Source organism: Aplidium turbinatum, chromosome 18 (assembly GCF_918807975.1).
Source record: "Aplidium turbinatum chromosome 18, kaAplTurb1.1, whole genome shotgun sequence".
Taxonomy (NCBI): Eukaryota; Metazoa; Chordata; class Ascidiacea; order Aplousobranchia; family Polyclinidae; genus Aplidium; species Aplidium turbinatum.
This window is the reverse complement of record NC_137489.1, coordinates 20,566,740-20,674,180: the sequence shown is the minus strand read 5'-3', so window position 1 is coordinate 20,674,180 and position 107,441 is coordinate 20,566,740. Positions and strand designations below refer to the sequence as shown.

General features: G+C 40.2%; 4 protein-coding genes across 4 annotated transcripts; 3 read left to right on the top strand and 1 right to left on the bottom strand.

Annotated features, from left to right (window-relative positions):
* Positions 1–18,902: 18,902 nt before the first annotated feature.
* On the top strand, positions 18,903–44,429 carry LOC145787728 (putative carboxypeptidase X1). Its single transcript, XM_082599535.1, has 6 exons — positions 18,903–19,155; positions 19,401–19,451; positions 27,208–27,267; positions 35,217–35,378; positions 35,618–35,784; positions 44,052–44,429. The coding sequence occupies exons 1-6, from the start codon at positions 18,921–18,923 to the stop codon at positions 44,181–44,183; spliced, it is 807 nt and encodes a 268-aa protein (XP_082455661.1). The 5' UTR covers positions 18,903–18,920; the 3' UTR covers positions 44,184–44,429.
* A 5,127-nt stretch (positions 44,430–49,556) lies between these two features.
* Positions 49,557–50,811, bottom strand: LOC145787683 (uncharacterized). The gene has a single exon (XM_082599481.1). It carries the CDS (start codon positions 50,654–50,656, stop codon positions 49,709–49,711), a length of 948 nt encoding a protein of 315 aa, XP_082455607.1. The 5' UTR covers positions 50,657–50,811; the 3' UTR covers positions 49,557–49,708.
* A 4,628-nt stretch (positions 50,812–55,439) lies between these two features.
* Positions 55,440–74,079, top strand: LOC145787653 (pancreatic triacylglycerol lipase-like). Its single transcript, XM_082599444.1, has 11 exons — positions 55,440–55,500; positions 59,598–59,781; positions 59,941–60,046; positions 60,156–60,281; positions 65,559–65,670; positions 66,270–66,463; positions 67,197–67,385; positions 67,603–67,714; positions 69,136–69,250; positions 72,283–72,462; positions 73,441–74,079. Exons 1-11 carry the CDS (start codon positions 55,443–55,445, stop codon positions 73,508–73,510), a joined length of 1,446 nt encoding a protein of 481 aa, XP_082455570.1. The 5' UTR covers positions 55,440–55,442; the 3' UTR covers positions 73,511–74,079.
* A 12,210-nt stretch (positions 74,080–86,289) lies between these two features.
* LOC145787805 (uncharacterized) lies at positions 86,290–93,903 on the top strand. The gene is made up of 3 exons (XM_082599632.1): positions 86,290–86,365; positions 91,701–91,805; positions 92,862–93,903. The coding sequence occupies exons 1-3, from the start codon at positions 86,323–86,325 to the stop codon at positions 93,044–93,046; spliced, it is 333 nt and encodes a 110-aa protein (XP_082455758.1). The 5' UTR covers positions 86,290–86,322; the 3' UTR covers positions 93,047–93,903.
* Positions 93,904–107,441: the final 13,538 nt, after the last annotated feature.

Sequence of the window (107,441 nt, the reverse complement as noted above, 5' to 3'; positions counted from 1 at the left end):
ATAAAAATATAATCTAGCTACTCCTAGAGAAGCTCAATATTCAATAACTTAAATTACGTAAGGCCATACGCACCGCCTCTAAAATCCCCGGTTGAGGCCTACTTATGTTTAGGAGCCCCCATATTTAGTTGGTGCAGCGTTTTTAAAAATTGACTGCTACGAAAGCTCGACATTTCATAGCTTAGACTGCATCGATCGGTTTTGTATTGTTGATGACAACCTGGAAGGAATATTTTAAATCAACGAAACCAGTAAATATATGCTAGAGTTTATACAAAAAAATAACACTTACCCTCTGGCTTTTTTGGAAATATTTGAGCGGTTGCTAGAATAAGACTTGTCCAACATTAAATGCTCATGAAGATGCTTGATAGTAGCAGCCAGCAGCGTTGATAGGGATTGTCAGGGTAAACTTTTGCATCGAAGATGATTTCATTAATTCAACAACTTTCTACTGGTTTTGCATTCGGAAGAAAACTCCACAACGACAAATTAATTTTTTGAGCGACTTTGTTATGGAAGTATTTTGCGTTCAACCCAGCGTCTTACTGTGTTTTATAAACAAATACTGCGTCATTTTTTTGCTGTTTTAAATTTTTGTACTGCAATTGTGATGCAAGTTTTCGAGACGGACTTTTTCATTGGTACCAGGGGAAAATTATCCGCTGAAAATGGTCCTGTTCACAGCATCCTGCTGAAACTAACCACAAAAGGAAATTGACTTCATGGTGGAGAAGATGAAAGCACTTTAGGGTATAATCATGTTTCTGCAAAGACGAGATTTTGACTTTTTATGTCTTTCACAAAGTGCATAATGAAGTTAATAAATTTAAATTCCTTCTGAATCTACAAAATCTAATCGGAAAACATAACTTTTACAATACTTGCCAAATGTTACCAGAAAATCTTCGGAAAATAAGATAATAAGAAATTAAGTCCGATTTACAATCGGTACTTCTTTATATCCAACTTCTAAAATCATGATTAGAGAAAATATTACCTCTCCTGGGTCAACATTTTGTGGAAACAACAAAGAAAACATACAAGTCCACACAATGCATTGATCATTGAAAGTAACATGGAAACTTATTAACTGCGCATGTCGAATGTTTTGTTGCAGACTTGCAGAGTAAATGTTGTATGGTTGAAAAGATTTTGGCATCTTTGTAACAAACGCAGCTCTTACTTTTTAGATAAACTTCATGGTTTCTTTGCATTGTTATAGAGTTTCATTGATTCATTGAATTTTTATCCTCGCGCAAATCTAATGTTTGTGATCTGGATCCACGACCCATCATTTGAGAAACATTTTAGACACCGCCACTAATGAAATATGGGCCCACTAGTGGATTTCGAGAAGGGCGAAATGGCGCTCACACGGCCCTGGACCGAATTTGCGTGGTGTGGTGTACGGTAGCTTGAACTTTTCTAATTTTTATTGTATAGTAGCAATTCATATCGTGTTATGATTCTCTCTTGACCAGTGTTGATCATTCGGGATGGAGAGGTTGCAGTCTTGATGCGATATGTTTATTGGCCTATGATGATATTAATTTTAAAAAATATTCAAGAAATATTAGTGAAATGTGTGGCGTAGTCTACAATGGACGATCAATCGTTGTGAAAAATTATGACAGCCGGCGCCTTATCCAGGCAGGGCCGATGATGATGATGTTACGTATGGCTTCACTTAACGATCGATCGTTGTAAAGCTTGAAGCTAGTTACTTTTTATGTGTGAAATTCTGGCTCTGTAATTCAGGTATGTCTGTTCGACTTGCAGCACTTCTAATACAAAATTCCAATGCATTGCAAGGTAATGTTTTGCTTCGTTCAAGCTACGTCACAATAAGCAAACGTCATTCATAGAGACTATGGCGCAATGCAGCCGATGCTTCCATATAGAAGCAATCCGTTTTTCGAATAATAAAATTGTGAAAACGTGACCTAGTTAGAAAAAGGTGAGTCCCATACTGGATCCAAGCATCTGGGTATGAGAAGATAAGGTTCTCATTATACTAAGCCATCGGAACTAACGACAATAGGGTGGCGAGTTACTTTTTATCGGCCGCCTTTCTTAGAGTATAGGTGTGTGGTGTTTTTCAACAACCAGCTGAAGTCGAGAGTCGAACCAAGATTGAATGATTGGAAAGCGAGCGCGAATCTGCTGCCCCATCCCACCGCCATCAAACCACTACTGCTCTTAACCGAGGTGAATATTGTGATTCTGTTTCAAACCAAGCTTTATATTGGTTGCAGCAGCGTCGCTTGTGCCTTTTTCTTTGGCATGGCAAACCTTTGCTAGGTTGCTAGCTTTAATAGCTGATGGAGAGATTATGCTGCCCCATCCCACCGCCATCAAATGTTTTGCTTCGTTCAAGCTACGTCACAATAAGCAAACGAATCTGCTGCCCCATCCCACCGCCATCAAACCACTACTGCTCTTAACCGAGGTGAATATTGTGATTCTGTTTCAAACCAAGCTTTATATTGGTTGCAGCAGCGTCGCTTGTGCCTTTTTCTTTGGCATGGCAAACCTTTGCTAGGTTGCTAGCTTTAATAGCTGATGGAGAGATTATGTGCTGGTAGTCAACGATTATGTCGTCGTTAGGCTACTTAGAGAAAAACTTCTTTGCGAATGCGCAGACGTTTGAAGCCTGAGATACACTGATAAAATTACATGCCATTAGTCATTTATAACATTTCGATCATTTTAAAAATAAGAATAAACAAATTACAGTAGTGATGATGATAATTACAGTAGTGATGATGATGTTGAAAAAACGGAAGGAACAAAGTAGCCTATCTGGAAATTTATAAATTTATAAGCCAAGATTTTTGACATTGAAGCATTCGATTATCATTATTATCAGTGTAAGATTTTTAGATGAGCACTGTGTGAGCGAAATGTCTTCGGTTCATGGAAAGTTTTTAAACTAAATTACAATTTCCTAGTTAATTTAGAAATACAACCTAGTTAGAAACAATTTTTTTTAGCTAGTTTGATTAACTTGTAAAATTTAAATCCGGTTAAATCTGACGGTAAACCAACATTATTAGTCTTGAAGTAAGAAACTTACAGTACAGTAGCCTATACCTTGAAGACAGAAGCCCTTTTAAGAACAATCTATTGCTTCTGCTTTCAAGTGAGACAGGATTCTTCAGATTTCATTTCAGCGCAGGTGATGGAAAACCAGGTGAGTGTAGCTTAGTCCAGTGCTGCTATACCATGCCTTCCATTTGGTGCCTTGTAAATGGGGCATTCAAGAATGCAATTGTCAGCAGTTTGTTCCTCCGCGCCGTACTCGCAGGCCGATAAGAGAGCCAAACGCTACTTGTGCATACCGTATTTACTTGATTGTAAGCCGCGGCTTATAAAGTTTTTTTTTCCATCATGTTTGCGGCTTAAATTCAAGGGCGGCTTACAATCAAAGGCTGCTTACATTTTTTCTTTTTGCCTTTTTCCTTGTCGACTTTGCCATAGATGTTTTGCCGTACTGCCTTGTCTGATGCCGACAATTGTGAAGTTGTGGCGTGCGTTTTAAATTGTCACATGCATTTATGACGTGTATTCGAAAGAAAAAAAGGAGTTGTCAGTTTTATTTATGGTCAGGGTTGCCAACCTTGCGGTTTTCAAAATTATATTGTAAAATTATAAGATCATATAACAGTATTTGCGGCTTACATTCAAGGGCGGCTTACATTAAATTTTTAACACTATCACATGCGGCTTACAATCAAGGGCGGCTTACAATTAAGCGCGGCTTACAATCAAGTAAATACGGTATTAAAATTTAAATGAACCTTGTAGTGTAATCTAGAAAGAAGTGAATTGTTATAATCAAACAAGCGCAGTTTGACCAATAGAAATTAGCAATTGGAGAGATGTGGGTCCTATGGATACAGTGCGACCAATGAAACATTGAGATCCCTGTGAAATATATAATTTCTTTCCATTGGAAAACATCATTTTTACAATTATTGGGAAACAAAACTAGAACAGTGAGCCTAGAGATTTCTTTTATGTTTTGGCAGTAAATTGAATTTGTGTGATTTCATACTATGGGGAAATCAAGCTGTTTTGCTCTCGGTATGTGTTGTGTTTATAAACTCATTCAACGAGTCACACTGGAGTTATGTGCACTTTTTCTCACTTTCTCTCCCGTTTTATTGTACGAATTGTCATTTTTATTTGGTGTCTTCTCTTCAAGCAATGGTTCATGAATAACTATTGCACATCCTCCTTGATAAACGTCCGTGTTTCTTTCATTTTTTCCAGATTGATGAGTACTCTGCGATAAAGATTCGTCTCTATGTAGGGTTTTGGGTGTCTTACACTTTGTTGCTTTGTGTCATCGTCTTGATTATACCTGTTAGGCTTACTTCGACAATTAACAGCTTTATGGCCTAAGGCATAACATTTAAAGCAACGCATTTCTCTTTAAACAGCATTCTTTTGAAACCATTTGTTTGTTCCTCGACATTATCGCATAACAATGGTTCTTCGATCGCTAGATTCTCATCATGAACAATTAGAAACTGTTCAGCCAGGTTCAGAAATCTTCCAAAGGTTTTGGACTTCTTTCTTAGACAGTTAAATAGACAGACAGATCTTTCGAATGAGACTCTGAAAACTGCTTTTTAACTACCGTATAAAATTTGCCAATTCGTTTAGTGATTGTTCAGCCTCGGAGAGGTCAAACCATTTTACCAAAAGATTTCGTATTCGTTCAATAAACTGACCTGGGCTTTCATTTTGTTCAGGCTTTGCTTCACGGAATCTCTGTCGATACTCGATAAAATTATAACGCTTAAACAGAGCTATCTTCAATGTGTCGTAGTCCATTACATCTTTTTGCGAAGGTCTTGAATATACATTTAGATTTAGGGCTTGACCCGTTAATGATATGCTAAACTGAGTAGCCCATATTGGCTTCTCCAATTTTGCTATTGCAACATATCGTTCAAATCCTAATAAATAGCTATCTAAATCATTTTTTCTGTCGACGAACGACGGAAAATCTGGTCGTCTAACTTGTGCCATAGTGACGTTTTCACCACTATCGTTTACACTTACAGCCATAGATCGCTCACCAATATCCAGTTTCTTGTTTTCCAAATCTAGTCTTAATTTTTGTAATTCAAATTGTGCTCTCTTTTCTTCAGTTTCTGCTTAACGTTGAGCTATTTTCTCTTCAGCTTCTAGATCAACTTTCATTTTAAAAGCAGCTCTTCTTTCTTCTCTTTTGTCGGTTTCTTGCTGAGCTTTTTAGTCCATTATCTTGCGATATTCTTCTATCACAAATTGGAACTGCTCATTGCCATTCCGGACCATTTGTTCAGCCATGCTCTGCAAGTTTCCAATCATCTCAGTTTTGACAATATCCGCCATTTTGACTGCTTGTTATGATTTATTTAAATCTACAGTATCTTCAGTTTGATATCTTGCACAAGAATTAATGAGAAACGATGATGCGCCATCTGGCGGTTATCTGATGGAGTCGTAAACAGGGTCTCCAAGGTAATGGAGTTGATACTTTCCGTCAATCTACTTGACTGATTTCGTCATCATATCATATGCCAATCTATCCTCACGTGAGTTGGGCATGTAAAGTATTGATTTTTCATCGCCAAAGTCAGTTTTCCATAAACAGTCCATTTGTTGCTCGATGACAATGTCTCTCGATTGAGCAAAGTTAACTTGATGAGAAGAAGAGGAAGTTGGTGACAGAGATGGGCCCAACAAGGACCAACCCAACGGGGTTTTTATAGCGATCGGCTGATCACGTGATCTCTTCCGTGAACGTTGAATGCAAAACACTTCCGGGTTGTCGACACCGATCAGCAGTGTCACATTTCCACTCTTCACACAGGTAAGTTCCATATCATCTAAATGGAGTAGTCCAGACAGTTCCTCTTGACTCGGAATAGCATTTGGAGTAGTAAGAATTTCATCAACTGATAGGACTCCAGACAGCTCAAACTCTCGTCTGTCATCTATGGAGGACACAGACAAGCTTACAGATATCCCATCATATATTTTAGACGTGTTAGAAAGAATCTGCAGTGAGATCTCTCTTTCATCTCCAGTGATATTCAAAACGTCTATCAATCTGTTAAAAGGTTGCTGTAGAAAGTTGATCGAGGAACGCATGTCAAAACTTCATTGCCATTGTATCTAACCTTTACTGGCACAATGCACAGGTAGGCCTTCCAGACACCCACGTCTTTATCTTGCAGCCGCGGTTCCGTCACTGAACAAGAAATAACTCCCTTTTGTTCTTCATCACTGCGTGGCTGATGAATTAGGTGGATTAGGGTTGTGGAGCAAATTATGGTGGAAACGTCCCTTGCACCCTTCAATGGTACATGTGCTGTCGACTTTACAGTCGCAGGTTTGATGCTTTGTGCTAGTCAGGCACTTATAACATAAGTGTGCATCGTAAACCAGTTGTCTAGGCTGTTTGTACATCATATTTTTAAACTCGTCACAATCAACAAGCTTGTGCGTTTTCCTTTTACAACGTACACAAACATTGCTGGAAGACGGTTTTGATGCAACTTTGAGCAGATGAATCTCCGTGTTAAGAGACTCGATCCTTCCGACGGCTTCTTTGCCAGGGCCTGGTGAGTTTCCTACGTCTTATGAATCCTACTTCCATAGAGTGAGTTCTGGATTTCTGCTCGCATACCAACAAATTCTGCAAGATCTCTGAATCCTGCTTCACGGCTTGTATTTTTCAGAACCATAACCGATCTCTCTGCCCATGCCTCTTGCATATGGGATCGTAACTTCTTAATCATTACCATCATTGTGTCCAGAGAGTTCAGTCCAGCAAACTCATTAATGTCATCCAGGGTTGACAGACACACATCCATGGCATTGGCTAGATCCTTTAAGCCTTGAGGATCGTTATGCCTCACCTTTGGCATCCTCTTCGGTTTTTGCTCTGTTGCATTTGCGATGATATGAGGCTGGCCATACTCCAAGTACAACTTCTTCCTTGCCAGCTCATAGCCATCAAGTTTTTTCACAAGATGTTCTATCGAACACTTTACGTCACTATGACCATGTTGCAGCAAATAGACCTTTCTTTGATCGTTATGTACCAGCGGGACGATCTGTGTGTCAAACGTCCGAACAAAATTTTGGTAAGTTAAGGGATCACCCTTAAATGAAAGTATTTCTGGTCGTGGTAAGAAACGTTCGTCACTATAAGAGAAATGTCTACTTGGTAGTTGGGCTGCTGATAGGAGCACCCTGGTTGTTCACTGACATGTGTGCTCCTAGAAAAAACCTGGTAGAAAAAACGTTGCGATAGACAAAACCGTCGAAACTCTCCATCATCACCGGTGGCAGGCTTTACATGTTATCGTTGCAGCCGCGCCTGCCAGTCACGCATTGGACTTTTTAGCAATAAGAAAGCTCGTAAATGACGTGATTTCTAAATTATTGTCTTCGTTCCGAAGTACTGCCATAGACAGTTTACACAATTTTTGAAACAAAAAAGGAAATGGGTCTCCTTGGCTAATTTTGGTGCGCTGACTTCAAGTCTGATGTGGGTTTTTCTTTATCTGCTTTCAGTTTTTAGTAATCGTATGTTCACACCCCATGAAAAGCATAGAAATACCATAATGCCATTTTAAAAACATCAAAGTCAAAGGAATCAATTATTTACCGACCAGATATTGACACATTCAGAAGCCTTATGCAAACTGCTGCTGGCTTGTCTGAAATTACATAAATATCTGGTGAAATTCTGTGCAGTTTGGTCAAATTCTTAATACTTTTTGGTGACAAGCAGCTTCCAACATCTGGAAACACTGTTGATGAGCTTGTGTAAATGATCCTGACTTTTCTATTATATTTGTGGTTCAAGTGGTCGGTTCAAGAGGTCGGTTCAAGAGGACAAAAGACAGACGAAATATAACTCTATTCATAAAAAATGCTTACTATGCCAACTTTGGTATAAAACTGGGCGACCAAGACAAATAAGCCTACAGGGCTTCACACAAAGTAGGCCTATGCATAACCTGCATCTCGACATTCAGCTTGCTGATGAAAGGAAACAAGCATTTTTTCCTTTGGAGTTTCCATGGTTTGGCGAGAACCACAAAATTTAAAACGAGGTTTTCCATACAACATCCCAGTTTGTCATCCCAGTTTGTCCTCAGACAACATCCCAGTTTGTCATCAGAAATTCACCCCGTTCCTCATATTGCTGCACTTCCTATACCAATTCTCTTAGTTTTCGACTTAGTGATTGTGAATCAATTTCTTCAAGAGAAGAGAGTGAGCTATGTGAAGAGTTTGTAGCCTCCAGTCAGAATGATGAGCCTCAACTGTTTACCCAAGCAGAATGAATGACTTAGCAAGGGAACTTAGTAAGGGGATCTTCAGGGAAGATGGAATGTTAGTACGATAGCGGGCTATAGCTAGAGTTTGATAAGTGAATGTTCAGATTCTCAACACTTTCGTCAATGTAAAAGAAGAAAACTTTTGCCATAAAATTCTATTCGAAGTATTTATTTCTTCCTTTGTGCTCAATATATGCCACATCCATCGCTTAGTACCTGCTTTTGTGTTCACAGCTTCACTTTAATTTATGCCTTTCAGCAAGGATGGAGGAAGCATTTTAAAAGTAGGTGGGCCCAGAGGCGCAGCAGTCAAAGTCATTCCAACTTCTGGGGGGCGAATCCCTCCAGACCCCCCATAACTTTGTTGCATTCCTAATATTTAAAATCGTTTACACCAGGAGTCGGCAACCGACGGCCCGCCAAGAAAAATCATCCGGCCCGCCGCTCCTTTACAAATTATAATAATATGTAGCAACGCCAGTGGTTTATTACAGTATAATCGAATGAAAAACACGTACTTTTCATTAATCATTTTAGTAGGCCCCAGTGGCATATATTCAGGGTGTTCAAGGTGTGCACTGCACACCCCAAGAAATCCAGAAAAAAAGAAAATTTCCATCGGTTGTCGATGTTCTTTACTTTCATGATATTCTAACATCTTGCTGCATGCTGATTGCAAAACTCGTCCCCTTCTAATTTTAATACTCCAACGTTTGAGGTCATTGCCTTTAATTTTTTTCGGTCATTACCTGTAAGCTGGGTGTGCACTGACAGCTTGGCGAGTGCTATTTAAAATAAACAATTAAGAAAAATGACGTCACAAGGCAGCGAAAACAGCAATGGTTTTAGGTCAGCCAGGCTGTGCACTGTGCAGTGTGCACTCGCTGATCTGCACACCTTGGCGCGTCATTGGGGGAATCCCAGGCAATAGCAAGTTTTAGCTTGTTGGATTAGAGTTTGAGGTGATCAGCGTTGGAAACAACTTTTGCTAAAACTGAAGCAAAAGTAAGCTTTCTACGACGATGTAATTCAAAAATTTATTGCACAAACAAGAAGAATCGAATTATGCTATAGATGAATTTTCCTTCTGTAGTCGAGGTGTTAAACATTTTCGTTTTTACTAAGTAGTACGGCGGATAAAAGTACAGCCGACCAACATAGCAATCAACTTTCTTTTCTTGTTTATTATCGTGTTGCTTTGCTGTTGTTTTTTGTTTTAACTTTCACCTGTTTGTTTTTAATTCGCTTGTACATTTCTCAAGGTGTTGCGACCGTGCCTAATCCTTGTATGAAGTAAATCATTTCCATCTCGAGCACGCTTTAACTTTCGCGTTTTTTCAGACTCCTGCTGTGTTATGGCAAGTAATATTGTTCGTTTTGATGGTCGGAAATAAAAAGTGAACTGAAGTATGAGACTTTAGAAATGCAACTTAATGTTTGATATTATTAAGTCTTTCGTTCAATGCGCTGTCAAATAAATATCTATTTTGTATTCTTCTCCATGCCGACAACATTATTTTTGTCAGTTTTGTTCATGTTCAGAATTTGTGCTGAAAATGCTCTCTGAACGCACCAAATTCAATGTTAATTTTAAAAATTTTCTGGGGGAGGCCCCCCAGACCCCCCGCTGTTGCTTTGCCGTCACTGAACACCCTGTCAAAGTGGTCACGGTACGCCACTGGTAGGCCCACGTCTTTGATTTGCAGTGTTTCTGTTTGTATAAACAAAGAACTCAACTTAAAGTGCCGTTATGATACAAAACATATTATTTTTTTCAAGTTAATGGGTCAAACAAGGAACGGCAAAGTTAATCTACTCAAAAATAGCTTTAAAACAGCAAATTCTTCTGTTACAAAGGAAAGGAAAGCCAATGAATCAGAAAATTCTTTTGCTAGCTACAAAGTAGCACAATGAATAGCAAAAGACAAGAAATCGTATGTTGATGGAGAATTTGGGAAAAGGTGTAAGATGGATGTTATTGAAAACGTATGTCCAAAGAAAAAAACAAACTACTTTTCAGATATAGGCTAGGCCTAAGTCTTAAGCCTAAGTCCTAAGCCCTAAGTCCTAAGCCCTAGGCCTAAGTCCTAAGTCCTAAGCCCTAATAGTAGGGTCAATATGCTGACCAACCCGAAAAAAATTGCAAGAAAACGTTTTTTGGTGTTTTCCAATAGTTTTCGGTTTAGAGAACAACATATCAAAAGTTTTCCAAAATTCGAGCGTCACAAAGGGTCTAAATATTACGTAATTCAAGATGGCCGCCATTTTACCGAAATACTCGTATATAGGTACCAAATCCAAAAAAACACTGATTCTTAACCAATAAAAATGGCAAATTTAACTATAAACTGCATTACCCCAGTAATCTTAACAGTTAACACCAGGGGTTGCCAACCTTTTTTGCACCGTGGCCCCCTTTGAAAATTTTGAAAAATCAATGGCCCCCCTACTTTTATCAACCTTTTGAAAAAATTAAGAAACGTCATTTTAATTAAAAAACTTGTTTTTACAGTAACCGGTACTTAGAATGATAAAATGATATAAATACAACACACAATAAACATGATAATACATTAATTAGTTATTAAAACAATGAAAACTATTAATACTACAAAAAGTGCTCAATGCCAAGCAAAAAGGCAAAGCAGAGCGAATTAAATCAAATATAGTTATTACTATTTGAAGCCTTTACAAATTGTTTCACCTAACGGATCATCAGAAGGTCTGAAAAAAACATGCAAACAGCAAAGAATCGATAATTCTGAAAAGATATTAAATATTACAACTGTAATTTAATCTGCCAAAAAAATCTCTAAACCTGTACTTCCTGATAAGATATTAATATTTACGATTACGGTTATAATATTTAATATCTTTTCAGGAATTCAGGTTTAGAGGTTTTTTTTGCAGATTAAATTACAGTTTTAATATATCTTATCAGGAAGTACAGGTTTAGAGATTTTTTTTGGCAGATTAAATTACAGTTGTAATATTTAATATCTTTTCATAATTATCGATTCTTTGCTGTTTGCATGTTTTTTTCAGACCTTCTGATGATCCGTTAGGTGAAACAATTTGTAAAGGCTTCAAATAGTAATAACTATATTTGATTTAATTAGTTATTACATATGCAGTTAATGTGATGGTTCATGGTTGAGCTTGTTTTTGCTGTGACATTGTCTTAATTTATGGTTTGGTGGTGGAAAGAGCAAGCCGCATGTCATATTGAATGTCCTTGTTGAAAACCCACAGATTTGGGCAAAATGTACTAGTATTTTTATTAAATTTTTTTTTTTTGTTGTATAATGTTGGAGTGGACTTAGAAATAATAAATTAAAAAAATTATTATTTTTTAAATTTTTCAATATGCCAATGTCTTCATTCATATGTTGTTTATTCACACTTTTCCATCACTAAATACGTTCAAAGAAAACTTTGATATACCAGAATTCACGAAACTGTCTTATCAGGTGTGAGTTATAAATCAGTCATCAGTATCTTGTAGAATGGGTGCATTGTTAATATTTGCACAGTTGCCGTCCTGGTAAGGACCACATGCCCTTGTACACTCAAGTTTATACTTCTTACAATCGCACCTGAGTGTATTGCACCCAGTTGAACAATTACAGTGAACCATTTTTAGTAGAACGTCAGGAGCAGGGTTTTTGTCCGTCATCACTGGTAATACTAATAGCTTATCCCCTTGAATTTTCCAACCCCATTTTTCAGCGTCCATTTGAGTACTTAGGCCCATCCATGCCATCACTTGCAAGTGGCAGCGTAATGAATGGTACTTCAATGCATATTCTGTCGGTGGCAACTGCTCAGGCGTAACAAATGTGCTTGATGTCACAACTTTTTTGCAAAGATAGCCATCACGTAATAATGCGAGCGAGTCAGATGTTGTCCCATTAAATAGTGATACTAAAGCCTTACATTCAGCACTTTCTACACCTTGTTCAGAGTGTGGTGCACAAAAAATATTTGAGCATGATCGCAATACAGAGTCTCCCTTGATAACTTTTTGAAACACTGATTTTTTTCCAACACCAAAGATTCTGGAAGATGTATCACAGCCTGTAAATGCATGAACAAACAACAGATCAGTGCAGACCTAATTCCAAAGTAAATCTTTCAGAACTGTGATGTTGTGGATAGTTGGCTTCCCATTGTCTGATCGGAAGTGCAGATCCTCACAGTCTACATCACCATAACTTAGTAGAGAAGCAGAATGAGGAGATCTGTATCCTCTCCAATGAGCGTGGTGTTTCTCAGTTTAGATGAATCCACCGTTGCTCGTACTATGTCTACATCTGCATCCCCTTCTGCTTTCACAACATAACAGTCACACTATTTTAGTCGAGTTGATATCATATCAACGAGTGACTGCTTGTTGGTATCATTTGACAGGAAGTCTTGTTTCACCCAACAAATTTAGTAGATTCGGTCACATTGACTTTCTAGCAGCAGATGTCTTCCGTCTTTGGTGTGCGTTATCCTTTGTACTGGGCCCTCCATCTCCATCACAAACGACAGTTGCTTTACCATACAACCCAGTTGTGAAAGATACGTAATCATCCACAATTGAACTATATGTGCATCCTTCTGTCCATTTCAGTCGATGTAAGAGAGGACCCCCATCTAGGACGTAGTGCTCTGTCTTTGATGCAGTCCGAAGAACAGCACTTTCCTAAGAAGCGGCATAGTTCCGTATTGCTTCCAGCAGGGCAGGTTTGTCTGGCTTGCGTAATAGATTTTGAGCTTCAAACAAAGATGGTGAATATGGGCAGAGTTCGTACTGCATCACTTCATCCAAGCTTAGGTCTCCAGACTGCGATGCAACCATAAACCTCTGAAACAGGAGTGATAGTTCTATCAATCGCTCATCTGCAACCTTGACTGCCTTCGCAGATGCCAATGTTTTCACCTTTGTGTTCCGTCTATGTGAATATGAAAATATCAACTGGCGATTCATTTTGGCAACAATTTCCATACCAACAGCAAAAAGGTTGTGTACATTCACGTCAGCGCCAGCGTTCATCCCAGTAATGATATTGTGCAGTGTGATCTCATCTTTAAATGGGCTATAGAGTTCGAGTGTATAGTAGCCAGTTTAATTAGTCCGTTCTACTGTGTCCCTTGAAATTCTTGCTGAAGTTTCCTCTTTGGCTGTTCACTGCTTGTATACCTCATATCACGAAACTCTTGCATTGCACAATTGTAGGCAGATGATACAGACGACATCGTCCAGATGGTCCGCTGATGTTCCGTCATTCCACTGCCTCGTGTAGGCCTAAGCCTCCCAGTACTTTTCAGTGATCTCATTAGCGTCTGTTCGATCACCAAGTTGCAACCTAGTCCAGCCCACAATTTGTCACTTGGCCGAACGACATGGTATCCTTGTACGAACATCTGAAACACATCAAGGTGTTCAATCTCTAAGACAGTAATCGTTTGGAGATATAGGTAAGCTGACTTCAGATAATTTGGATGACCCGCGGCAGCAAATATTGGCAGACAGTCGGATACGGCATGGAGATGCATTTCCCATGATCTAGTGCGATCGGCCTCGATAAGTTCTCGAACAATTCCCAACATCCGCTGATAGTTCAACCAAATCTTGCTAGTTTTCGAAATTTCAGACAACTCGTATTTCTTTGCGGAAACTGAACAAGCAAGCATATCCGTGCACGCTGATCTGGATAATGTGGCGACATTTATAATACCTTCCTCAGTTTGTATAATTGCTCAAGTTCAAGCAGACAAATCTCAAACTCTGGGTCACATTCAATGATCTCTGAGACAATTTGGTTGGTGAGACACTATGGTCTACTAGGAGATGTCCTCGAAGCGCACACTGCACAGCCTTTCCCTTCATCATGTGTACCACAGCATTCTTGCCATAGATTGTTTCTAGGACTACCTTGAGTCCACTTCCCTCCATCAATGTCCTGATGGTACCCAACAGATTCATGAATGTATGGAAACTACCAAGTAACAAGACAATTTTTTTTAGTGGACATGAATCTTCAACTTCGTTAACAATTTCAGAAGCCTCCCAAAATAATGACTGATCAAAAGTTATAACAGGTGGAATGTTGTGCCTTGTTGCGAGCTTACAGGTGAAGTCAAGTGTGGCTAGAATACATGTTTCGTCGCCGGGGTACATATCGATCATTGGTAGGAAGAGAACAGATGATCGACCTGGATGTTCACGCCTACTGTACATTGTGTTGATCATTCCTTAATAGCTAATCTTCTATAGCATTATATAATTTCACGTTTGCACAGTGTAGCTACCTGTCTTGTTCAACTTCACTAAATTACAAGTTTTTTTCCATATTTTAGTGTCTCAGACCTCTGAAAAGCAGTTTTTTGGAAATATTTCTATTTCTGAAGAAGATAAATAAGACTTTACTCTTACAACAGATAGAAACTTTGCCCTTCTGCATCTTTTAAGACCAGTTTCACCTTTCTATCACAATTGGTTCAAAAGTTACGGCAATTTTATGAAATTTGACCTTTCCGTGACCTTTATCGGCCCCGGGCTCCACCAGTTTAGCGGGCAACACCCCCAAACCAGTTTTAGGCCATTTGCCATTTTTGGAGGGGATTTTTTTAGAAAAAAATTTTTTTTAGTCCACCTTAGTAACAATCGCTCAGTGAAACTGCTTGCTTAGAGGCGGCTATCTTTTACAGGCATAATGACATAATAATGACGAATAATATTAATTGTAACACAAGCAAAATCTATCTATATTCTATTATAATGGAAAAATAACAACACTAGACACTTATTTTATAAATTAATTGTCAACAAATTATGGATAAACAGCTATGTCGGTTCACAATTGACAGTCCAGAGAGATTTTTTACCTGCAATAGGCCACTTTTTGTGACGTCATATTTCAGACTTTGTGATGCTCAAATCTTGGAAAACTTTTCATATGTTGTTCTATTGAGGGCCAAAGGAAAAACCAATAAAACGTTTTCTTGCAATTTTTTTCGGGTCAGCCCATATATTTCCTATTTTGACCCTACTATAAGTCTTTCAACAAGAACCGTAACTCGACGAAAAGAAGAGATATCGGAGAACGTAACATCTAGCAAAAAGTTTTTGTACATCTACAGGTCGTCGCAATGGCAATAGATGAGACCACAGACACGACAGATAAGCCTAGAACTGAGCTGGCAGTAGCCTATTTGCGCGTGTAGTAAATAAAGATTTTGATGTTTAAGAATTTGTTCAGCTGATTCCGTCAAGGATATTACTAGCCGATATTCTGAAGACATAGGCTACGTCAACGCCTTGAAATCATGCCTCTGAATCTATCAAAACTGGTATTACTAGGCTACGGCCTGCCAAGACCATGTAAAGTTTGGCGTTAGCCCACTGTTAGAAGAAGGTTGCCGACCCCTGGTTTACACATTGCGTTTTCATAATTGCCTTTCGTGCCAACAGGCAAAATTTTCCATTTTGGGCCGGATTTGGTCAAAAAATTTACAAAATTGTTGAATTGCTCTATAGCGCTGTACAAAATGTGGTGATGTACACACAAATAAAAAGGCAACAATACACACACAGTTATAATCCCACCTGGGAGTAATAATATGCAGCATTATACAGTACGCGCAGTCGTGCATATGTAATGATATCACTGTTCTAACCATAGAGAGCATAGAAAATAATTATATTGATTGATAGGTTGCTCCACCAGTCACACGCAACCACACCCACACGTGATGCACATCAATAATGGACTCAACAGAAAAGTTTGAAGATTGGATTTCATCATTGAGCTATCAAAAATAATCAAACTAATGTGTATTAAATGAGTGAAGATCTTTTTAGAACTCCCCCTCTGATTTGCCGTTTTCGCTACCTTTTCAAAGAAATTCGGCTTTCAAATGTGGGCGGGCCAGGCCCACCCAGAAAATAAAGTAGGTGGGCCCAGGCCCACGTGGTTCCTCCATCCCTGCCTTTCAGTGTGCAGTAGCAAAAAAAAAAATCGGATTTTCTAAAAAATGTGACTCATTACGGTAATACTGATGGTGCTTTTAAAATCAGCTTCCTCAAATTATCTAGAAAGCTTCGATTTCATTCTTGCTTGTGAAACTTTATTAAACTTTGTAGATCTGCGATCAACTTCAGGTGAAAATCGAGATGGGAAAAATACTTTAGTGAAATGATAAACTAGACCAGGGGTCCGCAAATACTGGGTCGCGACCCAAATTTGGGTCGCGAGACCATTCACAGTGGGTCGCAAAACGGTTTAAAATTACCATAAATATAACTTGTATGGCAAAAATAAATACAGTCATATAGTCTTTGATGTGCTGAGTTTCGTACAATTTGTAGGCTACAAAAAAATTTATAGTTTCGATTGTAGTACAGTAGTTAAGCCCACGGTTAGATATATAGCCTGGAAGACAGCTTGAGCCAGGGCATGAAAACTCTCTCAGCTTAGGCTATCTCCAGAACTGGCGACTGAAACTTAGCGAAAACAAAACTTTGGCGGCAGCTTTCCACCTATGCAGTCGGGAAGTTGATCGTGAGCTACATGTTCAGAACAATGGAAAACCTCTGACCTTCTGCCCCAAACCAGAATATCTTGGGGTGACACTAGACAGATCGTACACATACCGCCACCATTTGGTGTCACTGCGCAAGAAAATGACATCCCACGCTGCACTACTCAAGCGCCTGGCAGGCCACAGCTGGGGGGCGAGGGCTGACACTTTGCGTATAGCAGCCTTAGCCCTTGTCTACTCTTCAGCAGAGGACTGTGCACCTGTTTGGTGCTGCAGTGCACACTGCCATAACATCGGCACTGCCATAAACAGCGCCCTGCGCACAGTTACCGGATGCATGTGTCCCACACCATTGGATAATTTTGCCATTCTCGCTGGCATCCAACTTTCTGAGCTTCGTCACGAAGAAGCCACTCTGTTTCTTAGCCGACGGGCACTAAAGCCTAACCATCTTCTCCACCACAAGATCTCTGCTTCCCCAAACCAGCACCCCAGTCGACTGAAGTCAAGACAACCATTCGTGCCAGCCGCTCAACTTCTGATCAACGCAGCAGATGAACTTCATCTCTGCGGCTAACTTGGGCGGACTATAAATGGAATTCTGAAAGGAAGTCAAGTACCACCGGACTTCATTCGTTCATCCCCAACGCCGACACATGCCCCATCGGCCTGACACTACAAAGACAAGCATGGGTGCGCCTCAACCGTCTTCGTACGGGCGTCGGGCTTTTCCGGTCAACCATGCGCCATTGGCCTCTTCCTCTTCCTGTGAATGTGGTGCCGAGGAACAGACTGCAGACCACATCATCAATAACTGTACCATATTCAAGCCACCTAACGGAGTGGAAGGTCTGCGTGTCATGGATGATAAAACTAAATACTGGCTGCTCTGTAATAGCCTTCCAGTGTAGTCCGCGAACATCTTGAGTCTGGGCTGGTAAAAGTATAGAGTAGACCCTCGGCCCCAGAGGCTTGCACGACGACGAAGCGCACGGTTAATAGGTCCACCCGCTTATTTAGCCCAATTTGGTCCATTCCGGAATTACTGAAGGTATAGGAGTGGTAGAAAATTGTCTCCCGCAGCCAAAATCGTCCGGTCCCGATGTGGCCTTAATAAATGGGGACGACCGTATTGGAATTGATATTAATTTGCAAAGTGTTTTGCGCAAAATTATATGCTTCCGAAACGTTTGGGTCGCGAAAACTTCGAACGATTGCTTTTTGGGTCGCACCAAAAAGTATTTGCGGACCCCTGAACTAGACCATGGCGACCTGTATGCACCGACCTTATGATATAATAGAGCTTTGGTAGAAAGCTTCGTTTTGTTGAATCATAAACAGACGAAACAAAATAACTTCAACGGGTTTAACATGTTTTATTATACAATGAGATCTAATATAATTAAAATAAATTTAATCGTTTTTGACATGTAGGCTACTTGTGTGTGATTTTCAGTGCGGACTGTTGTTACGGTTATATTGCATAGTCAAATTGATATCATAATTTTCATTTTATGTATATTCCAGATTTAGAGTAATTCCTGATGAGGACGCACGTAGCCTACGTGTCGAAAACATTTCAGTTTATTATAATTATGTTATATTTCTTTGCGTCATAGAACATGTTCAACCCGTTGAAGTTACTTTGTGTTGTCTGTCTATGATATTAGGCTATAGAGATAGACCAACTTACCTAGCAGGAATTACAGATTTAATAAACATTGCGCTGAATTCAGCTAAGTTACCTTTACCTAAACCGGCGGTTATACGCAAAAATATTGCATTGATAAGTTGATAAATTAAATGTGCATACTTTTTGCAAATTTAGGAATTAGTTCTACAAGCAAGCATTGTTTTACGTTTGAGCTAATTACGAATAGCGGTTTGTTTGAATGAACAGCTGACAACACTATTATTTAACGCGCCCTACTCTGAGAAGGTAGATTTACGTGTCCTGCTTGTAGAAAACCTACACTAGATGAATGATGCATTAAAAGCTTTATTTTCAAGGCACCTTCACATGATCATAGAATGAGGATACTTGTTGTTTTATTGTTCTGTGCATTTGTAACCCCCCAAGATATTTGCATACCAACTGTAAGAGTGAATAGTGACCCTCAACCGAAAATTAACCAAGGAGCTCCTGGGAAAGCGGGACCAATTGGACCGCCTGGAGTCAAAGGGGACCAGGGCTCTACCGGCCGACCTGGGGAATGCCAATGTGAGGAAACAAGAGAGCTACGAAATCAAATGACGTCACTCAGCGGTAACAATGATGTCGAGATCATCACCTTGACACAGTAGTTTTGATCATTTGCCTAAGGTCAATGTTTCATCAACATTATTGAATTGTGACACTGCAATCGGCAAAGGATATTAGCCATTATAAGCTTTTACAAAGGTTTTGAAATCATGAAATTAATATCAACTCATGAAAGACAACAAAATACTCTCTTTAGTGCAACTATCGTAGCGATTATAGCTTTGGTGACTACAATTATTTTGTTCCAGAAACAGTGACGATGCTCCAGGCAAGAGTCGACGGGTTGCACGAAGCTTTAGGTATCAAAGTAAAATTAATTTTCACAATAGTGATTTTGATAATTACAAAGCTTCGTACATGAGATCACAAAGCTTCGTTGATGAGATCACGAAGCTTTGATCATAGGATCACATGGTTTCTTTTTCATAATGAAGCGCGTAAATGCTTCACATCTTTATAGGAACATTTGTTTGAAGAACAATCCTTTTTTTCATTTCAAAAATAATTTTCATATTCCATCAATTTACAGTAATTCCATAGTTTTCTACGAAATCCATTTATACAATTTCACATGTTTCACGTCTTTATATATAATTTTTTATTGTAAGACATCGGTTGAGTGTTTCTTTTTTTATCGATTAGTGCAGGGTTTAGCCAGACAACAAAATTCGTGATTTGGCAATGTCGTACATTATCAAAAGCTTTCTGATAATCTATGAAACATAGAAAGACAACATGTTGGTGTTGAACGTTCGCATGGCATGCAAACTACAAAAATTGCATTTGTAGTTCCTCTATCTAGCATGAATCCGTATTGACAAGAAGATATTTCCGATAAAACCTTCCTTCGTGTTCTTTGTGGTACAATTTTCAAGAGCAATTTGAAAGTAGGCTATGCAACATTAGGCTTATTGTTCTGTGATTTTTGTAATCAAGCGTGTTTGATTTTTTCAGAAGAGCAATAAAAAAGATGTTAACAAGTCCTTAGATATCTCACCATTTTCATAAACGTTTATTCCTTCCTCTCGTAGTGCAATCAACATTTCCATTGTAATTTCATCTGGGCTTGCTGCCTTGCCAGTTTTCGAAACATATAAAGCCCATTGTACTTCTTTTTTCATATAGGTGGTCCAGTTTCACAATTGGCTATATTATCGTTAATATCTTCTCTGTCACCTTGAGAAAGGACAGCAATGTATTCTTCCGAACGTTTTTTTGATGTGGTTTGGTTTGATTTAGAATCTTTATCCTCGGACTGACAAAGCCTTGATTGGTTATTCTTGGTAGTTTCGCATACTTGTAGAGACTCTTGACGCATGACACGTTACCCAGATTGGCAAAATGAAGTTTTCCAATTGTTGAAGTGTTGTTGCTGGGGAATTATTCCATCCATTAGGTGCCGCTGAATGGAGAGCAGTGGTTGGAATGCGTTGCCCAAGGGCACACCCCGAGAGCCGAACCGGCCCCGTTTGATTTTGAAGCTTCTTCCATCACGAAGTCACGCGCTAACCAACTGAGCAATCGGGAGGGGGGAGACGATTTTTTGGCTCGTAGAAAATGGATGTTATTGGAAGCAGTTGACACTCAAACTAAGGGAATAAAGGTTTTAGTTGCGCAGAAACTTATAAAAACACCTTTCTTCTTTTAAATTAATAAAGGCTGCACGTAGAAAAATAACAAACCTATAAGTTTAATCCACTGATTTTAAACTTATAAACTTTCGCTGACAATTAAGTGACGAGAGCCTACGTGATGTGACCGAAAGACGATCATCATCATCACTAATTTCCTTCCTCTCGTCAAAGGTCGGAGGCAATGCAGCGCCAAGTTTCTCTGTTGTACGATTTTTCTATTGTAGTTTTGTCATGATCGGTCTTTAATATCATCAGTTCAAGTTCATCAGTTCATCAAGCCCTCATCATCCTCCTCCAGGAGACTCACTGTACATCTGTGGATAAGTTGGTAATAACCAACTTCACACTAGATGTAGATGTAGATGTAGCAGGCTACAGCATCGTCAATGTCTACAAGCCCCCACCTTCGCGGATAACATCAACAGCCATCCCAGTGTTCCCTCACCCAGCCTCTACGCTGGCGATTTTAACTGCCACCACACTGACTGGGGGTACAGCTCCATCAACAACGACGGAGATAGTCTGGCCGCTTGGGCAACCAACAACAACCTCGCCCTCTTATACGATCCTAAGGGCGCACCGAGCTTCCACTCCGGTCGTTGGAACACTGGCACGAACCCAGACCTGGCTTTCGCAAGTGATGACCCCGATGATCGCCAGCCGGACAGACGTGTGTTAGAGAAGTTCCCAAGGTCTCAACACCGACCCTCGCTAATCACGGCTCCCTTGCTTGCCACACCTATTCCGAGCAAGCCTGTCAAGCGATGGAACTTCAGAAAGGCCGATTGGGAATACTACAGCTTCCTCACAAACAAAGCTACGCAGTACCTCCCATCCCCACACACCATCAAAGTGGATGAAGCCTACCAGGACTTCTGTGATGCAATCATATCTGCGGCAAAAGACTCCATCCGCGAGGTCGACGGAAAAACTACATACCTTGCTGGGATGTGGAGTGCGACAGGCTTTAGCGCGACTTCCTCCGTTCCCCCCAGGGTACCGCCACCACCAACTCAGCAACAGCCCTGCTGGCAAGATTGGGTTCAAAGAGGAAGAAGCGCTGGACAGAAGCCATAGACTCAATCGACTTCACGCACTCCAGCCGCACAGCATGGAGTACACTCAACAACCTCACTATGGCAGATCACGTGCCTCTCGTCGCCAATGCCCCATTTCAGCAAATGCCATCGACTCACAACTTGTGAAAAATGGAGTGCACAGAACGAGAGACCGTGAATCAGACAAGTCCGTCCTCAAGGAAATGACGGACCTCTGGAAGGTCCCAACACCTGTCGAGGGCAACATCTCTGGTGAGTTTACCCCAGAAGAATTTGCCTCCGCCCTCCAGCACCTAAAGCCAGGCAAATCCCCGGGCCTTGACCACCTATGCCCGGAACTAATACTCCAAGCTGCCCCCTCTATGAGGTCCTGGTTAAAAGAATTCCTTTCCTGCTGCTTGCGTCACCTGCGCATCCCAAGAATCTGGAGAAGAGCCCTAGTGGCTGCAGTCCCAAAGCCGAAGAAGCCCCCAGGGGATCCGAAGAGCTACCGCCCCATCTCTCTGCTCTGTATCCCCATTCAAGATACTCGAAAGACTTATCTACGCCCGTGTCGAACCGATAATAGACCCTCAGCTCCCTCGGGAACAAGCCGGCTTTCGCCACGGAAGATCAACTGTAGACCAGGTCACTCTGATGACCCAAGACATCGAGGACAGCTTCTCGGCAAAAAAGAAGGCTGGAGCCGTGTTTGTCGATCTCACGGCTGCCTACGACACTGTATGGCACAGCGGCCTTACCTGCAAACTACTCCGTCTCCTTCCTGACAGGCACATGGTCCATATGATTATGGAACTTGTGCAAAACCGCAGCTTTACCCTTTCCACCGGTAGCGGCCGACGAAGTAGACTACGTCGACTCAGGAACGGCGTCCCACAGGGCTCTGTCCTGGCTCCCCTCCTCTTTAACACTTACGTCTATGACCTGCCTGACACCATCTCCGAGAAATATGCTTACGCAGACGATCTGGCTCTCCTGCATCCAGCCGGAGATTGGCAGTCAATGGAGAGGAACCTAAGCCAGGACATGTCAACTATATCAACATATCTCCAGAAATGGAAGCTACAGCTCAGCAAGGCAAAGACAGTGTCGGCGGCCTTCCACCTAAACAACAAGGAAGCAAAACGTGAGATCAACATTACCACCGATGACGAACACCTCCCCTACTGCGCCAAACCCACCTACCTCGGCGTAACCCTGGACAGGTCACTCACGTACCGACGACACCTGGAGTCACTGCGCAAAAAACTATCTGCGCGCGTTGCACTTTTGAGGCGGCTGGCGGGTTCCGGCTGGGGAGCTGATGCGAAAACCCTTCGCACAGCTACCTTGGCCCTCGTCCATTCTACCGCCGAGTACTGCGCACCAGTGTGGTGCCGCAGCTCTCACACCCGCCACATTGACACCGCCATCAATGACGCACTATTCTTCTATTCTGGTCACAGACCGCACACTGTGACTGGATGCCTGCGTCCCACTCCAACGGACTGCCTTCCCATCCTTGCAGGCATCCAACCTGCTGAGCTTCGCCGTAAAGGATCCATGATTTCCCTTGCTCGTCGCGCACTGGACCCCGACCACCTCCTCCATAGTACATTCCAGCGCCTACCTGGAGGACAGCAGCGACTGAAATCAAGACGCCCATTTGTGCCCGCCGCACGACAGCTTCTGAACAACGCTGAAGATCTTGGAATAAGTGCGGCACACTGGACGAACTACACATGGAACATGGAATGGAAAAACAACACCTCCCGACTCCGTGATTTCCTACCCGACGTCGATCCCCACCCTCCGGGAATGTCCCTCGCAAGACTTGCGTGGGTCCGGCTTAACCGCCTACGAACCGGCGTCGGTCGCTTTCGTTCAGACATGTGCAAATGGGGCCTGGCTCCCTCACCGGGATGCGAGTGTGGCGCCACAGACCAGACAGTAGATCATGTCGTCCATGACTGCCCAATCCATCAACCACCACACGAAGCGCTTGGACTGAAGGCCCTGGATGACGAGACTGTCGAGTGGCTGATGACATCATGCCCAAACATATAGTCCAGAAGAACAGCTCATACGACGAAGAAGAAGTTCAAGTTGTTAGTGGTCTGCCCCATGGCCACCTGGAGTTGCGGCCTGATTTGTCACATTTTGCAGATTTTGATTACAGCTACTGCTAGTGCTTGACTAACATTTTTTGAGATGTTTTTACTTTTTGTGGTTTCCTAATGATATAAAAGTTTTTTGTTGCCTTGGGGAAGCAATAGCAAATGAGAAAAGGTAAGTTGAAAAACGCAAAATCAGACCATTATTGAAAATTAACAGTCTGACTAAAATCTTCGAAATCAAATTTTCTTTGTTTTTCAACATGTGAGGATGAACCTATTGTGTCATCTGGGGAAAAGAATAAAGAAAGCGTAAAAATCTAATTTTTAGAAAAATTTATTTTAACGTTCGCCCAAAGTTAGAAAAACCTGGAAATTTCTGCAAAATGTGATAAATCAGGCCGTATCTTTAGGTGGCCATGTCTGCCCCTGTTTCGTTTTTTATTCATTTTTTCTTTTGTTTTTGAATAGAATTATTGCGAATCGTGTGGCCAAAATACTCCAATTTCCTTGGTTTAATTGTTTGTTAATTGTTAATCCACATTTCAAATGCCTCAAGTAGTTTTAACATTTATGATGACGATGTCAATTCACTTCAATTTATTTTTCACTGCTGGCGCGAACATGTACAAAACGATAAGGTAAATACACGAATTTCGCAACAACAAAAGGAAACGATCACAAAACCCAAAGGTTTAAAATATGCATCGATAAAACACTATTTGGAAAACACCATCTTAAAAATGCACTGCACAGCCACCAAACCTAGAAAAGAATGAGAAATATAAAACTTTTATTTCGTCGGTTGTAAATTGTAAAAATAGGCCTACAATCAACAGTTGCAGGTGTAACAAGGAAAATTTAAATTTTACAATATAGCATAAAAAAGAAATTTAAAAAGTGACAAGTTTCCTGAAGTTTTTACCTTGAGAGATTTAAATTCCAAAACTTAGTTGTGATGTCATGAAAAACTCAGCAAGGTAAAAATCACAGGAAACCGGCTCAGTAGTGTGACCAGTGGCGTACGCAGGATTTTATCAAGGAGGGGGGGGGGGCATTGAGAGTAGTGTAGCCAGGAATTTTGAAAGAGAGGGGTTTTGACGACCGGCGGGCGAAGCCCGACGCGTTTTCACTTAAGACGACACCCAGCGGCCGGGGGTCTGGGAGGCCTCCCCAAGAAAATTTTGAAAAATTACTTTGAATTTGGTGCATTCTGAGAGCATTTTCAACAAAAATGTGGGTATAAATATTCCTGTAAAATGGTGCTGTCAGGTGGCATAGCAAAAGGATAAGATCATGTTTTCTTCGGCATTTTTCGGAAATACAGCTAAGTCTCTATGTTTTCTTGTTGCTAATTTCTGGCTGAGATGTTTGAATGTTTGGTATTGGCAAAACTCGTTCTTTTAATGCAGTTTTGTTTAAAATTAGGCAAGTTTTTTTTAGACTGAAAGCATCATTCCCAAGCATAAAGAGACTGAAAGCATCATTCTCAATATCGTGACGTCACACGCGTGCCAAAGTGGGGTTGTAACCCCCCCTCCCCTTGGCTACGCCACTGGTCATTGATATCCCAGACGTCTTCATGATATCCCAGTATGGTTTTAGTTTAGACTTTATCCATTTCTCTCTTACTAATCACTATAATAGGCTTACAGAACACTATTCTACATTGGCATACCTGGGGTGGGGTAGGTGGATTGGGCCATGTATTTCGTATTGGCTTAGTCTATAAAACAACATTGTTACAGTGATTGTTTTGACAGAGCAATGCAAAACATATTAAATGCCTTAATCTACGTCGTTAACTACTAAACCATTTTTAGGGGAGGCATGGCCTAATGCCTCCCCCCCCCCTGCGTACGCCACTGAGTGTGACCATGCGGATTCAGAAAAAAAAGTAAATAGAAATAGAGATATAATTAAATATAATAAAATAAAGACATACTGCTTCTATTTAAATAAACTTTGGTCAATCAATCCTATCCATGTTTCTGCATTGTGTTGTCTAGATATAGCATTCCATAATTTGTGTTCGTCTGTTGATGTTAATTTTGCGTGTCGTTGATCTCTTTTTCATTTTTACGAAGTTGTTTCTTGTTATTTGACTCAATATTTCCGTATCGCATCTGCCATTTTCAGTTATTGTGTGTCCCAGATAGGTAAAGACAGTGGCTTGTTCGACTAGTATTCCGTCAATAGTAATATTTAAACTTGGTACATTTTCTTTCCTTGTAATAATCATCGCTTTCGTCTTTTTTGTGTTATTTTCATTTTATATTCCTTTCCAGTATTGTTTACTTTTACTTATTGAAAGACGATAATGACGTCATAAATATCATTTGAATTTATAAATATTTAATTTAGAAACATTTTTTAAAAACAACAACTTCTTTTGTGACGTATTTTTGAAATCACTGTTATTTCTTCTCTGCTTTCAAGTTTTAAAAACAAAAAAGTATCCAGTGCATGAATTGGGCAATTTAAGTGATCTGGATTCCCCACCCTTCCAGTTCCATCCTTGATTATTCATAATCCAGAAAACTTCTGAACAATCTAGGAAAACAATTTTTTAAAGAATAAAAAAATGTTTCATTGCAACTTAAAAATGATTGGGAAGGCACGTGCCTCTTAGACGCGACTCTACTGCGGCACGAATACCACGCTGTCATTGACATTCAGGCTGCATTGAGTTCACACGAAGCCGGTTTCCTGTAATTTTTAGGTTGCTGAGTCTTTTATGACATCACAAATAAGTTTTTGAATGCGAGACTTTCATAGTAAAAAGTTCGGAAACTATTGTCACTTATTGAATTTCTTTTGTGTGTTGTAAAATTGAAGTCGCCTTGTTGCACTTGCAAGTGTTAATTGTAGGCCTATTTTTACAACCGATAAAACAAACGTTGTCTTTTTTCCCTCTTTTCTAGGTTCAGTGGCTGTGTATTTTTAAGATAGTGACTATAACGCTCCTTTATGAATGCATTTTTAAACCTTTCTTTTTGTCATCTTACCCTTTGTTGGTGCCAAATTTGTGTGTTTACTTTATCGTTCTCTACATGTTCTCCCGCTAGCAATGAAAAATAAATAAAATTAAAGTGAATTGAGTTGCATCTATAAAATATACAGACAGCATCGTGCCACCTCATCGGGTCACATCTGCACTCAAAGAGCATTTACTCAATTTTTTCAATAATTATAGCTCAAGCAGACAATGTAACATACATACTTGCAATTTACGAATTCTTGCGTTGATTTATGTTAATGTACTTGCAGCAATGCAGACTCACCAACCGTCACCAGCCACTTCTACCACCAGGGCGACTTCTGCCGAACGTAAGTAGTAAGGTCATTCTTCACACTAGCTGTCGTATTGGTCACAAAACTGGATAACATCCGTTTTAGCATGCAAGGGAGCAAGCAGTTAGCACCACATGCATAAAGTGAGGCGCAAATGACCTTCTTGACAAAATAACAAAAGTCCTTGAGACCACAGCTTCTGTTTAAAGTTCTGTACATTATCATGCAAACAACTGTTTTTCTTTTAAATAGGACAGCAGATAATACACGGCTAATATTTCAATTCAAAATTGTACTAGCGCTTACAAAACGTTTGTTTTTGTCGTCCACACCTACAGCTCACTCGCCCCAAAGAAAAACGATTGCTACCGGACAACAGTGATATTCCAATTAGGGGAAGGGAAGGTAATTTGATACGGAAGGTAATTTGATAAACCCCTCCTACAGATATGTACAAAAAATATCAGTCAAAAATATTGTCATTAGGTGGAAGATCTGTGAAAATAATGCCTACAAAAATTGCACCATGCAGCTAACTCGTGTTTTTGTGGCATAAAATTGTAAAAGTGTGTTTTTTGAGTATTTTCGTAATTTTTTTAACTTATGATTATTTCCGTCTGGAAAATTAAAGAAAAGTTCCTGAAAGATGAAACCAAACTCATTTGACAGTTCATTGATGAGGCTTCAAGGGCATGTCACATTTTTTCTGCAATGTGCATCCAAGCATACAAAAATCAGAATTTTATAATTTTTTTGAAAAAGGTAAATTGATACATGTGGAGAAGGTAATGATACAGTATTTTAAATTCTTTTTGTGACAGTAATAAATGTTGTCATTGATCTAGTTGATTTAAATAAGTTGTTCTTTATTAACTAGACCTGCTACTTTAGGAAACAACTATTATATGGGCTTTCGTAGGCCTACACGTTATCTGCTGTCAAAAAATGAGAACAGCGCAAAGCAACCCCTTGAATAAGAACTCCAGCCAATCATCCTTCCCATGTCCATCCCGCTGCAGAAGCTTCGCCACACACGTAAGTCTCAACAGTCATCCTTGCACCCAAGCACGCCAACCACATATTGAATTTTCATTTATTGCTTTGCTGTCAAAGGAGATTTCTGTGTTAGTTTTACTGTATCAAATTACCTTCCGGGTGTATCAATTTACCTTCCACGGAAGGTAAATTGATACATTTGAGTGGCGTTTTTAAAATTTCAATTAAAAAAAAAGTAACAAAAATAGAAAAGTGAAAATGTTTTTAAAAAGTGTGTAAAGGATCAGACTTTCATTTCAGCTTAAAATCAATAGTTTGTGTCAGGTAATTTTCAGTTAACAGGCAAAAATGTTAAAAGTGTATCAAATTACCTTCCCTTCCCCTATGCGCGAAAAGTAGCGAATCCAAAGGAGCGATGCGAGTGTCACTCCAGTTCTATTTTTAAGTATGGAATGAAGGCTTGCATATTTCATGGCCAGCAAAACCTTTCATTTTATATAAGAATTTTTAGTTGTTGCCCAATTAAACATTTTTAGTTGTTGCCCAACCCTCAAAACGGGTCGCTTAAAGCCGTGTATTTTTTAACTATGCTTCATAGACTTGAGAATGAGATTTTGTAAAGAAAAACGAAAGCAGAGAGATAAATGGAAGATGAATGAAATACTTTAACAATATACAAAAAGAAAATGCAACTTAGATTATCTTTTATCCACGATGACGAAGCATTGGTGCTATTTATATTCAGCTCGATCAAACTTTCCTTCTTCAATGTTTCGAATCATCCGAATTTTTACTTCAAAGCAAAAGTGGTGGCTTCCACCTCTTAAAATCATCCCTGATCCGGGTCAGCAAAAGCACATTTTGGGCCCTCCTGTCACCACTGCTGTTGGAAACAATGATTCTTCTTGAACCTAAAAAACTACGTAGGCCTACATAAATAGGCCTACATTGGATTTAACTGCTCTCAACAGAAAAAGTGCCATTAAAGATCATATACTCGATTGCCAAACTTGTTCAAATAACAAACTATCCCTACAGTCTTTTAGAATTGTACACAAATGCTTCACCGAATTTGATATTAAAACTCATGAGGCTTTGCTCATAAAATCTTGCAATCCTCGCCTCAATAAGCAGTTGTTCGCCGCAGGCGTCTCCCGTCTGCTGGATGACTTCACAAAATTTTGCGTCATTGATTTGTGTTTTTTCCCTTGCGCAGTTAAGCGTCATGTGCTTTTGCCTCTTCTTTGCCTTTTCGTTTCATTTTTATGCGATTCTTTTTCGATTTTGTGTATATAGATCAGGTTTGTAATTTCAATTTATGTAGAGCATCAGTCAGTTGGGTACTTGAAAAGGGCTAACATGAGTATGGCCGAAAACGTTTGTAATTTTTAGTTTATTTTCATGTTGTTAAATTAAATGCCGTCTGATTGTGAGGTTATATCTGTCTATGGTTCAAGAAAAGCACCTCTATACCAAAATTGTATTAAAATATTGAAAAAAAATTGTTTTTCATATTTCTTAACAATAAATTGTTTGCTCGATGTCCATAAACCGCTTCTGTTGCTTTTCATTCTGTTGTTTCTAGCTGATTGATGATCAACACGTTATTCCTCGTGTTTCTCGGTAGTCGAGTGTAGCAAGAACTCAGCGATAGACACGTGTTTCGCCCATGAGGCTGGGCTCATCAGTATTGCACCACCAACGTTCAACTGTTTTATTTGCATTAACAGCGCACGGGTACAAAAGATTGACACGGCGAGAGAGCACAAACAAACATAGCCAGGTCGAAGACTTTAGGAAACCGGCCTGCCACACCCTGCGGAGGCAGGGAGCGGCGTGATTTAGGGGTGACGATGCACCCGGAGGGGTAAGTCCACCAGCTTAGGTCGCAGGGGCCAGGCTGGGGAGTCGAGGTACCTGTGGAGGGAGAGTGTGGATCGAAAACGTTACATGACCCGTCCGAAAATTTAGAATGGCGGAGCCGGCCAGGGAGACAGGCTCTTTTTGCATAGCCCAGAAGAATGGCCTGCGACGGGCCGGGCGACCCGTCGCGTGTGGACGCTGAAACCGGCAGCAATTGAGCGCCGGGCGGCGCCCACGTCTCCTTCACGCGACCTCGGCGCAGGTACTTGACTCTTATACCCGGCCTGCCAGTAGGCAGAGCCGATAAAATTGAGGTCTACCACGAAGAAGAGAGTCAACTATTTAAGGATAATTTGGCTCTCGTGGCAGACGAAATTAAATAAAAATGTGGAGCAGAGGCTCGATTAATCAATAAAAACAAAAAATATAGGTGGGAATGTAATACATACTCACTGGAGAAGAGTTAGCTTTGATTCGGCGAGCACGGATGTGCACTGGCCAGACGTTGAGGCAGGTTCGCTCAGCTGGGTCGGGGAGGCTAGCGATCGAAACCAAAGGCACTGATAGGCTACATTACCAGGAAAAAAGTAGAAAATTGGGGGGGAAATTTTGAGGCTGCATCGAGTTGATCAGGGGATCGTGTTGATCAATGCGTTAAAAGCAGAGCGAGGTTGATCCGAGCGGGCAAGAACAGCGTTACAAGGCGAAGGCAGCGTAAGATAATTCGAAACAATTGATTGATTAATACATAGAGATCTAGTGATGATTGAAGTTACTTAATTGCTGTTAAACCAGTCTCGATTCACAATGTGCATGAGACATTTTATTCCTTTCCTTTGTTCATTTTTGAATGCTTGGGTTTGATGAGACTGGAGCATTATAAAAAAGATGACACTGGTTTATAGACATAAGGTGATGGTATAAGTTGATGAGGTTATGACGTCTAAACGGCTTGCTGTCTTGCGCGCTCGGATACTTACTGCAACGTTTCTGTTATTGGGAAATAAGTTTCTGATCGCTGAAGTCGTCTTTTCTATGACGTAGCCCCTCCACGAGTGGGGGCCGGCGTTCTAAGCTTTCCAGACGCGGAAGGATCCTTCGATTGAGAGGGAAGCCACTTTTCTAGCCACCTGTGCTACCCCACAAGCAGGAACGCCCAAAGCCGTCAGAGCTCGAGAGCTCGTCGGGGCATAGCTCCCGAGGGAGCCTACAACGAACGGAAGTGACAGGACGTCCCTGCAAGGGCGCTTCCTGTCTTCCTTTATGTTGACACATAACTCGCCGTACTTGTCTTGTTTCCTGTCGGCGGCTTTTCGAAAAGAATCCGCGCCGTTGTCGAACGGACATGTGACGTCACATACGACCGTGACAGCGTCAGGGCGTTGCAAGACGATGTCAGGACGCAGATCGGCACCGCCCGCTTCCACGTGCTGTGGAACCGTACTATCTATGGCAAGCCCGGGTTGCCATTCGGCAGGCACGTGCCCTACGATCTCCCTCAATACGATCTCCCTCGATTGTGTCGTTCCGTGACGACAGTCATCACGCACGACACATGGCAGGTAGGTAACGGCAGCCATGGCTTGGTTTTGATTTAGGTGGCATTAGATTCAATCTAGCTTTGTACGCAAATACTCGGTCCGCAAATACTCGATCCGATCGGTTACCCAAATACTCGATCCACGAGCTCCGGGCGCCGGGTCCATGAATTTGAAAATCCGGACAGGCAGTGGGCACTGACCGTCTTGCCTTGGTCAGGTTTGGATTCCAACTGTCTCTTCCACCACAAGTCATTGTGTTGATGGAGGGTCGGCACCACTTTTTTCCTTATAGGAGGGGTGATTGCGGAGCTCCCCGCGGCCAACTCAAGGCCGCCATCCGGGCGGGCGGACCAACGTACGTTCAGGCGACGGGTGGCCGCCGGACACGCCCCACAGACTCTCGCCTGTAGGGCACGGTCTAGAGCGGGCGCCGTCATGAGGAGGGTCACTATTGAGATAACTGGCCAGGTGGTCAGTCGTGGGATCTGGGGTGCCGAGCCTTAGACAGGCATGACGCCTAAGCTGCCCGAGAGCGACGGCAGAGACAATGCTGTCAGGTGATGTTAGCATCTTGAAAGCATGAGCTACCGAAAGCGTGTCACTTTCGCGACACAAGTTCATGATGCCCAAACCTCCTAATGCAGGCTTACAGTAAAAGAACGCGCTACAGGCCCACTTGGGAAGACGCCACGCCACCTTCAAACACCGCAAAACCAGTCGGTCAAGCTTCAGAAGCTCATACTGTCTAAAGCGCCGCACTCGCAGATGGTATGACGCGGACGGGAGAATGATGGAAGTGAGTGCCAGAAGTTTCTGGCTCGGGGTAAGACAGGATTTCATCAATAAAGAAATGTGCTTCTCCAGAGTGGAGATGAAGGGTTGGGTTAGGGATGCGTCCGAGGCATAACTGGTGACTCGAATTTCCTCCCCGGCAAGGGAGAAAGGTTTCGGGTCGACCCGCAGACGGGACGCCGACACTTTCCCATAGGAAAGGGTGCCACACTTGCGTGGGTTGAACCGTAGCCCGGACCAGGAAGAAAAGGGTTCAGTAGCAGATAGATCATCTGCTCGCGATCGGAAGAAACGAGACAGATGTCGTCCGCATAAGCCATACAACGCACTTTGATGTCGTCTTCTTTGGCAGGAAGGTTGTAGCCGCAATCCGTTTTGTCGCGGACGCCCCTGAGGAGCACCTCGATGACCAAATTGAATAGCAGCCCAGACGGACTCCACGCCCCACAGGGATACGGTCGGTTTCACCATTGCCGCAGCGGACGGTGCAGGTGTTGTCGACATATATGTCGGAGATGCATTCAATAAGGTCTGTTGGGCGTCGAAATGACGCAGGACCTCGGCTATGCATTCGTGCCGGACACTGCCAAAGGCGTTTCGAATGTCCAGAAACGCAACCGACACAGGCCTTTTGCGTGACTGTGCATCCGAGAGGATGATGTCGAGCATGAACACATGCTCATAGACGCCCTCTGTGGGCATGAATCCCTTTTGCTCTCGGCTGATAACATTCCCCTCCACCGCCCATCGCTGCAGGCGCCGGGCCAATACGGCGGCGTAGATTTTATAAATGTTTCGGCAGATGGAGATGGGCCACCAGTTGCTGACGTCATGCAGGTCACCCTCAGGGTCTTTACATATGAATGTGATCCTGCTGGTTCTCCACTGGTCCGGTACACGACGGTTGATCCGGCAGGTCTTGAAAAGGCTGGCCAAGAGTCCCCCTCTTGGGTCCAGGGTCTTCCAGAAACCGTAGGACAATCCGTCAGAACCAGGGACGGAACCGACATCAAGCGACTGGAGGACCGCCTCCACCTCCCGGGCCGTAATGGGACCTTCACCGTCATCGATGGGGAAGAAGTTTACATTATCATGCTCGTAACGGTGGGAGTTCATCCACTCGGGTATCTGCGAGCCACCCCCAGCTTCAGGAGCGGTCATATTGCGTCAAAATCTCTCCTCAATTTCTTGAGGTGGGATTTCGCAACGACGGTCACTGTTTTTTCCTTCAACGATCCGGCGGACCGTTCTCTTCGCGTCCCGCGAGAAGGCGGATCGCAACCTCACGCCCCTACGATATCGGACTCCGTTCCCGCGCGAACCCCCGCCGTCCGACCGAGGAGAACCCCCGTTCGAACGACGGCGAGCCGCGCGAGCCCGGGCGCCACGATTGAAGCGTGGTTTGCGAGGACGTGTCCTCTTGGGCGGCAAAGTGCCAGCAGTCCACTCTTCCAATTCAATGCAGAACTGGTCGAAATTTATGCCACCCGCTAAATTAAAGTTCAATAAACTGCAAAGAGCCCGCCTGGAGCTCTTCGTCTTACTTTCCCTGGCCGGTTCAACAAGGTCTTGGATGGATCGTTGAGTGTTGGGTGTGGTGGACATCACTGTGGGAGTCCGGAGTCAATCGTGGCTTGGTTGCATGCCATGGCGTCACTTCGGGGTCGAGTCAAGGTTTGGGAAGAGATAGTTGACAGGAAATTAGAGTGGGTGGTTTGGGTAGGTGGGGTAAAGGGTTGGGCTTCAGCAGACAGCGTCGAGGTACAAGGTTGTATAGGAGGGATGGAAACAGGATTAAAGGGTAAGGAGGAGTGAGATGGGTAGCGTTGGAGAGACTTGGAAGAAGAAGTCTGCATTGGCGGTTTTGAAGAGCTGATTGAGTCCCCAGCTTCAGCTCCGGTGGTAGCCGTCAGAGGCAGAGAAGAAGGGCGCGAAGCCGGCTTGGATAAACCGAGCGAGTCCACTGCCACGGATCCGGTGGAGGTCGGCTTGCGCAGAGGTACATATAGGAAAGGATTCGCACTGACAGTAGGGCCGTAACCGTCTGTGGTTGGGCTATCAGGCGAGGTAGTAGAGAAAGAAGAAAGAGATTCGCTGTTCGACGAGTCGGAAAAGTCCCCACTTTCCGACCCAGGTCCGGCCGAAGACAGGCGAGGAAGAAACAGCACATCTAGGTCAGGCAAGCTATCAGCATCAGCTGGTCAACCGCTGCTTTTGTCAGTCAATTGAATTCTTACCATCGTGGAAAGAAAACAACTAAACCAACTGTCGCCAAGGATATGCACTGTTGAAAAAAAGCGATCTTCCTGGCGTCAGCACTACCTGACTAACTTACTATACCGGTATGGTTAGCGAAATACAATGCTCGCTGTTCTATTGTGAGTAGACAGGTAGCGCTGACGCCAGGAAGATCGCTCCTTTTCAACACGTTATTCCTCGTTAGCTCAGTGGATTCGCGCTCGACTCAAGATTCCCCGGCAACAACATTTCAACAACTGGAAACCTCACTCTGTCAATCTTACTAACCGGCCCTGGGTCAAAAGCCTCTACAAGTCTGTGAATCTACTAGGAATAACTATCAAAGTTTTGTCAGTCCGAGGATAAAAATTCAAAAACCAAACCAACCATTTAAAAACCTATAGGATTCAATCGAACGAGTTAGACGCAGAAAAGCTTTGTTTCTCATTATGTTCGAATGAAATTAAAAGTAAAGAAGATTCTCATCCGCGTTCTTGTCAACGGGTTCATGGCAACACAAGAGATAATCAAAACATTCACTTGATGTTTGTCCAGCTGCGTCGTTTTGCAACATCGGTATGAAGGACGGGAGAGTGAAAGATGACCAACTGAGTGCATCGTCGACACATTCACCGCCATACGGCCCTCACCAGGCGAGGTTGGACAATACAGATGATGAAACAAACAATAGAGGCGCGTGGCATTCCATACCTCCTTGTGAGTGAAATATTATTTGAGTTTCAAAACAATCAAACAAACCATGCGATAAAATTGAATAACTTCAGTAGATTTGATCAAATGTTTTTGGGTGAAGTATAAAATAAAAATAATTTAGTTACAAATATTCATTCAATGCAACGGTCAAGTATAAGTTGAAAGATGCCACGGCTTATTCTGAGAAAACTAAGATCAAAATGCAAAAGTCGAGTTTAGTACAAAGCCTTTATTGCTTTAAGATGTTGGGCGGTGGATTCAGGTTGACTTGAAAGCGCCCACTCGTGTTACCGGAATCTCTACTCAAGGTCGACTGCAAGTCAACTGTTGTTGGATTACTTCTTATAAAATTTCTTATGGAAACAGTCTCAACCAGCTTCAATTCATTCAAGACAATGGACAGGATCTGGTAAGTTCAATGTTATTGATATGACAATCAGTTATTTTCAAACCCTTCATTTTTCCAATCTCAACATATCAGTCCGGATTAGCATGAGCTTACCCTGTTCCTCACCAGAGGTGTACGGGACTGGGAGCCGAAGCCTCAGGTTTCGGCTGGGGCTGGATAGGATCCGGAGTCCGATTTTTTTTTTGCCATTTGATACTTTTAGGATACAAATATTTACGCTGCACTTGACACAGTTGTTATTTTTGAGTAGGCTACTTTTGTAACTTTCTTTTCCAAGCAATAACTTTTTCATTTCAAAATACGTTTTCCTTTTTATAACATGATAGGGAAAAGCTAAAACCTCAATTGCTAAGGTAACAGGGATCAGTTGTCAGTAGATGTTACAGAAAATATATTTCGCACTTATTCAGTGCATCGTCAGTTCTGATAAAGGGCAGTTAAAACCTACAAGTAATGTTTTAAACAACATTACAGTGACGCAATAATGTCAAAACATGAGCGTAAAAAATTGAAAAAGCATAAGCGTAAATATTGAAAAATGCTGAATGAAAACTAAACCAAGCCGGCAGTAAAGTAAATTACGTATCAAATATAAAATATAAACTAGAATTGATGAAAGAGCGATGAGCAAAGCCTGCAAATGTAGCGTTGTGACAAATTACGGCAAAGAAAATAAAGTATATGCCGAACACGGCAGTCAAAGGCAGTGATAAACAAACTAAGTACAGCGATAAATAATTAAATGGAGCGTCTTGGAAAACACAAAATGTAGTGTTGTGGAAAAAAGAGTAGGCAAAGACGGCAGTGAATAATAAGGCAGTATAAAATATTGAAAAAATACCAAAAATGTAGTGGAGCGTCAAAAAAATTAAACTTGTGGCAGAATTAATTTTTGGATATTTATTTTGGCATGTATCCTATGTATCCACTTATCTTCACAAGCATCTAGATTATCAATATTGGGTTGTTCAACAAATGTGACATTGTAGCATTGGGAAAGTTGTGGTTCAGTACTTAGATCATGAAATACAGCAAAATGTTTTAATAACGCAGCCCTGTCATTATTAGAAGAAAAATCGAAAGTGTTCCAAGTTGCACGATGGCCTGACCAGCGAACCGAAAATTTATTAACCGTTTGTCCAACATATTGTTCATGGCAAAGTAAACATGTTGCTACATAAATCCCATAATTGCTGCAATTGAGTTCCTGTTTTAACTTAAAAACGTACAATAGTTCTTGTTCTTCAATAGTTCTTTTCACGTACAACGACATTGAGCACTCCGCAAAGACTTTTTAAGTTAAAACAGGAACTCAATTGCAACAATTATGGGATTTATGTAGCAACATGTTTACTTTGCCATGAACAATATGTTGGACAAACGGTTAATAAATTTTCGGTTCGCTGGTCAGGCCATCGTGCAACTTGGAACACTTTCGATTTTTCTTCTAATAATGACAGGGCTGCGTTATTAAAACATTTTGCTGTATTTCATGATCTAAGTACTGAACCACAACTTTCCCAATGCTACAATGTCACATTTGTTGAACAACCCAATATTGATAATCTAGATGCTTGTGAAGATAAATGGATACATAGGATACATGCCAAAATAAATATCCAAAAATTAATTCTGCCACAAGTTTAATTTTTTTGACGCTCCACTACATTTTTGGTATTTTTTCAATATTTTATACTGCCTTATTATTCACTGCCGTCTTTGCCTACTCTTTTTTCCACAACACTACATTTTGTGTTTTCCAAGACGCTCCATTTAATTATTTATCGCTGTACTTAGTTTGTTTATCACTGCCTTTGACTGCCGTGTTCGGCATACACTTTATTTTCTTTGCCGTAATTTGTCACAACGCTACATTTGCAGGCTTTGCTCATCGCTCTTTCATCAATTCTAGTTTATATTTTACATTTGATACGTAATTTACTTTACTGCCGGCTTGGTTTAGTTTTCATTCAGCATTTTTTCAATATTTACGCTTATGCTTTTTCAATTTTTTACGCTCATGTTTTGACATTATTGCGTCACTGTAATGTTGTTTAAAACATTACTTGTAGGTTTTAACTGCCCTTTATCAGAACTGACGATGCACTGAATAAGTGCGAAATCAAATATAGTTATTACTATCTGAAGCCTTTACAAATTGTTTCACCTAACGGATCATCAGAAGGTCTGACCTTCTGATGATCCGTTAGGTGAAACAATTTGTAAAGGCTTCAGATAGTAATAACTATATTTGATTTAATTTGCTCTGCTTTGCTTTTTTGCTTAGCATTGAGCACTTTTTTGTAGTATTGATAGTTTTCATTGTTTTGAATAAGTGCGAAATATATTTTCTGTAACATCTACTGACAACTGATCCCTGTTACCTTAGCAATTGAGGTTTTAGCTTTCTAGATATGGAACAGGGATCGTGTCAGAATAAGACTAGGTCAGAAAGCGAGGCAGACTCCGACGCAGCTCAGCATCAGCCAAGAGCAGTTAGCTATGATAGGGAAAGTTATAAGTTATTATATAAAAATGTTCGATTGTGGTTTATGGTTTGTGTTCGGAGTCGGAATAGGCTACATTTAGGGGAAGGGAAGGTAATTTGATACACTTTTAACATTTTTGCCTGTTAACTGAAAATTACCTGACACAAACTATTGATTTTAGGCTGAAATGAAAGTCTGATCCCTTACACACTTTTTAAAAACATTTTCACTTTTTTATCTTTGTTACTTTTTTTTTAATTAAAATTTTAAAAACGTCACTCAAATGTATCAAATTACCTTCCACGGAAGGTAAATTGATACACCCGGAAGGTAATTTGATACAGTAAAACTAATACAGAAATCCCCTTTGACAGTAAAGCAATAAATGGAAATTTAATATGCGGTTGGCGTGCTTGGGTGCAAAGATGACTGTTGAGGCCTATGTGTGCGGCCAAGCTTCTGCAGCGGGATGGTCATGGGAAGGATCATTGGCTGGAGTTCTTATTCAAGGGGGCGCTTTGCACTTTTCTCATTTTTTGCCAGCAAATAGCGTGTAGGCCTACGAAAGCCTATATAATAGTTGTTTCCCAAAGTAGCAGGTCTTGTTAATAAAGAATAACTTATTTAAATCAAGTAGATCAATGTCAACATTTATTAGTCACAAAAAAGAATTCAATATACTGTATCAATTTACCTTCTCCACGTGTATCAATTTACCTTTTTCAAAAAAAGTTATAAAATGCGGATTTTTGTATGCTTGGATGCACATTGCAGAAAAAACGTGACATGCCCTTGAAGCCTTATCAATGAACTGTCAAATGAGTTTGGTTTCATCTTTCAGGAACTTTTCTTTAATTTTCCAGACGAAAATAACCATGAGTTAAAAATTTTACGAAAATACTCAAAAAACACACTTTCACAATTTTATGCCATAAAAGCACGAGTTAGCTGCATGGTGCAATTTTTGTAGGCATTATTTTCACAGATCTTCCACCTAATGACAATATTTTTGACTAATATTTTTTGTACATTTCTGTAGGGGGGGTGTATCAAATTACCTTCCGTATCAAATTACCTTCCCTTCCCCTAACGTTGATATTCCCAAAATATTTGAAGCAGGAGTGGAGTTTGGAGTCATAGACGTCGGAGTGAACAAGAATCTGAGTGTACAACATGAAAATCTGACTTTGCAACTCTGTAAAGAAGGAGCGTTCTTCCTGGCTTTCAGCACAAGGCTGAGCACTCACCAGTACAGCGAGCAGTTGCGATTCGCCAACCATAACGGTGTAGGTTCTAGCAATCGACTGGCTAGCAACATCTGTAGCCTACAACTATGTTCCTCTCCTTGTCTCAGTCACAGATCAGAGGGATGCCAAGGGGCTTTGAATCAGGTTGACACAAAGATTGATACATCGATCCTGCTTCCTTCCGCATCCAGCATTTACAAGCGGGGTTTGGCTCCCTCATCGGCCTGGGAATGCGGCGCAAAGGAACAAACTGCACCATGTCATTTTTGAATTTACCATTCACAAGGCGCCAAATGGAAGGCAGGTCTAGCAGCACTGTTCGAAGCTACACTCAACTGGCTTTCCATCACCTGCCTTAAAATTTAAACAGTCCTGTCTCATACGAAAGAAGAAGTGATATCAAAATATCTTTATTGCACTAAAGTAACTGGCTACTACTTTTAAGCAGCACACAGATTTGAGTTTGTGAAATGACAATCCATAACTGAAATTTCCAGTCTATTTGCAATGCAAGAAATCCAAATGTTATTTTCCACATAAGCAGTTTGATGAAAGTAACTAGTCCCAGCCAATACTTTTTCTGCATCTACACTCCATTTGTGGAAGTACCAATGAGCACGTTACTGCAACTGATAGCAAAAATTCTATCATCATGTTTTATATTATTGCTTAACTGCAAAAAGAACAGCGAGATGACTACAGGGAGTTTTGGAGTTGGCTATGATTTTTCTTGGTAAAATTCCCCAGATCTGAAGATCGAATTCATAGTCTTGGACCAAGCCACTATGCCAGATAGTGGGTCAAACTGGTTTATAATCTGAAAGTTTGAGTTCTTCAAAGTCAAATGCAACTCACACAAAGAGACAAAACGCATTACGGAAGTGAGAATATTTTCAGTGTAAATTTATCTCAAAGCTTAGATAGTGGTATCATTAGCAACATGAGCAAACAATGACCTAACTTTTATAAAATCGTTGGTAAGTAGTCCAGTAGTCCAGTTTTAGTAGTCCAGTTTTAATAGTAGTCCAGTTTTAATCCGGTGATGTCCTCGTTACCGAGGGTGGCCGGATTCACCTCCAAGTGCCGCAATCGCCTTCACACCCTGCCTCCACATCGATCTGTCTAACGCGTTCTCTCTTGTCAAGCCCACCTTGCTGCTTTCCTCCTCAACTTGCCTTTTCCACGTTTTCTTGGGTCTTGCTTGCTTCTACGACCCTCCACTTGTAACTCTAGCGCTCTTCTCAAAAGATCATCTTCATCCCTTCTCAAAACTTACTCATACCACCTCACTCCATTCGCTTTCGCCAACTTAACAACATTCTCATTCAATCCAAGCAAGTTCATTAGTTCTTCAGTATTCCTTTTGTCCATCAGCTTCACACCACACGTTGCTCTCACCATCGCTCTCTCAGAAATCGGCAATTCGTTTTCCCGCAAGCACCATGTCTCACTTCCGTACAGCATTGCGTTGCATTTTCTAGTAAACTAGAAGAAAATCAATGAAGATATTTTCATGGCTGTTAACAAAGCTAGCAGCTCACATTTGGTATTTGTCTTAAAAGGTAGTCGGACTGGCCTTTTTTTTATTGGAGCTTGCCATGTTGTATCAAATGTCAAGTGCTTCAGTAGTCACTAGAAATTGAAGCAGAAGATGATCCACCAAAGAAAGTACAAATTAATTTGGAATCAATCAATTACTGTGAGCTAACAAACTTCGTAAAATCAAAATTAAAGTTTTTTTCAAAAACTGAATCCCCTTATGAGTTTTCTGAAGAAAGATTCAGAAACATAGAAAAATGATGACGACTTTCAAACAGTCTTATCAATAATAGAAGAGTTAAAAGTGATCAACGATCATGTAGAGAGTATAGTGTAGCACTCATTTAAGAGTATTGTAGAGTAATAACAAAAGATGAGGATCAGTTTCAATGCCTTTTTCAAATGGTAATGCATTATAGAAAAATATTCCCTTACAGTAAGAAGGGTGCGGTAGCCTACGCTTACACAAAATAAATAACATTCAAATCAAAGATGAACAGTTTCAGTGATGCTCGTTTTATAGCATGTTGTGTTGTTTGCATTACCAGTCATCAGTGGCGTAGCTAGGGAATGTGCCGGAATGTGCCGCCCGGGGCGGATTCAGATTTTACTGCCCCTTCAAGAAAAAGCATGTGAAAATGAAATGCGTTTTTTTATCAGACTATAATCAAAATCAAAAATCGTAGTCTGAAAGTGCCGCCCCCAGACGTGCCGCCCGGGGCGGTCATTGTATTGGGAATTACAAGTATTCTGTTGAAAAATTAGTTTTTTTTCACGTAACGTGAAATCTACATTAGCTAGACCTACATGATGTCTTAAAATTGGATAGGAAACCATTCATTCTGCATCTTTTAATATTTCAATGAAGCTTTTATCATTTGTCAAGAAAATGAAGTATCTTCTGACAGGTGTCAAACCCACAACAATGCTTGATATGAACGACTCGGTTAGGCTACATGTCTTGTATTGCAAAGAAATTTATTCTCACACGAGTCAGTTCAATCATATATAGCTAAATATCGACTTTGATCAGCTAGAAGCTAGATCATCTTCAGTTAAGCTTATTCAAATAGAATCATAATATTAATATTAATCATTTTATTTGAATAAGCTTAACTGAAGATGATCTAGCTTCTAGCTGATCAAAATCGATATTTAGCTATATATGATTGAACTGACTCGTGTAAGAATAAATTTCTTTGCCTTTTATCATTTGTGGTTCATTAGTTATAGACGTTGGAGCCGTTTGGTCCCCTGCAGATAAATGAAGAGGCTTGAACTACCTCTAAACATGAGATTTTTCAAAATTATTTTACGTGTGATATTTTTTCATCAAATAGAACACTTTAAATACCTGGCACCAATACATTTATAAAAAAAAATATTTCTAAGGACCACCCTATTGTAGAGACTTTAAACCACTGATGCAAGGCTGGTCACCGAGATTGACAGAATGAAGTTTTCGATTGTTGTGGAAGTGTTGTTGCCGGGGAATTATTGTATTCTCTTGGTGCCGCTGAATAGAGAGCAGTCCTGAAATGCGTTACTCAAGCGCACACCCCAAGAGCCGAACCAGTGCCGCTTGCTCTTGAGTCGGGCGAGTAACCATTGAGCTAACAGGGCGTAACGGGCAGACAAAGTTCAGCAATGCGTCCTCTATAAGAAAGATTGCCATGATCGATTTAGAATTAGCTTGCTCCAAAGTTGAGATTGGCTCTGTAAACTGTATCAGGGGGCAAGACCAGGAAGGAAAAATATTGTCGCTCTATGCCCTGTTTTGGTACAATTAACCTTTTAAATTAGGCTAATAATAAAAGGTTAAATCATAGCATATTAAACATGATCTTATCACTGCCATGTAGGCCACTCGTTCACTTTCTTCTGGTCAACATGATTGCCCACTGGAATATTGTTGATTGTTTTAATGTGAAGATGCGGCCTGATTTGTCACATTTTGCAGATTTTGATCTGCTACTGCTAGTGCTTGACTGATATTTTCTGAGATGTGTTTACTTTTTGCTGTCTCTAAGTGATATGAAAGCTTTTTGTTGCCTTGGGAAAGCAGTAGCAAATGAAAAAAAGTAAGTTGAAAAACGTTGAATCAGACGGTTATTGAAAAATTAACAATCTGACTAATATCTTCGAAATCAAATTCTCTTTGTTTTTAACTTCTGAGGATCTTAAAACCTATTGTGTCATCTGGGGGAAACAGTAAAGAAAGCGTAAAAATAGAATTTTTAGAAAAGTTTAACATTCTCCCAAATGAACAGTCTCTCTCTGTTTTTATTGTCCCAAAGTTGGCAAAATCTGGAAATTTCTGCAAAATGTGACAAATCAGGCCGTATGTTTAGGTAGCCATGGTACAGACATCAAAAATATGAAAACAAAACGATAGCACATTCTTTGAAATCTACAAGCTCGTGTAACTGATTTATCGTAAAGGATTCCTTAGATTCTACGTGTCAGTGATTACTCCCATGTTCATGACACCTGTAGCAATTGAACGATGCCATGATCCGCAAAACAATTGAAAGATTCGAGACCATGTAAAAGTTTAAACGAAGATTGCTGCAACTGTACGGAGCAAATTGATCACACGTCCATCATTCGCAAGATTCGCGTTTTTCTGAATAACTTTCACCGCCTTATACCAAAACCAAACCGAAGCTGTGTAATGCTGCAGCTCAAGATATCTCAATTCTCAACAGTTAAATTGTCCATTCGGTTGTCGACCAGTGACGCACGTCTGTAATCTAACCTTGATATGGTACAGTGAATTATTTGAACCACCATCACAAAATACGCTTTGGCACCTCTCCAATTAGGCTACTTTTGAAAGAGTGCTTACACTACTTATACCTATCTCACTTCCTGCTATCATATGAAATGTGATCAGGGAGAATGTCATAAAAAAAAACCAAAAATTTTGTGACTTTATTTCTTTGACATATTTGTTAAGTGGTATCATTTGAAATGTTTGAATTGTTTTCAGATATTTCAGGGAAATAGAGACCCCGACTCTCACGTGACAAATCGATTCCCAACTGCAGTGACCGCGAGATATTTCCGTCTGGTCATCCATGAGGGAGGCCCTTACTTGAGAATGGAGTTCCTGACTTGTTGAAGACAATCAACGTACACGAATGTGAATAACAGCAGACTGCCCTTGATATAGAAATTATAAGACAAATCTATCCAGGATATGCGTAACATATTTGTGACATGTTTAATTGTGATATCGGCAAGAACTTAAACTTTGTGTGAAACAATAAACATTTATGGAGCCATTCAAGACAAAGTTTGTTTTGGTTCCTTCAAGAGTAAACGAACTTGCAGGAAACTTAACAAAACTTATCTTGACATAAAAAAAAACGAGACAAAGAACTTTCATGTCGATTAGAATTTTTTTTGTTTAGGCAGAAGAAGTTAAGTTGCAATTAATTTTTCTATGCAACTATTGCGTCGGTAACTATAGTATAGTCAGTAGCAACTATAGTCAACTAAGTCAGCAACTATAGTCAGTAGCGTTTGCAGGGGGTCCAGAAGGTATTTTTGAACCCGAGATGATTTTAAAGACCTGTATCCTGTCTGTCACAGTTTCTTTCTATCTCTTACCAGGAAAGAGACTTGAAAAGGTTCAATGACGTAGTTTAATGGGATATTACCGAAAGGCAGTCAATTAAATGTCGAATATTTCCACTAGTGAAATGATAATGAAAATTCTTGAAGGACTTTAACGAACGGCTCCTCAAATAACTCTAATTTCGAACACAATTTATATCAGCACCAATTCTCATCTACTTGTATTCAATTTGTTTGTTTGATTATCTTTATCCTGCATTGCGGGAAAGCGGACTTGAGCGCTATGCATCGGTGTACGCCTTCCAACGTACACCTGACCCACGCTGCAGCCGACTGCAATGTCTGTTTCCGGTTGCCTACTCTATTTATGACTTAAATTTGGTACTACCCATTACTCGAAATCGATCACTGGGTAGAGGCAATCATCGTAAAGTTTCTTGCCCAGAGAAACAACAGCAAGTGCGGGTGGCTGGAGTCGAACATGCAGGCTCTCGACTGCGAGCCCAACGCGCTAACCACTCGGCCACTGCTGCTGCCTGCCAATTACTTCAAATCTCAATCAACAATAATCTCTGCACCTATTACTAATCCACAGATCATAACACAACTCTCATAATAAACTCATAATAATAATTCATCAATTTACACCACTATATTTATAGAAGATTGTTCGGTCTAGTAACTTCGAGAGGGTTTCGTAATGTTACAGCATAAGGACTCATTGTTCTGTCACGTTGCACTAAACGTAAACAAGCAAGGTTAAAGAAGCTTCTAGATCTGCATGTAGCAGTAGAATGATCTAGAAAACACGTTACATAATAAACATTTCGCAATCACAGATCTACTGGTAAACATCCTTATGACGTCATGACAAACGACATTTGGCAATCGTGGAAAACAAAAAAACATTCCAGGTTTCTTCTGAATGAATGCTCTGGAAATACATTACACAATAGAGATCTCGCAATCAAAGGTTACTGGAGGACAATAACCGATGATAACCTATAGCATAAGAATTTTACAATCAAAACAGCACGTTCGGTCAAGATACTAGCAGCCCGTCGCGAGACCTCGCACATTGATTGAGACACTGTCTAATGGGCCGGAAGAAATTACTTCGTATTCTTTAGATGTAGTGCGTTTTTCTTCAAAATGTCTCGACGTAGGGCCCAAAGATCTCATTGGTACCGGCCTAAATTTGTCCTCTTAACGGCCCTGACAACAGTTACATTAGTACAATACGATACATTGATATAGATATATATATAGATATAGAAAATATATATAGATATAGATATATATATATAGATATAGATATTTATATAGATATAGAGATACGATACATTAGTACATTACATTGGAACAATACGATAGGTATACACTATACAGCACTTCCTCGTTTCCAACTTTTGAGTGCATAGTTAAAAGAAATGTCACATCTTGCACAATGTAAATCAACGTTTCGTCGAAATAATAGACCCAACCAAACGCTTTCTAGCATTATGTTTAACAGGACCATGACTTGAAAAACACCATTTTAGTCGCTGTCATTAAAAGATAGAAATTTAGCAGTGAACTTGTGGGGAGAGGATCATGCGGTACTGTGCATATGTTAGCGGTGCAATGGTAGAAAGTTATATTTCCTGCTTCACGAAAGCAATTATCCATTTGTTTGCAAAACAAAAGAAACCCAACAAGACGTGACAAAAGTTACATAAATGCGTGGGAGAGTGCAGATGCTATATTTCCCACACCAAGCCGACGTCATTCATCAAAGATACGGTTTAAATACGTTCATCACCTCAAGAGTGCTGCCATGTAGGAATGACACCGGTCTGATAAAATGTGCATACAAGTGTCTGATAGGCGGCGAGCATATAAACATTGTGATACTACTGTAGGTTACAGACAACAGTTGCTGAAGACAGCAGTTGTTATTTGAGACATTTATTAGTTGAGAATGATAACATTTCCAACAATTGTATTGCAAATTTCACCACGTGACACTGGCAATGTAGACAAGGCGTACCCAGTGGCGTAGGAGGATATGCTGCCGCCCCTGGCTTTCGTTGAAAATGCGCCCTAAGTAGACTGTAGCAAATTTTGATCCAAGCAATCTTTTCAATAAAAATAATTACAAATAGCCTAATGTGCCGCGTCTCAGAAGTTCTATATTGCTTCAAAATCAAGTTTTTGAACGTAGTCTCTTTCTATAGAAAGAATCGATAGAGCTGATAGCCGATCATCATTCATTGTAGAACGTAAATATAACTGAATCTGTAGTGCCAGCCAACTCTCAACACAATGTCTGCCTTCCCCATCTAACTACGTTAAAACAATAAAATACACCAGTATCTCAGCTTTACTGCACACGAGGTCTGACTACAGAAACTACTGCTGATGATGATGGCGTATGAGCGATCTTTCCAGGCTAGATTGGAGGGCAGGAAATCATCAGCCACTCAGCAGTCTTGTCGTCCAGGACTCTCAGACTATGCGCAGTTGCGCACCGTGTAGAGGTCGGTGGGTTAGCAAGTGGTGGATGACATGGTCTGCGACTTCTGCAGTCTGTTTCGTGGCACTACACTCGCATTCTGATGAAAGAGCCAGGCCCCACTTGTGCATGTCCGAACGAAAACGGCCGACGCCAGTTCGCAGGCGGTTAAGCTTGACCCACGCAAACCTTGCGAGGGACATCCCTGGTGTACGGGGATCGGCGTCGGGTATGAAGTCACGGAACGTGGAAGTGTGATTTTGCCACTCCGTGTTCCACATGTGGTTCATCCAGTGTGCCGCACTTAAACCAAGTTCTTCTGCGTTCTTAAGTAGTTGTTGTGCGGCAGGCACGAAGTGGCGTTTTGATTTCAGCCGCTGCTTTATAGGTGGTGGTCGCTTGAATGTTGCATGGAGGAGATGGTCGGGGTCCAGAGCGCGGTACGCGAGAAAAATCGTGGCTCGTTTGCGGCGTAGCTCAGCGGGTTGGATGTCTGCTAGGATGGGTAGGCAGTCCGTCGCAGACATCCAGTCACAGTACGCAGTGCGTCGTTGATGGCGGTATCAATCTGGTGGGTGTGAGAACTACGATACCAGACCGGCGCGCAGTACTCAGCGGTAGAATGAACAAGGGCTAGGGTAGCTGTACGAAGAGTTTTAGCACCAGCTCCCCAACCGGAACCCGCCAATCGCCTCAAAAGTAGTCGTGCTTCGACGACCGCTACCGGTTGTAAACTACTGCTGAGATAGAGAAAATGAATCGTGATTATAACAATAGATTTATGACGCAATGAATGTTACTAATAATTGAACAACAGACGGAGTACAGGCTACAGCTATCCAACATCAAGCAAGAAGCAACTCGAGCTTTTTAGCTATTGTTCTATCCTTAAATTTTTTAAGGTGTGCTAGCTGTCTCTTTGTATATCATTTTACTTTTTATTTATTTTTGCATTACTTCACTTCTCGTGCTGTGTGCACTGTGCAGCCTCATTTTGCCGCCCCCTTGAAGCCTGCCGTCCCTGGCGCAGAGCCAGAACCGCCAGGTGGCTGCTACGCCACTGGGAGGAAGCACGGTTGTTAGGCGATCAAACATTTTAGTCTGTTTTATGTTTTTGACTGTTTAAAAAATAAAAAGTTTACTATAGAAGCTTGATAGTTAATAGCTTAAATCACGCAAAGCCGTATTTAGCCTACTGCTTTTCAACCCCCGGCCGATGAGCCAACTCATATTTAGTTGGTGCAGCGTTTTTCGAGTAGTCATTTTACATGTAGGCTAACATTTAGTATGTATTTTTTTCCATTTTGCAAATGTGCTCGGTCGGTTTGTTCAATCAACCACATTTCATTCGCCTAACCAGCGACGCTGGCCATGCGTAGCTTCAGAAGTGGTTGGAATATATTGTTTTTCGTTGTGATGGTCAGAAATAAAAACAAACTGAACTGAACCGAACTAATAAATAATGCAAATAAACTAAACAATGTTCTGAAGTCAACACTGTTTACTCAGACTAACTAGTTAATTAACAATTGAATTGATAAATTCCAGTGTTTATGGAAATAGGCCATAAAGTGAAATGTGCCGTGAAAATACTATAAGTGAAGATGGGAACACTTCAGATAGATTTTCAAAGTTCTAGCTTGCTGAATTCCGGTAATCGTCTATTTGTTGGTAACAAATTTATTTGTTTTTATTTTCATCCAGCTGTTGTGTCCACCGCTTCGTCCATCCAGCACTACTGCAACACCACATTTCCAAACTTTTGTCATGTTTTCTGCATGTCCAAATTTCACATCCATATGTGGCAATTGGGAATACGAGAGTTCGCAGCAATCTTGACTTTTTATTATTACCATCTGACCTCTGTTTCTACACCGTCGCAAGAGATGTCACAGCTGATTTTGCCGTCGCAATCTGTCTTCTAAGTTTCGTGTTGTCATCGAAAGTGTCTGTTATGACACCATCCACAATGCAAAAACTATTAAAATTTTCAGTAGCATTTTGCCAATGCATAGGCCTGAACAAATTTCATCCTTTTTGCTCATGGTCACCACTTTTGTTTTTGTGGGATGTCATTTTAATCCATATTCTTCACTTCAAAAGTTCTTGCTGATCCCCTACACTTCTACCGACCAACACTATGTCGTCAGCTCCCATATATGTCCAGTAGACTATATAGGTTAAAAAGATATGGGAACAATTTGGCTCTAGTGCTAGTAAATCTGGTGCCGATTCTACTATAAGTCGAGTCACACAGAAGACTTTAAAAACGATACCGATTGCACTCTTTCTTGCATAGCTCAGTGAAGATAAGTCGATAAGTGATAATGTGGTGACATCGCAAATGCAATACAGAATAAAAATGAGCCCATCGCTAAATGAACTTAACAACCATAACATTATTATCATCTTACGCCGTGGCCTACGATATAACACGGCCGGATATCGTGCCGCAAAGAGAAAAAATTAGAGGGGTAACTTTTCTGCACAAAGTTGCATATACTAACAGCTTTACAATGGTTAACAGACAAAATATTTTACATTACTGAACAATTTATGGACATAATGATGCGTTAAAAAGCATTCAACATAAAATTGTAATCATACGCTGATAAGCTTGGTTCAATTGCTAATCTGGTCAGCCAAAACTTGAAAATTCGATGTGGCAAAGTATCACAGCTACCGTCATTGTCACTTTCACTTTCATCTTCTTCTTCATAACTCGATGGTACTTCAATGACCTTGTGTTTCTTGCCTCTCTGACTACTGGTACTTCCAGATCCTGTTCCAGATGGCATCTTCGACATTTCTTTCTGTGCAGCTATGTCTTCAGACGTATATGCCTTCCCTGCTGCTACTTTGGGGCCACATTTTTGACGTGTTGTTGCTGGTGGAGACATGTGCTCCTTCAACATGTTTGCCACAACTTCGCCCAGGGCCTCTTGGACTGTCTCAGTTGGATTGTTGTTTGCATCAGAGAGACGCTTAAGCACCTGCTGCTCATCCTGAGGTACTAGACTGCAAGCCTTGAATCCAGCTGCAAGGTTTTCCTTTTTCTCCTCCATCTGGTTACACAGTCGTTTCAAAAGCGATGGAAACACGGTCTTTGGTATGCTGCCCTTCACTCTGCTCTCCTTTCTCCAGTCCTCCAGTATCCTTCTCCACATCTTCTTTACTGGCCCAAATACGGCAACATCCAGTGGTTGAAGTAGATGGGTTGCATTGGGTACTAAACTGATAAACTTGAAATCATTTTCTTCACAATCAGCTATCACCTGTGTACTGAAATGTGATGCCAAATTATCCCCAATAAGCACTTTCTTCCCAGGCTTCTCCTTTACATGGTCCGGAAACAACTTGAACCACTCCTCAAACGTAGTGGAATCAAACCAACCACTAACTGAGTGATTGTATAATGCACCAGGTGGGCCACCTTCCGTCCAACCAGCATAGAGATTCCTTGATTTATACACGACCATCGGAGGGAGATACTCTCCCACTGCATTTCCGCTAAACATCATGCTCACGGCTTGCTTGGAGTGTGATGTCTTTCCACTCTTCGAAGTCCTCTTCTCACAATGCACTGTTTAGCCCCTGGATTGTCTGTTACATTGGTTTCATCATAATTGTACACGTTTTGGGGCTCTACCTCATTTAGCTCCTCATAAATGTTTTTGAAATATTCTTTCACGATAATTGAACTAATTTCAGCACGGCTTGGCTTCACATTGTCAGTAAGTCGTTGTGTAAGATGTTGACGTTCCTTAAAATTTTTTAGCCAGTCCCAACCAGGCAGGCTTTCCCGGAAAATTTTTATGGTTTTACCTTGTCGACATACGCGCCGACTTCCGGGGGGGCCGGGGGGCGTCGCCCCCCGTAAATCAATGGTTGAGGGGCAACAAAAATGGTTATTACAAGTGGTATTTCAAAGATAAAATACTTCGCGAAAGATATTTACATCATTTAAACGGGCAGAATGCTGAAAGCGAAAAGCAGCCTTTGTACGTTGCTCCTGCTCGCAAAACAGCAGCTGATCGCATTGCTTTCTCTGGAACGTGAATTCCTACTGAGATGCGCAAGTCACGCACGCTCACAGTCCCACACTGCTTATCTTCCCGCGCGTCAGGAGCAACTTCAAATTCAAAAATGTTTATTCTCATTTCACGAGTTATCCAAACGTCCGTTAGTTTTTTGTGACTTCAAACATGAAATCGATTTTAGCAAACATCGAGTTGAAACTACGACACAACGAACAATTACGTGAATAAAGAATCAAAGACAAAATGCATTTGTCAAAACTGTCATCCTTGTTTTGCTTTAATAAGCACTTATTGATGTATATATTTTCACAATATATACATCAACAATTATGAGAAAACTGCACTACCGTATTCGATTAAAGACTTTCGATAAAAAACAGAAAACACTTCGCCGTTGTTAACGCTTTGAAGGTAAGTAATTAGCAAAATGAGCGAAACGAGGTTAATAAAACTGGTAGCGGGTTTCCACACTGCTTGAGATCATGATTTTTTGCGTTTTATTTCGATAACTTCACTGTCTTGAGCGTTGTTATTCACTCGCACGAAAAGGAAATCAATCGGCTTGTTTTCCAACTATTCCAATTATGAGCTAACAATATCAAAATTTGAAGAAAGGCGTTCTTCCCGGCTATCAGCACAAGGCTGATTACTCACTAGCACAGCGAGCTGCAGTGACGCTTCGCTAACCAGAACGGTGTAGCTTCCACGCCAGCCATTGAGACCTCCAATTAAACGTTTAAGTTATTTTGGCAGCCGATTGTAGCATCGAATAGACAGCGATAGACACGTGTTTCGCCCATGAGGCTGGGCTCATCAGTATCGCACCGTATTCTTGCCACTTGAGTAATCGACCGCCGCTTTACCAGTCAGTTTAACTCTTATCTTTGTGGAAAGAAAGAGCCAACAAAACCAGCAGGTGCCAGGGGTAGGTCAACGGCTGCCAAAATAACTTAAACGTTTAATTGGAGGTCTCAATGGCTGGCGTGGAAGCTACACCGTTCTGGTTAGCGAAGCGTCACTGCAGCTCGCTGTGCTAGTGAGTAATCAGCCTTGTGCTGATAGCCGGGAAGAACGCCTTTCTTCACATTGACCTACCCCTGGCACCTGCTGGTTTTGTTGGCTCTTTCTTTCCACAAAGATAAGAGTTAAACTGACTGGTAAAGCGGCGGTCGATTACTCAAGTGGCAAGAATACGGTGCGATACTGATGAGCCCAGCCTCATGGGCGAAACACGTGTCTATCGCTGTCTATTCGATGCTACAATCGGCTGCCAAAATAACTTAAACGTTTAATTGGAGGTCTCAATGGCTGGCGTGGAAGCTACACCGTTCTGGTTAGCGAAGCGTCACTGCAGCTCGCTGTGCTAGTGAGTAATCAGCCTTGTGCTGATAGCCGGGAAGAACGCCTTTCTTCACATTGACCTACCCCTGGCACCTGCTGGTTTTGTTGGCTCTTTCTTTCCACAAAGATAAGAGTTAAACTGACTGGTAAAGCGGCGGTCGATTACTCAAGTGGCAAGAATACGGTGCGATACTGATGAGCCCAGCCTCATGGGCGAAACACGTGTCTATCGCTGTCTATTCGATGCTACAATCGGCTGCCAAAATAACTTAAACGTTTAATTGGAGGTCTCAATGGCTGGCGTGGAAGCTACACCGTTCTGGTTAGCGAAGCGTCACTGCAGCTCGCTGTGCTAGTGAGTAATCAGCCTTGTGCTGATAGCCGGGAAGAACGCCTTTCTTCACATTGACCTACCCCTGGCACCTGCTGGTTTTGTTGGCTCTTTCTTTCCACAAAGATAAGAGTTAAACTGACTGGTAAAGCGGCAGTCGATTACTCAAGTGGCAAGAATACGGTGCGATACTGATGAGCCCAGCCTCATGGGCGAAACACGTGTCTATCGCTGTCTATTCGATGCTACAATCGGCTGCCAAAATAACTTAAATATCAAAATTTTTACAACTAGGCGCATTGCATGCGTAAAACTAATCCTTTCAAGCAGCGGTTCTAATAAATTCGGTTTGCGACCTAGGTGTCAATATAAACAAGACGGTAAGCTTAATTAAAGACTATTTTAATTGAGTAAAAAGCCTTATGTTTATGACGTCATCACCTTTCTCGCCCCCCAAGGTTTTTTGCAAAGTCGGCGCCTATGCTTGTCGATTAACATAATCTTGTACAAGGTAACGAATGTCAGAAGACGATAATGGAAATTTCCAATCAGTTAGGTGGTTGATGACTTTTACGAGTGCTGTCTCTTCAGCAGCCAATAACACTGATTGTCCACCTGGTTTTCCTGCATGTTTCACTGTTGGACGTGTCTTGTTCCAAACCGTTCCATATGGTATTTTGAACTGCTTCGATGCAGCATGAATGGTCAATCGTCCATTCTGCACCTGCCGCACAGCATTTTCTAGGTCTACTTGAGTATATATGCAGTTTGATACCCCCTCGACCCAGCTTTCCGTTTGTAGACTCGTGGCATAATTGTTACAGTATACTATCAAACTTAATCAGTATCTACAAAGACAAAACAAAATACAAATTTACTATCATAAAAGCACAACTATACCGAATTTTGGACACCATTGTTCAATTTTGACGTTCAGTGGGACTTTGATAACCAATGTCAAAGTCACCCTGACTGTCAAAGTCACCCCGATTAACGGTATTCCAAATATTGCTAAGCTACAAACATATTTTATAATTAATATGTACAATTACAGTATAAGTACATAAACTATCTAAACCAAGGCTGTAGCTATATTGACGAAAATGAGGCACTTGACTTCCACAGAAAAATTTTAATGTGCATGATTATGTCTGTTCAACCTTGTGACATTTGACAGATATATACTGGTTATAACCAAGTGGTTTTTGGAATATCAGCCAAAATTTCCTCTAGTTTGGTTGCTTCTGGGCTTTGTACAAGAATATTTTACAAAAATTCGACAATAAATTACTAAATGTTAATAAAAGGATTTTTGGAAAAAAAGCAAACTATTTAATTGCTGCTCTCGATCCTGACTACGGCCTAGGTCACATCACAAAACTGATTAATCTAATGACTAATAATGTAATGCCTACCCATTATTGCAGATTATAACATAGAGCATAACTTAGTACTGCAGCACAATATACGTCTACCCTGTGGTGTCATCACTGCACTAAAACCTTAACCTGTTAGTCACTATTGCTAAGTAATATTTTCTGTGCAAAAAGTTATCGCTATATTATTGTTATTGTTTATCTTCAAGCATAAACAAGCTGCTCCAATCAGCAATTCAAACTAGATTAGATATGGCTCAATAGCATTGCCAGATAAGGAATTCTGCCCTAATTTGAGAAAAGTTCAAAGCTGTTGAAAACAAAACTTGTATTTTGGAAATTTTTTTAGTCTTGGGAAAAGATCCTTAGCTTAACCCATCCTAACTTTAATCCTAACTCTGGCAAAACCTGCTTGTGACCATGGCAATATGTGGGTAAAAATAGCCACTCCGAATTACATTTGCTGTTTTGTCAGCAAAATTGATACTGCTTGCTACAGCAAAGTTTTTAACAAAACCAAAGATGTTAAAATGGTGTATGATTACTAGTGCTGTCTACTCTTGCAACAGATACCATTTTAAAAGCTTTGGTTTTATAGGAGCTGTGCTGCAACATCAACACTTTACATTTAGGCTGCAGTTTAGTAACTTCAGAGAATGAAATTAAATGGTGAAAATTGAACTGACAGAGTTGCCAGACGCAAAGCGTTACCCCTCTAATTTTTTCTCTTCGCGGCACGATATCCGGCCGTGTTATATCGTAGGCCACGCTTACGCCAAAACGTATTCCACTGGTTGGTTTGGAATTTTTATCCCCGGACTGACAAAGCCTTGATAGGTTATTCCTGGTAGTTTTGCATACGGTACTTGTAGAGGCTTTGACGCAGGGCAAGTTACCGAGATTGACAGAGTGAAGTTTTCCAATTGTTGTTGCGAAGAATTATTCCATCCATTAGATGCCGCTGAATGGAGAGCAGTCCTGAAATGCGTTGCTCAAGCGCACACCCCGAGAGTCGAACTTTGCGCCGCGTGATCTTGAGCTAGGCGCGTAACCACTGAGCTAACGGGGCACTGCACGAATGGTACTTCTTAAAGGGGATTTCACTTCTTTCTGCGAGATGGATATAGTAGACTGCAAATAACATAATTATTTTTGTACACGTGATTGATAGTGAGCATGCAAAATTATTGATTTGTTTGTGTTGTCACAGAAACGTAGGATGGGAGGCTTTGTGATTTTCTTTGTTTCTATTTGTGGGTTAATCAACCTTGGCGCAGGTAAGTCTAAGGTTTAGGATTTTAGCAGTTGATTCCCGACTAAGTCAATGACTAACTACGGAGTTGCACTGCAACGTAGAGCAGCTAAGCGTATTTTAACTTTATTATGTTAAATCTTCTAAGTTCCACTGCTTATTTACTTTACTGCCACAAACACAAAAGCAACCAGCTGCATTATCCAGGTAATTAAAACTGGTCACCAAATGCAAGCGTTCCTCGTCCTGCACAGAGCCCTCATGTCCTCATTTGCGAGAGTCCTCATTTGCGCAAAAAAAAGAGTCCTCAGACTTTGAGGTAATACTGAATACTAGGTCAACCACAGACTATCACCATATAAAATCACCGCACAAGAAATCGAGACGTTGTTTCACTGAAGAGTGTAGTGGGCATCAGTTGAGTGCACGTGACGTCTTGTGCGTGACAACCTTGGTCCTGATTCAATGCAATGCTGAATACTGCGCAACCTACTTAGTGCTCCTGCACCTGCAAGCTTCGATCTGACGACAAGTTTGCACATTGTGGCTGGATGTCTGCTTTCTGTAAATATATCTTTACTTTATTAAAGGTTTCAATTAACTTAAAAACAAAGCATCTATAAACATGAATTAATGGAAATATAGCACACAAGTGAGAATAGCCTAGAATAAAGCATCTGACTGGGAACTGTACGTAAATTCGTAAATTACAGGTGAATGGAAACAACAGGAGAAAATTTAAGCAAAAAAATCTCTATTTTTTTTCTGAGAAACTTTTTTTCACGCTCTCGTTTTCAGCGGCGGCAAAACTAGCTCAGTTGTTTTCAGCTTTGCTCAGGGAAGGATCAATGGTAGAGTTGCCAGTTTGGGTTGGTTTTTGAAAATTTTGAAACTATTTCAGATTTTAAACTGACATGTATTCCCAGTTTAAGTTATTAGCAAAAGCTTCAGAACCAACTGCACTACGTGGTAATTTGGTGGACCATGAGATTCATGATCATGACGTTTTTGTGCTACGTCATGCGACTATGATACCGGGCGGCACATTTCTATCCGCCACATCCAATAACGAGTTTCTTCCGCACAGTCTGCTACATACCAAGGTTTTGAATAATGTGACACGCCTTATAATGTTATTTGTACCATACTGGTGGCTTAGTGGTTAGTGCGTCCGCCTCTGAATCTTTAGGCACTAGGCATGGATTCGATACCCTGTCCGGCCATACCAAAGACTTTTTGAAAATGGTAATGAATCTTATTGCTGCTTGGCACTGAGCAATGGAGTGGATTCGGGTAATAATGTAGGCCTACTCAGTTGCACCTCTTTACGGCTGCATTGACACTGTCTGCTTTGTAAAGCGCTGAGGAGCAACGCATTCTTCGATTGATACAGCGATATGTAAAAGCAAGCATTATAGCATATTGTAGCTTGGGCTCAAAAAGGTGCTGTACCCAGGTTACCATCGACATGGATCCTAAAATAAGGACAAACAAAAAATTAAACTTTTCCAAACGTTTTGAACAATTCTTTGCATTTATACGAGCCATGACATATTGCATGCCATATTTTTTACCAGAAATAATCTGCTCCAGCAACTCCTTGTTCGCAGAAAATACTTCGTGCATCTCACTACACCTTAGGTCTAGGTTTACTTTTACTTGAAGCAGGGTTTCAACTGACATTTCATTAAGTCTGTTTCTTTCCTTGGTCCACTGAGCTGAAACAAGAGATTACTGACCGGAAAGGAGAAGATGATGGAAAAGAGTCGTCTTTAATAAAAAAAAATTAATCTCCTTATCCTCAGGTTCATCCTTGCTGAACACATCATCTGGAATCTTCTTGAGCAGAACATTAACAACCGAGACCTCATCGAACAACTCATCCTTCAATGCCATTGGCAAATCAATTTGCTTTGCTAACCCCTCAACTTCCTCGTGCTCAATTGTTTAATCTCTTAGCAGGGTCCACAGTTGATGTGCAATGGCTGCTTCTCAAATCAATACCACTTACTAACTTATTACTTATTATTACTTATATTCCAAAAAAAAAAAAATAGAAGTTTTGTAATTGTTGAAAATAAGACAAGATAAGAACTCAAGTCAAAAACAAGGACATTTCTAAGAAATAAGGACATTAAATTTTTCTAGGACATTGCCCTTCAAAATAAAGAAAAATCTTAGAAATAAGAACGGTATGGAAAACCTGGCTATAGCCTACTGTTAAGGGCCAGAGCAAACCTGGAAGGAATGGAAAAATAAAAGGGAATTTTATATTTCCCATAACTCTAGAGTTCCCACAAGAAGAGCCTCTCCCACCGGTTGCAATTTCAACATTAGGGTATTATCATATCAAGAAGGCACTGCCACTGCTTCACGAACGTCAGTGGAATGTTCAATAGATGTGGCCAGTTTCAACAAAGTCTACTGTGAACTCGAATATGACGCTCATTTAGAAGAGTTTTTATACGTGGACTCCACATTTTACAAACGTGTTTGGCGTATTTGCAACTTCACAGTCACGTGATATCAAAGTAATTTCGGAAGTTGGGAAAATGTGAATAGTAATTGTAGTCCTCGTGAGCAGTGGCGGTTCGTGCCATGGGGCTGCATCTCCACCTGAAAGAAATAAAAGAGGGAAAATATGTTTTCCTCTGTGTTTGTCCGACGCGGTTACTTTTTTCACTTATGAATTGCGGATCGAAAATTAAAATATTAAAAGTTTTGTTTGGCAACATCGATTTTGGGCAAACATCTCTGCAGCCCGAGATTCTGGATTTTAAGCGCTCTAATTGGCTAAAATTTATCCTTGAAGCTCCACCATCTTTTGGTGGAGCTACCTCCCTCCACCTCCACCTCTTAGCTGAAGCTCCACCATCTTTTGGTATTTTACAGCAATTTTAAATCTGTTGGAGCTGCATGGAAAACAGCCCCACCTAACCGAATAACTTTACAGACTTTTTAAAGTTAGTTTTTATTTTGCAGAGTAGCGATAAGCCATGAATGTAGAAGTGTTAGCTGTAGAGTTAGGGTATTTAACAGTTTATAGGAAGTGCTAGGCCATCTCAAAAATCACTTGAACCTTGTATGCAACTGCTAGGCTAAAGCTCTAGGCTAGGCTAATGCAAGACTAAGCTCAATACTAGTAAAGTTTGTCTCCAAAGCAATACTGTTAGTTTTTTTTAATTACAGCTTAGGAATACATCAACTTTTCAACAAAGTTTGAATTCATTTTTTCAAAATTTAGGGTAAAAACATGCTCAGAACGCACCAAATTTAATGTGATTTTTCAAATCGTTTCGCCTTCGCCAAACTCAGCGACGGGTTTCGCCCCCCGGACTATTTATTGCAGCCCCACTGCTCACAAACAGCACCAGCCGCCACTGCTCGTGAGCACAATGCGGTGATGGTAGAACGTTTGCACAGCACTTGTAATGATATCAGTTTGACAGCTAATGGAAGCACGCAGCTGTGTCTTAGCAATGCTTTAAATTACATGTTTGTAGGTGGCACGAAGATTGGCTTCCTTGCCTTCCAGTCCATTTTATTTGCATCTTCAACCACTGGGCATTGGCATGACAAAAACAGTTTTTGTGCATTTGATAAATTTACAAGTTGCTGAGACAGCCACTTTATCTGGTCCAGATCTTTACCAGCTTGGATGCGGATCCAATCAGATCTTTACCAGCTTGGATGCGGATCCAGTCAGATCTTTACCAGCTTGGATGCGGATCCAATCAGATCTTTACCAGTTTAGATGCGGATCCAATCAGATCTTTACCAGCTTGGATGCGGATTCAATCAGATCTTTACCAGCTTGTATGCGGATCCAATCAGATTTTTACCAGCTTGGATGCGGATCCAATCAGATCTTTACCAGTTTAGATGCGGATTCAATCAGATCTTTACCAGATTGGATGCGCATCCAACCAGATCTTTACCAGCTTGGATGCGGATCCAATCAGATCTAGTTACTAGTTAGACTTCAAGGTCTTTGTTGCTAAAATTGAATGTCACTGTTTCCACCTTGGTGTGAAAGATACGTAGCCTATTGATTAAACTTGAAAAGCAACAGCATCTTTAACAAAAGCAAACAAACTTTTAATTTAATGCAATTTCCTCTAGGTTACAAAACAGAATGTTACGAAAACCTCGGTTGCTTCACTGATGCCCCACCTTGGGGTGACACAACTCAACGCCCAGTTGGATATGTACCTCTACCCCCAGAGGAAATCAACACCAGGTTCTACCTAGACACGCGAGCGGAAGAAGACGTTGAAGTCTACAACGAGAACATGCCACAGTTAGCGTAAGTTTCTGTTGACAATGACAAAACTTGATTGTTAGTGAAATAAATGCATCGATGTATGTTTGAATACTGAAACGTTTGAGGATCAGGATCATTATCTTTTCCAGCATATTTTCAATATAAAAAGTTTTTATTCGTATTCAACGACTTCATTTCCAGAACAACATCATTCGACCCTTCAAAGCTGACCAAGTTTATTATCCACGGCTTCATTCAGAATGGAGACACCTCGTGGATGCGAGAGATGAGCGACGCCCTACTTTCAGTTGGTCACTTCTTCTTTTTGCGTTTTACATGCAGTTTATTACGTTACTCACAAGATAGGCTACTATTAAAACTTTTAACAGTTGATTATAGTTGATGACGCGTTTCAGACAGGAGACTTCAACGTCATCCGCACAGGATGGATCGGAGGATCGCTGACGATCAACTACGCACAGAGTGCTACTGATATCCAGGTCGTTGGAGCAGAAGCTGGTCTGTTTATCAAGAATATTGTTGTAAGTACAAATTGATATGATGCATGATATTGCAATTGATCACAAAGTATCCAATTTGATAAATGTAGGCTAAAGTAACTGCTAAAAAATCCGTGCATCTGATACAACGACAGATGTTTCATCCGCTGGTTTGAAAGTAACGCGCTATCACTACTGTTACAATGTGCCAAAAATGCGGCACTCCCTTTACTCTACTCACTACCGGTCGATGAAAAATAAAGTGGTATCGCTCCCCCTCCCACTACTCGGATCAAACGTAGCGCGCGTTCCCTCTACTTTTGTTTGAGCTAACACTGGAAACCTCTATTCAAGTAACTTGCAAAGTCAAACTAAATTACAAACCAATGATACCACGTTTACATTCCACAGTCACTTATCATTTTAAAATCGTTATGGAAAACACGTTCTAGAAGAAATTTTATTTTTATCGCCAGTGTTTCAATTAAAAATCTCTAAAATTGAATTATTTGTTTCCACTTGGAAAGTAGCGACTGAAATAAATGTAATTCATAGTTTTAGCGTGCACTGTCCACACGAGTTAAAAACTATATTTGGTATGGATTCTAAATCATATTGACATGTCATTTAGAATTCAGTCACGTTTTTTTTTTAAAAGATTATAAGGACTGTATATTAACGTCGCTAGGTAGCAGTGATGTTTACAGGATCATTGAACAGTATCATTAACAGGACCGAATGTCTAAATTTCTAAAACCTTAGGACTAGGACAGGGGTTCTTAACCTTTTTTGTCTCGTTTACCCCTTGCCGAATGAAAAAATTTACCCCCACCGTTTTGGTGGCCCCTTGTGATGTCATTGTGTCCAGTCAACCATGAGAAGAAGTGCAAAACATCCTTTTTGTCTGGATTTACCTTGGCAGATATCAAAAACAAGCTGTTTAATTGCTGAAGACAGGATTGTTCTTGACGGGATCCTGTGAAAAATAATGTCTTGGAACAGTCGTTGAAAGACCTACTCGCATGTCGTCTTTGGGAACCAAGCGAGATCTATGTTTTGTTTTAATAGTCAACAATGGATAGAACTTTGCTTCACACAGGTAAGTAGTTGGAAAAGGTATAATAACTTCAAATGCAAAATGACTAATCAAAATTAGTCAGGGTAGGAAACTTTCTTCGAGTGATCTACACCAAAACTTGGAAAAGTCACCATTGCACGATAAGAATTTGGAACAAAGCTTTGTTGAACATTGAAGATCAATCAATTCATCTTTGCAAAGATCATCGCCAGCAATACTTTCTAACTTGGCTTCGAAAGGATGAGTTATCCAAAGAGCAGTATAGCTCACTGTTAAAACTTTCACCTTCGAAATAACCGTCAAAGTTCTTTTTTAAGGCGGCAAGGTGCTGGCATATTTTGACTTCGAGGTCAGAAATCTCGTTGCGACTTCTAATGACTTTCCAATCGTCAAATGTTGAAAAATTTGCGTAAATTCCTTTTTGAACTCTTCTACTCCACAGATCTAATTTTGTCTGAAAGCCTTAATTTATGATTTAGTAAATTTACCCATCGGTAGATGAAATTTACCCCCCGGTTAAGAACCCCTGGACTAGGACAAGATCAGATCTTGTAGTCAAATCAGTGATGGATAAAGATTTAAAAAAAGTAAATCTGAACATCTCCGTTGTATGTGGATCGCTATGTTTCCTATCAAATTTTGACTTATTCTTGTCATATCAAACAATCAAGTTCCATTTAACATGAAGAGTAGCCCAAACGACTCATACCAGGCTACTGCAGGCTGTTTTAAGTAGTCAACATTTCTTTGTTAAGCCCACACTCTTTCCTGTTACTTTTGCTGCATCCCTTCACGGTAGGCAACAAAAAATGGCAGCAGAAGAAAGCAATGAAGCGAGAGATAATTATAATAAGCGATTAGGAAGCATAAGGACATAAGAAAACTTTTGGACAAGCTAAGGATAAAAAAATTCGGTACTTTTTTCACTAAAATTATAAACACCTTACAAAAGCCAAAATAACTTTTGTCCTAAAACCAGTGATGTACGGCACTACGCGTATACAAAAAATATTGACGCCATCAGCGTAAACGTTCGAAAAACCATACGCCGTATGCGTCAACGTAACTTGTAAAAAAGTTTGCGGCATCAGCGTCAGCGCATACACTAGCGTAAACTCATTTTGTTTTCTAGGTGCCAAACATTTACACGGTATAAACCACTCGAAACAAACAAGTTTTATTTTGAATTTCCACGAAGACACACAAGCATCTGAAAGTGTTCGTCGGACATTTTGCTGCGTTTTGGCTTCAATATGTCTTTGCCCATTGAAAAATTCTTTCAACTGCAGCGTTGGAAGGTATTGGCGTGTTGTAGCCAAAAAAAAAAAAAATTAAAAAGTATGCGTTGACGCCATACGCTAAAAAAACGCGAAAACTTTACGGCGTAGCCTCAAGCGACAACTATCCAAAAAAATGTGGCCGTAAGCGTTAGCGTAAACAAAAAGTCTACGCCGCAAGTCTACGGCGTATACGTACATCTCTGCCTAAAACATTATAAAAGTTTTTGCAACCAAAGTCCATGAAAACAGCGATGTTTTCAATGCACCCTCAATGTACTTGCATTGTGACACAGTATTTACAAAAGTAAAATCAATCGTGATAAACTGCCGCCGTTGGAAAACAATTCTCAGCTTGACGCTAATATTGGTGACAGCATATTCTTTTTTTTAAGAGCCTTGCATGCTTTTTGAGTGTAACAACCATACAATTGTTTAGCTAAATGTTTTTTTTGGGGTTTTCAAAGGCTTCAGAGATGTTAGATCAAAGGGATGCGAAACTACTTCCACTTTTGGCTTAGCCTATCAGTCACAAGAAGGGTTACATTTTTTCTGATTTACAAAATAGTGTAGCCTACTTTTTATAGGTTATATAAAAGTAGTGAAGTTAGTTCTAAAGTAACTTTTTTTTTTCAAAACAACTTTGTAGCGAAGCGAAAAAATGTGAAATTGAGAATTGAGCCCTTCTACAGTAGAATTGAACTCTTCTGGTTTAAATTCAAAATTTGGACAAATAACAAAATCAAGAGTTGGAGACACGACAAGATCAGACAAATTGAATAAAGAATTTGTTTGCAATTACTCCAATAGTAAGTTTTTTGAATTTAATCAAGAATTGGCAAAGAAAAAGCAAATTGAAGAAACTTTGATTTAGAATAGCTGTAAAATAGTTGAAATCGGCAGCCTTTTATATGTGAAGAAACTTATTCATCAAAACCTAAAATGTAAAAGAAAAAAGATCAAGACTGGACTGTAATTCTTTGGATGTTGCAACTCATTTTTTTGTTTAAATTTATCTTTTTTCCCTGTAATTTGTAAATCTGTACATCAGTTAACTGGTAGCCTAATTAGGGTTGCCAGAGGTTAATACAAAAAAGAGCCCAAGCTTATGCAAAACGTAGCCCAAATTGGAGCCCAATCAAAGAGATAGGCTATTATACAAAATTCTTCAAGAACGCTTGATCATCAGTCCCAAATTATAAGTGTTTTTCCAGTTCTTCACATCTTTCAGACAGATTGGCAACCATGCATTCACTCAACTGTTTGTTAAAATAACTACAAACAAGTACCGGTTCCACATCAAGCAACACAAAAAATGGTTTAATTGCTTTTCGTGATGAGCTAACGCATCCAAAGTGTTCCCCTCAAGACCATCAACAGTTTTGATAACCCATGCACCTTGGTCGACCAACGTAGAAACTATCTTTTTTTTACTCATATAAATTGTTAAAAAAAAATTCACTAGCCTTTCTTTTCTCATCTTTCTACATTTGTAAAAACTTTATTAAGGTGTTGCGACCATGCCATAACTGATTGTCCTGCTTTGGCATCATGCACGTTATAGCGTCTGTGTTTTGTTGCTTCTACCTTTTTCTAGACGCTTGCTATGTTTGAAATATATTGTTCTTCGTTGTGATCGTCAGAAATAAAAACAAACTGAACTGATGTCCACTGCACTTTCATGAAAACTTGGATCACTTAAATTGCCAGGATTGCCAGATATGAAAGCCTAAACATGCACATTTTTGAAAATTGGCATCTATATACGTACCAAATTGATAAGCTTGCCTCCAAAAACGCTGCTCCTCAATGAAATAACTACGAATGAGGTAAACATCTTCAACATGATAAAATTTTTACATAAAAAGTTATATTATATTTTAAAAAAAAAGTAGCCCAATTGGGCGCCAACCAAAAAAGCGCGCCCAACGCAAATTTTTGGCGCCTGGAGAAATCAAAAGTAGCCCAATTGGGCGTAAAAGCGCCCAATCTGGCAACCCCAAGCCTAATATGTTTAGCAGCAGTGCTGCCAGAGCTTTTTTGAATAAATTGTAATGTGTGTCGTAAAAATCACTTTACCTCGGTAGCTTTGTTTTATTCAAACTGTGACAACTTGCCATATTGTCTCTTCTCAATTTGCTTTCAATTAAATTTTCACCTTTTTTCTCACTAAAGGCTACCTTTTAAAATAAGCAAAAATGCATTAAAATCACCAAAAACTTATTTCATTTTTGATGTGTGTAAATGTTTTGAAAAATTAAATTGAATAATCAAACTGTATCTGAGAAAAAAAATAGTAGGACTAATATTTATGTATTTTTTTTTATTTAAGCGTATCCTTGCTTTTGATTACTTTTTTTGTAAAGTCGTACGGTCACACTGAGCCGGTTTTCTGTAACTTTTGAATTGCTGGTCTTCTATGACATCACATTTCATTTTTTTAAGATGCCTTTGAAGACTCTCAAAGCAAACGTTCAGGAAACTTGTTATCATTTGAATTTGTTTTTTGTGTAGCCTAATTAAGTTTAAATCGCCCTTGCACTTGCAAGTGTTAATTGTAATTGTAGGACTATTATCACAAAAAAAAACATTTTGTTTTTTCTATCTCTCTTCTAGGTTTGGTGGCTGTACAATTTTAAGATAGTGGTAGTTTAGCTAGTAGGCTATTGTTTTATCGATGTATATTTTAAACTTTTGGGTTTTGCCATCTTTCCCTTTTGTTGGTGTCAAATTCGTATGTTTACTTTGTCGTTCTGTACATGTTTGCGCCAACAGCAAAAAATAAAATTGATTGATTGATTGATAGTGTGGCCAGAAAACGGAGCTTTACTTCCCGCAATGTAATGACCCCAGAAAGCTTTTCCAAAATCCAATCAAACAGAATAAATTTATCTGTGAAAACATTGTCTCTTCAATTGTTCAAGAAAATTTGCATTAAGAAGCAGGCAATCTTCTTTGATTTAGGATTTCTTTGGTATAACACCAAAAAGCTTCCATTGCATTGGCCACAGTCTTGGAGCTCATGCATGCGGCTATCTTGGTGCCAGCGTCAGTCCTAAGATCGCGAGAATTTCTGGTAAGTTTACAAACAATTCATCCCCGATACTGATCAGTGCAAATTATGAACTAAATTTGAAACAACGATGTTTCTTTCACTCTTGGGAGCGTACTACCATCAATCTTCGTCTGTGATGCTATGTTGCTTGTGTTTAATAAAAAGATTGGGTCAAAGTAAGCAAATCGAGTAGTTCCGTTGTCTGTTCATGTGAGATGCTTGGTGCAATGCTACATAACTGCTCTTTAGATATAAGACGGCGAAGGTACATTTGAAAAGTATTCTTCTAACTTTACCTTACGAAATGCAAATCTGCTTTAGGTCAAAAATTATATTTCGCAATGATGAGGCATGATGAATGTGTAAAAGATGAACAACTCTAGATTGGGTGTGGGAAGCATTTGATTAAACAGCAGAAAACCGGCGTAACAAGCTCAACGCACAAAAAATTATGAGCTTCAAATTTAAATGCAGAATGAACTTAACTCTTCGAATTTTGTTTTTCAGTAGTGTTCTTAGAATAGCTGGTCTATGATGCGATACATATTTTTATTGCAACACGTTGCTGTGACGTCAGATTGTTTACATGCAAACTATAAATTCACCTAAAATCTTGACAGGACTGGATCCGGCGGGACCTTATTTCGAGGATACTCCTTTGGAGGTGCGGCTTGACTCCACAGATGCAGACTTTGTTGACGCGTTGCACACTGATGCCGAGAAACTAGTAAATTTTGGACTTGGAATCAACCAAGTCTCCGGTCACGTCGACTTCTGGCCGAACGATGGTATCCAGCAACCCGGATGTGATCAGGTTGGACGCTGTTAAGAAATGCTGAAGTTTATAAAGAGTCATTTGCACTTGGCTCGATAGCTTAGTGGAAATACTCTCGACTTTGCAAACACAGATCAAGCGACGCTGGTTCGACTCTTGGAGTATACTCTTTGGCGACTCTTTTTAAGAACAGCTCTTTATTCAGCGGCATCTAGTGATTCCAGTGAATGGAATAATTCACACAAAACAACATTTTATCAGCAAATTGAACTTCACCTTATCAGTCTTGGTGGCAGGGCCTGGGTCAGTGAGTCAAAGCTTCGGCAATTGTGCGAAAATGTGAAAACGCCAATGCTGAGCTTCCAAATAGACCTTCTGAGGATAAACAATAAAATTATCAACAAAAATGCAAAAATACTCAAATAATAATTGTAAAAAATTTTATCCTGCACAATTTCACTGCACTGATGAGTGGTGACAAACATAAGTTCGAACCTGCAGGCCTCTGCCTGCAGTTAATAATTCTGCTTATACATTTTCTATTCTCAAAATTTAAATGATGATATGAATTCATGTTATTTTTGCTGCTGGTAAAGCTAAGTGTTCTTGAGAGGTTGCAGATTCATGTTTTATTTTCACTTGTCAGCTTGTCTTGCTTATGAAAGTCTTGTAGGCCTTTCTTTTACATCATTCCAACAAATGTTAGTAATTACAACTCATTTTATTACAATGATGAAATTACATTGCAAGCAACATTTTTGATACTCATCAGAACATCCTCTCCACCATCATCGGGGTGGACGGCGTAGTGAGCGGCACCAGAGACTTCGTCGCATGCAACCACCTTCGCGCTTTGTTCTTTTATACCGAATCGATTCAGACGTCATGCCCTTTCTCTACCAACGCGTGCGAGAGTTACGAGAGCTACCTCTTGGGAAAGTGTCTGAGTTGTCCATCGGGGGTAAATAGAACCAGGTTTATTTGAATTAAAATAATTATTTATCGATATGAGCAGAAAGTCTTGGAAACTTTTCCGTGATCATCGTTTAAGAGAAATGGCTTCATAGTTTAAAGTTTTTGTTTGCACTCGTGCGTATGACAACAACCATTTGTTAAAATTTCTCAACAAAAACTATTTCCATTCATCGGTACCTCACAAATTGTTTTTATTTTAATAGAAATGCACTTCAATGGGTTACAAGAGCATAGACAATAAAGACACCGTTTACCAAGAAGCAAAAACTAACCCAAGCAATTACTTGCAAACTACCACAGAGAAACCTTTTTGCGGTAAGTTTGGTACAAACTTGATTTTTTAATTAACCAAGAATTGTTCCAGTGGTAAATCCATTTCTCATATTCTTGTAGTTGTATTTTCCTCTGCCTACTTCACAATGTAGACACGACCTGTTTTATCTTGATGCTGCGAATTCGCTGTGGTAATAGCGAATTGCAGTAGCTTTCGGAACACAGTTCCCGAGTCTTGTGCTACAACAAAAGCACATAGCACATGACTCGGGAACTGTGTTCCGAAAGCTAGTGCAATTCGCTATTACCACAGCGAACTCGCAGCATCAGGCTAAAACAGGTCGTGTGGTCGTGTCTACATTGTGAGGTAAGCAAAGATAATGCTGCTAAAGCGATACTCAATCTATTGATCCTCTGCTTTTTCCAGCACGACGAAACAAGTTTGGGAATTAGATTGATGATTTAGAAATTTGTGGTCGCTTGGTTTCTGCTGAATGAGAAACAATCTTTTCTTCCAAGAAAAGCTCCAAATACGTTTATGTCAAAACCATGTTTTTTTGACGTAAAAGGAGGGTGCCATGCTTGATTCAATGGTCGGATATGAGAAGATAAGGTTCTCATTGTATTACGCTATTTCGCCTTTGGCACTAAGGAGAGTAGAGTAGCCAGTTGTTTTCTCTTGGCCGCATTTCCTGCAGCAATTATGCCTACCCAAATAATGACACCCAAGGTAGAGGTGAACGGTGTTTTCAACAACCAGCTGAAGCCGGGAGTCGCACCAGGTCTGCATAATTGGAAAGCCAACGCCTTATCCGTTGGGCCATCTCTTTCAACGTAAAAGTTTAAAAAAAAGCACATTCACTGTGACTTTTGCCTATTGTACAGCACAGTAGGTAGCCTACTGTTTTTTTTTTTGTATAGTAACTTGAGCTTCTTACCAGAACTAACGGAGAAAGCTCTTGAATTAAATCAATGTCGAGTTTTTGAAGGAGTCCTTCTTGTAAGGTTTATCGACTTGAAAGATTTATCGGTATGGGTACCTATAGGCAATTCCTTGAAAGTTAAAAACTTTCAGTCATTTCTTTGCAAATACCATGGACTTCTAAATAGTAGAATCTGGACTGGAAACGCAGTGACCAACAGTAGGCCCAACAGTTGGTACAACAGTTGGCCAACAGTGGGCCAACAGGGTTAGTTACTTGGCTGTTGGCCCACTGTTGACCAACTGTTGTACCAACTGTTTGGCCTACTGTTGGTCACTGCGTTTCCAGTCCAGTTTCTACCATTTAGAAGTCTATGGCAAATACTTTTGGAAGTTAAAAATGACTGAAACCAATCCCACAAAGGTCCCTTCTGGCCATGTCACTGTTGGTTGCCAATACATGAAAAATGCAAAAGTAGCAATTGTTTCAGAAGAAAAGTAATTCGGTGCTGGTCCAACATAAATATACTGTTTGTAACAGAATACATGACATACGTTGAAGTGAAACTTGGCAGTGATGTTGACAGCATTGAAGGGAAGCTATTCCTTACGCTGTATGGAACATCCGGGAACACTGAGCAAGTCCAAATCGGCGAGTAAGAAACATTTTTACAAAACGATCAGACCAAGAAACTTTTTAAAAATATGTTTATGATAAGTAAAACTTTGATTTTTTTCCGGGCTTCTTTTAACATATGCTACTGGAGGGGCAATATTATATGTGATCATGGTAGCAGCAGAGGAGTTTCCCCCCCAGAACCCCCAGCTCTTTGCTGACTCTCTGATGTGTAGTTTACATGGCAAACCGTGTTATTTTGCTGTTTCCAACTTTTTCTATAATACCGTTCATTTGAAATCTACGATGAAAATATTATTTGAGTTTTGCTTGCAGTCCCATGACATACATTGTCAGTGTATGTGCTGGAGCCAGGGGCTTAGCCAGCACAAAATTTCGGGAGTGAGTCAAATAACACTGTGCTGCGTTAATTTTTAGGTTACTAAAATATTGACGGTTCTTAGTGTACTTTTTGATGCTGAATCCAAAACTGTTATCCGTTTTCTTCCATCAGGTTTAGTTTTTTGGCAAATTGCATTTGAAATTTTCGACAACTTCAGCTTTCAGCGTCTTGCGATTGAGATTTGTGATGTCATGAAAATGATTTAGCAATTGAATTAAGTTTTGATGAAACTTCAGTGACATCACAATGAGAAAAACATAACGAATGCACCTGATGCTTGAAAAGTTAAACATCTGAACTGGTTTATACAGGCTAGGGTAGTGTGCAGTTTAGATGAAAGTTATTGTATTTTCTTTGGAAATTAGCTATGTAAAGACTTATGTGCACTCAATACTTTACCACGTTAGTATATTTGACACGTTTGTGTGATAATGATAAGTTTTGTTTTTACAGTGCAATGAGAAAGTGCCAAAAATGATCCAGACAGGTTCTGTTATATATAAATAACAATATTTATATAGCGCCACATCCACAGTCAAACTATGCTCCTGGGCGCTGTACATGACAATGGTGATAATTAATATGGTACTTTCAGTCATAATGTTCATTGAAATAGAACGTTTTCAAGCGAGCTTTGAATTCATTTAAATTTTCAGCTTCTTTCACACAAATAGGCAAACAGTTCCAGCGACTGGCAGCAACAACTGGGAAGGTACGGTACGTACGAATATATGTGGCAAGGTCACCCTGCACAGTCGCCAAGCAAAAATTACGCAGTTTGTTAAGAAAGCATATTATGCGTATTTTGGAGTCTTTGATGGGCCATAGATCCGTGAGCTGATCAAAGACGAAGGTTTTACTGCACACATGAGTGCAGTAGAAAAAAGATCATGGACAGCTTTCGAGTAGTAATTGCAAACATCCTTGGAAAGCATAGCCCTAATTACGAAGCACAGGTTAAAGAGCTGCTTGAAAGCTTTCAATCCCTTGGAGCCCGGATGTCTGTGAAAATGCACTTCCTGAGTTCGCATTTGGATTACTTTCCTGACAACTGTGGTGACTACAGCGAAGAACAGGAAGAGAGATTCCACCAAGACCTTTGCCAGATGGAAGAAAGGTACCAAGGAGGCAAGGATACTGGGACGTAAACATGCTTGCAGAAAGCTGTTGGTGCTTAAAAAGAGATCTTCCCAATTCCACACATAGAAGAAAATCTTTGAAGCGACACTTTTTGTCAACATAAATCATTTGTATTTATATTGTTATTGTATTTATCGTCGGAATATCATCATGTGCCGAACAACGCTTTCTGTGTTGAGCTATTTTGAACACTTCATTTTTATTTCACATATTGATGTTGGCAAGTATTTCGCATTTAAACCACATTTGTGATGTTAAGTGTTTACGTGTCTGTAGTGTAACATATTAATTTCTACTGTTAGGTTGAGCGCTGTTGAACAAAATTATGTGTTAAGAATTGAGCTTTCTGGGTTAGTTGTAAGTGTCTTTATTTCAATGGGGTCATTATATTTTTGTAGTATTTAAAATGGCTGTCATTGCAAAAACCTTCCATTCAAATAAAAATACCATGTTGCGAAATTGACAACATGCATGACCAATTAAGCTACCTCAGAAATTAGTTTCTTTAGCACAGCACAGCAGCAATCATTACTACACATGTCAGTGGACGTGACAACGAATTGACAAAAGTGAAGCACCCAGAAGGTGTCTGGGGGGCTTTCCCGGAAATTTTTGAAAAAAATACCTGAAAAGTGCGCATTCTGAGAGTACTTTCAGCCTAAAAATCAACAATAAAACTCTGTCAAATGATGCTGTAATAGAGAATGAAATGTTAAAATATTTCGTGGTGGGGATTATATTCATTTGCTGCATTGGCAACTTCTTAGGAATTTTTTTTTTGTGGTGTCTCTTTTTACACTTTATTGACTTGGACAATTATGAGATGAAATTCAAACTTCTGAATCATCAGCTTTTTCTATGTAGAATATGCAGAATCGTTATTTTGTTGTAATTGCTACTTTTTTGTTTCGTTTGTCAAAATTTTGTTTTATAATTTCGAAATACTTTCGAAAAAATAATTTCGAAATACTAACAGACTGCCTGCTTCTGTGGTAAACAAACGAAGATTGACTGACTGTGCAGAAGGCCTGGATGTCAAATTTGTGGCAGCTAATATGTGTGCACAAACTAACCGATATGATTGTGATTTAACACGATAGTTTCCTTTGGTCTGATAATCACGTGTATCATGTCAAAAGTGTTTCAACCGCAAAGGATTAATGCTAAACTAATACTTGACTCTGCGGGGAGATTCTAAAAAGTCTAAAAGATAGAGCAGCCTAGATAAAGTACCGTATTAAACTCTAGTAAAAATTAAAGCGACTGTTATTGATATAATTTAACCTGAAGTGAAAAAAGTTACCATTAAGTGGGGGGATACAAATTTCACTGGGGAGGGAAATCCTTTCAGTGGGGAGATAATATACCCCCCACTTTCCCCTTAAAAGAAGCCCTGATTTGTTCAGTCTTGTGTTGTTTGTTACAAATATGTTAAAAACGTTTCTGAGTTCACTTAGCGCTCTTAGTTATGTTAACCAACACTTCTTAAAGCTTTCATTGCAATCTATATTTCTTTTACCACCTTGCAGAGAAGATACAACTTTTAACTTGAAACCACAAACAACGTATTCATACACGGCCCAGTACAAATCCTTCCCAGATGGGTTTAACAAGGTCAAATTGTTATGGACTCAAGAGGATTGGGCAGTGACCAGCCAACACATCACCGTCGACCACATTGGTGTCTGGGTGGATCACCAACAAAAGCAGTGAGTTAAATATGAATTTCAATTTTTTCTTTGATAACTTGAAGGAGTTACTTTTCTTACAACTTCTAAATGAAACCATTGTTGATATGAACTGAGAAGGAACTTGATTAATGTTAAAAATTAAAACAATTCAAGAGCAAAATGGTTGGAAAGTCTGGTCAATCTAATCAAAAAATAAAGAGCCCAAAATGTAGATGCTAACCTCATGTTCAGCAAACGTTTCCAAAATTACGCCGTCTTCATCTTCAGTGATCAGTTATCGAAGCGTTTGTTGAACATGAGTTTAGTATCTACAATTTGGGCTCTTTATTTCTCGATTAAAACAATTTAAAATTTTGACAATCACCGGACTAATGACAAAGCCATTTTGTAAAGCAAACTTGTTCGTGAACCAAGTTAGTTTGAAGTTTCGCTGTGAAGTAAAAGACCATGACGTCGTCAATGCCAAAATTGTTTCAGTAACTTGAGTGTGGCTTCCTCTTGAAAGCTTTTAGTAGGCTAAGCTATTTACCTGTGATAATAACGCACAGAACATGCAGACGACCTATTATTCTGTGCTGTGTGAGATTTCCTGAGGTTTGCTTTGACAAGAATCTTTCAGAGAATAGGGTAATATTACATCACAAGAATTCATTTTTCTGGTCAACAAGTCAAAAAATGTTTCGAGAATCGGACGTAATGCAGATTCTTTAAGGAGTCGTTTGCGCAATAAAAGATTGCGTAATGAAAGGGGACTACATAGGTCAATGATCGACGAAACACCACAACGCAATAAAATAGCTCACCTAGTCTAGGACAATAGTGCAGCCTACCGCGGAGCTACGCAAATTGATTGTGACAATTGGAAATATTTTTGATTAGAAATATTTGCGTTCTATTCGCCAAAAGATCACTGCTTCCCAAAAATATACAACATGGAGATCTCTCTTTGATTGGCTTTGTTCGATTCAAGTTTCATTTAAACTACACTACTTTCAGATATACGTTCTGTGGAGACAGCAACGCTGACCTGGATGATGGAGTTCGGTATTCCTACTATACCTGCTAACAACTCTCTGGTTGGAATGCTATGGTGACGTCATGACCTTGCACATTCAATTAAGACAAAGCAAAGAATTTTCTGAATTTAAATACGACTGGCCCAAAGACTCAGCTATTCTCTTTAGAGTTAAATCGTTTTGGAAATTGTTTGCAAACTTTTGTAAAGGTTGTCCGAGAAAACATTCACATCGCAACAAATGTAGCCTATCCTGCTTCTGTGGTGCATTTCACAATGGTAGCCTATATGCTATTTAATCAATCCATACTGTTGCCATAGACTGGTTAAATAGGATCTCCTCTTAAAAATTTTAAAAAAATAATTGAAAACATAATTAGCTCTTTTACCAAGCATGTGATTAGATGTGGAAATACCGTTTAGTTAATCGCTTAATACAATTGCTGAGCTGAGTTAAAATTCTAACTTCAGTAACTAGGCCTACACAGTTAAATCTTGCCAAACTCTGTGCAGTGACTTTTAACCTTCGGCGTATTATAGCTCAAAGCAACATTTTACTGTTGGAAGTAAAATGCTCCGCCTTGCATTGATTGAGTGTGGAAGGTCTTGACGCAACTTCAATACAAACTTTGTAAAAGTGATTGTCCGACGTATGCGCTCATGACGTATTCTGTCATCTGGGACTATCAGGAACTGGTTGACGTCTAATTGCTGGGACCACCTGGCAATACAGAATAGATAATTTAGAAGTTTCTTAAAGAAACAGACAGAAGTTTCTTGTTATTGGTTTGTAAAACTGAAAGTGTGAGATTTGATCCTCTCCTGGCTCCATGGTGATAGTCGCGTGCGTCGCCACGTGGTCAATTGATTGAAAAGCTTCTCATCTTTTATCAAACAACAGCGGTCTGTCTGAATCGTCGATCTTCTGATTCGAAGTCAGACTCTTTGCGACTGGTACGTGGCTACCAGCAATCTGCATCGCTGAATGCTTCCTGCAATTATTCAGTAATTTAGCATTTCATGAACTTTAACCTAGTTGTGAAAAGACAAAATGTTTCTTGAAATGTTATAGATATTTGGACATGCCGAGAGCGGTTTCTCACCTACAAGCAGAGATGGGCAAGATCATTTTCAAGATCACTTTTTGTAAACTTGAAAAAGTAAACAAGCAAAACAAAGTAACCGAAGCGGGTTTAACATAATGTGTTACACACAAAACAGAAAATAGAACATAATAACTCAAACGTTTTCGACGTGTGCTACTAGGCCTATCAATCGTTGAAGTAGTTTGCGAAGAATTGCAACGTCACACCCAAGGCCGAGGGCAATGACAGTTCTGAAATGGAATTAAAAGCGATAACAAACAGGTTGATTTATTGCTTCACTGACGTTTCGCGTAGCATGACAATGCGCATCCTCAGAGCGAATAACATACAAAATAAAACTTGCAAAGTCATATCCGGTATTGTGGTTGAAGGCAAGAGAAACTGAAACAGACGTTATTTTAACGATTGGCCAAAGATATGTGAGCGGTTACTTTCCACGTTGAATTTACGTAAAAACTTCCAACATTAAACATAAATTCGAAGCAGTGGAGACCAACAGAAATCCGAGACGAAACTAAATTACAATAGAGTTTCCAACTGTGTTCAAATAGGCATGAAGCCTGGGTGTAGAAACAATGACCTAACGGTTTAAAAGCTCTCGGTAATAGATTTCCATCGTTCCGTTTGAGTACATTACATTATTTTGACGTGATGTTGATGAAGCAACTTTCTGTCGTGGTGCGTTGACAATAATTTGTTCCATTTTTCAATTTTTTTGTTTCTGACCAGTTAATTCTGTAATCTTCTTTCAGCATGTGTGAACAAACAGCTGACTGTTCATCTTCCATATTTTTGACAGCTCTGCGATGTTCTTTGACCCCGGGAATTTATGCTGCGTTCAGTTTGGCCAATATAAACTGCGTCACTATCATTGCACGGAATTTCATAGACAACACCACATTTATTGTAAAAAGGGGTAGGGTCTTTTGGTAGTTATAACATATTGCCGATGGTTCGAAACGGTTTCATAGCGACTTTAACTCCGGCGCGATTCAATGCTCACCTTATCGACTCAGAAACTCCCTGTATGTATGGAATGGGGGTGAAACTGTTATAAGGTTTGCTGTTGCTTTGTTTGACGTGACGTTTGGTCGAGAAATGAATGTGCCGTTCTGCCATTTTCCTAGGAAATCCATTAAGTTTCAAGTCTTTTTCTTGTTATTTGAGAATGTGACCAAGTTGTTGGCGCGGTTGGCTAAAACACTTATTAAGGCTTTTGTGGCATCTGATGGTGGTAGGCCTTTGTAATTCTGAGTTTTTTTGCAGATTGAGTTAAGGTTACAATGTTTGTATCTTTTCAGGTATTAATGATTTATTGTTGATGCATGGTTTTGTGGACCTCCTGATGATCTCCCTGTTAGGGTGAAACAGGTTGTAGAGGTCATAGAGAGCAATCAAGAAAATGAAATATCTTATTGAATTGACTCGTGTGAAAAAAGTCGTTTGTATCGTCGTCGTCATCGAGTGAGCCTCTGGAGCCGAAGGTCTATCCTTTCACCACCCCAGATTCAGGATGTTGTGAGGGTCATCCAGTTTTGGATGATGATAATATGTTGATGCAAAAATGTGAAGTATGATACTCCAGTTATAAAAAGATGACAAATAATAACTAACATAAATTTACTTCACCATATTAATTTTGAATGATCGTCATCGTGTGCGCCTCTGAGGCCGACGGTCTATCCTGTTACCACCCCAGATTCACGATGTTCCCGGACTACATTAGAAGACTACCAGAGAGCAGCCAGTCTTTGAATTTATTATCCAAGACACGCAGACCTTCCACTCCGTCGGGTGGCTTAAAGATGGTACAGTCATTGATGATGTGGTCTGCAGTCTGTTCCTCAGCACCACATTCACAGGAGGAGGAATAAGCCATTCCCTGTTGGTGCATGGTTGAGCGGAAAAGCCCGTCGCCCGTACGGAGACGGTTGATGCGCACCAATGCCCGTCTTTGTAGCAGTGTTGTACGCGTCATTGAAATAATTTGACAGCGTCAGCGTCAGCGCGAATTGCCTAAAAACTTTACGGCGTAAAGGACTGCGTAAGCTCTTGAAGAAATTGACGGCGTCAGCGCTAATTTCTAGCGCTATTTTTTGCCAGCGTCTCATAAAACGGAAATATTTCAACCAAGTTCAGGCTAACAATAGCTATAAATAAAGAGCAGGTATTACGTTTTGAGACTGTATTTTAATTAGCTGCTCAGCCTATTAGTTATTTCCTTGCAGAAAAACAAGCATTTCAAAACGTTTGTCTGACAATCTGCTGCGTTTGGGACGCATATTTAGGGGCGCCGGAACGATTTTTGACTGGAGAGGCAGGAGTATGAAAAAAGGGCACTTTTGTTGCTGAAAGGCCAATTTTTTTACAAGTGTCCGCTATACAAAGAACAATGGCACGGAAGGGCATCATGCTATTTTATAATAATGTAATATAACTTACTGTGATGGAGAATTTTGTGTCGTGAATATTATTTTGAGGCAAAAATAGAACATTATAATTAGGCTAAAAGCGAATAGCATAAATTGTTATATTGCAAAGTGTGCAGTAGCTTACATGACCTTAAAAGGGCACCATTGCCCCCTCTTCCCTCCCCATCCACAGAAATTTGAGGGCAGGGGGCATCCGTTACCCCTGCTCCCCCCTCCCGCTTCCGGAGCCCCTGCGCATATTGCCCTTTCCAAGTGAAAACATGCGTTCCACAACAGCGCTGGTTGGTAGCCTATTGGTGTGTTGTATTTCAAAAACAAGTTGAAAACGTTTAGTCGGAAAGGTATCACTGTTCCAAGCGTGCTGTGATATTTTAACATGTATAAATCTTTTAACGAGGTCCACTGCACCAACATCGCTCTCTTCAGGGGCATAGAGCTCTTGAAATAAAGTACTGTATATTCAACGTCCGCGATGCCATTCATGGATTTTTCGTTTTCTGTCTCTGATCCCTCGTTCTCAATACATGGGTGATCACCATTTGGCGAACTTCTTCCGCATGTATTCCAGGGAGCCATTCCAACCAACGCAAAAGCCGGTAATTCGGATGAGTCGCGCTGGCCAGAATACATTGTGAAACTCTTATTGTGAAACGAGATTTTCCATGAGAACAAAAAAATGACGCTTAGCGCTTGACGCTTAAAATCGGCAAAATAGTTGACGGCGCTATCACTTCCGTCAACTGAAAAATAAATTGACGGCGCTAGCCTCAGCGTCAACAAAAAGTTGCCGTCAAATTGACGGCGTCAACGTACAACACTGCTTTGTAGTGTCAGGCCGGTAGGGCGTGTGTCGGCGTTGGGGATGAACGAATGGAGTCTGGTGGTACGTGACTTCCATTCAGAATTCCATTTATGGTCCTCCCAAGTAGCCCCAGAAATATCTTGTTCATCAGCTTTGTTGATCAGAAGTTGAGCGGTGGCACGAATGGGTGTCTTGTAGTGGAGAAGGTGATTAGGCTCCAGTGCCGTTTGCCCAGAGACAGAGTGGCTTCTTCGCGACGAAGCTCAGCGGGTTGAATGACAGCGAGAATGAGAAGACTGTCCAATGGTGTGGGACGCAGGCATCCGGTCACTGTGGGCAGGGCGCTGTTTATGGCAGTGTCGATGTTATGGCAGTGAGCACTGCTTTACCGCACAGTACTCTGCTGAAAAGTAGACAAGGGCTTGGCTGCTTTACGCAAGCCCTCGCCCTCCAGCTAGAGTAGCGCAGCGCGAATGTCAGTTTTCTGCGCAGTGACGGTCTGTGAGTGATCTGTCTAGCGTCACGCCAAGATATCTTGGCTCGGGGAAGAAGGACAGACGATTTCCATTGTTCTGAACATGTAGCTCACGATCAGCTTCCCGATTGTTTGTATAATAGAAATTCGTTTGTATTATAGGAAGTAATAACTATATTTGATGTAATTTGCTCTGCTTGACTTTATGCTTGGCGTTGAGCACTTGGTTGGTTGGTCGGTTGGTTTTGGAATCTTTATCCTTGGACTGACAAAGCCTTGATTGGTTATTCCTGGTAGTTTTGCATACTTGTGGAGGCTTTTGATGCAGGGCCGGTTACCGAGATTGGCAGAGTAAAGTTTGCCGATTGTCGAAGTGTTGTTGCTGGGAAGTTATTCCATTCACTAGGAGCCGCTGAATGGAGAGCAGTCCTGAAATGCGTTGCTCAAGCGCACACCTCGAGAGTCGAACTTGCGCCGCGTGGTCTTGAGCCGGGCGCGTAACCACTGAGCTAACAGGGCGGACACTTCTTGCAGTATTAATAGCAATTATTGTTTACTTATGTTTTATATTTACTTTGACAATTCTATTAGAATTAGAAACCGCCTGAACCAAGATTGGGGAAGGCTAAGTTAATCACCAGAAGCTTGGACTTGGTGGCACAGTCAGTTAAAACACAATTGCCAGAAGAATTCATAACACAGTTTCAGACGCACGTTGAGCCGATTGGATAGGCCAACGGCACGAACCACTGTGAGGATTTGTTGCACAATACGAATGATGCAGGAAGCTATTTAGGTCACGTGGCTTCTCTGACGACACAAAACTGACAGTTATGCCAAGTTGCGGTTACGTCATATACTCAATACATGACAACGTTTAATTCAATAAATCCAAATTTTATTGCTAGATTGTAGAAATGTTTTCAACTTCAAATTCAGAACAACATTCTTCCAACTTCTTATAGTTAAAAATATCTGTTTTCATCGATAAATTGCAAACATGGCTTGTTGATGAGCTGGATAGAAAATGAAACTAGCAAAACAAAAACATTTGAAAACGTAGGCTCATACATACAATGAGTCTTAATTTAGTCACAAATACGGAACTTTACCTAAGAGGCGAAAAATCGTGCCAGCGATGGCTCTCGTGCTCGCGCCTGTGGCGACCGCCAACTAGCACAGCACATCATTGTGCAGTTTTCCAACCTGCAAGAAATGTAAACCTCACAGGCCCTAGCCTGATGTTAAGACAATACACTGGTTATAAAAAACAAAACGTTATCGATTGAACGCTTATACACGTTGAATTATTGTAAAGTAGGTTAGTTGGTGAAATGTTTGTGCTGCGTTATCATCTATTTGCTGACTCATTACATGTTAGGCTAGCCGTTAGATGGTGCTTTCTGTTGCAACGTGCACCAGCACAACAGTGGTGATGATTTCAGTCAGTGCATGACTAGCAGACATACAGGAAGTCACAACGCAGCGCAGAGTTATGTTGAGCCAACAAATATTGTACTGTCTTGCAAATGAAAAGTTGGCGTCAAAGTACATCATCTGTGTTTTGTGATTGAAATCTGTTTTAAAAAGTAAAAAGAAAGTTTTGTTTCACGCTTAGCTCACGTCAGAGCCTAAGTAGCAGCTGTGCATTGAAGTATTTATAGGTGTGGTAGGAGTGGAAAGCAATTGATCTGGTACTGAATATTTCGAGCCTGATTGACTTCACTGAGCGTTAGCTATTGTCATTTACACAGTACACCAATAGTTCTCAAACTGTGCGTTGCGACGCCCTGGTGCGTCGTTTCAATTTTCCAAGGGCGTCGCAGAAGAGTTTCGTTTCGTAGCTGAATTCAGTTTATCTTATAAAGATGAGGTTAATCCTTTGATTAGCAGTTTCAGTTGTCATCAAAGTTGTTATCTTCATTAAAACACGCCCACTTAAGTCAAGATTTTTCAAAAAAACTTTCTGGAGAAATGAATGCAGCGCATCGGAGTTTGCTCTTTTAATTTTCGTCCAGGTGGCTTTCGCCTAGAAAATTCTTTGAACTCTTCTACGAATTGGTGGATAAACTTCAAGCTTTTTTGCAGCAAGAAAATAATCCACTTGCAGATTGTTTAGCTCAGAACAATTTTTTATTGAAATTGGCTTACTTTACTTGTGTGATATCTTCGCCAAACTGAACATTTCTATGCAAGGGCCGAATAAAAATGACATTTCAGATAAAATTGCAGCATTCGTTAAAAAGCTGCTATTGTGGAAGGAAGATATAGTAAACCTGTCTGGAAGCTCTCGATACTTCACTTTCTTGTCCAATTTGCTTGAAAAGAAAAGTATGACGCTGCCTTCAAATTTGTGAAGCATATTTGGGCAACATTTGTCCAAGCTCGAGTCGAAATTTGCAAAATACTTCCCGAAAAATTTATCAAACTACGAATGGATTCGTGATCCTTTCGTCCAACCTACTCCACTGTCTTTTACTGCACAAGAAAAAGAAGCCTACATTGACCTTTCTTGTGACAATTCCCTGAAAAGGATGTTTAATTCAGGAAATCCGGTAAATTTCTGGATTTCAATGAATGGCGATTATCCAGCTTTGGTGAAGAAAACACTACGAATTATTATCCCATTTGTCACGTCCTATTTATGTGAAGCAGGATTTTATGCCTTGGCGGTGATAAAAAGCAAATTTCGATCACCAATAAACACTGAAAGAAAAATGCGGGTGGCAATTTCAAAAATTCTCCCAAGATTTAATGAACTTTGTAAAAACAAACAAGCCCACACGTCACATTAAATAATATGCATTGCTTTTTGTTGTTGTATCAACAAACAAAACTTTAATAATAAGTTTCCTCATTAACTTTTATTTGCTGGTGCGTCGCAAGTCCAGAAAACTTTTCCAGAGGCGTCGCAACAAAAAAAAGTTTGAGAACCACTGCAGTACACAGTCAAACTAACTTACGATGATTGGCATATCACATCACACTAGCAGGCAACGATTTAGCAAAGTGTTTTTTTTAGGGTAAACCGGGGTAAAATGGGACAAGGGAAAAATGGGACACGTCTGGGTAAAATGGGACAGTTTACAAAAAGTGCTCAATTGTGGTGTAATTGTTTTCCATGATGTGTACTTTTGCTTTAATGTAGTATTTTATCTGTAACTTTTGGATTTACACTTTTACAGGCGCAATGACCAAGTGCACATTAAAGTCACAAATCAGTGCTCATGCTTTTTTATGAAAAAAATAGCGGTAATAGATCATGCAATATCACAGCGTTTAGTGGCAATGTCTATTCCAGCATTAAATCATTCTGTAGTTTATCTTTTTAAATTTTAAATACAAACCCATTAACTTTACTATGGCATCACCCACCATTTTTGTTCATTATGCTGTTTATTCATTCTACATATCTCGAAATAGTGTTCATTTGTACACGAACATTTCATTTTGTTTGTTGTGTTAAATCAGCAAAATACTTGTTCTTTCAATAAACTGTTGTTGTTAAAAGTTGTTTCACTATACCTAGTGAATAGAAAAACAAGACAAAAAAAATTTCGGAGCTGGTATACAAGTCCTCCCCCCACCCCCTTGGTAACTCATGACAAAGAGGAATTGACCAAAACATGTGGATTGAAGTGTGAACAGTAAAGCAAAGGTAAAGTAGTTTCACCCTATATGTTTGGTCGAGTCCTGTCTTTGTCATGAGTTACCAAGGGGTGGGGGGCTTGTATACCAGCTCCGGAATTCGTTTGTCCCATTTTTCCCACACCCGGGAAAAATGGGACACTTTTTCTTTTTTAAAAAAAGTTGACCTTCCCGAGGTGGTAGCCTTGAAATTTTTATGGGCTTGTGCCACCCTTTGATTGTTTGCAAAATCTGCAAAACAATATTCATGCCAGCTGTAAGGTTATTTAGTCCAGCAACAGAAATAGTCATTTGTGTCCCATTTTACCCCGGTTTACCCTAACTGTTTTGAGCTACAGAACCCTCTTATATTAAAGTGATCTCGCAAAACATCAAATAAAACTCAGAAAACTGAAATCGTGTCTTAGAAAATAACAAACTGAATTGCAGTTTATTGATTTTCTGTTTTTTGCATTGTTTGGTCTATGCTTATCTTTTACCAAGCTTGCTTGCAGTCCGAAGTTGACAAAATAGCAGGCTCAGGCCCGTAGCCAGCCGGGGGCCAGGGAGGCCTCGCCCCCCCCCTGGCAAAATCCCAACATTCTCGAGCAACAGCTACAATTATAATGATTTTGTCCACCTTTCCCGTTGCAGAGCTCCGACCTAGGCCCAATTAACTACGATTGTTTTGTTTAGTTAACAGCTAAGATGAATAAACAATTTCTCCTCCCTACCCCCTCCTTTGGCAATCTCAACATGTTCAATTCAACCAAGGCCAACACGTGTTAGGTTGGTAGAAAAATTGTCAGAAACTGTGCAAAATAAAAATGTTTAGTTGGTCCATATGGCGTCTCCAGGTCGGGCTGTGTGGAAGCAAACGTAACAGGAAGATTCGACTGCCCTGGCGCTTAATTACTTTGGCTAGAGCCCAGCGATGGTCTTGATTTCGTCGTGAAGTGGACAGCTCGAACAGAGATCTCCCGGTTTGAGATGTCGGCTGTCGCTTCGTATTTTCGGAGGCGTCCTTGTTGAGAGTGTTTTGTCTGGGTACTACTTGAGACGATGTGGGGAGAAGCGTGTCGATCTTTGTTCAAATCTGACGATTGTTGAGTAGTTGGCCTAGAGAGCAGCCTAGCTGCCTGAAGTAGGAATTCAAATAGTCTGAATAGCCTCAATAGTCGTAGGAATTCCAAGATGGCTTATTTTTTAGGAGGGGCAGACTTGCGAAGCGCTTGCTTGAACGTACGTATGAGGCGCTCAGCCGCTCCATTGGTTTCCAGATGATAAGGGGCACCCGTGATGTGCACCATACCCCTCTCCTTACAGAAAGGATTATTGCTAACTATAGTATGGGGATAGCCAAAATGCGAAAACAGTTTTTTTAGCAGGTTGATAGTAGTTGTCGAAGATAAGTTGCATGAATACATAGGTATTTGGAAAAGGCATCGACGCTGAGTATAACCAATGGTCACCCATTCAATTTTACCGCATGATCTATGTGTAGGCGACTCCACGATACCTCCGGAACAGTTCATGATTGGACCTTGGGTTTAGATTGCGTTGGTGTTCGCCACAGGTCCTACATTTGTGGCAAAGTTCCGTAATGTTTCGATAGATTTTTGGCCAATAAACGGAAGTTCTTCCCAACTGCTGTATTCTTTCAATGCCGAAATGTTCCTTATGAAGCAATTGAGGACAGAAGGACAAAGTTTGGACGAGATGATCACTCTGGAACCGTAAAGTACTGTATACATCCGTAACAAGTAGAAAGAGAGTCTGCGTACTTACGGAACCGTTTGACCGAGTCTTGTGGGGAAGACTTGGCCGGCCATCCTTCATGAATAAAACGCATTACCGTAGATTAGAAGTTACAGGATCTTTAAAAGATTTGTACGTAGTAGTGATTCAGCGTTTGGGGTTTGGGCCTGCAAATCTAAGGTATCGATAGCAGAGACGATATTAATGTCATCTGTACTTTCTTCATTAAAAACAAGATCCCCTCCTGCTGGTACGCGACTCAGAGCATCAGCATTTTGATGATCCTTCGTCTTCCAATGCTCAATAGTAGCCTATATGTAAATTGTGACAAAAACAATACTCAACAAGCTAAATTATTTGCTGCCAAAGAAGGTATCGATTTGGTCGGACCAAACAGACTAAGTAACGGCTTATGGTCAGTGACTAAAACGAAAGAGCTACAAAGGAGATATTGATAAAATTTTTAGAGCAAAAATAATCGACAAAGACTTTTCTGAACTGGGTTTTAGTTTCTCTGAGAAGTTGTTAAAACCTTTGAAGCGTTTTTATAGGCCGTTCTGTGCCATCTAGGCAACGGTGGAAAAGAGTAGCACCAATACCCACACTAGAAGCATCATATGCGATACCTACCAGAAGTGACGCATCGAAATGTGATGAGTTTGAGTTGAACAAAAGAGCCTCCCAAGGAATGTCCTTTTTCGTGAGACAGTATAGTGGTTCCGCTACCGTGGGAGTGTTCAACGGTAGAAACTTTGAATAAAATTGTAAGGAACCTAAACACGAACAAAGAGAGGATTCGTCAGTGGAGCAGACATCTCCAATATGGCGTTTACCTTGGAACCTTTGGAGATGCCCGGCCTGGACAAGATGTGTCCGAGGTACTCTACCTGAAGTTGTGTAAACTTACACTTGTCTTTTCTACACCTCAGGCCCTTTGAGATCTGAGATTCTGGAGATGCTCCTCAGCAGTAGTGGCAGTGACAAGAACTTCGTCTAAATAGACTGCAACACCTGGAAGATCGTCTGCGAGGTCGTCCATTATTTTCTGAAAATAACCTGACAGAAGATATACCAAAAGGTAAAATGTTTTGTAGAAGTACGCCACGGTGAGTGCTTAATGCGAGTCGTTTTCGACTGTCAGGACCAAATCGAATCTGATTGTAGGCATCAGCCAAGTTTATTTTGTTGAAACCATACCCTCCACCCAACTTGTGCATTAAGTCTTCTGGCAAGGGTAGCGTATGCTGATGAGTCTACAGGTAAGAGTTCACTGTGATTGAATAGTAGCCGCATACGCGTAACTTGGCCTTTGCTTCTGAAGAGTTTGAAGGCTTACGGACTGGAACAACCGGTGTGCCCCAATCACGAAACTGCATTGGTGCCCGTATACCACGTGCAATACCGAAAGTATAGACCTTGGCTAAGTCTTCTTTAGGGCGAAAGATACAGGCCTGGGTTTGAGAAAAACAGGTTTAACATCAGATTTAAAATCTATGTCTAGTTCATAATCTCGTAAGCACCCGAGTTTGGGTTTAAAAACATGTTTGAACTCGTTGCAAACGAAGAAGCATGCTTTCTCCAGACTTGTCGCACAACTGGATGCTTTGCAAAGTAGATTAGACAGAAGGATCTATCGATAGAAATTCCCTAGATAGCATAAGTTACTAGTTTCCTCAATACAAGTTACCCAGGGATATCTTAATACTAGTACCAAGATATCCCTGAATTTACCTTAGAAGGTTTGAACTGGTTAGCTTTCTTGTGGCCAAACGTTTAGCGTCTTGTAGGAGTGCAGAAATGGCAGGTGGCTCATTTTAACGTGTAGTCATTGGCGTTTAGGTTGGAATTATCACATCGGTAGAATTTTTTTCGACGTAAAGAAAGTAGGCTACCTGTGCTTTCGGAGATTTGCTGGTGGCTTTTACTTTCGCAACAGGTGCCGGTGGAGTGCCGTAAACAAATTCTGTGGCCAGCTTGGTTGCTTGTTCGGTTTACGATGCTGCTTCCCCTGCACGTTTGAAAGTAGGTTTGTGTGTAGTTGTTCCAAGAGTAGTTTGGTTTGCTCTTTAAGACGATGTTGTTGTTGTTCTTGGATGACACTTTGCTGTTACCAGACTTCGACCAGTTTCTCCATGCCTGTAAAACCCTGCCGGAGACGCTAGTTAAGTCTGTTGTATTTTTACTAGACTTGTATTTAACAAAATACAGAATAAAGCAAAACAGGCAAAATAAGTCGAAGTGAAATATTGTAGTCGTTTGCACTACAGTAGTGGACTCACCTAAAGTGATGTTAAACGCCACGCAATTTATACTGAGAAAACAATGCAAGAATGTAATTGAGGTGAAGAGTACAAAGGCACTGATTTGATTGGAACGCGTGTGAGCAATTGTACCATGTGAACGAAAATGTTATGTTTAACTAACGAAAGTACCAGGACAATGACAATAACTGTGTATATACAATAAAACAAGTGCTACATGATTAAGTTTTATTGGAAAAACCTGAGAAAAATTCACGTTCTTACTTCTTTGTTGAACTGTTGTTGTTGTTAATGGAACGATAAAACACTACAAAGTTGTTTTATCGTTTTATTACACATACCCATTGTGATGTTAACAATTGCAGTGCTGCCTTTACTTGTAGGCTAGATATTTTGAAATCAATGAACAACTCAATGTTTGAAGATGACATGCCAAGCGGAGCTGGTGAGTTTCAATTTCAAGACAATTCAGAGCAATTTCTGATATTTTTCGTTAGCCACTTCCCATCGGCATTCGCGCGCCGTGATCGTGACGCGGTAAACGACATTTTTTTCTTTTTTTTTTCGCGTTTCTGCATTTTGCCTGTCTTGTACAAAAAGTAGTGTCTTCTATAAAAGCAAACCTTTTCAGTGATTGACATTTAATTTTGCTTTAAAATTAAAAAAAAAAATTTGTAAAATGAATGCAGCAGTGATGTCTTGTATTAAAGCAAACATTTTCAGTGATTGACATTTGATTTTACATCGAAATAAACGAACACTTTCAAAAATGAAAACAGCAGTGTTGTCTTGTATAAAGGCGAACATTGTCAGTGATTGACATTTGATTTTACATCGAAATAAACGAACACTTGGAACTATGAAAGCCAAAAAAGTCCATCTTCAGCTCTGAGACGGTCAGGGGTGGGAAAAGATCTTTTTCGGCCAGGGTTTAGGTACTCTGGAATTTCTGCTGATTCCAACATCTCAAGGGCTAGCATGACTTTGAAGTTTGGCAAAGTCAATCGTCCGTGCTCTTGATGGAGCATTTTGAATAGTAGAAATGAATTCACCAATGTTATGTCCACTATATAAAAAAACAACTTTTTGTACCACCTTGTGTGCTTTCCTACAGAGCGGCAGGTTGCTGAAAGCTGATCTGAACGATCAACTCCCCCATCCCTTGATTGTACGAAATCACACAAGTGGGTTTTATGATGGGATTTCCATTGAGGTTGGTTTTACCTGTTGGACATAGTTCTGATGAATGCCATGTAGAACATCTTTACGTCCTTCCACACTCAGGGCTGGATTTAGCTGATGGGAAGCCCGGGGCACTTTTAGATCGGAGGGCCCCGTACAAAATTTTTTTTGCACTAACGGCGCGAAAAACCACCTCTACCTCTGCAGTAGCATTAATCTAGCACTGCACAGCATTTTGCAGAAACTTCAAAGCCTGAAAGGAAAACAAAAATAACACAAAATCACATTTTTTCCACGTCAAAGGGCCCTTCAAAAAGGGGCCCTCTGCCCCCCCTAAATCCGCACCTGTCCACACCATTGCCATCACACCATTTGCTGTCTTGAACACGTGCTCTCCTCTTTTTAATTTTTTTCTCGAAAGATTGCTTGGCATGTGCTTCCGGTTCAGCCTAACTGTACCAACTGTGTGGGTTTTGTTTTGCAGCAATGTGCAAAATAACTGTGGACTGCTGTACCAGTTATCGATAAAAAGATAATAACCTTTTCCAAGTAAATCATGGCATAAATTTATGACCACGTTTGTACTTGCTGGTACAGCACTGTCTCAATCCTTCTCGATCCGTCTCGATCCTATGTTTGAAATTCCAGGTGTATCCACACATACTCCCACATGATTCATAGAGTCGTAACAGCTTTAGTCCAAACCGTGCCCTCTTGGAAAGATTGTATTGCTTGAACTTTAGCCTGCCGTGAAATTTCAGCATAAATTCATCCACAGAGATGTGCTTCTGTGGACAATAGACTTCCTGAACATTGTGGAGAAATTCATCAAGCAGAGGTCTTATCTTGAACAAACGATCGGTTACACCATCCAGGTGCAGGTGCCCCGGGCTCCCGTTTTGAAAGGCCCCCAGACGTGAAAAAAGTAGTTTTGTGGTATATTTTTTTCTTTCAGTGTTTAAAGTTTCTGCAAAATGCTGTGTAGTGCAGTGCAGTGCTGGATTAATGCTACTGTAGACGTAGAGATAGTTTTTAATATTTTTTGCAAGGGGGCCCTCCATCAGACTAAACCCGCCCCTGTGGAAAAATACTTCGGTTTACAACAGAAGATTCACGTTGCCACCTCTACAGCTAAGCAAACCACTGGAATACCTTCAAGTCCTTCAAGTCGCTTCCACTTTTACAAAGCTAGATTACCACTTGTATCTAGTTTTGTCACTACATTTGTCCTCAGATTACCACATTTTTACTGTGATTTTCTTCCCGATTTTAACCGTATTTCGACTGACTTTTACATTAATAAAGTGGTTATTTTACCCACTTGATGCCATGGTTACAATCAGATGTTGCCAGAGTTAGGATTAAAGTTAGGAAGGGTTAGACTTAGGAATAAGGTTAGGGTTTTGATCATTACCCAGAACTAAAAAAGAATTCCAAACTGCAAGTTTTTGTTTTTAACAGCTTTGAACTTTTCTGTACTGTACTTGTATGTATGTATGTAAGTATGCAAAGTACTGTACTTGACACCGCAGCTAGATTCTGAAAGACATCTTAACTATGAATATGATCACATGGTCACCCTACATTCAAAGTCAAAAGTCAGGATGCATTCCAAAATCAAACCGAAAGCAGTAGAACATGCTAGTCGCATGCTATTATAAGTAGTTTTTTGCATATCTGTTCGATTTCGGAAGACAACAGTTTAAATGCTCTTATTTATTGATAGTACCTATTTTATGTCAAACTTTCAAACGATGTGGGAAGGGGGGAAGAGGGGGAAGGGGGGGAAGGGAAGGGGGGAAGGAAAGGGAAGGGGGGGAAGAACAGTCACCTTCACGCGGTCGCCCCTGTAAGTAGCATTATAAATATGCGAAACGAAGACTGTCAAAACCGAACCTCGACCCGGAGCTCTCAGCACAAGACCCCACGAGAACCGCTCTTTTCAGAGCGCGGCAGTCCCATTGTCGACAAGTACCGTCGTCCCACCATCTTACAGCTGAACGCTGAGGGCATCACATCCAGCAAGATTGATGTGATCGAGCAGCTCGCTCATAAGAACCGAGCTCTTGTCAAACCCTGCCCTTCTGCCCAAACCCTAAATATCTAGGGGTAGTCCTGGACAGGTCGCTCACTTACCGTCAACATTTGGAGTCACTACGCAAAAAGATCTCAACACGCACAGCTTTGCTAAGGCGCCTGGCCGGCTCTGGCTGGGGAGCCGGAGTTAATACCCTGCGCATTGCCACCATCGCGCTAGTTCACGCTCCAGCAGAATACTGTGCACCTGTCTGGAGCCGCAGTGCCCACTGGCATCAAATCGACACTGCCATAAACAACGCCTTGCGTATCGTGACAGGATGCCTGCGACCTACACCATCGGAAAATCTCCCTGTCCTTGTAGGCATCCAACCAGCTGAGCTTCGTCGCGAAGAAGCCATCCTGTCTCTCTCTCGTTGCGCTACGAACCACAACCACTTGCTCTACTCAAATCTCTACGAGTCTGTGAACGAGAAACCTCAGCGACTGAAATCGAGACACCCATTTGTACGTGCCGCACAACTCCTGATGAAAAGTGCTGAAGACCAATCCATCAGTGCGGCTACCTGGGCGGACCACCAATGGAGCTCGGAGTGGAAGAAGAACTCCTCAAGACTCCAAAGTTTCATCTCCGATACCAGCCACCATCCAACCGGAATGCATTTGCCAAGGAAGGCCTGGGTGCGGCTCAACCGCCTGCGTACTGGCGTCGGACTATTTCGCTTCAACATGCACAAATGGGGGATGGCTCCATCCGCGATCTGTGAGTGTGGCAAGGAGGAACAAACCGTAGACCACACCATTTGCAATTGCGCCATCTACCATGCGCCAAATGGTGTGCGTAGTCTGCGTGAATTGGATGACGAATCAATTGAATGGCTGCTCGACACCTGCCCAAACATCTAGACCGCGTCGCCGCCACTGCCCAAGGGTGGTAAAAGGCAGAGCCCCTCGACCCTTGAAGTGGCGAAGAACAAGGTTCAAACGAAGAAGAAACGATGTCAAACTTGTCAAACTTTCAAACCGCCCCGATAGCTCAATTGGTTAGTGCGTCACTTCTGGAACAAAGAAACTTCAAGATCAAGCGGCGCTGGTTCGACTCTCGGGTGTGCGCTTGAGCAACGCACGTTAAGGATTGCTCTCCATTCAGCGGCATCTAATGGATGGAATAATTTCCCGGCAACATGACTTCAACAATCGGAAACTTCACTCTGTCAATCTCGGTGACCGGGCCTGCGTCAGTGATTCAAAGCCTCTACAAGTATGCGAAACTGCCAGGATTAAGCTCTTCAAGAAGCTTTCCCAGTCCGAGGATAAAGATTCAATCAACCAACCAAATTTTTAATTTCCACATTTTGGCAATATTTCCACACAAAATTTCCATATTACCACATTTTTACCACAAATTTTTCATTACTACATTTTTACCACAAGCATGATAGAAATTCCACAATTGTGGTAATTACCACCAAAGTGGAAGCACTGTACAGTTGCTCAGAAAGCTTACGTCACAGGCAAATTTCTCACAAACAAAATTCCGCTATAACACTGATTTATTACAGCTGAATCATTGCCTCAAGATAACAGAACCATTAGGTGATTCCCCTCTCAACTGCTAACAAAGGACGGCAAAAACCGACTACCGCAGTCAAACCAAGAAAAATCTGTCGGGAGTAGCCGACGTCCGACGAATTGGCACGGAAACGCCGAGCGGAAGTGGTTAGAGAATTTGACAGAACTTGTAAATTGAAATAGGCTATCACAAAGCATTCAATTCCTACTTTTGGTCTGAACTAAGTGAAATTCTTCATATAGCAATGCGCTTTATTTAGGCTATTTGCTCTTTACATATGCTACAGAGTAAGCCATGTTTTGGGATACGCAACAAAATACATCAAAATTATGTGTAGTTGTGTGAATTGTATGGTTTATGAAACGGTTTCCGTAAATGCTTTTAATTTTATTGTCTCATCTTCGCTGCTTCCTGCACAATCAGTTCTATTTTCACAGTGTTTAATGTGAATGCCCTGGAACCGAACCTAGACCCAGCAGAACCAACTCAGACAATCACTTTATCTGGTCCAGATCTTTACCAGAATTGGGCCAGATAAAGTGGCTGTCTGGAAATGCCAACAACCAGTTTGCAGCTAATTTCAACTTGTTAGCGCAAGCATTTGATTTTTGTTAGATTTTTTATTTTTCGTTTGTGTGTATGTTTCTATGGTTGGATAAGAATGTTTAAGAAGCCGCGTTTACATGTGAAGGCTTTGGTTGCTATTGCATTGCTGAACTCGGCGCCTCATAAGCAATGGGAAGTCACTTTGCTAATCTACCAAGGCGAACGCGATCAGGGGCAGGTGACGTCATCAAGAGCTACGTGAAGTTAAGTTTTCTACAATCCATCTAATATCAACCACTGGAGTAGTAGGATTACAATAGATGAGTAAACCCATGTGGTGAAAATGAAACTCAAAGTTGAGCAAACTGCCACAAAGTTCGATTGCTGAGATTTTGTTACCAGTGCATCGAAACAACTCGTTTTACAAAAACTTTAATTGTAGATCCTCTACTGTTGTTCAATGTGACCTCGCTTCTTGCTTCAACATCTTCACAAAGGAACTCCTCAGATGATGGTCAGCCAACCACAAGCACGGCCATATTAGCAGGTGACATCGCAACATGTCGTTATGATGTGGTCTACTTTAGTTTTGTGGCATCTCAGCATCCAATCAAACAATACACGTCATGTTGAGAGATGCAGAGCGATCTATCAATTTAGCAAACATCTATAAGTTGTTACTCTTGATTACGATAATGGTTTGAACGTTTTTTGATGCAAATTACTGACGTCAGCTCCGAACACTAACAGCTCTTTTAGTAGAGAAATACACTTTGGGTTGCTGAAGTGTTTTTACCCCACTTCAAAAACAATTCCCCACCTTGAGAGTTCAAAACACTCTTCCACTCCTTTGATGACGTGATGAAAAGTCAAAGTCAGGGGGGAGCACAATCGGCAAATTAAGGCAAAATTGCTCAAATGCTCATTTAGTGAAATTTTATTGCAAAACTTTTTGAAAGCTACATATGTCGAAGTAATTTTTCGGTATCAAGGATAGCAAGATATTCTACTGGTAGGCCTACTTTAGCTTTGCTGCTGCGAATCGAACTGCTGCTGCGAACTGCTGCTGCTGCGAAAGTGAATTTCACATAGGAGGTTTTACGATGCTTACGATTCTATACTAAAATTAGTTCGAAAGAAAGTAAGATACTTTGCGGACCGACGGTTGGAATCACTGCCATGCCCATAGACAGTGGTGTCGTAGGCTATGAAGGTTAGGTTTTGAATGTTTATCCGTCGGACTGACAGAAGGTTGTCCTAGCAATTTGTCATACTTGTATAAGCTTTGATATAATCACTGACGCAGGGCGGCCTCTGAAATTGACAGAGTGAAATTTTCATAGTTGTCGTCTGTAAGCTATTCTATCCATTAGTTGTCACCAAAGCAGTTAAAAGAAAACGGTTCTGAAAAACGTGTCTCAAACGCACACACCGAGAGTCGAACCAGTATCGCTTGATCTTGAGTCGAGCGCCTAATCACTGGGCTAAAGCCTTGGCTAAAGGCCTGATGTTTGACTAGATCTTTTTAGCTATAAATGCACAAAACCATTTTAGTCGAAACATAGTTATGGTTAAAGGTCGATGTTAATGTTTTTGTGTTTAGTGGTAGCAGTGGTTGCAATCGTGACGCTCTTCGTGTTCGCTACAGCGACTTTCCGATACTGGTTTGCCCACAAGGGAGAGTATCACTTGGGAGAGGGCGCGGATGAGTTGACACAAAGAGAAGTTGAAGATGCTTTGATGAACAACATTTACAAAACGAAGACCACTCAAGAATGGTTTATATAAAAAGTGTCACGTTCGGAAGCTTTAGGCTCGTGACATCACCCATGACAACGCGACATCATCCATGACAACGCGACGCCCACGATTATTCCTGAAGTCTTTGGGCGGACTTGAAGGAGGAACAACAGAACTCCAAATGTGAAAACCAGGAACATGGATTGTTGCCGCAGTGAAACAAGTCAGCAATTTAAGACTTTACCAAGACATGACTACAGAAAGCCCTTTGCTGAGATCGATAACAAGTAGAAACTAATACAGCGGAATCTGCTGAAAAATCCACGGATAATAAATCCATCCACGTGTCAAATCGAATTTGCTTTGGGACGAAGCTTTCAATATTTTGTATTTTTAATTCGGGTAGAGGTAACTTTTTTAAACCATAAACGGACATAACTCAGCAACAACACAACATTTAACATCATAATACAAAAACAATAAGCTAACGTTTTCGGCTAGTCATACAGACACACTTCTTTTCAAGCCTATAAGAGAAATATTTCAAAAGAAAAATTAAAATATTTCTCTTATAGGCTTCAACACAGCTGTATAACTAACCGAAAACGTTCGCTTATTGTTTTTATAATGTTAAATGCAGTGTTGCTGCTGAGTTAGGTCTGTTTATATTTTTAAATGTGGTATTTATCGCTTATTAAATCCAAAATCTTTTAGGATATAACAGGACACTCTAAAACCTCTGGCATAATTTTTTGGAAATTTTGTCCACCCCTCCCTTTCTACCGTAAAAATTACTTTTTGCGAAAAATTGCATGATGTTGTATTGACGTCACTTTGTGTTTATGGCATTTGAAATTCAAATATTATTTGCTATTGTACTGTAAAACATTAAATATGTTGCAAGACTGCTGCTAACATTTTTTTGCTCTGGTTTCATCGTAAAACAAGGGAAAATGGTCATTTCGATTTGTGCGCATGACTACGCGCATACGCAAAAGCGTAGAATTCTGAATTGAAGAAATATAGACTAGGATTACAGTGGCGTACGCAGGGGGGGCATTGGGCCATGCCCCCCTCCTCCCCCTTTAAAATGTTTTAGTAGTTAACGACGTAGATTAAGGCATTTAATATGTTTTGCATTGCTCTGTCAAAGCAATTACTGTAACAATGTTGTTTTATAGACTAAGCCAATACGAAATACATGGCCCAATCCACCTACCCCACCCCAGGTATGCCAATGTAGCATAGTGTTCTGTAAGCCTATTATAGTGATCAGTGAGAAAGAAATGGATAAAGTCTAAACTAAAACCATTACTGGGATATCATGAAGACCTGGGATATCAATGGCCAGTGGCATAGCCAAAGGGGGGGGGGTCGGGCCTTGGGGGTTACCGCGTGTAACGTCACGATATTGAGAATGAAGCTTTCAGTCTCTTTATGCTTGGGAATGATGCTTTCAGTCTAAAAAAAACTAGCCTAATTTTAAACAAAACTGCATTAAAAAAGCGAGTTTTGCCAATACCAAACATTCAAACATCTCAGCCAGGAATAGCCATCTCAGCCAGGAATCCATCTCAGCCAGGAACTTAACAACAAGAAAACATAGAGACTTAGCTTTATTTCCGAAAAATGCCGAAGAAAACATGATCTTATCCTTTTGCTATGCCACCTGACAGCACCATTTTACAGGAATGTTCATACCCACATTTTTGTTGAAAATGCTCTCAGAATGCACCAAATTCAAAGTAATTTTTCAAAATTTTCTGGGGGAAGCCCCCCAGACCCCCCCCGCCGCTGGGTGCCGTCTTAAGCGAAAACGCGGTCGGGCTTCGCCGCTGGTCGTCAAAACCCCCCCTTTCAAAATTCCTGGCTACGCCACTGCTAGGATACCACATAAAATTCTTCTTCGTCATGTGAGCCTCTGGGGCAGAGGGTCTATCCTTTTATGGATGCCTGCAAGAATAGGGAGGTTGTTCTATAGTGTGGGACGCAGGCATCCGATCACTGCGCGCAGGTAGCTGATTATGGCAGTGTCGATGTTGTGGCAATGAACACTGCGACACCAAACAAGTGCACAGTAGCTGGAGCCTGGCAAGTTCTTGAGTAGCACAGCGCGCGATGTCAGTTTCTTGCGCAGTGACACCAACTGGTGACGATATCTGAGCGTGTTCAAGATAATCTATTTTTGTTTTTAGTATAATGGTAGTTGGCTGTAGAGCCGAGTGGTGAAGGCCTGGTTCGACGTTCGATAGGGTGCTGGTTCTAAACAGCTCAAGAGCATGTGGTTGGGTATTTAGCAAGACACTTACGGCCATGTCGTAGATTGCGGAGTTGCGCCCCTTAGACCAAAGCTCTTGATTTCTCACAAGATTATGAACGCTGCTATAGAGAGAAATGCCTACGCTTCTCCTTAGAGCTATGGCCAGTGGCCTACTGAACTGAACTGAAAGTAATAATGTGATTTGTTTTCAACTGATTTTTGACATTACATTGAAAAATGTTGATTACTGATGCATAAGGCCAACTGCTCAGAAAGTTTAATGTGAATATGTAAGTTTAATGTACGTTCTCCTAAACGTAATACCCCCCTTATGAATACGCCTCTTACACAGTTAAGAGCTATATTGATGTAACGCTAATTAATCTTATTTTGGCAATTAAAGTGTTTATAGATAGACTAAGTATTATTATTTCACATTTTTACGTTCTTGTTTTTGCAATGAAAGTGAAAAAACATGTGTTGTTTTTCAATGTTTGCTTGTGTACCGTACACTAGGTTTTTCAGAGGCAGGACAGATTATACAATACACTCTTCAAAAAAGTTTGTATAAGCTTTAACCTCACAAAAATAAATTCGATTGTCAAGATATTTACACAGTCAAAAATAAACATTGACCTTGGCCGTATTCTCTAAAAATGTTGTCTTATTTTAATATAAGCTGAAGATATGAGAGCAAAAAAGAAAATAATGTCCAATAAGTCTTGCTATTTCCCCTACGGTAGGCTACTACAAAAAAATAGTAAAATTGAGTTTTTTGCTTATAAATATTTTTCAAGTAGTCCTAGAATAAAAAGTTTTCTTAGAGGAGATATAAACATGCCACTTCTGCAGCTTTTGATGTAACGTTCATCTTTTTATCTCCAGTGGTTTTCGAAATATGACAATTTTTATGAAAATGAGTAGGCTACTGGTAACCATAGAAACGCCCAGCGCGACCTTGTGACGTGATTGTTTTCAACATTTTTTTTCACGTTTGTGTTTATAAAAGTCCACTACAAATTTTCAGAAAGTTAAGGAAAAATCCATGAACCTCGCCATTTTTTGGCACAGTCTATTCTGGATCATATAAAGCAAGTGTACTACTCTCTGCTAATAAGTAATTAAACGTTTGATTTTGATAAAACTAGAGTTGGCTTTTTCACTCCATTGAAAGGGAGTATTTCCTCGAATTAGTGATCGCATTGATTCTACCGCTGAAGCAAAATTTGGGCAAAATTTTGCATAATAACCAACCAACCCCAAAAAGGAACAAAGTTGTGCTCTATTGGTTGGAACAGAAGCATCAGAAATAGCCTTCGTTTGGTCCTGTGTGGGACACAAACCTTCAGACGTAATCAAGTGACCCAGAAATTTTACTGATGTTAAACCAAATTCACATTTGTCATTAAGCTTCATCCCGCTGTCACAAATTCTGATCAAAACCGCTTGTAAATTAATTTCGTATTCTTCTTTTGTTTTTCCGTAAACAATGATGTCATCTCGGTAACACTGAACTCTTTTTAACCCTATTAAAACATTGCCCATCAGTTTTTGAAACGTAGAAGGAGCAGACGCCAACCCAAAGCAAACACGTTTGAAACGAAATAGCCCTTCATGCGTTGTAAATGTTGTAAGGTGTCTGCTTTCTTCACAAAGTAGTAATTGGTGGTATGCAGATGCTTAATCTCAACGAGCAAAGTATTTTGTTCCAATTAAAGTATGAAGTAATTCCTCGATATGAGGCAATGTGTACGTCTTCACAGTAATAGATTCGTTGACCTTTCTTAAAATCTATGCATAATCGGGTATCACCTTATTTCTTCCAAACAATCACCATTGGAGATATCCAGTATGAAGATGCAACTTTCTCGATGACATCGTCTTTTTTTAGTCGTTTCAACTCGGTTGCAACCGCATCACGCACAGCAAATGGAAGTCTACGCAATTTAGCTTGAAAAGGCGATGCGTTAGGTAAAATACAATGATGGTAACCCTTAACCAACCCCAGTGAAGAAGTGAATACAGTAGATCATCAAACTTACCTGAAACACCTTAACCCTTTAATAGATATAATATTTCTAAGACAGTTTTTTTCTAAATAAATATGTTTTGTAATTTAAAATGGAAACTTAAATTGAATTTAAGAATTTTTTTTTAAATTTGTTTGTTTGTTTATTATAAAGCGGTATGGTACATATGTGTACCATTGTCCCTTAGGGGAAATTTTATTGATAAGTCTTTTGATTATAGTTGTTCCATATTAGGATCCCTATTGTTGTTCATAAGCACTAAGTTATTGCTTTACAGTCTTGCGATTTTAAAGATTTTACCCACACGACTATTCATTGTTAGGTATGTTGGGGGTCAACCCAGCCCCATATTCACTCCTTTTATTATGAAACTGTTGTTTCCATGCAATATAACTTGATGGTAGAAATCAGAATTCCCACATTCATACAGAAACATCTTCCAAGTAGAATGGTGACAGTTCAGTAAAGTTAGCCACACTCATGGTACAATGACAAGCAATTTCTACCATTTACAAAGCACAGGTGGACATTGCATTCAACACATGTTGGGGGTCAACTCAGCCCCATATTCACCCCTTTTATTATGAAAATGTTGTTTCCATGCAAATTAATTTGATGATGGAAATCAGAAATTACCACAATCATACAGAAACAACTTCCAAGTTTGACGGTGACAGTTCAGTAAAGTTAGCCACACTCATGGTACAATGACAAGCAATTTCTACCATTTACATAGCCCAGGTGGACATTACACTCAACACATATATTGTTTGTTCTGTTTTGGAGTGTTTGTCTGGTGCAATGTTTGCATATATGTACAATTGTACATAGGCTATTAACATTTGACAATAGTATAGAGCTACAAATCAGCAACAATACGAAACACACTGCCTACAGGCACCTCAATAAGATCTGAAAAGTTATCTGATATTTCCCCTAAGGGACAATGGTACACATATCATGTAGCCTACCATAAAATTTATACAATTTTTTTCAATACTAAAATACTTTCAACTATAGTAAAAACGTTTATATATTACAATACAACAACTATCCTTTATGTTTCGGAATGAAATAGAGCAAACTGCTGCTTGTAGTTTCCACAAACATACAGTGAATAGACGTCACTGTGGTAGGCTTACTGCGCTAACTCCTTAAAAGCCAACCTATGAAATGTGTGAGAAATGATCCAGAGTTTCAAAATTTTAATTTTATATTGAATAATCAATGTAGCAGAATACCATCAAAACGTAAAATTAAAAAAAAATGTTTATTTTGGTTGCATAAGTCCAAAATTTTTATGGTGCACATATGATATGTACCATTATCCCTTAAAGGGTTAAGGCATCTCTTCCTAAGAGGCACTTTCCTTCTCTTACCACCAGCAAGTCTAAATTACATAACTGCTTTGCAATTTGCAATGTAGCTTTAAAGCATCTTAGAACTTCAATTGCGTGACTGGAATACGATACGAGATTGGTTGTGGTATGTCGTAAAGGATAAGCAAGCCTTATAATAGTTCAAATATTCCTTTTTAGAAATTAAGGTTCTGGGACTTCCTGTGTCAACAACCATTTGTAATTGATGAGAGTTTATCGTCACTTCACAAGATACAGGTTGATCTTTTGAATGAATATTAAGTATATGCAAATTGTGCAAAAGCGTCGTACCTGGCATGGCTGCGTTTCGTCGACACATTCTTGCAAAGTGACCGACGATCCTGCATTTGTTACAGCGTACTTCTTTCGCAGGGCAAAGTGCACTATTTGCAACATGGTTAAAAGAACCACACCTATAACATTTTATTGCTTTTCGTTGGGCCGACCTCGGAATAGATTGCATTGAGTCGCATTCTTCTTTGCACGCTTTTGTTGATTCCGTTTCTTTAAACGACTGTTCTGTCAGTCGCGCTATTTCCATTGTTTCTTCTAGTGAGAGTTTATGTTTCATCAACAATTTTTGTTGTAATGTTGGTATATTCTTTTTTTCTACAATTTGATCACGCAGCATTTCTTCTATCATGTTGTCTAAATACTGACAAGCCGGTAACAAACTACACAACGCAACTACATAATCGTCAATTGATTCTCCTGGGTTTTGGGCTCTTCGTCGGAAGCGTAGCCTACCCTTGCTGCGACTGGATTTTCTTTAGGTTTGAAGTGGTTCTCTAATATTTTGATTGTTTTGACATACGCAGTTTTTTACGCACTGTCTCCTTCCTCAAACAAAGTTTCGTCCACTGCTAATGCGTAAAAAATTCGCTGACCTTTTGCGCCAAGACCGTGTAGCAATATAGCTTTCTTCCTATCAACGTTGAAATTGGACGCTCCTGAAGCCGCAACACAATTTTGAAACATTTGTTTCCATATTTTCCAAGTATATGGCAAACTGCCTGCACTAGCCATATACACCTTAAATAGAAGGACTAGTATCTGCTATGCTCGGTATTTGAAACTTGGGTCCCAGATCCGAACTTGGGTCCATCTAAAATGTGATATAAATTAGTTATAAAACTTGCTTTTGATGTCTGTTACAGGGTTTTGAGGGGCAAGGATTCCATTTTTCGCACTTGTTTTGTTCTAAAATATCAATGAAAGGTCTTTTGAAGCTTGTTAGTCGCAAAAATATTACAATATTGGCAAAAATGAGTGTTTTTTTTATTTAGGGCAAGGGCAGGTTAGTTGATACAGAAGGTTAGTTGATACACCACTAAAAACGGATTCCAGAAAAAAGATTTTGTACAAATACCGCCACCAACTGGTGAAGAATAATGATTGAGTGGTGACATGATGATTTCGCTGTTATTCAATTTCAAGTTTGTAAAATAATGTGAAATGTTCAAAAATTGAGTTTTTTTGTAAATTTTTTCAAATTTACAATTCAGTTAATTCTTGAGTGTTTGAAAAACGGTAAAAGATTAACTTATTGGCGACAGGCAGTATATAGGTGTATGGTATCATTGCATAAATCAAATCATTTTTAACCGACTTCGTTTGATTGATGGCAGACACATTTTTGATAAAAGTAAGGAAAAGGTTAGTTGATACATTTTAGCCCAGGCTAGTTGATACACTGTATCAACTAACCTGCATTCATACATTCAGTAACCTGCAATATTTCAACCATATTTTCAGGTAAAATAGGCCTACATGTGAAACTCTGTAAATTGGTTTGGAATTAGTTGTTGAAGTTTTGAGCTGTGTGTAAATGAAGCTGCAGAACCTGTGAACTTAACATCACAGAATTAATAAGGTCTCTTTGACAACATGCCCAAGTTTTATAAAAGAAAAACTGACGGCATCTTCGCCAAAGGCGACAGCCAGCGGCGGGAGTCTGGGGGGCCTCCCCCAGAAAATTTGAAAAAATTACTTTGAATTTGGTACATTTTGAGAGCATTTTCAACAAAGATGTGGGTAAAAATATTCCTGTAAAATGGTGCTGTCCGGTGGCATAGCAAAAGGATAAGATCATGTTTTCTTGGGCATTTTTTGGTAATAAAGCTGTCTCTATGTTTTCTTGTTAATTCCTGGCTGAGATATTTGAATGTTTGGTATTGGCAAAACTCGCTCTTTTGATGCAGTTTCGTTTAAAATTAGGCAAACTTTGTTTTAGAGACATAGAGACTGAAAGCATCATTCTCAATATGGTGACATCATTCTCAATATCATCATTCTCAATGGCGTTAGGAAGAACATCCGGATGTAAAATATCTTTATCACATTTTACACTAGATAACACTATAAGACTGCAGCACCGTCATTGCTTTTGGTTAATCCTGACCTGGCAATATGGTTCTACTATCTACATTACAGTACTTTGAGTATAAATTTCAAAAGTAGCCTATAAAGTATATTATATTCTCAGTATAATTGAGGCATATTTTGATCGTATCTACTAGAAGTTCCATGTATCAACTAACCTCATAGGTGTATCAACTAACCTTCTTGGAAGGTTAGTTAATACAAACCGGAGATGTATGTTTGAATGAGTCTGAACTGATAACCAGTGGCATCAAACAGACTAAACTTGGGGGAAAGTTAGCCCAACAAACGAAGTTTCTTTAGCACCATAAATGGTGTTTCTATTTCCAACAGTTTTAGTAAAATCTCACTAAATGTGAAAATTGTATCAACTAACCTGCCTAACCATTGACTTAGCCTAACTAAGCTAAGTCAATGGAACAAGAATTTGAATTAACATTCAGTATACGATTAAAACGTACATAAGATTTAAAACTGCAAACTGGTTCGAGGTACATCAATGACATCAGCTTAGGCCAGTGGTTTTCAACCTTTTTAGTGGAACGGAACCCAAAGAAACATTCCACAAGCTCGAGGAACCCCTGTTCCATAATTTAATTGCCTTATGCAAAAACCGTCGTTTAATTAATAAAATAAATTAAAATACTCATGTTCAGATTTATTTATGTAACCTACAATAAAAATACAAACTGTAAAAAATTACATTTATTCTCATAAAAATTCAATGAGAAACTTGAGCCTGGTGTTTCTTGCACAAGTCTTTAATATTGGGCAGTGTGTTTGACACACACACGAAGTTCATCTTCCACAGACAGCAATTGTGCGGCCTCTTGTGCTTGATGGTTGTCAGAGCTGAAAATCCAAACTCATTCAAGTAGGAGGTTGAAAACAGCATAAGAAGTGGCAGCGCTTTCTGAGCAATTGTAGGATATTCCTTTTCAACCAAGAAGCAGAATGCATCCATATAATAATAAAATAGACTCTCGGATTTGAATGTAAACTTGCGGAACCCTGGTTGAAAACCACTGGCCTAGGCTATATCAGAGCAGATGAGTAGCCTATATTCAATAAAGTTCTTCGTCAGCTCATCAGCTGTGAGCTAATTTAATGCCATATTTTTTTTATAAAAACAGTGTAACTGCATATTAGGCTACTGGCCTACTTAAGTAGAAAGTTTCTCTCCTGCATAAGCAAGTCGCTTTTGTCCAGAACAAATCCTTTCAAAAGAATATAGGACATCTGTCATGCAAGCTGCTTTAATTCTAGCCATTGGGCTATTGATATGTGCTAAAATTTGGCTTACGTGAATTCGACAGCAGTGAAAGTACTTCTCAAACATGTGATGTACGGTAGACCTACTGAATAAACAAAATGAACTGTTGAAAATTTGTGTATCATCAGTCCACCCGGTTCAAATTCTGAAGAAATGGTGAATCAATTGCGTCATCGTAAAAATTTTCATTTTCAATTCCCGACAATTAAGATCGAATTTTGTGTTCTAAATATCCAACCAGAAAAACATCTTGTGTTTGATAGAGCCATTATAAGCAATGAGCTCTTCAGTGTCAGCAATATTCAGAAAATCATCGTCAACATGAATCTTTCTTCTTCTTCGTTTGAACCTTCTTCGCCACTCCAAGGGTCGAGGGGCTCTGCTTTTTACCACCCTTGGGCAGTGGCGGCGACGCGGTCTAGATGTTTGGCAGGTGTCGAGCAGCCATTCAATTGATTTGTCATCCAGTTCACGCAGACCACGCACACCATTTGGCGCATGGTAGATGGCGCAATTACAAATGGTGTGGTCTACGGTTTGTTCCTCTTTGCCACACTCACAAATCGCGGATGGAGCCATCCCCCATTTGTGCATGGTGGAGCGGAATAGTCCGACGCCAGTACGCAGGCGGTTGAGCCGCACCCAGGCCTTCCTTGGCAAATGCATTCCGGTTGGGTGGTTGCTAGTGTCGGAGATGAAACTTTGGAGTCTTGAGGAGTTATCAACATGAATGTTACAATCGCATTCAACATCACTCAGACAGTTGTGGAGAAGAATCATTCAAAAGAGCAAGAAGATTCTTGGTTTCAGCAGCTGCCTTGATGTTGACTGACTTGAACACTTGCTGACTTGAACACACCAGGTAGGACATGACTGGAATTATACTCCCTCATAGCTATAACTGTGCATCCTGAATGTTGGTTCTTGTTGACACAACAAATGTATATGCAGTTGTTACTTGTTTTCGTGTCTTTTCATTCGATCATGACCACCTGTCCAGGCTCAAGGGGACACCACGTCAAAATTTTTACAAAGCTTCTTGAAACTAGTGTAGTCCTTTATCCACGGCTGACGACACTCATCCTGCATGTTCATATAGCAGAATACCTATCCTTGACATATATCATGTAGAACCAGTCAGTGATGAGCTTCACAAAAATGATAGTGCCATGACTACAAAATCGAGTAGCTTTTTCAAAATGGAAAGGGAAGCCACAGTCTTTTCGTGAAAAATCAGTCAAACAAAAGGAACACTTTTTTCCGCAAAGGCTTGGGGTAGGCCTACACAGCTGTGTAGCGTATGCGACCTTTGTTAAACGGATGCTGTTTTACGATCTTCATTGTAGAGTAGGCTACTTCAATATTACGCCAGCGTGTAACATAACATGCATTTTCGCCTCTTTCATGAAAGAGAGTTCTTTATTGTGCTCAGTTGCAATTTGTGAAAAGCGTTGCAATTCACATTTCTTCGTCATGCTTTTGGCGGTTTCAAACTTCGTTACGCTGCTGACCAACTTCTTAATTCAACTGTTTCATCACAAACCATTTATTTTATAGGCAGAGAAAACTTTTTCTCGAACCGTAGAAAATGTAATTATCAGATCACCGCTTCAATGCGTGATGGAAATCTACAGATAAATCTGCATCAGGCATTGCAGAGTGCAAAAAACAGTGTTGCAGAACGCGTTTTCGAATATTAAATTCTCATCAGTGCAACTACGTTTATGAACGCAATAACAACGGTTAAATTTAAACTCAATACAAAACATTACAAACATTATAAGGACATATTCTCAGTGTTCAATTGAATATTAATAAATCCAGAGACATCAGAAAATCACTTCCCGCATGCAATTCCAGACCGACATTACTCGCTTAAGGTTTTTTTTTGTTAAAACAAACTTAATGTTCAAAGCAAAAAAGCCATCACAATGAACATCTACCGAAGTATACTAATTTACAGTACTTTAGATAAGCACTGAAAATCAATAGACGGTACTGTTATTAATATCAATTCAATATGATTTCAGTGATTATAATACAATGTAATACAGTAGCGTATCCAATTAATTAGCGACGATGGTAGTTTAAATAATTATTTCTGAAAATGCCTTGGTTTCATATTAACCATTTATTTGTGCTGCAATTCATTGGCAAACATTGCTTGCTCGCTAACTGCAATTGTTGTGGATATTTTCAATAGATTTAGCAACAGTTAGCCATAGTAGCCTACAGTAAGTCATAGTCATGTACACTGTACAGTGGCGTACGCAGGGGGGGGGGCCATTGGGCCATGCCCCCCCCCCCCTTTAAAATGTTTTAGTAGTTAACGACGTAGATTAAGGCATTTAATATGTTTTACATTGCTCTGTCAAAGCAATTACTGTAACAATGTTGTTTTATAGACTAAGCCAATACGAAATACATGGCCCAGTCCACCTACCCCACCCCAGGTATGCCAATGTAGCATAGTGTTCTGTAAGCCTATTACAGTGATTAGTGAGAGAGAAATGGATATAGTCTAAACTAAAACCATACTGGGATATAATGAAGACGTCTAGGATATCAATGGCCAGTGGCGTAGCCAAGGGGGGGGGGGGTTACAACCCCACTTGGCACGCGTGTGACATCACGATATTGAGAATGATGCTTTCAGTCTCTTTATGCTTGGAAATGATGCTTTCAGTCTAAAAAAACTAGCCTAATTTTAAACAAAACTGCATTAAAAGAGCGAGCTTTGCCAATACCAAACATTCAAACATCTCAGCCAGGAATTAACAACAAGAAAACATAAAGACTTAGCTTTATTTCCGAAAAATGCCGAAGAAAACATGATCTTATCCTTTTGCTATGCCACCTGACAGCACCATTTTACAGGAATATTCATACCCACATTTTTATTGAAAATGCTCTCAGAATGCACCTAATCAAAGTAATTTTTCAAAATTTTCTGGGGGAGGCCCCCCAGACCCCCCGCCGCTGGGTGACGTATTAAGTAAAAACGCGGTCGGGCTTCGCCCACCGGTCGTCAAAAACACCCCTTTCAAAAATCCTGGCTACGCTACTTTCAATGGCCCCCCCCTTGAGAAAATCCTGCGTACGCCACTGGTCATGTAGGCTATGCGCAAATTACGCATAGCCTACTAGTCATAACATTTTGGGACCCAAGTTTAAAAACCTGAGATTGCGAGTTACGAGTCCTTCTATTTAAGGTGTCCATGGCACTAGCTAAAAATGGTCGAGGTGGTTTTATGTTTATCCTTGTCGCCAATGTAATGTACGTTTTCCTAAACGTGACCGCTGCTCAACAAATCTCATCTCTGTCACCTTCTGCTCGATTGCCATCGTCAAGCCATGCAGGCTTGTTGAAGGCAATCAAGGAGAGCGTGACTCATGAAATAGCACGTGTGCAGTGAAGCACGACACAACAAATTGTTTCCGGAAGGAGTTTACAAATAAAAAGAGGGGATGTTCTAAAATAGATCAGTGGTGACATCGCTCCACCTGCGGTAACTTTCAAATTTATGGGGCAAAAGTATTGAAGCAGTAACCAAGCATATTTGATGCTATATTCCTTACCCGTGCATTATCTCACCAAGATTATGTCAAATTTGTCAACCTTTTAAATATTTTTGTTTCTAAGAAATTACTGAAAATCAAAACGACGCTATTTTTGCTGCTTGACCTTTCGTTTCAAAGATTTGGTTTGAACATTTTGATGTAAATGAAGATTAGCATCTTGCTCAGTTGAACATGTTTCTTTACAAGATTTCGAAATGTGTTTTTTGAGGTTAGTATACTAATTTAAACAGCATATAGGCTACTAGACAAGATATCAGGCAGTTTTATCTCTACGTTCCCTACTTGTGACACAGGGTAGACTGGAGTAAGCCCCCCCTTAAGCAAAAACACGCACCAATCTTCACCTTCACTATTTACTGAATCATTCACCACGTTAACATAAAGGCACAATGCTACTAAACAAATTGCCCATGAAAGCAAAGATGAAATTTTTGAACGAACCACAAAATGTGACAAAAATAAAATTTACTGAAAAGGGCGTTTTACCACTGCGCTGAGGCAAAAAGCCTATGTGGTAGGCGTTTTACCCCACAAAGCTTTATGAGCCAGAGATGATCTCAAACAGAGAAATAGTTTGTTGTGATGTTGCCAGTTTAAGTAAATTTAATATACAGCAATGTCACAATCAATGTGTATTGCCTCGCGATGGGTTGCTTTGTGTCTTTAACGAGCGTTGTTGTTTTGATTGTAAAATTCTGGTGCGATGTGTTATTATCGGTTATGACCTGAAGCAACCTTTGAATGAGAAATCTGTATTATGTAACGCATTTCCAGAATCGTCTGTAAGCATGCAAATCTGGAATGTTCTGTTGTTTTTCATAATTTCTGAGCGTCGTTTGTCATGACGTCATAAGGTTGTTTACCAGTAGATGTCCGATTGCGAAATATTTATTATGTAAGAATCTTCTACCCTACGTGACATTCTTTAAACTTCTTTGAGCTTCTGCTTGTTTACATTAATGCAACTTGACAGAACAATGTGACATTACGTAACCTTCTCGAAGTTACTAGACCGAACAAACCTTTTATAAATAGTGGTGTAATTTGCATTATGACGATTATTATGATGAGTTGGTCATGAGAGATCATTGCTGTAATAGTAGCAGTTGGTAATAGAAACAAAGATCATTGTTGATCAAGAGTTGAAGTATTGAATACGAGTGAAGCAAAGTTGAAGCTAATATAATTTCTGATTGAAATTAGAATCGTATGAGAAGCTGTGAGTGGATTACGTTAAACTTGATCAATAGTCGCAAGTATCGGAATCTATTGCTGTTTACTGTTAAAGGTGAGTCCCATACTTGAATCCAAGCATTGGGGGATGAGAAGATAAGGTTCTCATTATACTAAGCCATCGGCACTAACGAGAGTAGGGTGGCCAGTTCCTTTCTCTCGGCCGCCTTTACTTCAGCAATTACGCCCACCCAATTTATTACACCCTGGGTAGAGGTGAGCGGTGTTTGTCAACAACCAGCATAAGCCGGGAGTCGAACCAGGATTGCGTGATTGGAAAGCGAGCGCCTTATCCGCTGCGCCA

Excerpts from the sequence above, each read along its gene's own strand:
- LOC145787728 (XM_082599535.1), top strand. The coding sequence starts at position 18,921 with ATGAGGATACTTGTTGTTTTATTGTTCTGTGCATTTGTAACCCCCCAA. Across the intron at positions 19,156-19,400 it reads TCAAATGACGTCACTCAGCG|AAACAGTGACGATGCTCCAG; the intron begins GTAACAATGATG and ends ATTTTGTTCCAG. Across the intron at positions 27,268-35,216 it reads CAGGGCGACTTCTGCCGAAC|CTGCGTCGTTTTGCAACATC; the intron begins GTAAGTAGTAAG and ends ATGTTTGTCCAG.
- LOC145787683 (XM_082599481.1), bottom strand. The coding sequence starts at position 50,656 with ATGATGTTTAGCGGAAATGCAGTGGGAGAGTATCTCCCTCCGATGGTC.
- LOC145787653 (XM_082599444.1), top strand. The coding sequence starts at position 55,443 with ATGGGAGGCTTTGTGATTTTCTTTGTTTCTATTTGTGGGTTAATCAAC. Across the intron at positions 66,464-67,196 it reads AGCAACCCGGATGTGATCAG|AACATCCTCTCCACCATCAT; the intron begins GTTGGACGCTGT and ends GATACTCATCAG. Across the intron at positions 69,251-72,282 it reads GAGCAAGTCCAAATCGGCGA|AGAAGATACAACTTTTAACT; the intron begins GTAAGAAACATT and ends ACCACCTTGCAG.
- LOC145787805 (XM_082599632.1), top strand. The coding sequence starts at position 86,323 with ATGAACAACTCAATGTTTGAAGATGACATGCCAAGCGGAGCTG. Across the intron at positions 86,366-91,700 it reads TGACATGCCAAGCGGAGCTG|ATCCTCTACTGTTGTTCAAT; the intron begins GTGAGTTTCAAT and ends CTTTAATTGTAG. Across the intron at positions 91,806-92,861 it reads AAGCACGGCCATATTAGCAG|TGGTAGCAGTGGTTGCAATC; the intron begins GTGACATCGCAA and ends TTTTGTGTTTAG.